We start from the raw sequence: 144179 nt of genomic DNA, 5'->3' as shown, positions 1-144179 counted from the left end.
TATTGATGTAGTATTCTGCTGAACCGAATCGGACACGAAGTCACCTGAGCTGGAATCCAGGGATGTGAGCGGACAGGCTAACGGGACGAGTAACGGGGTGGTATGGAAATATAAACCGAAAAGAGCACAGATTGCAGGATTGCTGTTAGGAAGGAATAAATAAATCTACATACGGAAGAAGCAACAAAACCGTGTTCTCCTGGGAACTGGATCAGTTGGATAGTTAGGTGTCTCCCCTTGGAACTAAGAAGGGAACAGTTTAGGTTTAGTGAGTGGCACACTTAATGCCTTGCTGATTCATACGTACAAGGGATTAGGCGAATCAGTATATAGTTGGAAAATTAAATACAGAACCCGGGAGGGCAAGGGAACATAATGGGATCACTAATAAGTAAGCCTGTTAATCGCCGCACAGGGGGATCAAAATCATTAGTGCTGGAGGGATTATTTTCGGAGGATCAACAGACGCCCCGTAAAAATGGGTCTCCTAGAAAATTTATAGAAAAGAAGACAGGTTTAGATTTATCCTATTATTTTTTTCCCCTCCTCAGAACCGACCTCAGACACCTCTATTATCCCCTCCTCTATCCTCCATTCCGACTGCCCCCCCTGCACTACAACTAGCAGAAGTTTCTCCCGATGATTCCCCAGGCACAGATCACTATGACGCACCCTGTACTACACAAACCCCCGTCTCTAAATGCACTCGAAGTCACAGACCAGCTCCAACTTTTTTCTCTTCTGATCTTCCACATTCACTTACTTGCCCTTTAATAGAAGTTCCCAATCCCCATTATAACCCTGCCCATCCAGCTGGACCCCAAAATCCCACAACAGTTATGATAAATCGGAATTGGGACATCCAAGAACTAAAAGATGTCGTGAATGCATTTCCAGATCCAAAGGAAGTAGGAGGACTAAAATTTGTTGAACAACTTGATCAGTTAGATAGCATGTATAAGCCTAATGCTGCTGAATGGACCCAGGTACTTCGTCGAAAGCTTGGGACCACATGGGCCACTGTTAGCAGGGGTGTCCGCAATGACATTCCATGGGTATGGAACCCAGCTTTAACTCGAGGACAGGGGATAGGTGGAGAAGGCGAATTTATTTCTGCTGCAAAACAAAAGAGAGACGAAACAGTTGATGAATGGGCACATAGGATTTAAGACCTTATGGCTAATCACTCGGGCTTGGGAAATGCTGATGACCGCACCCGAGCTGCAGTTCCACCTTTTGTTTCCGGCTTGCGCTTTGATATACAAAACAAGGTCCGCACTTCCTGTATTGAGTGGGAAAGTGCCACGTTTGATGAAGTCAAACGACATGCTGAACAGGCCGAATCGAACTCTCATGCCAAATTACTGGCAACACAGATGAACTATTATACCAGGAATGCTCCTGACCAAGGTCGAGGATATGGCTTTAGAGGAAGGGGACGAGGACGAGGAAGAGGACGAGGTGGTTTTAGAGCTCCTCCTGTTGACCACACTAAGAATCCTTTTATTCCCTCTCCCTTTAATTCCAATGCTAATTCCTTCTCTTGCTACGCCTGTGGTGAAACTGGACATTTTCGTCGAGAGTGCCCTCACAGACAGCAACAGCCCCCACCTCCCCTTATTCCACCTGTTTCCTCTGACACCCCTGACTAACAATACTGGCCATAGGACAACACTGGGACCTCCAGCCACTCTTTTCAACTACCTTTGCTCACTCATAATTCAGAGACTGATCCTTTACTGACATTGTTCGTTGATGGCACTGAGACTGTTTTCTTAATCGATACTGGTGCCACTTGATCTACTCGCTAGCTGGCAAAGGTCCCTGCTTCAAACGAAAACTGTTACTGTACTTACTGCTTCTGGACAACCTCACCTTTTTCAAGTTTGAATCAGCTTTGTTTTTTCTGTTCAACCCCCAAGTTGTTGTGTCAAATTACCCCTTATCCCAAACCCTCTTTTGCAGCATAGATATTTCCCCACACACCATTCTCCTCAAAGCCCTACACTCTTTTTCCCCTTGTTTTTTCCCAATTTACAGGCCCCTGACATTTTACACTGTCCTTACTTCTGGTACTTGCCCCGAAACCCTTCACATCTACTGTGTTTTTATTTCATCCACAAAGGCAGCTGCTTCTGTTCATCTTACATGCTCACAGCACATATATTATCTTGGCGGCATAGTGCCTCATATTTTTTCCTTCGCTAAATCTCACACTGTTAAATGGGAGAAAACAGGGCCATGGGTGGAAAAATGCCTTGAAAGAACAGACTGGTTTACAAATTACTCCGGGTATTTTTGATACTCCTGACCATTTAATAACTAAAGTAGTGTTTCAAAGGATAGCCCATTGTGAGCCTCTGGTGATCCACCCGAAATCCTCCTTCCGCCCGCACCGTGCCCAATATCCTTTGTCTCCCGAAGCAGAGGCTGGCATCTCCGCCGTACATCCCGATCTCGTCAAACGCGGTACCGCCGATGGACATGGACCGTCATGCCTCAGGGATACAGAGAAGCCCTTTGTGTTTCTGGTTAAGCTCTTGCCCAAAAATTTGGACGGCGTCTGGCCGGAAGTAGTAAATTTAAACGGCGTTTGGCCGGAAAACAGTATGTAGATGGAAATCGCGACGGAAGAAAATTGTACAATAGACACCCAGAAATTGTTGCTGTTTCTGTGGGAAAATGGCCATAAAGTTTCTAAGGTTAAGCTGCAGCTAAACAAAACAACAGGTTATGTCTGTTTTAGGTATTCTGGGCTACTACAGACAGTGGGTTCTAAATTTTACTGAAAGAGCACAGCCGTTGCAACAACTGGCTGAGAAGGCTCTGTAACCTCAAAATTTACTCTTTTATCTGCGCCTGCGCTAGGTTTGCCTGATCATTCTCGTCCATTCACTTTGTTCGTGGACGAAAAGCAGGGATTTATGAATTCAGTACTGACGCAACAACATGGAGATAAACAAAGACCGGTGACTTATTTTTCTAAAAAAAAACTGGATCCAGTGGCCGCAGCATTTCCTCCGTGTCTTTGTGCTATGGCTGCAACAACAGAAGCTGTATTAGCAAGCACGGATGGTAGTTCTCATGAAATTTTCTTCTGTCCTTTTCTTTTTTCTTATGTTTGTTTTGTCCTGAAGAGTTGAACTTGCTTTCTTCAGAGTCCATTTGGTTCTTTCTGTTTCCTTTGCTGCATTGTTTCCAAATATAGTGGTAAATATAGAATAATACTGGGGTGAAGGTGTGTTGAAAATGGTTTGGGTGATTTTGTGTGTTATAGAGTGTATTAAAAAGGGATCCCTATGAGTATCAGAATGTACTCTGTACTTTGTCAAATGCTACAATTGAAAAATGGAGCGCCCTCAACCAGTTACGCAGTGGTCCAAGGGGACCGCCTGCTGGAAGCAAATTAAATTTCATAAAGCTAAGTGCACAAAAACAGCTGAACTCGTAGCACTCACTCAAGCATGTCAGCTGTCCGAAGGGAAGATCGTAACAATTTATACAGATTCCAGGTATGCTTTTGGAGTCTGCCATGATCATGGAACATTATGGAAACTAAGGGAATTTAAGACCAGTCCTGGAGAGCTCTAAAAAAAAAAAAAACTGAAAAAGATAATTATCGATTTGTGTGATTGGTTTAGCGCAAATGAATGTCTCCACTTTTGTTTAAGGCTTGTAAATATACAAAAGTATTTTCCTTTAAACCCTGATCAAGTTTGGAGGGAAAATACTCTTTTAATAATATTACATGAGAAGGGAGACAAGTTTTTTGGCGATAAGCGGAATGTGTCTAATTGTGATATGAATGTGTGTCTAATTGTGATATGAATGTGTGTCTAATTGTAATATGAATGGAAGTTGTGTATTTTAGGTACTATAAAGGAAGAGCATGGTGACGCAGTGGTCAGCACACTTGATACGAATAAAGGTTCAAGCACGTATGTTTTCCTTGTTAATAATAAGCATGAAGGAAAAGACGCGTTTAAGTATGTTGCATAGATAACCTTTAAGCACAACTTAAGACCAGTACTGGCAAACCCATCCAACATCAGAAATTGATCGAGTCCCTTTTAGAAGTTATAACCAAAACCATCGGAGCTAGCGATTGTTAAATGTCAAGCTCACACAGGAAAAACAGGATCCTGCTAGAAAAGGGAATGATTTAGCTGACCACTTTGCTAAAGAGGCTGCATATAATAACACACCAATTTCTTTATTCCAACAGAGAAATGACCAGGACCCTGATAATCAAATTATTTCTTTACAGAATGCAGCCACGGATATCGAAAGGAGAAAATGGTCCAAAGAAGGGTCCCCTCTCTGATGGAGTCTGGACTCATAAACACACTAACAAACCTTTTTCTCCCAATGATTTTCTCTCTAGTCTTGCAGGTTTGCGAACCTCGTTGAAGGAAATCCACCAGCAGGTTGATCAAGCCTGGAGGACCAGCCCCCTTTCCAAGGATTTACCAATTCCTTTGGGCACCTGGATCCTGGTTCGAGATACTCGGAGGAAACACTGGCATCAGCCTAGGTGGAGAGGATCATTCCAAATTCTTCTATCCACACCACACGCCGTGAAAGTTGAAGGACTGCCTGCCTGGATTCACGCCTCACATTGCAAGAGATGGCACCCTTGATTGCTGTGCTACTATTTTTTCTTTTCCCTTGTCTACTGCCCTGGTCACCTTGACTTTCCCGTTAGGAATCACCACATCAGTGCAGTTTGATTTCTGCTCTATTATCAACTGTGGGACTGGTCGACAAGCCCAGTGGACCGATCTGACAAATACGTGTGTATGAGGGGAAGTGACTGCGACAACTGGCAATGGTTTTTGCTAACACTGAACTGAGGACTGGGGTTATCAACCTTTTGAGGCCCAAAAAATACGGTTTGAAAAATCGGTTTTCTATCATAAAAGGACATGCCTCTCATTGTATGTGCTGACAACCATTGTAACTCAGGTATTTATGTATTAGGGTATATGTATCTGGAACAGACCTTTTAGGGAGATTTCTAATTAAGATTGACAATCCTGTTACTAACACCCCTCATTCTCTGGCACACACACCCATCTCCCCAACTTTTGGTTCAGATTTTTCTCCTGTTAAGATTATGAATATTTCCACCCTTTCATCCACTTTTTCAGTAGAAACTGGTTATGGGGATCAGAATAGATGGTTGCAGTGGGTTCTCTATTCAGCTAAGCAAGTTAATCGTTCTCATTGTTATGCGTGTGCTGCAGCCCGTCCTCATTTAGCTACAGTCCCTTTCCCATTATCTAACATTTCTGACCCCGTGGGGTTGCCCTGCCTTCTGTATTTATTCACTACTTCCAAGAAACCCCTCTCTGGTTCAAAGTGTTCTAATCTATCTATTCTTTTTCCCCCCACCCGTCACATGGATACCCCTATGTTTCAAACTCACGAAGGAAATTATACATGTTTCAAATCCTATGGAACGACATGGGTAGGAGAATTACCATTTTCTTTCTGTTCTCAAACTTTTCAGGTTAACTTTTCTCTGAACACCGTTCTGTCTTCCTTTCTTCTCTCCCAAACCTCTCCTAGATCAGATATTTGGTGGATGTGTAGTAGGTCCAAATTATTTGCCACCCTTCCCCCTAACTGGTCTGGTACCTGTGCTCCAATCCAATTAGTTACTTCTATCCTTACCTCCCTCTCACTCCCTATATTATTCCACACCTCCTTTTATTTCCGACATACCCGCTCTCTTTTCCATATGCCTACTAATATCTCCTTACATGGCCCTGGAGTATACATAGATGCTATTGGAGTCCCTAGGGGTGTCCCAGACAGATTTAAAGCTAGGGATCAAGTCGCAGCCGGTTTTGAATCTATCATACCCCAAATTACTATTAATAAGAATGTAGACTGGATTAATTACCTTTATTATAACCAACAACGTTTCCTTAACTTCACCAAAGACGCTATTGAAGGCATACATGAACAGCTTGATCATACTTCTCTGATGACTTGGCAAAATCGTCTAGCCTTGGACATGTTACTTGCCGAAAAGGGAGGTGTTTGTGCTATGTTTGGTGATGCTTGTTGTACATATATACCAAATAATACCGCGCCAGATGGATCAATAACTCGTGCATTGGCAGGCCTCACTGCTCTCTCTAAAGAACTTTCCACTAATTCTGGCATTACAAATCCCTGGGATCAGTGGTTTGCATCCTCCTTCGGATCCTGGGGACAATGGATAAGATCTGTTTTTATTTCTTTGGTTGTGACATTTTGTCTCCTCCTCCTGGTTGGTTGTTGTATTATCCCTTTGTTTTGCTATATAATATCTAAGTACTTTACCGCCTCTATGGAAAAGGCATATGTGCTACATGATGAGCGCATGTCTCGTATAGCTTCTTCCATTTTCTCTCCCCCTTCCCCTTCATCAACCATTTCAAGATAGAATTATATAGGCCCACATCATTTTTGTTCAAAAAGGGAGGAGTGTGGAAACAAAAAAAGATGTAATTGAACAAAATGTATGTGTGTATAGAAAATAGGACAGAGTGATGAAACTGTTTGTGTTTTGCGTACGTGACAAAAAGCATGTATACTTTCTGGAAGTTTCTTTTGATGAGTGTGTGTGTGACAAGAAAATATACCTTTAGGGTAATGACTTTACAAAAACTGGAAAAGTACAATGAGTCAGGATGCTATTTTTTGCTTACATGGTCAACGATCAGGAGATTAGAAAGGTATAAAAGAACAAGGACAATCTGCGCTCGAGGCAGATGAAGTGCGGTGTCCTAGGACTGTGTTTCTCTGACATTTTACCCTTGCTTGGTATGTATTAATAAAAGGTTTTGACTAATTTTAATTTCTTCTCTGTCTTCAGTCACAAAAATCGTCCACAATAGATAGATAGATAGATAGATAGATAGATAGATAGATAGATAGATATGAAAGGCACTATATAGGATAGATAGATAGATAGATAGATAGATGGAAAGGCACTATATAGGATAGATAGATAGATAGATAGATAGATAGATAGATAGATAGATAGATAGATAGATATGAAAGGTACTATATAGGACAGATTAGATAGATAGATAGATAGATAGATAGATAGATAGATAGATAGATACTTTATTAATCCAAAGGGGAAATTCACAAATTTAGATGTAAGTGGGACTTTTCCAAATCTCTTTACATAAGCTCTTGTCTCACGGGGCTTTAAATTTTCTCTCATGGGATTTCACTTTCACCATCTTTTAATTCTCGTGGATACGCCTCTTCATTAGGAAGAAACACGACTTTTCCTTGATGGCAACATGATTTGGACGATCTTCAAGTCTCCGACTTAAAGTTTAGATCCAAACAATATATTCAATCTCTTTTTTGCTGTTCCGTTATTTCACAGAGTAATAATTTCCGTTTGTTTGCGCTAATGCGATCTTTACTATCATTTTTTGAGACTTTTCAAGTTACGTACTTTCATTTTCTCTAACTCTGCTCTGCATGTGTATCATGCCAGCATTTTTGAATTCTTTACGATGTTCTACTTTGTCTTCTACTCTTTGTCTTTTATTTCCAGCCCCAGGCCTGGTTAAATCTCTTGACACAAAGTCTCGTTTCATCCCAGGAGTTTTTTATTATCATAGAGAGATTTTTCTCAAACAATTAAAAAAATTACAAACACTTTATTATCCTCCCAGGTAATGCTGGGTATTTCAGCTATGTTAGCTAGTATATGTTATACAAAATAGGCATAATGAGGGTAGCTTTCCCATTGCTAGGGGCGTGTCCTCGGAGGTCATGAACCCTGACTAATGATGCAGCGAGGCTATAAGGTCATCCTTGAGGCCGCCTCCCTGTCCGAGTTTACGGATTCAGACCACTTTTTGCTTACTAATATTCACTTATTCTGAAAACCCTTTTGCCGTTTGACTCTCGGTTTTGCTCCTGTCTGTCTGACTTTGGTCGCAGTCAGCTCTTCTCGTTCTTCAAGGTCCATTTTGCTTTTTGGCTTGTTGGCTGGAGTTTTTGTCTTCACGTGTGGTTTTCTCCGTTCTTGTAGTTGAACTCTCAGTTCTGACCTCCTGCGCTCGTCTCAATATCCTTTTGCTAGCAACATTTGTAGTGCAGCAGATATTTTTAGCAGATGCTTGAACGTCTGCCTCTGAGTCGTCTAAATTGGAGATGCAGTTCTAAATAAACGAAGAGATTCAATGGCCACGTCTCCGTTTCCATGCTTACCTCGTGTCACCTTTTTTCCATGACGCCAAAGAATGATTTAATTGCTCCGACCTCCCATCAAAGCCTGGCTTTCTGTTAATTGGTGGTTGGGTGGGGGGGCTTATGGAGTTTCTTCCTAACAAATGTCCCTTTTTTTTATATATATTTGTGTTATTTCTTGTTTGGTGAACAAGAGATTTCTACAAATCGGTTAACAGCATTTGAGTGCAGCCTTTATTTGTTCATTTCCAGGGCTTTAAGTCCCCATCTGCCCCCCCCACCCCACCCCCCTTAATATCCTCAGGAAGCTTTGTCTGACCTTTGTCTCCCATCTCTGCGTTCTGAGGGTCTTCATTCCCTTAATGAAGAGAACGAGGGCTGATTTTAAACGGGGTCGCTCGATAACCTTGCACATGTTGGGTGGTTAATTTAGTTCTTCTCTTTGTGAAAATGTAGCTGGAAAAAATAAATAAATAAATAACAATGATAATAAATGCTCAGGCCCCCATTGTGTCCTCTCCCTGAGCGCCAGTTCCTCATGACTCACACAGAGTGCCTAACCATCTAATTACACACCGGGACCTCATTAGTCAGCTGAGGGCTGCTAGGAGCGAGCTCCTGAAATGAAATGTCTGCTTAAAGTGCCGGACCACCAGACCTGACCAGCAGTTAATGGCCAAGTTCAGGCTGGGGGACTCCTGTGGCTGTCGGTTTTCTAGTCCAGTTCACAATCAGTGCATCGCTCTCACTTTTAATTCATGTCATTGCTTAGTTATCTGCCATGCAAAAATACATATTTATATACACACACACACACACACACATACACACACACACATATATATATATATATACCGTAAATGTATTTAAATATTTATATATAGTAGCTGAAATTGAAGTAATCAACATAGAACTCAGTGTATTCAGTTGCAACATTTGCAATGCGCCATCTGTTGGAATGCAAGTAGTAATGAAATGCATTGCATTTTTCACTCCAACAGATGGTGCAAAACAAACATTAGCACGGCCTTTACAAATCCTGTTGTCATAGCAACCAGATACACAGACACTCGTCCTTTTATTACGTTCCCTCACAGTCATGGCCTAAAATATTGGCACCCCTGCACATCTTTCAGTAAAGGGTTGCAATTCCAAACGCATCGGTCTTCTGAGGTTTATTTCTTTTGTTTGCATTGGGAAAACACAAAAAGGCAGTGAAAAAAAAAAAGTTACGTCTGTTCGTATTCTAAACAGAACTCTAGAAATGGACTGGACAAAATTTATGGCAGCTTTTGAAAATTGTAAGGAATAATTGGATTTCGATTAGGATTATCTAATGGTAATTCCACCCCGGGTTGAGGGCTGGCGCTACTGCTTAATGGCACAGTGGTAGTGCTGGTAAGGAGATTGTGGGTTCGCTTCCCGGGTTCTCCCTGTGCGGAGAGCGCTTTGAGTAGTGAGAAAAGCATTATATACATGTAAAGAATTATTATTATTATTATTATCATCCTTCTTTTTTTCAGATCAGATGATTGGCAGTCCCAGTGATGTCACTTCTTGACCCCGCCCCTTCCAGTCTGGCTTCTTCTTGAAGGACTCTGCTGCCATTTTGAGTCAGTCTGTTGTTTGACTCCAGTCTCCTTATCAATATTTTGCTGTTTTTCCATCAGTTATGTGGGGTTTGAGGTGCCCCCCAGACTTAATCCTGGCCTTGCCTTCGATCTTATAATATATATATATATATATATATATATATATATTCATGGCATTCGTAGTCTGAATCACAATCTGATTGTATGGGTGGTTACCTACCAGGTAACGCTTGTGGTTGGTCAGCAAGTCGGCTAACATCCGCCACGGTGCCCTCTTTCAGTTGCAAGAAGCAGATCATAGAATGGTTATTTGACAGTAAAACTACAGTAAATATATATATATATAAGAAAATGCTAAATACAGTATTTGTATTCTTGGCCATCCATCCATCCATTTTCCAACCCGCTGAATCCGAACACAGGGTCACGGGGGTCTGCTGGAGCCAATCCCAGCCAACACAGGGCACAAGGCAGGAACCAATCCCAGGCAGGGTACCAACTCACCGCAGGACACACACACACACACACCAAGCACACACTAGGGACAATTTAGGATCACCAATCCACCTAACCTGCATGTCTTTGGACTGTGGGATGAAACCCACACAGACACGGGGAGAACATGCAAACTCCACGCAGGGAGGACCCGGGAAGTGAACCCCAGGTCTCCTAACTGCGAGGCAGTAGCGCTACCCACTGTGCCATCGTTATTCTTGGCCACCACTTTAAAATTTTAAGTTTCTGATACCATTTTGCTTTTAATTCACTCCCTTCGTTGTATCAAAATGGTGACAACACTCAGCGCCACTCGGCTCATTTGGACGAAGCCCACTGGGTTTGCTTCACTTTGACGTCGGGGATCACGTGGAAATGTTGTTAAGTTTTGGCGAACCCAGCGAAATGCGCCAAAGTCAGCGAGGAAGGAGAAACAGAAGTAAGTCTTGTCAAGGGCCGACTTAACGTATGGGCACAACGGGCACTGCCAGGGGCATAGGGTGGCGCAGTGGTAGTGCTGCTGCTTTGCAGTAAGGAGACTGTGGAAGATTGTGGGTTCGCTTCCCGGTTCCTCCCTGTGTGGATAACGCTTTGAGTACTGAGAAAAGCGCAATATAAATGTAATGAATTATTATTATTATTGTTATAGGGGCCCGTGATGTTTCTGATGCCCATGTATCTTTCTGGTTTGCTATGACGCTGGTGAGATGTCAGGGCAGCCATTATCTCCACCTTATCCCATGAGATCCTCTGTCACCTTCCATCTTTTGCTTCTTTGACGTCTCCCGAGTTGTTGTTACAGCAGTGGCTTTAATCGACTCCGTCACTCGCCTTCACCATTCTTACGGATTGAGGCAAAAAATTCCGTGACACGAAGGTGAAATTTCACATTTCCTCTTTTTTGCAGAGAGCCATGATGCCAGACCTCATTGGCTCCAGAAAGTAACAGACATGAACAGATCCTTTTATTTATTTCTTTATTTTTCATTTTTTTTTTTCCTCTGGATTTTGTTTTATTTTCAGTAGGCAGCCGTTGCCATGGTTACAGTTTCGCCAACGATCAAAGCAATAAACAGACTTGGCAGAACCTCTTTGAGCAGGCGTGGTGGGACTTGGGCAGCAGGGTCCGATCACCACGGATCAAGAGTGGCAGGCAGGCCCCCCCCCCCCCCCCCCCCCCCCCCCATTAGTGCTTCAGATGATCTTCCCAACAGTACAGGACTTTCGTTCGACCCCCTGAAGTCAATGAGCCCATCCACTCTTCTCCTCTTCCCTACAAAGTGCAGACCCACAGATCAGGGGTAGAGGATTCCACCTCACAAAACTCAAATGACTTTTTTCCAAACATTAAAGCCTCCCGCCCGTATGGAATGTCAGGGCACAAGCACCGCAGTGCAGTTCATCCCAGGCTGCCGCCGCCGCCGCTCTCGGCCTTTATCCGATAAGATCTTCTGTCGGCTTTCATGTTTGCTTCTTAATTAGTGCCTTCAAAGTTTTCCGTGCTGCTGTTACAGCCGTAAATTAAAGCGAAAGAAACTCCGAGGATAAAATCTGTGCTGATAAACCACGACGGGAGTGCAGTGTGTTCTGTCCTGCAAGCTACCAGTTTTATCTGCGCTGCTTCAAGATGAACTCACTTTGAGCAAATGGCCACTTCCAAAAATCGACTCCACCTCAGCTTCTGTTGGCTCTTCGTAGTTCAGCACGCGTGTCGACTGAAGATCAGAGCAGAAGTGATCAGATGGTCACCTGCGGGGCCTGAAGTTGGCTGATACTCACAGGTGTCACGCCTGCGCTGGGGTAAGCAGTACCACTCCTGGGCGAGAGGGGGCGCTGTCAGTAACAGTCTCCACGTCCAGCCAGGGCACCCAAGCCCGGCAGGAACATTCTGGAGGAAGTCCCACCCCTTTCTGGTCCCAGAGACCTTAAAAAAACAGAACCCCCGTGAGAGGACCATGGAAGGAAGAGGAGCTCAGAGGAGCGAGACTTGGTTTGGCTTCAGCTTCGTTTGTTACTGATTCAGTTCTTTATGATTCAGGTTGGATTTCCTTTATTTGGTGTTCAGCAGTAAATGGGGATACTGGGGTGGTACCCCACATTTTTATACTGTTTCACTTGCCTAGTGACACCTTCTCTTAGGGCACCAGCCATATCAGTGTACCCCCCCCCCCCCCCCCCCAACCATTCAATTGAATGTTATTGTATTGAGGTGGGGGTTGGGGGACTTACCTGGAATAGCAGCACCAAATGCCAATTGAGCTCCACGGTGCCCACTAGAGGCCACCCTCATGAAGTCTGTTTCTGATTGTTTGGTCAGAGACATTCACACCAGTGGCCGGCCTGCCTGCTGGAAGTCATTTTGTAGGCTCTGCCAGTGCTCATCCTGGTCCTTGTTGCCCAAAGGAGTAGATACCGGTGGGTCCTGCTGATGGGTTAAGGACCTTCTACAAGGCGCCCTGTCCAGCTCTGCTAGAGGTCTGTCTCCTGGAATCTCCTCCATGCCCTTGAGACTGTGCTGGGAGACACAGCATACCTTCTGGCAATGCCATGGATTGATGTGCCATCCTACCTGTGCCACCTCTGTAGGGTCCAGGTATGGCCTCATGCTACCAGTAGTGACACTGACCGCAGTCAAATGCAAACGAGTGACAAAACAGATGAGAAGGAAAAATGTCAGTGGCCTCCCTCCGCCTGTTAAACCATATATTCCTGTGTTGGGGGGTCATCTCAGTGTTGCCCCCCTTTAGTGCACTGATGAACAAGCCCCTCTGCTACTTCACTGAGCAGATCAATAGCCCACAAGTGTCACTGACTTGATGCTGCACTCTCATTACATTCATTTTTTTGTGCAATTTATTTAAAATCCAACGTCCGTCCGTCTGTCTGTCTTCTGTCCGCTTTTCACGAGAGAACAACTTAACGGATTTAGATTGGTTTTTTTTTTCTACAGTTTGCTCAAACATTGCATTGATTTTGCGATTTCTCTCATTGCGCAGTGTATCATAGTTTGCTTGCGGTACCGATTTATTTGCGTGAATCTGAGCAAGCGTCAACAGGCTGATCTGTTGATCACTCACGTGCCAGCCTCGGGGCGTATCTTACATCCACTTAGCGAGCAAACGAGAGAACTACTTGGCGGATTTAGATTGGGCTTTTTCTAGAATTTGCTTGAACATTCCGGTTGATTTTGCGACTTCTCTCATTGCGCTAGGAATACTAATTTGCTTGGAGGAGTGATATATTCACACTAATCCGAGACTGAGGCTGCAGGCCAGAGGGGGAAGCGTGACGTCAGGAGTGGGGAGCCGGGTGGGGCCCTCCTCACTGCCCCGCTGGGGACGGCTAGTATATCTATATACTGTATATATATATATATATATATATATATATATATATATATATATATATACATCTATTATAAAAAAAAAAATCTTGGGAGGGAGACGAGACGTGATCTTCTCAGAAGACAATTTGATATCACGCGAGACAAGGCAATGAGACAACATTTAAAACAAGTTCACGGATATCTAACCAAGCAGTTGTTGGAATGCTTCTGGCAGACACGCTTCATGTGCTCCCAGCTCTTAAGACAACGACAAGTGACAAGCAGAACACGCAGCTCACCAGCAGCAACAAGCCAGCAGATGATCCGACTGCTTCTCCTTAGCGTGTGTTCAGTGCCCCCCCCCCCCCGCCCTTCACAACGCGAGTGGCAGAGACATGAAGTGGTAAAAGGACAGCTGCTGTACAGGCTTTTAAATGATTGCGCGACATGCAGATGATCCGGCAGCTTCTCCTTAGTGTCCGTTTAGCCGCAACCCCTTCACAACACGAGCAGCGTTATACAGTGCATCCGGAAAGTATTTGCAGCACATCACTTGTTCCACGTTTTCTTATGTTACAGCCTTATTCCAAAATGGATTAAATTCATTTTTTTCCTCAGAATTCTACACACAACACCCCATAATGACAACGTGAAAAAAGTTTACTTGAGATTTTTGCAAATTTATTAAAAATAAAAAAATTGAGAAATCCCATGTACATAAGTATTCACAGCCTTTGCTATGAAGCTCCAAATTGAGCTCAGGTGCCTCCTGTTTCCTCTGATCATCCTTGAGATGTTTCTGCAGCTTCATTGGAGTCCACTTGTGGTAAATTCAGTTGACTGGACCTGATTTGGAAAGGCACACACCTGTCTATAGAAGGTCCCACAGTTGACAGTTCATGTCAGAGCACAAACCAAGCATGAAGTCAAAGGAATTGTCTGTAGACCTCCCAGACAGGATTGTCTCAATTTACAAATCTGGGGAAGGTTACAGAAAGATTTCTGCTGCTTTGAAGGTCCCAATGAGCACAGTGGCCTCCATCATCTGTAAGTGGAAGAAGTTCGAAACCACCAGGACTCTTCCTAGAGCTGGCCGGCCATCTAAACTGAGCGATCGGGGGAGAAGGGCCTTAATCAGGGAGGTGACCAAGAACCCGATGGTATCTCTGTCAGAGCTCCAGAGGTCCTCTGTGGAGAGAGGAGAACCTTCCAGAAGGACAACCATCTCTGCAGCAATCCACCAATCAGGCCTGTATGGTAGAGTGGCCAGACAGAAGCCACTCCTTAGTAAAAGGCACATGGCAGCCCACCTGGAGTTTGCCAAAAGGCACCTGAAGGACTCTCAGACCATGAGAAAGAAAATTTTCTGGTCTGATGAGACAAAGATTGAACTCTTTGGTGTGAATGCCAGGCGTCACTTTTAGAGGAAACCAGGCACTGCTCATCACCAGGCCAATACCATCCCTACAGTGAAGCATGGTGGTGGCAGCATCATGCTGTGGGGAACTGGGAGACTAGTCAGGATAAAGGGAAAGATGACTGCAGCAATGTACAGAGACATCCTGGATGAAAACCTGCTCCAGAGCGCTCTTGACCTCAGACTGGGGCAATGGCTCATCTTTCAGCAGGACAACGACCCTAAGCACACAGCCAAGATATCAAAGGAGTGGCTTCAGGACAACTCTGTGAATGTCCTTGAGTGGCCCAGCCAGAGCCCAGACTTGAATCCGATTGAACATCTCTGGAGAGATCTTAAAATGGCTGTGCACCGACGCTTCCCATCCAACCTGATGGAGCTTGAGAGGTGCTGCAAAGAGGAATGGGCGAAACTGGCCAAGGATAGGTGTGCCAAGCTTGTGGCATCATATTCAACAAGACTTGAGGCTGGAATTGCTGCCAAAAGGGCATCGACAAAGTATTGAGCAAAGGCTGTGAATACTTATGGACATGGGATTTCTCAGTTTTTTATTTTTAATAAATTTGCAAAAATCTCAAGTAAACTTTTTTCATGTTGTCATTATGGGGTGTTGTGTGTAGAATTCTGAGGACAAAAATGAATTTAATCAATTTTGGAATAAGGCTGTAACGTAACAAAATGTGGAACAAGTGATGCGCTGTGAATACTTTCCGGATGCAGTGTACATCCTGCGAGAAAGATTTAACCACGCCCGGGGCTGGAAATAAAGGAGAAATATTGTTTTTGCAAAAGTTTTAAAGTAAAAGTGAAAATAATGCATATGTAACAATTCCCATGAAACTAACAATCTCTTTAAATTGTATATCCCTGCCGGGCGAGCGAAGCAAGCAGGGGGCTGAGCCCCCTAGTATTATGTAAAAAAATTTTAGGTCAAGATGTGAGACTACTTGGATGTCACGCCCTACTTACAAACAGTTTCTCGAGACACTTTAACGTCCCGGGAGATAAGAAAATGAGAGAAAAGGGCCGCCGCTGTACAGGCTTTTAAACGACATGCAGATCACGCAGCTCGGTAGCAGCCGCTGATTCGTCCTCATCTGCTTAGCGTGCATCGTCCAGCCCCGCCCTTCACAACGCGAGCAGTAGAGACGTGAAGCGCGCCCCCAGAGAAGGGGGGTGGGCGAGCGAAGCGAGTAGGGGGCAACGCCCCCTAGTATATATATACTGTACTGTATACACAAATTGGAGTGTGGTGTCATTTGAAAGCTGAAACTCCCCTCTCCTTTAGTCAGTCCATCAAATGGGACGCAAGTGAAACAGGACGTTAAAGGAAAGGGGTTCAGGTGTTGCTGTGATGCGGTTCTTCAGCCCTCTTTGAAGGACACAGCATGCAATATTCAATTTTAATGGCAAACCCTGCACTCCCATTATAGCAGTGAGTCAATGAATGATTTCATGCACTTTCTGTAAATTCTGCAGCACTGTCTCCGTCTCGCTGGCGGGTCAAAACCAATGAGGCTGAGTTTAAAGGGTTAAGGGCACTTACCGTATATACTCCCATTTAAGTTCTCTCGCGTATAAGTGGGGGCTTGATTTTACCGTATAATTTCTGGTACAGTATTTTATAATGTTGGTCGTATAATGTCAAATGCGGTAAACTCACACTCTTGATCCAAGAGATTTCGATATGCTAAGGCCCACCTGAGAGACTCACCACGGAGCACACGGCCTTTTCTTTTCTTTGTATTGTGCCTACGTGACCACACGGTGATACCCAAGCTATTCCTAGCGCTTTGAGTACTGAGAAAAGCGCTATATAAATGTAATGAATTATTATTATTATTATTATTCCGAAGCGACGTTTGCATTGATTTGTGTTTTTTTTTTATCTCACACCCTCATACACCTTTATCATACACTGTAAAAAATGTCAGTAAATTTAACGGTAAAAATACTGCAAATGGTGAAAGTAAAAGACCTTTTCTGAAAAAAAGGAAAGTTACCTTATGGTATACTGAAAATTACCTGTATATCTTAAACAATACATTTCATTATTTTTTACAGCCAAGTTCTGTAAAGTCGATATTTTTCTACCTTTAGAATATGCTAAATACCGTTTATTGATGCATTACAGTTACACTGAAAAAATCTGTTAATTTTACAGTGTAAAACTGTTAAATAGCGACGGTAAACAACCGTAAATTGTAAAACGGTAAATCGCTGTTTCAGTAAAACCAGTTATGATATTTGCATAAGGACACGCCCCTTTTACCGTATTGTTCCTAGTGAACCGCATACCTTTGAATAGCAGGGAAAAAAAACTTCAACTAAGTTAGCGGGCGTATTTCTCCCTGCGTGCTGAAAGTTTTTTGAGGTTATGCAAGCTGATTTATGGTGGGTTGTATTCGGTAAGTAGGACAACATACACCACAAAAGCAAACTTTACTTCCCCACCAGACAACGTGCCATAACTTCCTTAAACATTGAATTGTTTTCAATGTGTTTGATTAAATGGTACGTGCTTGCTATTGATTGTTGTTGTTACTTTACTGATGCAAGCTGCGTACTGGGGTTAGACCCTGACAATACATATTGTTTATTGATTGGCATATTTATTACACAACATGAATTTCTGGTTATGGTTAAACATTTCCTTCTGTTGGAATTTGTTGCAAAGAACAATTAGTTTTTACTACAAAATTATACTGTAGACCTAAAAATGTTGTCACCTTATTTATTACAGTAAAATTATGGCAACGCAGCTGCCAGTATTTTACTGTAAATGTAACATTTTTTAAAGTGTACCGTAGAGCAAAAAATATTGTCACCTTCTTTTTTACGGTAAAATGATGTCGACCCCAGCTGCCAGTATTTTACCGTAAATTTAACATTTTTTTTTTTTTACAGTGTAAGAGCATCCTTTATCTACGATGGCGCATTCGATCAGAAGAAAATATGAAGCTCGTTTCACATTAAAAGTCTTTGAATTGGCGAAAGAAATTGAAGAGCTCAGTTCCAAAATCAGCTAAGTACAAAAGATAAATTTTGGAGATAAATAGGAAAATCTGGGTCCGTAAGCAGATTTTGAAACTAAATCCCTAAAACTATAGCGCTACACTGTTGCAATTAGCAGGTTGTGAAGCTCAAACATATTTTCGGCGCATGACCAACTGCATGAAAAGTCACAATCACGTGTTCACTAAATTTTACCAAAAGGTGTAATTAGCAGATTTTGGAACTCACATCTTCAATTGGTAACTGCGCTGCTGCAACAAAATTCGATGTGTCTGAGAAACTGGTGTGAGATTGGAGGAGGCAGGAAGATGTAAAAAAAAAATTAAATGTATTTTTGAACGGGCGTATAAGTCAGTCTGATTTTATGATCGATTTTTCAGGTTTCGAGACTAGACTTATGAGCCAGTATATACGATAAGCATCGCGAATAAGCACAGCTTTTGACATCAAGGATCATCTCAGTATTACAGGACCCTTGAGCAAGACCCAAATTGCAGGTTGGATAATGACTGGTTGACTGACCGTAGACCTAAAATATTGTCACCTTCTTTTTTTAGGGTAAAATTATGGCAACCACAGCTACCAGTACTTTACCGTAAATTTAACATTATATTTTTTACAGTGTATGCAATTCATTTCGGTGTGTCTGATAAAGCCCGATTTATCTTTCTGATAAATAAGACACGGAGACCTCACAGAAACAGTAGCACTGCTTTGGCGTGGGTGCCGCCCGTTTACAAAGCCGAGCAGTAACGTCCGTGTACGAATAGTCTGAGGCGGCCGTCGAAATGAGCGTAGTGTTACGCCAAGTTCAGGTTTTTTATATATCGATGTGAACGCAAATACATTGAGGCCCCGGGTCCATACTATTTGATAAGCACCATTCTGCCCAGAAGAAAAGGTTAGGATAGATAGATAGATAGATAGATAGATAGATAGATAGATAGATAGATAGATAGATAGATAGATAGATAGATAGATAGATAGATAGATAGATAGATAGATAGATAGATAGATAGATACTTTATTAATCCCAAGGGGAAATTCACATACTCCAGCAGCAACATACTGATAAAGAACAAACTCACTATATAAAAGCGGTCGGGATTGTCCTTCCGTCCCGTGATGCGCAGTCGCCTTCTGCGCACGTCCGAAGCCGAATGCGCAGTCGCCTTCTGCGCAGCTGCCCGAAAAACCTTACGAGACCGATATCGCGGCAGGCGGCGGATTTACGGCCGCGAAAATTCAAAGAGAAAGGCGACTTCGATTAAAGCTCTAGAGGCCTGAAAGGCGATTTCGACTACAGCTCGAGGCCTAATTACGCATTCATTCAGTACACCTATATCAGGTTTGTGGTGCTTATAGGCCTACTTATTACTATTCCACTCGTGCTCGTTTCATGTTACGTTGTCGAAACGGGCTCTTTGTCTAGTATTAAATTAAAGAGTGATAACAATACCGATAACAATGCAGGTATACAGAGAGACAATAACTTTGTATAATTTTAACGTTTACCCCCCCCCCCCCCCCCCCCCCCCCATGGAATTGAAGAGTCGCATTGTTTGGGGGAGGAACGACCTCATAGACAGGCCCGGTCTTAGGTATTATGGGGCCCTAGGCGAAAGGGGGGTCCAGGGGCCCCCTGAGGGGGGCGGAGCCCCCCTGGAAGCTCTGTGAAATGCGTGACAATTAGACTAAGGAGTCGATCCGGGGCCCCGCGGACTCCGGGGCCCTAGGCGGTCGCCTACTTCGCCTATGCCTAAGGCCGGGCCTGATTGGGACAAATAATGCTGTAGTATATTTAAGTATATATGACAATTGCTCACTCGGACAATTTGTTTTGGGGGCCCCCAAGAAGGTGGGGGCCCTAAGCTATAGCTTGTGTAGCTTATACGTAAATCCTGCACTGAAATAGAGCCTGCCTTCCTCACCAGTTTGTCCAGGCGTGAGGAGTTCCTCTTCTTTATGCTGCCTCCCCAGCTGTAGAAGAGGGCGCTCACCACAACTGTCTGATAGAACATCTGCAGCATCTTATTGCACATGTTGAAGGACGCCAGCCTTCTAAGGAAGTACAGTCATTGGAAATTGGTATGAATTGATATTCTGGTGCTTGTGTACTAAACGAACCGCAGTGAATAAAGGAAAACGGAAGAGTTTTGACGAATTCATAACATATTTATTGGGATAAAAAAAAATATAGAAATCTACAGAAATTAGAATATTATAGAAATAGGCCTACATTTGCAAACTGTGCAAAAGCACAGGGCTGCCATGCCAATATATGTTGAATATAAAACAGAAAGAGAAAATAACGACACAGCTGACGGCAATGTGGCCGAAAAACATCGTGTTTCTTGTTAATTAGTACGCTGTATTTACTAATGTCGCTAGAGTCGGAGCAGTAAGCTATATGTAGTATTATAACGTTCTGCCGTAATGAAAATATCAAGTTACGGACACGCGCATATAGAAGCGAAGCTAGTGCAAGTGGGCGAGTCGTCTTACAAGTTAATGTTAGTTTTAATAAAGTATTAGTGTTAGCGCAGTAGTCATAGTGAATATCTGGTCGGATAGGGGACACAAGACATTCGCATACCCATTCTAAGCAAAATGAAGAGATTTTGAGTACACAAAAGCTGGCAAAACGCGGCGGCAAATTTCGGCAAAAGTTAAACGCTTGTGTTATGAGCGCGAGGCGGCTATGCAGTGTCCGCAACGGACGTGGCCATCCGCCGTGCATAAGATACCATATTGACATTGGCGGGCGAAGGGGCCACCGATTCTTTCTCTGCCTAGAACCGCCCCTGCGATGCGTACAAAAAACGAATAATCCGGTAATTTAAACTTCACTTCGAAAATCAAGCCGCTATTGATATTAAAGGTCGGGTCGTGCGATTAGAGAACTGAGTCTGCCATCGGCGCTGTCCAGCAGAGTGGGTGCTGAAACGGAATGAACAAAGCCGTTCAATTGACATTCACTGTCATGATCCATATACGCGTCCCGTAAACTTATTTACAGTTAGGAACTCAAATCAAACACTTTGCATGCTGACGGCCTGAAGGCTTTTCTTATATTTAGCACATTTCTGTTTGTCTTAGAAGATACCACGGGAGCACAGTGGAGATGGGACCTTAGTTGCCAGAATCACCCCGAGTTCAAGATGCTCAGTCTCGGAGGGGATGTGCCTGTTCGAGACAGAACAGAGGATTGCACGGAGATGAGAGAAGGAGTGAAAGCTGGTGGGTGGTGCGGGGTTATTGGAAGAATTAACAAATGAGAGGGGGTGGGATACACCGCTGAAGCCGTGGAACAAAGACGTAATCGAATTTCAGAGGCCTTCATTTGAGGCAATTTCACTCCAAAGGGTACTTTACAAGCAGCTCAGCGTTACATTAGGGGGTCTGTCTGTGTACAAACATATAATTCTTAGTTTTTAATACCAGACCCCAATTGTAAAAACAAATTGGGGTCCTTTTCAAGACAGTGACATCTGAGGGATTGGACATCACACACATTCAGAGGCAGGTTTTCAGCCTTGCCCTTTACGCAATTGAGATGACACCAGATTCCTTAAATCTTTTAATTATATTTGCACTGTAGATGGTGAAAGTCTCAAAATCCTACCAACATTGTTTTCAAATTTCTGGATTTTTTGCTGAAGCATCTGTTGGAATATTGACAAAAAACGTCAACCCATCCTTTGCTCCGGAAGAACTAAGGGCCTTTCATGGTGGATCCTTATTTAGAACATTAGAGCAATCTGGACGAGAACTGGTCATTCAGCCCACCAAAGCTCACCAGTCCCATCCACATCAAGTCAAATCTTGAAGGCCCCTTAAAGTCCTCCTGCCCACCACACGACTTGGTCACTCATTCCACGTGTCTGTGGTTCTCTGTGTGAAGAAAAACGTCCTAACGTTTCTGTGAAATTTACCCTGAACACGAGTTCATTTTAAAGTCACAGTCTCAATCCACTGTGCCAATTCAGCCCAGCATTTTCTAACTTGCTTAGTCCTGAACTGGGTTGCAGGGGGTGCCAGACCCTATTCCACCTGGCATAGGGCACAAGGTAGGAACAAACCCCGGGCAGGATGCCAGTCCATCGCTGATTGAGCTAATTCCCTTCATCTCTTTAAACCAGGGGTCCCCAACATGTCGCTCATGAGCTACCAGTATCTTGCATCCCCTTTCCAAGTAGCTCGCCGATGGGTTAATGAATCCTACATAAATTTGAAAACTTGATTAGTCAAATTAGGGGTGTGGGCGATCTTTCCAAAAAATCATATCACGATCCTTTAACACAAAATCGCGATCCACAATCTGAACTGCAATCTCTCTTTTCAAGGTGGCATACACTTAAGAGAATATTCGGACTCAAAGTCATCAGGACTGAAGTAACACTTGATTTTAAATTTCAAACAAAGTTGAATTCAATTGTACTCTCATTCGCTAGCTAAGCGGAGTTTACATAGCGAAATGAGAGCAGTCGCAAAATCAACCAGAATGTTCATTATAGAAAAAAATGATCTAAATCCGTTAAGTAGTTCTCTCATGAAAAGTGGACAGACATACATACAGACAGAGAGACATTGGATTTTATATAATATATTTTTATATTGGATTTTATATATTATAAATTGGGTGGCGCAGTGGTAGAGCTGCTGTCTTGCAGTTAGGAGACCTGGGTTCGCTTCCCGGGTCCTCCCTGCATGGAGTTTGCATGTTCTCCCCGTGTCTGCATGGGTTTCCTCCCACAGTCCAAAGACATGCAGGTTAGGTGGATTGGCGATCCTAAATTGTCCCTAGTGTGTGCTTGGTGTGTGTGTGCCCTGCGGTGGATTGGCACCCTGCTCAGGATTGGTTCCTGCCTTGTGCCCTGTGTTAGCTGAGATTGGCTCCGGCAGACCCCCGTGACCCTGTGTTCAGATTCAACAGGTTGGACAATGGATGGATGGATGGATATTATAAATTAGTAAACCTTCAAAATAATGTGCAGTTAAAGTCTCAGCAGCATTTCTGGAGCTTAGTAGAGCCAGATAACTAGAAGATTCTTCACCAAGCAGCTCTGAAAATGTCTGCTTTGTTTGGGTCTCCATACCTCTGAGAGTCTGACATGAATGTCATGTAGTCAAAGTTCAGAACAAGACTGACAGATGGACATTGAAATGACACCATCAGAGTGAACCTGAGGGGCTCCACTCCACCGCACACCTCAGTGCCAGTCATGTCACTAACTAAAAAAACACATCACACATGAAGCTGGACCTGTGAATAAAGTGACACAATGACATGTGACACAATGACAAATGAAGGAGTCACATATGTGGATTTGGAATTGCATTGTTTTGTTTTAATTCAATGGTGTGAGATCCACTAGAAAATGCATACAGACACACAAAATGCACTTCCAGGTGAACTCAATATTTCTTGTGATGTTTTAATGGTTTTTTTTCTCCTTGAGATTAATAAAGTATCTATCTATCTATCTATCTATCTATCTATCTATCTATCTATCTATCTATCTATCTATCTATCTATCTATCTATCTATCTATCTATCTATCTATCTATCTATCTATCTATCTATCTATCTATTATATAGATATACATTTTCATCCATCCTCCAACCCGTGGAATCCAAACACAGGGTCAAGGCAGGAACCAATCCCGGGCAGGGTGCCAACCCACCGCAGGACACACACAAACACACCCACACACCAAGCACACACTAGGGCCAATTTAGAATCACCAGTCCACCTAACCTGCATGTCTTTGGACTGTGGGAGGAAACCCATGCAGACACGGGGAGAACATGCAAACTCCACGCAGGGAGGACCTGGGAAGCGAACCCAGATGGGTCTCCTAACTGTGAGGCAGCAGCGCTACCCACTGCGCCACCGTGCCGCCCTTCTCATTTTGTTAAAGTAGCTCTCAGGAAAAAAAAGGTTGGAGAGCCCTGGCTTAAACACTTCAGTCAGGTCTCCTTTTAATCTCTCAAGAGGCTCAGCTCTCTTAACTCTTTCAGGGCGGATGTTGACTTTTGTCAAAGGGACGGGTTGACGGTGATCATCAACTGTAAACGGCGACAAAACCCGCCATTATGTTTCAGTTGGAAGTTTTTGTCATTAGAAGGAAAGTGAGCTTCATTGTTTTGACCGAGATTCCTGCACCACATGAGTAGTGAGGAGTAAACGGCACAAATGGCATCGACATCTGGTGAGAGAACGACTTCACGGATCTAGAACTTTTTTTTTTCCTATAATTTGATTGAACATTCCGGTTGATTTTGCGACTTTCTCATCGTGTTAAGTATCAGAGTTCACTTGCAGTACCGATTTATTAGCGTGAATCCCAGAGAGACTCGTCGGGCTGTAGGGCCCTCCTCACTCACGTGTAACCTTAACTCCGCTTAGTTAGCGAACGAGAGAACGACTTCACGGCTCTAGATCATTTTTTATTCTAAAATTTGCTTGAACATTCCGGTTGGTTTTGCGACTTCTCTCATTGCGCTAAGAATCACAGTTCACTTGCAGGAGTGATACAGTCACGCTAATCCGACACAGAGGCTGCGTGACGTCAGGAGTAGAGAGCTGGCCGGGCCCTCCTCGCTGTCCTGTTTCGCTACTCCACGGAGGGACAGCTAGTAAATGATATAAAAAGACCCAGTGGCGTCGCTACAGTCTTTAAACCCAAACTTTAACAGGTATGGGTGCTAAAACGTAGCCTGCTGATTGTCATTGGCTGTGATGAAATGTTATGTTGTGTGCTTTTTATCAGCATATTAAATATTACAAGTAGAGGAGTCTGAGCCGGCGGCACAACAAATAGAGTGTGATCGGAGTCTGTGTTTTCACCAGGGCTGTGAAGTCCGCGCACAACACCATGGACTCTGACTCTCCTGATTCGCTTGGTTATTAATAATTTGAGGTATTTGGTTATTAATAATTTGAGGTATACGTTCTATTTAGGTTTGTTGCACAGCTCTATAGACCAATTCCTCCCTGCGCCCCTTGAATGTCTTACACGTGTGGAAACCTGGCGTGTCTGTGGTGAGAGTGGTAAAGTGTCGGCCTTCAGCGGTCAGCCTCTGTCAACATGGCCGCTGGAGCGGTGATCCACTCACTATGAGCTCAAGGGTAGCAGGGGCCAAAGTCCTTCTTCATGTTTCTTCAGACTTGTCCAAGCATTTTTGAACTTCTTAACTCTTTCAGGGCGGATGTCGACTTTTGTCAAAGGGATGGGTTGACATTGATCATCAACTGTAAACGGCAACTAAACCCGCCGTTATGTTTCAGTTGGAGGTTTAGTCGCTAGAAGGAAAGTGAGCTTCATTGTTTTGACCGAGATTCCCTGCGCCCGCTTGAGTAGTGAGGAGTAAACGGCACAAATGGCATCGACATCTGGCGAGAGAACGAGGCGAATGTGTAAAGCGAGACACTCCGTGGATGACGTTTTATCACTGCATTGGACTCTGACTTGCTGGACTCTGATTTTGATACAAGTGATTGTAAATGAATGTGAGGTACCGGCATCAGCGGGTCAGTGGTGCTCAACGGGTTTCTACAGCATCATTCACCTGAGAGGACAGTCACTTACGATAACAGAAGGTACAAATCAGATTGCGATGCACTGCAAATGCTGCCAAAGCCACGCAAAGATAGCCTGGCACCCAGCCTGACGTGCATACCTGGCTAACTGGCGGCCACAGCATGCAACAACAGACGTTTTACGTTGATTTCTGTGTGAAACCGTTGCTTTGCGTACTTTTCTGAAAACTCCGTTTATTGGAAAAAATATTCAGCCCTCAAAGAGACTTCATCTTTCCTCCTAACTCATCCCCGGTAGCCCTGGAATCAGAATCAGCCTCGTCACACTGGACTTCTTCTAGTGCTGCTATGTCTTTTTTTTTTTTTGTAGCCTGGAATTCAAAACTTCGTCAATCAGGTGTCTGTGGCGGATGAGCCGGCTGGAAGCCACTCTTGAGTAAAAATCACGTGACAGCTTAGAGCAGGGGCCGCCAACTCCACAGACCAGCGGATAGAAATCCCGCCTAGAACTCCTCCCACCCACTTCCTGCACCAGACCACGCCCTCCCACACAGACCTCATTTCCATTTGAGAATCCGCCTCTTCCTGCCCTGCACCTATAAATCCCGAGCACTGCACTTCCCTAGTCGGTCCTTGTGAGGACTCAGTCGTTTGTGATTTTTTTTGGTGCAGCCTTGCAATATATGGGGTGGATCCCCCCAAACCTTTATCTTGTTTTTGTCCTTCTTTTACAAAATCCTACTAAAAACTAGAACACCCATTTTTACAGAGGCCCACCCTAAAATCTATTTCTATATAACCTGTTTCGGGTTACCCAAGCCCAGGGGTTGGCGACCGAAGCGAGCAGGGGGCGGAGCCCCCTAGTACAATGAACTGATTGACTGGGCCTTTGACCAATCAGGGTGGGCCTGGCCTGGCTTCCCTACGCTTTTGGTCAGAATGGAGTGAAGGATGAATACCAGCCAGATACCGAGGGGTCCTTGAAGGACCCTAACCCTAATGACCTGAAGCATACAGCCAAGTGGCTTTGGGACCAATCTGTGACTGTCCTTGCCAAAGCTCAGACTTAACCACCATGTGGGCAGAAACCTGAAGATGGAAGCTTACAGACACCTCACACCCAATCCAGGAAGATAAACTGACAAATCTAGGTGTGCCAAACTTGTAGAGACTTAATCTAAGAAGACTTGAAGCTGCCAAAGGAGCTTCTACAAAGTACCGGTCTGAATACTTTTACGAAGGAGAGATTTCAGTTTTTGATTTTTAATCCTTTGTCATTATGAGTCACTGAGTGTAGACTGTTGGGCTTAAATGATACGTTTGTAATCCACCATATCTGCAGGGCTCAGAGTGGCGCAGACTTTTTTGTTTGGCTTCTCTTTTTATTCTAATTTTTGTTTGATCTGTCCATTATCTGACATTGTTTGCTAATAAATTGTCTTCCATGACACATCTGAATGTATTGTTGTCTTTCTGAGCGCCCCCAACTGGTCACAGTGTACATCTGATTTTCTTTTTCAAACCGCCGATCATGTTTTTAAGTTCGCCTCCTGTAAAAGGTGCAAGGAGGCCGTACTGTTTGACAGCTGAAGATTTTAATTTAAATAAAAGGCTGGATGGATATTTTCACAGCTATGTGCAAACCCATCTGAGTTAATTAATGAGACAAGGAATGGACGCTTCGTGAATTTGTTTACCTTCATTTTCCTGCGTATTTTTGGAAGCCTTTGATACTGTAGCAGAAATAAACGATTCTTTCTTTCTTCTTCGGCACCGCCGCTTTCACCGCCTCATTTAGATCGTGTTTAATTCAGAACATAAAAGACGGCGTTAATGAATGTTTCTGCGGATGTTTGCATGCGGCCCCTGATTGCTTTAACAGACCCTTTATCAGCAACACAACCACATTAAAGACCGTCTTTGACCCCAAGCGTAGAAACATTGTCAGCTTTTAAAATGACGGCCAAAAGCAGGAAATTGTCGGGCTATTTTTAGTGCGTCTGCTAAATCTCAAAATCCTTCGGAGCAATTTATGGCGTGGTGACCAGCCTCTCCATCCATCACTGAGCCCAGTTCGGGAGCGGAAAAGTCCGGAAGCTTGGATGTCATTTTAAAAGATGATGATGTTTCTAAGCTTAGGGTCAAAGACGGGCTTTTAAATGTGGCTGTGTTACTAATAAAGGGGGGTCTGTTAAAGATACCAGGGGGCAAGCAAACATCTGGGGGGGGGGGCGCTTGTCTGAGCCAATGAATAGCATTACAGTATATTGTGAGTGTGTGTGTGTGTGTGTGTGTGTGTGTGTGTGTGTGTGTGTGCGCGCATCTGCAGTACCTACAAAAAGTAGTCACCTCCTTCGGAGAGTTCACATGTGTTTTATTATGTAAAAGTCTTCATGAAAGGCACTATAAACTCCAAGGTTCCATTTATATTGGTGAACAAGTTAATACTGAAAATATCTAAATTATTAGCCTTTTTTACAAGTACACCCCATAATACTCACATATCTGACATTCACACCTCACTCAATTCTCATCACAGATAACAATGGTCAAGGCCAGCTACCTCAGCTTCAGTATGTCAATGGCTGATCTGGCTACCTAGCTTCAGTATCTCAATGACCGAGGTCAGCTATCTCTGCTTTAATATCTTAGTGGTTGAGGTCAGCTACATCATCTTCAATGTCTTGAAGGCCAAGGTTGGTTACCTCAGCTTCAGTATCTCAATGGCTGAGGTCGGCTACCTAGCTTCAGTATCTCAATGACCAAGGTCAGCTACCTCTGCTTTAATATCTTAGTGGTCAAGGTCAGCTACATCATCTTCAATGTCTTGAAGGCCAAGGTTGGTTACCTCAACTTCAGTATCTCAATAGACAAGGTTGGTTACCTCAGCTTCAGTATGTCAATGGCCAATCTGGTTACCTAGTTTCAGTATCTTAACGGCTGAAGTTGCCCACCTCAGCTTTAATATCTCAATGACCGATCTGGCGACCTAGTTTCAGTATCTCAGTGGCTGTGTTTGGCTACCTCAGCTTCAATATCTCGATGGCCAATGTCAGTTACCTCTGCTTTAATTTCTCAATGGCTGATCTGGCCACCTAGCATCAGTATTTCAATGGCTGAGGTTGGCTACCTCTGCTTTAATATCTCAATGGTTGAGGTTGGTTACCTCAACTTCAACATCTTCATGGATGAGGTTGGCTACCTAGCTTCAGTATGTCAATAGACAAGATTGGCTACCTCTGCTTCAATGTCTCAGTGGCTGATATGGCTACCTAGCTTCAGTATGTTAATGGCCGAGGTCGGCTGCATCAGCTTCAATATGCCAATAGACAAGGCTGGTTACCTCAATTTCAGTATCTTAATGGCTGATCTGGTTACCTAGCTTTAATATCTCAATGGCTGAGGTTGGCTTCCTTAACTTCAATATCTCAATAGACAAGGCTGGCTACCTCAACTTCAGTATGTCAATGACTGATCTGGCTACCTAGCTTCAGTATCTCAGTGGCCGAGTTCGGCTACCTCAGCTTTAATATCTTAGTGGTCGAAGTCGGCTATGTCATCTTCAATGTCTTGAAGGCCAAGGTTGGTTACCTCAACTTTAGTATCTCAGTGGCTGAGGCTGGCTACATGAACTTCAATATCTCAATTCCCAATCTGGCTACCTAGCTTCAGTATCTTACTGGCTGAGGTTGGCTGCCTCAACTTCAAAGTCTCAATGGCCAAGGCTGGCTATGTCAGTTTCAGTATCTCAGTGGCCAATCTGGCAACCTCAAATTCAATATCTTGATGGCCAAGGTTGACTACCTTAGCTTTAATATCTTAATGGCTGATATGGTTACCTAGCTTCAGTATCTAAATGGCCGAGGTCGGCTACCTCAGCTTTAATATCTCAGTGGTCGAGGTCAGCTACGTCATCTTCAATGTCTCGATGGACAAGGTTGGTTACCTCAACTTCAGTATCTCAATGGCTGAGGTCAGCTACCTCAGCTTTAATATCTTAGTGATCGAGTTCGGCTACGTCATCTTCAATGTCTCGATGGACAAGGTTGGTTACCTCAACTTCAGTATCTCAATAGACAAGGTTGGTTACCTCAGATTCAGTATGTCAATGGCCAATCTGGTTACCTATCTTCAGTATCTTAATGGCTGAAGTTGCTCACCTCAGCTTTAATATATCAATGACCAATCTGACGACCTAGTTTCAGTATCTCAGTGGCTGATATGGCTACCTAGCTTCAGTATGTTAATGGCCGAGGTCGGCTGCATCAGCTTCAATATGCCAATAGACAAGGCTGGTTACCTCAATTTCAGGATCTTAATGGCTGATCTGGTTATCTAGCTTCAATATCTCAATGGCTGTGGTTGGCTTCCTTAACTTCAATATCTCAATAGACAAGGCTGGCTACCTCAACTTCAGTATCTCAATGGCTGATCTGGCTACCTAGCTTCAGTATCTCAATGGCCGAGGTCGGCTACGTCATCTTCAATGTCTTGAAGGCCAAGGTTGGTTACCTCAACTTTAGTATCTCAATGGCTGAGGCTGGCTACATGAACTTCAATATCTCAATTCCCAATCTGGTTACCTAGCTTCAGTATCTAAATGGCCGAGGTCGGCTACCTCAGCTTTAATATCTCAGTGGTCGAGGTCAGCTACGTCATCTTCAATGTCTCGATGGACAAGGTTGGTTACCTCAACTTCAGTATCTCAATGGCTGAGGTCAGCTACCTCAGCTTTAATATCTTAGTGGTTGAGTTCTGCTACGTCATCTTCAATGTCTTGTTGGTTACCTCAACTTTAGTATCTCAATGGCTGAGGCTGGCTACATGAACTTCAATATCTCAATTCCCAGTCTGGCTACCTAGCTTCAGTATCTTACTGGCTGAAGTTGGCTGCTTCAACTTCAACTGGCTATGTCAGTTTCAGTATCTCAGTGGCCAATCTGGCAACCTCAAATTCAATATCTTGATGGCCAAGGTTGGCTACCTTAGCTTTAATATCTCAATGGCTGATATGGTTACCTAGCTTCAGTATCTAAATGGCTGAGGTCGGCTACCTCAGCTTTAATATCTCAGTGGTTGAGGTCAGCTACGTCATCTTCAATGTTTCGATGGACAAGGTTGGTTACCTCAACTTCAGTATCTCAATGGCTGATCTGGCTACCTAGCTTCAGTATTTCAATAGATATAGCTGGCTACCTCAGCTACAATATCTCAATGGCCAATCTGGTCACCTAGCTTCAATGTTTTAATGACTGACGTTGCCCACCTCAGCTTTAATATCTCAAAGGCCAATCTGACTACTTAGTTTCAGTATGTTAATGGCTGAGGTTGGCTACCTCAGCTTTAATATCTCAGTGGTCGAGCTCGGCTACGTCATCTTCAATGTCTCAAAGGCCAAGGTTAATTACCTCATCTTCAATATCTCAGTGGCTGAGGTTGGCTACCTCAACTTCAGTGTCTCAATGGCCAAGGCTGGCTATGTCAGCTTCAATATTTCAGTGGCCAATCTGGCCACCTCAAATTCAATATCTTGATGGCCAAGTTTGGCTCCCTCAGCTTTAATATCTCAATGGCCAATCTGGCTACCTGGTTTCAGTATCTCACTGGCTGAGGTTGCCCACCTCAGTTTCAATATCTCAATGGCTAGATGGCCACCTGAGCTTCATTACTTAAGGCCAGAAGTCTCTGTCCTCACAACGCCCAAATGGCCACATTTTCAAAGGGCCACGTCGAGAGCTGCACTCCTGTTGGGGTTCCTGTGTGTGGCGCTCCCCTCCCTTTGTAAGGGCTGCACAAAGCAAACATGTTAGCAATATGGCCGAGGCTGGCTATCTCAACATCTTAACAGGGGCGAGAGGTGTCAGCTGTTATCCTTCATCTTCCTCAGAGGGCTGCATGATTACTTTAACAGAGGCCAGAGGTTCTCCTGCCTGGCTGCCTTTGTCCTTTTGGTTTTCCAGGTCACTGGCTTTGACAAAGTTAAACAAACAATGAATCACCTGAACACGCACAGCCTGCTGGTGGTGGCACAGTTTGGTAAACACAAGAAAATCTCGATTTATAGGATGTCACTCAGGGTTGGCATCCATACTGGTGTGGCAGGTGTTCCTTTATCAGGCCAGGGGACCACGGAGATGGATGATGCAAGTGGATGGAAGAGCATCCTGAGGAAGAGGTGTAGCAGTCCGTCCTCCCTGCTGCTCCTGGTGGCCAGTGTAGAAGGACAAAATCATGGATGGACAGCTTGTATTGTGTCCCTTTGACTGGCCAGACGCTTCAATATGGGTAGGTGGATGGGTGTCAAACCTGGGTGGGTACTGGACAGAAGGAGGCTGCCCCCCAAAGACAATCGTACACAAGGTGGCAGCACCCTTCTTTGGTGTGACTCTGCTTTGGAAATCCGGAGTCCTGACAGGCAGCCCTGTTGGGCTCTTTAGATGCCTAAACTAAAGCAGTTTATTTGAACCCGGGACTGCTGTGGGGAAGCTGTGTCTGTGGCTTTGGATATCTGAGACCCATACCACAGGCCACAAGGAATATAAAAAGAAACAGGCAGCAGACAGCGAGGTGGGAGATGGGATAACAAAATGAAATCCTCTTATTTGATTTCAACCCTAATGCATTCAGAATTTACCGAGGAATAAACGATCAGAGTGCCGTTTAATGAGGCCCACGGCGCTTTGTGTCAATTTAATTTAGTCTTTAATGAGCAAACAGATTCTCGTTTAACATTTGGCTGCATATTCATCACATTAGTTGGTCAGCATGTCCTCTCCTTCTACTTCTAAATCTCAATGACAATTAGCAGCTTGATGTTAGAGAATTAGTGGCACCTACTGTGGTAGCTGAGATGGCAGATGTCTGGTCATGTGATTTCATGGCACTTTCTGTAACTTATGGCACAGCCCAGTTTGACCAGTCTGTTCTCCAGTGTGGGGGTCTCCTCAAATGAAAAATCGGCACACATCATAAACAACAAACTCCAGCCTCGTGTTTAAATTGAAGGCCCGTCACTCTCCCCCCCCACCCCATTCATTGGTCAAGAGTCCTTAATTCATTAAGTTTTAGTATTTCTTTATTTAACATGTGCGCTAATTCATCTAGAAGTATCTCTTTAAGTATACTTTAGAAACACATAACTGACATGTGGATTATGCGACACGATTAACGTCTTTCACACCATTTACTGTTACCCAAGAACGAGTGAAATGAGCCTCATTCATTTGATTCATGAAAGAGTCGTCACTTGAGAAGGAGCCACGCGATTGGATGAGTGATCACTTAAGAACAAGTCAAGCAATTCTTGTTAATTTGACAAACAAATCATTACCCGAGAACGAGTGAAAGGATTCTCATTTGTTTGATTCGTGAATAAATCAGCACCTGAAAACAAAATCTATGAAAACCTGAAATCTATCTATCTATTATATAGTGCCTTTCACTCTATCTATCTATCTATCTATCTATCTATCTATCTATCTATCTATCTATCTATCTATCTATCTATCTATCTATTATATAGTGTCTCTCACACTATCTATCTATCTATCTATCTATCTATCTATCTATCTATCTATCTATTAATCTATCTATCTATCTATCCATAGTGTCTCTCACACTATATATCTATCTATAGTGTCTCTCACGCTATCTATCTATCTATTATATAGTGCCTCTCACTCTATCTATCTATTATATAGTGCCTCTCTATCTATCTATCTATCTATCTATCTATCTATCTATCTATCTATCTATCTATCTATCTATCTATCTATCTATAGTGCCTCTCACTCTATCTATATATCTATCTATTATATAGTGCCTCTCACTCTATCTATCTATTATATAGTGCCTCTCACTCTATCTATCTATCTATCTATCTATCTATCTATCTATCTATCTATCTATCTATCTATCTATCTATCTATCTATCTATCTATCTATCTATCATATAGTGCCTCTCACTCTATCTATTTATCTATTATATAGTGCCTCTCACACTATCTATCTATCTATTATATAGTGCCTCTCACTCTATCTATTTATCTATTATATAGTGCCTCTCACTCTATCTATTTATCTATTATATAGTGCCTCTCACACTATCTATCTATCTATCTATCTATCTATCTATCTATCTATCTATCTATCTATCTATCTATCTATCTATCTATCTATCTATCTATCTATCTATCTATTATATAGTGTCTCTCACACTATCTATCTATCTTGCTAGGTTGATCACTCCCCATAAATATGCTGGTATGTGATTTTGGACATGAGTGTCCCCCATTAGGGTATGCCCCCGCCCCCCAAATCCCCCCACCCTCCAGTGCTGTTTCCTGCCATGCAGCTGATACTACCAATTTCTTCTCCAGGCCCCATTGCCCTTATAGTATGTGAGGTTGATTTGGGGACCATAAATAGACTGGGGTGTGAATTTGTGCCATGTAATGGCCTGGCATCCCACTCCTTTTCACCCTTTGCCAGCAGGTTAAACTTTGTTCAAATAAACACGTTAAGTTGACTACCAACTAAACAGAGGCTGGGTGATGAGTGTGCCCTGTGATGGACTGGTATCCTATCCATTATTGGTTCCTTCCCTACCATTGGTGCTACCAATTTAAGTCCAGGGCCCCTGTGCCCACATGACATGCTAGGCTGACTGGTGACTATGAATTGTCTATGTTGCGATTTTGAGCTTGAGTGTGCCCCATGGTGGACTGGTATCCCATCCAGTGTTGGTTCCTGCCTTTTACTTGATGCTGCCAAGTTAACCTTTCTCCCCATCAGGCTCCATTAGGATTAACCAATTAGGCAGGCAGGGTTGAGTGTAGCCCCTATGGACTGGCATACTTCCCACAGTGGGTTCTTGCCTTTCATCCTACGCTTACCAGTGTCATTTTTGTTCCCCGTTGTGGTGCATTGGAACAATCATGCTAGACTGACTAACCCCTACACAGGACCGGGCGATCAGTGTGCCCTGTGACGGACTGGAATCCCACCCGCTGCTGGTTTCTACCTTTCACCCGATGCTACCACGTTAAGCTTTCTCACATTTTATTAGAACAAACATGTTAGGCAGGCTGGGCCGGTCGTGTGCCCCATGGTGGACTGGCCTCCTATCCAGTGTCCAAGTGGACTGGGGTGGGGGGGTCACTAAGTGGATGGAGGGCTCTGAGGTCTGTCAGGTCAAAGAATGCCATAAAAGTCTTTTGAATCTCGTGGCAGCGGGATGCTCCTTTGCTTCTAATTGGCAGCTCAGGGTGCCAACGCACTCATAATGTTCTTCATGCAGAGTTGTAGGTTTCAGTCCTGTAGGAAATAAAGATGGAAGAGAAAGACGTCAACAGCATTAACTCTGCCGGCACCTCTCATTTCCCTCCAATTATGGTGGGACGCTCATCTGTGAGGTTTCCATTAACCTCCGCTAATTCACTTTTCCGTGGGCTGCACTCACTGAGGATCTTCTGTTTGGCTTGCTGGTTCCTTTTATTCCATTTTTTTTTCCATCTGCCTCCTTGAGGACCTCATTTGATTTTCCACCAGCTCCGTCAGCCCTCCTGTTTTATTAATTAGGCTGACTCTCCAAAGAGGAGCTCCTGCTGCGATCCAAAACTTGCTTACGCCCAAACTCTTGATGGGAATTAAAACAAATCTTGGAGAGACGGAGAGTTGCCCGTCATTCCAGATCAGCATGAGCGGTGGAGTTTCATCAGCGCTGCTGAAACACATTCATATGGGAGACATCACTTGCAATTAGGGGTCCACATTCGGGGCTGTGAAGAATCAGAGGCACAAGGCAGGAACAAACCCTGGGTGGGACATCAGACTGTGGAAAGGTCCATTCAAACCCACCCACACTCATTCACCTTCACAGTGACATCTCTGGGGATGTGGGGGACCACCAGAAGACTCGGGAGAAACTCTACACAGGCAGCGCCCGGGATTGAACCCGAGCCCCGCTGACACTCATTGCCGTCTGTCTGAAGTTTCCATCCAAGCAAACTCAGCAAGTCAGACCACCCACCCATCAGATTTATGAACTTGAGTTTTGGGTTACAAAGCCACATGACAGGAAGTGATAGATAGATAGATAGATAGATAGATAGATAGATAGATAGATAGATAGATAGATAGATAGATAGATAGATAGATAGATAGATAGATAGATAGATGTGAAAGGCACTATATAATACATAGATAGATAGATAGATAGATAGATAGATAGATAGATAGATAGATAGATAGATAGATAGATAGATAGATAGATAGATAGATAGATAGATGTGAAAGGCACTATATAATACATAGATAGATAGATAGATAGATAGATAGATAGATAGATAGATAGATAGATAGATAGATAGATAGATAGATAGATAGATAGATAGATAGATAGATGTGAAAGGCACTATATAATACATAGATAGATAGATAGATAGATAGATAGATAGATAGATAGATAGATAGATAGATAGATAGATAGATAGATAGATGTGAAAGGCACTATATAATACATAGATAGATAGATAGATAGATAGATAGATAGATAGATAGATAGATAGATAGATAGATAGATAGATAGATAGATAGATAGATAGATGTGAAAGGCACTATATAATACATAGATAGATAGATAGATAGATAGATAGATAGATAGATAGATAGATAGATAGATAGATAGATAGATAGATAGATACTTGTGAAAGGCACTATATATTACATAGATAGATAGATAGATAGATAGATAGATAGATAGATAGATAGATAGATAGATAGATAGATGTGAAAGGCACTATATAATACATAGATAGATAGATAGATAGATAGATAGATAGATAGATAGATAGATAGATAGATAGATAGATAGATAGATAGATAGGTGCTATATATCAGATAGCTAGATATACACAGGTAAATTAAATTGAACGTGTCTCTCCAGTCGGAGTTTGGGCTGCCTGTGCTGTGACGAGCTGACAGGTAAAACACAAATCACAGACTGACGTCCCAGTGGGCAGCATGGCGGCTCAGTGTTAGCTCTGCTGACTTGTAACCTGGACCCCCGTGTTTCCTCTGTGGCCTTTGCATGTTCTCCCCGGGTCGGTTTAGTTTTCTCCAGGTACCTCAGTTTCTGCCCGCAGCCCAAAAGCTGGCAGGTTAGCTGAGTTGGCGTGTTCTGAAGTTTAGTTTCCTGATTTTGCTCATTTCGGCCTGCGGATATTCCGTTGTTTCTTCAAATGGGGGGGGGGGTGGTGGGTTGGGGGGCAGGGGAATTGGAAAGCGTATTTTCATTCCCTGGTCTTTGGCTCAGAGTGAAGTGTTATTCTTGGAATGTGTTGATTTTGTGCTCTGTATTAAGGCTGTGTATTGCTTTCTAGCCTTTTATTTATTTGTTTGTAGTTCTGTTATTTCTTATTTGATTTCATCCTCTTCATTTCACTGTCTTGTGGTTGTGTTAAAGGTGCCGTATAACTAAAGCTGAGGTGACTTGAGGTGGTCCCTGAAATTGTGAGATTTCTCTCTTCGTGAGGTGAGACATTTCCTTCCTTTGGGCAGAAGGGGCAGGAGTGCCAGCTTTATAGACCTGTGAAAGGCGCTATACAGCACCGCAGATATAAGACAATGTGCCTCACATTCACAACTGTCAACAGGCTTTGCTTTTGGGCACCGCCTGCCATCTTTCATGCAGAGGAGCCAAGCAGATGTTCGCCCTGCAGTTTTGCCAAAAATGAAATATCAGTGAACGTAATTTACAGCTGCCAAGAATTTAATGCTTTTTTTGTTTCCAGCAGCAACAGGTGGCCAGAAATCTCTGGTGTTACATCTGCACCATTTTGGAGCATTTGGATGAAATCGAATTTCAGTTAATGTAAAAAACAATGCATTGTTCATGAAGGAAACAGAAGGCCAAACTGTAAATAAGGACAAAGTGGACAAAGAGGGAGAGGAATGTGGTAGACGGGATGAAGGGGCAATAAATGATCTGACAATAATTGAGCTAATCTATCAAGTCTCTCTGCTATATAGTGCCTTTCACCATTTCAATGAGCTTCATAGGCACAGCTGCCCATATTATTGTAATTTGTGGGCTGACAGGTGAGGTGGCTTACGCCAAAGCTGATTGGCGAAATATGCCCAAGTATTTGTCACAATGAATTTGTTGGGTTTGCCATATACACCACTGGATTAAGCATGTTATGGTCCACACTGTATAGCGCAGATCGGGTACTGAGAGGAACAGCCCCTCGAGTATACAATATATATTTATTTATCACCGACTCTGGGGATACCAGTTAGTCACAGTGACAGGAGCTCAGGAGACACTTTATCTGGGTTAAGACCAGGATTGAGGGCCAAGGCCCAGTGGTTTGTCAGTTTTTGTGTGACTGACCAACGCCCTTAGCATTTTATATCTACAATTAGCTGTGCTACCCATCTAATAATAATAACAATAAAAATAATAATAATACATTTTATTTATATAGTGCCTTTCCCATGCTCAAGTAATCAACTTGCAGTGGACTTCTAGTGGAATGTGTTTTATAATGCATGTAATAATAAAATGCACTGCATTTGTCATTCCAACAGATGGCGCATCATGAATATTTGTAGTAATAAAATGCATTTCTTTAAAGGTTTGTGATGTGCCATCTGTGGTAATGAAAACATGCACTGCAAATGTCTCTGTTAGGTGCCATTTGGTATGGGTTTCATAAAAGCAGTGTTGATGTTTGAGATGTGCCATCCGTTAGAATGACAAACACAATGCATTTTATTACTACAAATGTTAGTGATGCGCCATCTGTTGGAATGATAGGGACATAGCTATTGGATGGACAAACAGCACGGTGGTGCAGTGGGTAGCGCTGCTGCCTCGCAGTTGGGAGATCTGGGGACCTGGGTTCGCTTCCCAGGTCCTCCCTGCATGGAGTTTGCATGTTCTCCCCGTGTCTGCGTGGGTTTCCTCCGGGCGCTCCGGTTTCCTCCCACAGTCCAAAGACATGCAGGTTAGGTGGATTGGCGATTCTAAATTGGCCCTAGTGTGTGCTTGGTGTGTGGGTGTGTTTGTGTGTGTCCTGTTGTGGGTTGGCACCCTGCCCGGGATTGGTTCCTGCCTTGTGCCCTGTGTTGGCTGGGATTGGCTCCAGCAGATCCCCGTGACCCTGTGTTCGAATTCAGCGGATTGGAAAATGGATGGATGGATAATGAAACACTAAGGGCTATGAATGTCCAGTCCATCAGGGCAATCTGATTGGTCAGTTTGGCTCTGATGTGATTGTTCAGCTTGGCCTTGGTGTCTTGGAGTATAATTTCATCTCAGGGTAGCAAAGTGATTAGCTCTGCTGCCTTATGGCTTTTAGCCACTGTAGCCTTTCAGCTTTTGGCCACAATTATTCGGCCAGGGTAGTTGGCAGATGCTGCCCCACCCGAGGGCCGCAATGAGCATTTTACTTAAACAAAGTATGAAAGACATGTTCAAGTCTGAGGAGCCTGGCATTAGTTTTACTGTGTACAGAGCTAGAGTCATGTTGGCACTGCCCTGCTGGTAACTCATTTCAGTCTTGTTCTGCTGTTTCTGCTATTGTTGATGCCCCCCTGGCCCATATTGCATATAAGACACCTGCTGGCATGTCATGGCAGTCACCTTGCTTTGCTGGTGTTCTCTGCCTATGGATGTGTTGTTTAGACTTAATGACCGAAACTGAATGAATATCCACTTTTTGACAATAATGCCAACTCAGTTCAGTTCAACGACACTTGAACGTGGTGCCCAAAGTGCACTTGGCTGACATAATCTTTCAAGTGGACACATTGTGGGTGAGTCTTCTGCTGAACGTCTTCTCCTGTGTAATGTGAATGGTCTCTGTGAGGCGGCATCGCCGAGTCAGGGCTTCAGTTTGTCAGGCGTCTGCGCGCTCAGCCATGCTTTTTTAATTGCAGCTTGTAGTGGTGGGCTGAATGGACTGACAGATACGGTGCAGTGCTTTTCCCTCGGGTGGGCTGTTTATTTAAATCACAGGAGCTACAGAAGTGGCATGGTTGCCAATACCTACTGCAATGTTTCCCCCAGCATTTTGACTTCACACGCTGTGTGCCTGTGCCAATTAAAGTGCTGTGTAATTCTAAAAGTAATTGGCAGTTGAAGGAATTAAAGCACCTGTAAAGGAAACCCCGTGGGCAGTCGTACCATCAGGGTGGCATAACTCAGCCGTAAGTCCCACAGAAGCAGAAGAGGCCCTGGTTGCAGCAGTGCAGGGACCACTAGAGGGCAGTACACCCTGTATAAGTTTGCCGTACAGTAATCCCTCGCTACTTTGTGGTTCACTTTTTGCGGATTCACGACTTCGCGGATTTTATATGTAAGCATATCTAAATATATAACGCGGATTTTTCGCTGCCTCCCGGGTTTCTGCAGACAATGCGTCTTTTTACTTCTGGTATTTGCTTCCTCAGTTGGTTTGCCCAGTTGATTTCATACAAGAGATGCTATTGGCGGATGGCTGAGAAGCTACCCAATCAGAGCACGCAGTTAAGTTCCTGTGTGCTGCTGATTGGCTCAGCGACGGAGTGCTGCATTAACCAGGAAGTCTCATCTCACTCATTCAGCATTAACGTGCTCTTGCTACTGCATTCAGGGGATTATCACCTTCATCGTCATCATTTTTACTGCGCAGCATATTCATCACCATCATCACGTCATATATAGCTACGTGTACTTCGCTATACAGTAAGTGTAAACTTATCTACCGATTTCATATTGCTTAGCAGTTGTCCCTGTTATTAATAGAGTAAAGGGTGGGTTGTAAACAATACAGGGAGGGTTTAAAAACGTCCAAATACACGTTAAGTAATTAAATAAATATGGTGTCCCTACTTCGCGGAAATTCAGTTATCGCGGTCGGCCTTGGAACCTATCTCCCGTGATAAGTGAGGGATTACTGTATTCCAAAAACTTAAATCAACAGGGGGCACCAGCACAAGTTGTTTTGGCGATTTTTGGTGACCTGGGCAGATGCCAGCCATGTTCATCCAGAAAGGTGAAGGGCAACAAATGAAGCACATGCCCGGAATGAAGGCACACCTTACATTGATTGTTTTGTGCAACTCGTTATTGGCGTTGTATTTAAACCAGTGGTTCTCAATCTGTGGGGCACGAAGTAACAAAAAGTGGGGCGCGAAGATGTGAAAAAAAGAAAACAAGAATCGAAAATATGAAAAATACATCTATTGAAACCAAAACAAATGAACTTAAACTACATTCTGATACTAGAAAAATAAATATAGAGTTAGATAACTGTCGATAAAAGTTAAGTAGGTATAACAAAATATGCATCTATGATATATTATTAATTATAAAAGAACAAATTGGTATTAGTGGGCTCCTTTCAAAAAAACGTTAGGGGGACGCGATTAAAACTGTTATGAAAACTCGGGTTGCAAATACTTAAAGGTTGAGAAACGCTGTGGTAAGGTAAGGGTTAGGGGTTAGGCTCAGGGTTAGGGCCCTTCACTTGTTTATTACTTTGCTATCTAATTACATCCACCAATCTCCCTGTAATCATCCCTCCCTTGTGTTAGTTATGTAAATAAAAGTGTCCTTTTTATTTATTGCCTGGTCCCAGCTTGGGGCACCATGACTAGTGGGGGTCCCCCACTCCACCTGTTTGAGTTGTTGGAGGGAAAACTGGAGCACCCAAGGAGGAGATCCAAAGACGGCAACCAAGCTGGGATTTGAACCCTTTTCGTTTCTCCAGCCCTCCACTCTGTCACTATGCAAGGACAAGGAGGACAAATTTCAGGACCAGTGGAGCCTGTTAAGGAAGATGGAGATCCGTCGAGCCACAGAATGCTCGGAAATCTTCAACCAGTTCTGTGTCTCCATGGATCTCCAGCTTCCTTGACAGACTCTGCTGCTCCTGAAATTCGCCGTTTTTGCTTTTGCATATTAATGTTGTTTGTAATTGTTTCCAAGCTCAAATCCCTTGTGCCTATCGTGCCGTGACCCTCTCACTGTGATTCACTTCACTCTTTGAAATCCTGACTTGATGCCAAACATTACTGCTTGCCAAGTGTCTCTTTATTGTTAGTCATTTCCACTTAAACTGGTGAAAAAGACCAGGCGGTCCAAAACCCACACAGCTGGCACCTGAAATACAGGAGGTGAGGCTAACCGTCTAAGGAACCGCCCCCTAGCCCTTTACAGACAGCTGGGAGTTGAAGTTCCAGAGGCGGGGCTATCTGATCATCAAAGTTAAGGTACTGCATAAGCCCTATAAAGGCAGCTAGGAATTGAGTCTCAAGAGGTGGGGCTACCTGTCCATCATAGTTAAGGTACCACCAGCCCTTTAAAGACAGCAGGGAATTAAAGTTTAAGAGGTTGGGCTATCTGTCAATCATAGTTAAGGTACCGCCCCCCAGCCCTATAAAGGCAGCTAGGAAATGAAACTCAAGAGGTGGGGTTACCTGTCTATCATAATTAAGGAACCGCCCCCAAGCCATATGAAGGCAGCTGGGAATTGAAGGTCAGTGCACAGGAGTGTGGTTGGTCCTCACAAGTCCAGTGTTTCTCTTGTTTTTTTTTTCTTGTTTATGAACTTATGTTGCTGTTTCTGGGATTATTTGAGTGGATTTCAATTTGGGTTGCTTTTAAGGCAAATAATCGATTGTTTGCTTCTGTAAAGTTTTTCTGAATTCCTGAAATAAACCCTCTTTTTCCAAAGATATTTCCTTGCCTTGATCTGTACATGCCAGGGGATGATGGTGATCTCCTCCCTTGGGAGGCATTTTGAGTGAAATTTGGGACATAAAAAGAGCATAAGGTGCAAGTCAAGGACAAACCCTCCAAGTCGCGGTGACTTTTATTTTTATTTGTATCTGTTCATTCATATCGATTGAGGACTTACAAAAATCAATATTAAAAACCGGAAACATTTGTTTTATCAGACTGTTTTAAATTAACCAACATTTAAAAAGCTGTATAAGAGCAATCAATAAATAAGCAAATAAATGAATGCAACATAAATGTGCTTTCTCCAGCCTGAGTGATCCAAGGGATCCAGAGTTGTGCAGCGGATACCAGTGCTGCCAGTTTCCCAATCGGCCAGTGTTTGGTCTCACTTGATCTAACCCTGGGATGGCAGAGTGGGCACCGCTGCCATCTAAACAATTAGATGCATAAATAGGGAGAGTCAAAGTTGAAAAGGCAAACCAAAACACCGCTAGTCCGTATTCACATAAAAAAACTGCAGTGCATGCCCAGCTAGATTTACATGATGATGATGACGACAATGATGATGACGACATATAAACGCAGCCCTTAGTGCCAAGCCAATCCAAGAATATAAATGTGGACTGAAGTCGTATCAAATTGTGCCATACTGTTGTAGACAGAAGCCCCAGTTAAAACACATGGGAGCTTCTATGGAGGAGTACCCTGGTGCTCCACTCATCAAAGAGAGCAAACTTGGTGCTTTTCATCTGCACGAGACTCCATTGCCGCTCGATCCCCTGCCACAGTGGCTGTGGTTCTCATGCTGGGATCTGTCACTGAGATCCCGTCAAAGGCCCGGGCTGCCTCTCGAACCCGTGGCCCAAGCTCCTGATATGGTTTTATTTTTGCCAGATACTCCAATGCAGAGCCCTGGCGACCTGAAGGAAGGCTCATAGAGTTTCTTCGCTGTCCTCAGCCGCAGGGTGGTGGGTCAGCATCGGCTGGAGCGATTCTTTCAAGGAGATGTCATCCACCTGGTTTTCGTCCATCTCCTCGGGGATCGAAGCCGGTTGGCTCTCGGCATCCGAGTTGCTGAGGACATATCCAGGCAAGGTGGTGTGGCTGTTGATGACTTTGGTCCCGCTGCGGTACACCCTGCTGGAGAAGAGAGCCGTCCGGGAAGTGCCAGCTAGCTGAGACTGGCTGCTCGTGCTGTGGTTCAGGTTGGTGAGGACGGAGCCATAACGGTAGCTGCCGCAGTTTGTCGTTCGTTTCCAGTCGAATGCCAGATTCCAGCGGGTCCAAGTCTTTTTGATTTCCGTCTGGACCTGTGAATCAAGCAAAGAGTCAATCGTCTGATAGGTTTAGTTAGGAATTAAAACAAATGGCCTTCCTATTCTGGAAGGATGTCCTGCTTTGTCCACCATGGTGGCTGAATAGGAAAAGATGATAAAAGCGACAACATTTTCAAAGTTGACGCTAAAAGACGCTGGCAGCCAGTGTCAGGATGCCAGTTCTGCTGCCATGTGCTCCAATGGCTTCTTTTTTTCACTCTTGTCTTCAAAAGCAGCATTAGAGCTGTCAGATCAGCGTGTAATAAAAATGATGTCGGGCAGTCAATGATCATAAAGCGCGTACATTGAACCAGTGACGTGTGGTAAGGTTCATGGCTGATGAGGCACGGACTCCTTCAGAGTCACATTTACAAATATAAGAACCCAAAACAGTAGCTTATTCACTATTCAATCGGCAGCCTGAAACTAGAAAACTGCTGTGAGTACGTGCTGCATGTTGAACAGCACACGCAGGTAAGAAAGTCACTGTACTTTGTACATGTGGTAATAATCCACCTGTGTATCTGTGTGTCCTTCCTGTTGCTATTTCAAAAGATGGTGCATGAAACATTTGTGGTCACAAAATGCATTGCATGTATCATTCCAACAGATGGTGCAAACACAAACATTTTTAGGAATAAAATGCATTGCAATTGTATTCCAACAGATGGCACATCATGAACATTAACACTGCTTTTACAAAACCCATACCAAATGGCACATAACACAGACTTATCCACAACTGTTGTACATTTTCTTTTGTTTTTCAGCCACTCGATTATACGTCGGTTACCAGTGTCAGGATGCCAGTTCTGCTGCCACGTGCTCAGATGGCCTCTTTTTTTTCACTCTTGCCTGTTGTATTTTGTAGAAGCGGCAGCCAATGTCTTATGTTTTGTTGGAAGTCTTCAAAAGCAGCATTAGAGCTGTCAGGTCGGCGTGTAACAAAAATGATGTCGGGCAGACAAAGATTATAAAGTGCGTACGTTGAACCAGTGACGTGCGGTGAGGTTCATGGCTGATGAGGCACTGACTCCTTCAGAGTCACATTTACAAATATAAGAACCAAAAAGAGTCACTTATTCACTATTCAGGCGGCAGCCTGCACGTTCCAGTTGAAACTGGAAAACTGCTGTGAGTATGTGCTGCATGTTGAATAACACATGCAGGTAAGAAAGTCACTGTAATTTGTACATGTGCTAATAATCCGCCTGTGTATCTGTGTGTCCTTCTTGTTGCTTTTTCAACAGATGGTGTATGAAACATTTGTGGTCACAAAATGCATTGCATTTATCATTCCAACAGACGGTGCAACGCAAACATTTGTAGGAATAAATTGCATTGCAATTGTATTCCAACAGATGGCACATCATGAACATTAACACTGCTTTTACAAAACCCATACCAAATGGCACATAACACAGACTTATCCACAATTGTTGCACATTTTCTCTTGTTTTTCAGTCACTCGATTATACGGCGGTTACCAGAATGGTACCCCGAGTTTTGTTGTGGTCTTGTCTTTTTTTTACACTATATATATTATAACAAGGCGCTATATTGGTGCCCAACCCAACACAGATAGACACAGAGGCACACATAAAAATAAAACAAATATTTATTTTTCTTCAGCTGGGGGACACATCTTCCCTGTGCCCCTCAGCCACAGCACAGTCCCATAAGCACGAACAAGTCACCGAAAGCAAACACAAAGCACACTGGTCGTCGTCGTCATCATCATCATCATCATCATCACCCCCCCCCCCCCCCTTCCAATTCCCCATCCCCGTCCCGACTCTGGCTACCGGAGTGGTGGCTGCTGGCTCCCTTTATAGCCCACCCGGAAGTGCTGCAGGTGCTTGATAACCTGCATTAAACTAACTAATCATTTAACTTATGAATTGTGATTGGTTGAACTCGGCCCGATCGCTATCCACGTAAGTAGAAAATCTCAAACTCTGCACCCAATGCAGACAAAAGAAAAAGGTGTCGGCGTGATGGACATGCTAGCATGACAGGGGAGGGCAAAAATAAAAATTAGGCCAGCCCCCTGAAAGGCACTTAAAGGTGCGTTTTAATTAGATCAACACCCTAAACCTGACTCCTTAAATTGACGACTAAATTCAATTTATTAAGTGCAGTACAATAGATAATTGCAGTAATGAAAAACAATAAAGAATAAAAACAAAAATGCACTTAAAGATAAAAGCGATTCCTAGTGACACTTAAGACTCGGCGGGGGTGACGGCCCGGCTGATCCGGTATAACAGATGAAATTCTTCTTGCCAGATGGATTTTGAAAAAAATGTTTTGCCGATTCGCTATTTTAGAAGACACACATTTAAATATAAAACAATCTCCTAACATTAAGGAAGAAAAAGGAAACATGACGGCGCAGACGCAGACAGACATCTACCAGGCCACACACGGATGAAACACCCGGTTCAACGCACGGACTGCGGTCAGGGGAGGCAGCCTCACCTGTCATCACGAAAAGTAAAAAAAACTAATAATGATAACATAAAATTAATTTGTCCTCTGGTCTGTGCTATAGATTTGTTTTCTGTATGATTCCAATAATTTTGACTATTTTTATAGTCAAAACTGCCAAATTGGCGCATTTGCTGTTCAAATACACGCGAGGTGCGGCACCGACGAGGCTCTCCTCACACACGGGGTTGATTGGCGCGTGTCTGTTGCGGTCTCTTTGTAGGTCGCCAATAGAAGATTTGCAGACACGTCTATTATACACCCTGACTGTCCACAATCTGGCTAATATCTTTAATGAATGTGTGTGACATATTTAGTCTTGCTGATCGGACATAAAACCGCAGTGAAAAGACACAAGGTGAGTGAGGCAGACAGTACCGTACCGCCCTGAAGGGGGCGCATGTGAGCCCAACAGGTGCGCGTTGCTGCAGAGGCGCCGATAAGTCAGCGATATCAGAAAGTCAAGGGCACTGCAGCGGTCCGATTATTTTTAATTTTTGTTCCGACTGACTGCCAAAATGGAAGATTAAGATTTTTTAAAACTAAAGGAAAATAAGGAGGACTTTTACAAGAAAGTGACGGAGATTTTCGTGGAGAATGATAGGCGCATGGACTTCATTTACAAATAAAGGTAAGACCATCAACGATTTTCAATTTTATAAAAAAATGGGATCAGACAAAAAACAATCTAATATTTAAAAACTACATTTTCTCCTTAAATAAAATAATTCTTTTGTTTTTCTTGTTATACTTTTGTTGGACAGTCTGTATTAAAATTGATTAAAGCATCAGAATTGAAAGCTTTTAAAAACAACTAAATATTTCAATCAAGGTCAACATTGAAATCCGTTTTTTGTACACCACTCTATACTTTCATTTGTACTGAATGAGTGTGAATTGTGGAATTGCAAAGGAAAATTTAGAACACCTGGAGGGTGAGGAACAAATACACTTTCTCCGCTCTCTCTCTCTCGCGCCGTTCTTTCTTAGCTAAAATACGTGCCTTACCTGTGTGTGTGTAAAGAGCGCTGATGAGATATGAAACATAACCAGCAGTCAATGTGCATGCTGGCTGCCAGTTGATTAGTGAATAAGCGACTCTTTTGGGTTCTTATATTTGTAAATCTCACTCTGAAGGAGTCACCAGCCATGAACCTCGCCGCACGTCACTGGTTCAACGTACACACTTTATGATCTTTGACTGCCCGACATCATTTTTGTTACACGCCGACCTGACAGCTCTAATGCTGCTTTTGAAGACTTCCAACAACACATGACATTGGCTGCCGCTTCTACAAAATGCAACAGGCAAGAGTGAAAAAAAAGAGGCCACTGGAGCACGTGGCAGCAGAACTGGCATCCTGACACTGGTAACCGCCGTATAATCGAGTGACCGAAAAACAAAAGAAAATGTGCAACAATTGTGGATAAGTCTGGGTTATGTGCCATTTGGTATGGGTTTTGTAAATGCGGTGTTAATGTTCATGGATGGATGGATGGATGTTCATGATGCGCAATCTGTTGGAATATATTGTAATGCATTTTCTTCCTACAAATGTTTGTGTTTGCACCATCTGTTGGAATGATAAATGCAATGCATTTTGTGACCACAAATGTTTCATGCACCATCTGTTGAAATAGCAACAGGAAGGACACACAGATACGCAGGTGGATTATTACCACATGTACAAAGTACAGTGACATTCTTACCTGCATGTGCTATTCAACATGCAGCACGTACTCACAGCAGTTTTCCAGTTTCAACTGGAACGTGCAGGCTGCCGACTGAATAGTGAATAAGCGACTCTTTTGGGTTCTTATATTTGTAAATCTCACTCTGAAGGAGTCACCAGCCATGAACCTCACCGCACGTCATTGGTTCAACGTACACACTTTATGATCTTTGACTGCCCGACATCATTTTTGTTACACGCCGACCTGACAGCTCTAATGCTGCTTTTGAAGACTTCCAACAACACATGACATTGGCTGCCGCTTCTACAAAATGCAACAGGCAAGAGTGAAAAAAAAGAGGCCACTGGAGCACGTGGCAGCAGAACTGGCATCCTGACACTGGTAACCGGCGTATAATGGAGTGACTGAAAAACAAAAGAAAATATGCAACAATTGTGGATAAGTCTGGGTTATGTGCCATTTGGTATGGGTTTTGTAAATGCAGTGTTAATGTTCATGATGCGCCATCTGTTGGAATACAATTGCAATGCATTTTCTTCTTACAAATGTTTGTGTTTTTCACCATCTGTTGGAATGATAAATGCAATGCATTTTGTGACCACAAATGTTTCATGCACCATCTGTTGAAATAGCAACAGGAAGGACACACAGATACGCAGGTGGATTATTACCACATGTACAAAGTACAGTGACATTCTTACCTGCATGTGCTATTCAACATGCAGCACGTACTCACAGCAGTTTTCCAGTTTCAACTGGAACGTGCAGGCTGCCGACTGAATAGTGAATAAGCGACTCTTTTGGGTTCTTATATTTGTAAATCTCACTCTGAAGGAGTCACCAGCCATGAACCTCACCGCACGTCATTGGTTCAACGTACACACTTTATGATCTTTGACTGCCCGACATCATTTTTGTTACACGCCGGCCAGACAGCTGTAATGCTGCTTTGGAAGACTTCCAATAAAACATAAGACACTGGCTGCCGCTTCTACAAAATGCAGCAGGCGAGAGTGAGCACGTGGCAGCAGAACTGGCATCCTGACACTGGCTGCCAGCATCTTTTAGGGTCGACTTTGAAAATGTTGTTGCTTTTATCATCTTAACTATCCGGCAAATTATTTATACATTATATATATATATATATATATATATATATATATATATATATATATATATATATTTGTGAGATATGGCTGGCCTTTCGTCCCGGCCAATACCCCCATGCCGCTAGATGGAGCCCTTCCGGCAGCATGGAGGTGCCCCGAATTCCAGCAGGGCATCATGGATATTGGAGTTTTCCTTCACAGCCCTGCTGGATACCATGGGGGACACTGCAGGGAGGCCTAGGGACTATTTTCTCTACACCCCGGAAGTACGTCCCAGTCACATGGACAGAAGAAATGACATGCTTCCGGGATGAAGAAAAGGAGAAGTTTTACCTTGACCCGGAAGTGATAGAAAGTCACATGGACTGAGGGACAAACACTTCCGGGTCAAGGACTATATATAAAAGGACTATGGGAAACCCCAGAAGACAAGCTGAGTTGGGAGGCTAAGTGTCTGGGAGTGGAGGATTGTTTATTTGATTATTGATTATTGTTTATTGGAGTATAGTGGAGTGGAGGGTGCTTTGTGCACATTTATTATTAACTAGCAAAATACCCGCGCTTCGCAGCGGAGAAGTAGTGTGTTAAAGAGGTTATGAAAAAAAAAGGAAACATTTTAAAAATAACGTAACATGATTGTCAATGTAATTGTGTTGTCATTGTTATGAGTGTTGCTGTGTTTTATATATATAAAATACACACACACACATATAAACATATATATACATATACATATACACATATATATACATATCTACATATATATATATATATATATATATATATATACATATACACATCCACATATCAACATATATATATACACATATATACACACACACACGCTTTATGGGTGATGATTGTTTTACTCTTTTTATCTTTATTTTATTTTATTGTAGAATCAACTCCTATCTGTGCACACCAGGGCGGCCGTGGGCGGATGCGTATGGTGTATTCACTCCATGTTATCGTGCATTGCGCTGTCAGTGGTATTTTGATAAAAGAATTTGAACAACATATAAGAAGCGTATAAATTATTAAACAGTAAAACATTAACATTTAAGAAGTAAAGTTACATTAAGTACTACTGCAGTGCCTTCGGGTATACCTCATTTTTTGTTTGCCCATTACATGCTTAAATGTATACATTTTTTGGTGCACCTACCGGAGAACACGCGACATATAACCGACCGTGGGAGAAGCATGGATTTTAAACACGCGTTGAGTTCATCTGCTGGTCTCCCTCGTGGAATAAGTGGTAATGTTTGAGTAAAATCTACAGCGAGTAAAACGACATTACCTCCTATTTTTTTTTTTACGATCTCTGAGATGTTGCTTTTTTCGGTTCAAGGCTTCATAAGCTCTTTTATGTTGTATGGTGTACTTATCCCAAACCATCATCTTTGAATGTTGCAAGACTTTCGCCTTGTATGTAGATCGGGGTAATTACATTCATTGCATTCCTAGTCTGAATCACAATCTGATTGTATGGGTGGTTACCTGGCACTGTAGGGTTGCCACCCGTCCTTTAAAATACGGAATCGTGGCGCGTTTGAGAATGAAATTGCGCGTCCCGTTTTGAATCAATACTGGACGGGATTTATCCCGTATTTTTTTTATCATTTTTTTTTTAAAGCAGAGTCTCATGCAAATCATCCCACACGCATTTTATGAAGATGCCTCCTTTCCTACTTTTGATTGGGTAATACTTGATGTCATCGTTAGTTTGATTGGTGTTTTTAACTGTCCAGTGAGGAGGGCGTGTCTTTTAAGTACAGTCTGCAAAGTGTTGGCACTGAGATGTGGCGTCAGCGCCATAGTTGAAGCCCCTAACGTTGCGGTCAGCAAGTCGGCTAACATCCGCCATGTGCCGTCTTTCAGTTGCGAGAAGCAGATCATAGAATGGTTGAAACTGTTGCCCCTAACGTTGCGCCACGGCGTGTGGTTCGTTTATACCTCGTGTCTTCTCATTAAACTTTTATCTCGCGAATATGTTATTGCAATCCGCAGCGGGGAGCGTTTCTATAAACTTAATTTAAACTTACGTTTTACACCGTGCTTTGTTTCCCTTATGAACATGCTTGTATGCTTAACTCGCTCCGTTCTCAATTGTTTAATTAATTTTTTGCTCTTCGCTGTTTGCGGCTGTTCCTCCATTTCCCCCTACTTCGTTCTTTTATCTCGCGAAAATGTTATTGCAATCCTTAACGGGAGCGTTTCAATAAACTGATTGAAAATAGTTTTGCATTTACCTTTTTAGTAAAAGGCGAGCTTTTAAGCCTGAGAAATCACCCCGTAAATGCACACGTTTAATTGCACATGTGTTAATATGTATGCTTACACAGTATTAAAAGACAGTCAAAAATTAACGTCATTTACCTTCGTTCCCGCGTGTGACTCGTGCTGTAAATCTCTTCCTTGTTTTTAGTTCACGTGATTACGTAGGAGGCGTGATAACGCGATACGTGACTCCGCCTCCTCCATTACAGTGTATGGACAAAAAATATGTTCCAGTTATGACCATTACGCGTATAATTTCGAAATGAAACGTGCCTAACTTTTGTAAGTAAGCTGTAAGGAATGAGCCTGCCAAATTTCAGCCTTCCACCTACACGGGAAGTTGGAGAATTAGTGATGAGTGAGTCAGTGAGTCAGTCAGTCAGTCAGTGAGGGCTTTGCCTTTTATTATTATAGATAATAAAGTCATTTTGGACTTTTATCTAGTGTCTGATGTGATGTCTGAGGGTTCAAGGGAGCGAGAGTGGCCTTATCTATCACTATATATATATATGTATATATATATATATATATATATATATATATATACATATATATATTGTGACAGATGGCCGGGGCCCATGCCTGACTGGGATGCCCCTTCACCACATCTGCCAGGGGGACAAGGGTGGGAAGCCCAGTATCTCCCCCTGGACGCTAGATGGCAGCCTCCCTGGGTTGCAGTGGTGCCTCGGACTCCCCCAGGGCTTCATGGGGGTTGGAGTTCTGTGCAGCTCTGTGGGGTTATGCAGGTGCCAGCAGAGGGTGCTGCAACAGGAGCGGCTGGCCCCTTTTGGGCACTGGTTTCGCCACACCCGGACGTGCAACTGAAAGTCAGCAATCAACCACCCGGAGCACTTCCAGGTGCCTGATAAAAGGGGGGCCATCAACCACCACTCAGCGGCCAGAGTCGGGAGGAGGAGGACTAAGCTTGTGGAAGAGAGGATACTGCTGTTGTGGTTTATTTGTACTTGGGACTGTGTTGTGGATGGAGGGATTACGGGGAAGACGTGCCCTCCAGCTGAAGAAAAATAAAAGTCTTTTCATTTTATATGTGCCTCCCGTGTCAAGTCTGTGCCGGGTTGGGCGCAATATAGCGCCTTTATTACAATATATATTTTGGAATGTATGTATCCCCCCACATCCCTAGTTGTAACTGCAGCCTGATGCCTTTGTGGGGCTGGTTGTTACAAACAAAAAAATGCTCATAAATTTTACAAATGAAGAAGACGACCCAATGACTCCACGCTCCGTGTGTCGCTGAGTGCACTCACCTCTCCGTTGCAATAGCAGTAGATGATGGACACAAAAAATCCCTGAAAGAGACAAAAAAATAAAAGGAAGATTTGTTACCATTGAACAACACAGTTGACTGGTCTGTGCCCAAAGACAAATGGAGAGCTGTTAGGGCTCATTTAAAGCTTATTTAGAGCTTACTAGGGGGTTCACCCCTGCTTGAATCGCTCGCCTACACTCCAGCCACTTCGCGTTTCTACCGCTCGCATTGTGAAGAGGAGGGCTGAACGCACCCCAAGGAGATACAGTCGCCCCTCTTCAACGTTGACACAATGGGATACAAATACCGTTTTGTTTTGTTTGTTTTACCTCCTCTTTGCTCGATCAGCTGCTGGCTGCTGCTTGTACTGCCGTGCCCTGCGATCTTCATCTCATGCGGCGCTTCAAACTGTTTAAAGCCTGAAAGAACATTTGTCAGGAAGGCGATTCTGCTCCGACGAAGAGGTGAAAGATGAGGTTCAACGCTTCCTGAAGGACATGGCAGCGAGCTGGTATAACATGGGCATTCTAAAACTACCACAGCATCTACAAAAATGCATTGACTGAAATTGCGATTATGTAGAAAAATAAATAAGTCTTTAACCTTTAAAATGATGTAAACATTATAGAAAATAAACGGTTGTTTGTATTTCTAAAAAAATAGGAGACCTTACTTTTGGGATTGCCCTCGTATATATGTAGGTTTTAAAATAAGCGTGCCATAAAATCATTGCACAAAATCGTTGCACTTTTAGGCTTAGGATTTAATATATAGCATGGTCCAGATCTAATTATGCAATTTTCATTACGCTATAACTTATTAAGTTTATTACATTGAGAATTCACAGCACCTGCCCTGCACATAGAGATCCATCCATCCATCCATCCATTATCCAACCCGCTATATCCTAACTACAGGGTCACGGGGGTCTGCTGGAGCCAATTGAATGCTATGTTACCCTAAAATTATTCTTCCACAGTAGCGCAGGCGGGGGGATTGGCAAGCAAAGTGAGCAGGGGGCAAAGCCCCCTAGTATGTATCTACACTAACCGTTCCCCACGGCTTCGCCTGCGTTGAAATGAAACAGGACAGCGAGGAGGCCCCGCCCCACCCAGCTCCCCACTCCTGATGTCACGCTTCCCCCTCCCCGCAGCCTTTGTCTCAGATTAGCGCAAATATATCACTCCTGCAAGCAAACTATGATGCTTAATGCGATGTGGTGGGATGCGGAGGGAGTTGTCAAGCGAAGCCCCCACCCCTAGTTAAATAGATACAAGTATACATGTAAATTACCACTCTGTTTCCTACCGTGTGACTCAAATGGTGACTGTGGAACCAGCGAGTAGGTGAAATAACCTATTATGCTGCCGCTCAAAATTCGCATCACATATTGCACGTCCAAAGGAGAAAAATATAAAGTGGCATTGCGATGTACAATCAATTTCCTAAACACGAAAGCGCAGTGGGGGTGCAGTTTAAGCACAAGCAGGCCAACACGCACAGGGCAACTTCTTCACTTGCAAATCCATTACGCTACGTTCACAGTTCTTAAAAAAATCAGTGTGTTCAATGAAGGCGCTCATTTGAAATAGTTAATGGCCAACACTGCTCTGCACTGGGTGGTCATTCTTAAAAGTTGAGCTGACGCCTCTCCAAGTTGACGAATACAGCAAAATGGCTAGGGGGTCTTTGGGTTGTTTTTTTTTTTTTTTGTCCCAAAGACCACACCAGGTATACGTTAATTTACCAAAAGAAATTGTGTTCTTAAATGGCAGGCAGTGTGGTGTGGTGCATGGCGCAATGGAAGAAGGTGTCCTGGTCTGATGAATCCCGTTTTCTTTCAGATCATGTGGATGGCCAGGTATGTCATTTACCTGAGGAAGACATGGCAGCAGGATGCACTATGGGAGAAAGGCAAGTTGGTGGAGGCAGTGAGATGCTCTGAGAAATGTTCTGCTGGGAACCCTTAGGACCTGCTAGAAGCACCTACTTGTTTGATTGCTGTTCTTTGAATAAACATGTCTCCTTTAGGGCGGCACTGTGGCGCAGTGGTAGCGCTGCTGCCTTGCAGTTAGGAGACCTAGGTTCGCTTCCCAGGTCCTCCCTGCGTGGAGTTTGCATGTTCTCCCCGTGTCTGCGTGGGTTTCCTCCCACAGTCCAAAGACATGCAGGTTAGGTGGATTGGCGATTCTAAATTGGCCCTAGTGTGTGTGGGTGTGTTTGTGTGTGTCCTGCGGTGGGTTGGCACCCTGCCCGGGATTGGTTCCTGCCTTGTGCCCTGTGTTGGCTGGGATTGGCTCCAGCAGACCCCCGTGACCCTGTGTTCAGATTCAGCGGGTTGGAAAATGGATGGATGGATGGATGTCTCCTTTAGACTTGCAGCTCTTCACTCCACCACTATAATCACACGCACCGATCAGACTGAGGGAGCAAGCAAATTTCACAAAGAACCTGGCCAGACACGGACCTGAACCCTGATCCCACCTGCCGAAAGGCAGCAGAGCTGAATGTTGGGCCGTTGTGCGCCATTTGTGCAAATGCAGCCTGTTGCCTTTCTGTCTGCCTTCATAAATGGTGTCAGGGTTGAATCAGGCCAGGTGGATCCTGGTCGTTGATCTCCTTCCCGTGCTGGGTGTCGTGTTCCAGCCAGCATTTTCCCCCTGGCTGTGGTTTGTTTGTTTACTTTTGTATCATTTATTTGTATTCATGTTTCTTTTGTTAATAATGTACATTTTATTGTGTGTGTGTGTGTGTGTGTGTGTGTGTGTGTGTTGGGAAAGGGGTGTGGCCTAGGCGATGACTTGTTGTGTTTTGTGGGTGGATTTCCCCAAGGGGTGGGGCCACCTGCCAATCACCACCTATTTAAGGGAGGACCTCCCAGAGTTCCTTGCGCTACAGTGAATGCCACTGGGAATGCAGAGTCATTGTGACTTTGTTCCTCCTTTGTTATTGTTTTTGATTTTTTGGATTTTTGCACCCCTGCTTGCCTCTGGATTTCGTGTCAGGACTGTGTTTCTTGATATTTTTGAACCTGTGCTTTGTTTTGTTTTTGCATTCTGTTTTAGGACTTGTTTGCTGTGTCTGCCTTTCCTCATTTCCTTTGTGCTCTTTGGAGCATTGGGGCTTACAAAGCCTTTTGGAAAGTAAACCATTTTTCTTTTTATAAAGATTTCTCTTGGCCCTTTGAGTATCTAGTTGGGGTATTTGACGATGTTTTCCCCCTCTAGTGGGCAGCTTTGAAAGAGGTTTGACACCTTTTCACCACACAGGGAGTGCGACTTAAAAAGTGGAACTTGGAAAGAGTGGCACCTGTGAAACACTCCGTAATCAAACTGATGACCCGTGAAGCTGGAGAAGCCATCGTTGTAAATGAGCCTTTGTTCTCCGTGCACCTCTCTGATGAAATCAATGAAAGAAAACATTCTCTATAGCAACCGTTGAGGTGTGCATGCGGAAACTTTATAATCATTTTTCTAATCTGTAATGGAGATTTTCTTTCATGTTTTTCCCTTGCTGTATCTTTGTGGGCTTTCTCCTGTTCTTCTGCATTTTCTGTAGGTTTGGTTTGCTGCTGGGTGGTTTGGACTTTCTTGGCCACCGTAGTTCTCTTATGTATATACAAACAGTTGAGGTTCCCTTCAACTTTCTTTTGTTCCATTTGGAATGGGATTTTTCTATGGAAGATGTTACTTTAGGAAGGTTCAATAATACGTTAATTTAATTTCTGTATTTAGGCCGTCGCTCAGGTCTTACTGTTGAATCTTTTAACATCTCAGTCAATCTGATTAAACCGCATGCCTGCCATTTGAAATGGAATCAAAGGTGAAGACCTAATGATTCTCATTGTGAAAGGCACTTTATGCAACAACAAGGATGTGCTGCGTCTAAAGTCACGGCTCACTCCAGCTCTTTGTAGGGTGGGTGGATTGCAAACGTCAGGTGCCTCAGGGACCCTCCTCTGCTCAGTGTCGGTAAACACCAGAAATGCAAGTGGCAGAACACCCCCAAGAAAGCAAATCCGGGTAATCCAGAGAGTCCACAGGGACATTTTAGGATTCCCAACCCTTCAATTTACGACCCCCCTAACTGGACTAAGGTGTGTGCAAATTCACTTGACCTGCACGTCAGGACACACACACTTTCATATGAATGCCAGGACCCAAGGTTTCCCAGCAGAATGTTGCCCGGTGCATCACACTGCCTCGGCTGGCTTGCCTTCTTCCCATAATGCATCTCTTCCTCAGGTAAATGACACACATCACACCAGGCAATCCACATCATCTAAAAGAAAATAGGATTCATCAGACCAGGACACCTTCTTCCATTGCTCCATGGTCCAGGTCTCACACTCACATGCCCATTGTAGGCGCTGTCAGTGGAGGACAGGGGTCAGCATGGGCACCCTGACTGGCTGTGCAGTAAGCTGTGATGCCCTGTATGTTATGAGGCCTTTATCTCATGGCCACAATGAAGTTTATTAGCAATTTGTGCTCCAGTAGCTCTTCTGTAGGATCAGACCAGACAGGCTAACCTTCACTGCCCACCATCAATAAGCCTTGGGCGCCCATGACCCTGCTGCCAGATCACTTTTTGTCCTTCTTTGGACCACATTTTGGTAAGGAGTAACCACTGGGCAAGACCTGGCATTTTGGAGACACTCTGACCCTGTCGTCTCGCTATCATAATCTGGCCCTTGGCAAAGTCACTCAGATCTATACACTTGAACAATACGTCACCTTCAACAGCTGATTGCTCACTTGCTGCCTAATGTATGCCACCCCTTGACAGGTGCCATTTTGATGACATAATCAACGGTACTCACTTCACCTCTCAGCGCTTTTATATATATATATATTATATATATATGGTATCTTTGTGCATTTCCGATGATCCCTCTGTCCCATGTAGCCAGACGGGCTAGCCCTCACTCCCCACGCATGTCAATGAGCCTTCGGTGCCAATGATCCTGTCACTGGTTCACCTGGTATTCCACCTTGGACCACTTTGGTAGGTGCCACCCACTGCACGAGACCCACCATTGTGGAGATGCTCTGACTCGGTCGTCTGAAAGTCACTCAGACTGTCCCTATGCTCACCCTGGCAGCCTTCATCTTGATCAAGTCCTGGTTGGTATCTTTGTGGATTTCCGATGCTCCTTCTGTCCAAATCTACACCAGCATTGATATCCCCCAGAAGTGTTCCCGTTTTTCACAGGCCCTGATACTCATTTGTATCAAAATAACATTAAATTGATGAAAAATTATACCAGGATCATCAATGTTCTTCACTCCTCTTCACCTGTCGGAGCTCCTAATGGTGTGGCTGATCAGCGCATGATGTCTGCGATTCCCACCTTCTTGTCTGTGTCTCTGTGTCTTTTGTTGGTTTTGTATTCTTGTCGTATGTTGTGTGGAGACACACGATTGAGAATTTCATTTCATGAAGAATTTCAAGACAATGAACTTAGCTTGACTGGACTTGGCCAGGCTGGGGTTCCCATCCAGGCCTTTGGACCTGTGAGGCAGTGGTGCTAATTGGTGCTGCGCTCCCTCACGTTCTCATACAGCATCTTTGAAGTGAAACTGAAAAGAAGGAAAAGGAAAATGAACGGGGCATCCAAAGTGTGTCTGGAGTGTGTGTGCCCACCGCTACGATGTGCTTCTAAGAACCGTGTGGCCGGATCGTTGGCAAACGCATTCCCTGAGCACATTCCTTACATTTGTTACAAAGAGATGCGTGTATTTTGGACGCAGTTGATGAATCACTCGACTCCACTCAGGCTGCCAAGCAACGCCTGCCAGGCTTACGATTAGGAAAAGTTCAACCTGTGGTGTGCGGCTCTGTGGCCAAATAATACAAAAAGGTAAGACAAGAAAATGGAGGAAAAAATGGAAGCAGGTTTGAAACAGATCCCGTTATCGATGATCTCATTATTCACATTCCAACTCCAAAGAAAGGAACGAAGGTGGAAGAAGGAGGAGAAGGCATCAGGTGCTGCTAACTGGGAATATAACAGCATTCTGTGAATATCTGGGAATCAAGTCATTTTATTTGTTAATACTGTATTACAGCCGGGACTTTCATATAAAAGCTGGGGACTCCAAACATTCTTACAGCGATCAGCCACTGACAAGTGACGTGAATCACATGGATTACCTCGTTATAGTGGCACCGGTCATGGCATGGAATATATTAGGGCAGAAAGTGAGCAGTCAGTTGTTGAAGGTGACGTGTTGGGCAAGCATAAGGACCTGAGTGACTTAGATAAGGGACACTTGGTGACAATGAGAGGACTGGTCAGAGAATCTCTAAAATGGCAGGTCTTGTGGTGGGAGTCTGAGGAAGGACATCTAGTAAACCACCAGCAGGGTCATGAGTGCCTAAGGCTCGTTGATGGAGGGCAGTGTAGGGTAGCCCATCTAGTCCGAATCCACCTGAAGAGCTACTGGAGCACCAATTACTGATAAATGTCATGCTGTCCATGAGAGGAAGGTGTCAGAACGCACAGTGCATCGCAGCTTACTGCACAGCCGCAAATCAGAGTGTCCATGTTGACCCCTGTGTACCATGGAAAACAGCTACAATGGGCACTGGGCATCAGAACTGGACCCTGGAGCAATGGAAGAAGGTGGCCTGGTCTGATTAATCTCATTAGTTTTAGATCATGTGGATGGCCAGGTGTGTGTGTCATTTACCTGAGGAAGAGATGGCAGCAGGATGCACTATGGGAAGAAGGCAAACCAGCGGAGGCAGTGTGATGCCCTCGGCAACGTGCTGCTGGGAAACCTTGGGTCCTGGCATTCAGGCAAAAGTTACTTTGGTATATACCACCTACCTAAATATTGCTGCCGGTAACGGTCCACCCTGAAGGCAGTGGCCTTGTTCAGGACCCTGTCACACTGCAAAAATGGTTCAAGAATGGCTTGAGGAACACGACAAAGAGATCAAAGTATGGAATTGGCATCCAAACTGCCCAAATGTCAATCCGATCGAGCATCTGGAGGATATACTGGAAAAAACAAGTCTGAACTATGGAAGTCCCAAAAACTCAAAAAACAGATTGAAACCAAAATGAATGTCACACTTGGCATCCTCAGAACAGAAACTAACCAGCAATATTTTTTATCCAACTGAAGGATAATTGTGCTATGGCCATAATATTACTGAAATGATTGTGGTCATGTGACCCCTAATGTGTGTCATGTAATTCAAATTGGTCCTTAACGAGTTCCCAACAATAAAAACCATGAAAAATAACTTGGACTATGACAACAATTACCCAGGAGACCAATAAGATACATGGCTGTTAGGCTTTTGTATCTGATGATTTATTATTTGGTAACGGTAACAACGTAATTAAGAGAATCTTTAGAAGATGTAATCAGGTTCTGCTCTTTATCTGACAGGATGTTGTTCTGGGCTTTCTTCTTATTTCACTCTTTCTTTGAGTTTACTGCTGTGATCATCCTGTTTCTGTGTAACTTAATGCCATGCTTAGCTTCATCGTGTCACAGTGTCCTGTTTTGAATATTTACATGTCACCTCAGGGCCTTTCTTTGTGAGCTTTAACCTTTATTGTAGTTTTTCTACCCCGATGAATCCACTGGTTTCATTTATTATTAGGTGTTCAGGCCATAGTATGAGTATATACAGCATATTTATTTACTTATCTACCTATTTATGTATGTATTTATTTATTTAAAGAGCTTCTGTAAAAAGCCACATTTTTTCCTTGGACAAATAAAGTTCTATCTATCTATATATATAATTCACTAAGACCATGGCAAGCAAGACGCATGCAAGACAGAGCCACACCTGGCAACTCACATAGCCCCGCCCACCAACAATTCACTAAGCAGCCGACCATGGTACACGAGACAGAGACCATAGGATACGCACGACAGAGCCACGCCCGCCAACTCACAGAGCCCCGCCCACCAACTCTAAGACCACGGGATACGCACGACAGAGCCCCGCCCACCCTCCTCCCGAGTCCACCCTCGCTCTCGAGGCATGCACATTGCCTGCTCATGTGCCCGCACGCAACACCTCACCAAACACCGCCTCAGTCGCTTTCGTCTCTGCTACAGTCCACATGCACCTCTGAGCCACGTTGACTTTTCATTGTTCTTTTCGGTTCCCACTGCTTTTTCTATATATAATCCACCAAGTCGCCCGACCATGGGATACGCACGCACGCAAGACAGAGTCCCACCTGCCAACTCTAACCCTCCTCCCACATCCATTACCTTCACATTGTTTTCCTTTTATTTCTGATCCTGTTCGACAACTATGTGGCGACATCGACTTCTCAACTGTGACTCCGGAACAACTCAGTACGCGAGTTATATTAAGCGTCACCAACGAAGACTCGCTACACCATAATGAACAAGTACTGAAACTTATCCCTACTGACGAAGTGACTTTCACCAGCGTTCACTCCATCGTCACAGACGATCCCGCAGATCAAGTTTCATTCCCCGAAGAATTTCTTAAGTCTTACTCCCACTGGCATGCCTCCTCATAAACTCAAAATTAAAATAGGTTCAGTCGTCATGCTTCTCAGAAACCTCCTGTCAGCAAGAAGACTCTGTGATGGCACTAGACGGACTGTTACCAGCATTCACCGCAATGTACTGGAGTGTAAAACAATCGCAGCTCCTACCACACAAACTGCCCTTATTCCCCGGATATCCCTGACCCCATGAGATTCAAATATGCCTTTTACTTTTACACGCAGACAATTTCCTATTAGATTGGCCTTTGCAATGACAATTACTAAGGCACAGGGACAAACTTTCAAAACGATATGCCTGTATCTGCCAAAACCAGTTTTCAGTCACGAACAATTGTATGTTGCACTCTCCAGAGTTCCATCTTTTCATTCACTCACAGTCATAACCTCAAACCCACCCCATTTAGACAACTGTGTCGTTCAGGAAGTGTCCACCCATCAATATATAATTATGCGGCGTATGCTACGCCGCGGGTTAGCTAGTTATCATATAGTGCCTTTCACACATATCTATCTATCTATTATATAGTGCCTTTCACATCTATCTATCTATCTATGTTATTTTAAACTAATTAATCAATTAGATATATTTAGAGAAATCTGGGCTGTAAATGATGTTTTATGTTCCACAGAAAATTAATGTCTAGTGCTAAAGTATGAGTATAAAAAACAAAGAAAAAAGAATTTAAATGTTATTGAAATTTGGCTGTTAATTCGACTGCAATTATGTACTATTTGTTAAAAAAGGTCTGTTTAAAATAAATAAAAATATCTATCTATATTATTATTATGTAATGCCTTTCAAATCTCTCTATTATTATATAGTACCTTTAACATCTATCTATCTATCTATCTATCTATCTATCTATCTATCTATCTATCTATCTATCTATCTATCTATCTATCTATCTATCACGTAGTGCCTTTCATGTCCATCTATCTATCTGTATCGAGGTTTGTGTTAATAAAGTTAATTGAATGAACAGCCGAGGGTGTGTAAAGTTAAGCATAATATGTAGGTGCCCTCTGATTGGCCTATCGACAGGCGCTATCAGATAATAGTAGAAATGAGATTGGAGGAGAAAGAGAGAGCGGGAAGAGGCGAGAGAAGAAAAAAAAAACAAAAAAAAAACGCCGGGGCAGAACGCCGAAGCGAGACGAAAAAAAGAGGAGGAACTCATAACTTTAGTGGAACGCTAAAACATAAAAGAGAACACGGAAAAATATAAAGTTTTATCAAAACGCAAAACTGAGACGACAGAAAGAACCGATAGCATAACTCTGAAGAGAATGTAAAAGACACCGTATACTGAAATGCCAAAAGAAGTGGAAAAGAAAAGGCTAACAAAACGCTGAGTCGCAAGGGAGAAAAAAACCAAAGTCGATAGATGTTTTGGGAGGACGAAAGCAAGCTCTGAACACGGTAAAAGTGCACCACCAGTGAAAGGGAGAAAGTGCCAGCAGATTGACTGTCCGTGGAATAAAGAAGGGAAAGTAAGTTTGCCGCCGGAAGACACGAAGGGAGTAGAGAGTGGAGGCGAACTGAAATGGAGTGGACGGAGCGTTCGGTTATCCTGAAGCAGAGAAAGACCGCAGGACACAAGTTCAGGTCTGGCACACCGCTGGCGACTTGATATTAAAAGACGAAGTGACACGAGAGGGCCAAAGGAGGCACACGAGGAGAAAGGGGAGTATAATCAACCAAGGTCTGTTTTTTATCTTTTTGTTTGTTATTTAGCTTTGAGGTGAAACTCCCATGAAGAGACCCGTTTTGTTGTTTATGTTGCCCCCAATTGAGTGACTACTCCGGAATGGCATACAGTAATTACTAAGGGTAATCTCAACAGTTGCATTGGGAGGATGATAATATGGTTTTGTAAATGGCGTATTATTCTTTGGTTTTTATTTCATACCGTACATAAGTGTATTATGCAGTGCTTGGTTATCCGTTGTTTATTTTGAGCAATCCAGTAAAGAGAAAGTTTTCTTTAAACTCGGAGTAAATTGTGACGTGTTTAACGGTGGGTGTAAGACCCATTTGCCAGTTATTTAGGTCATGTTAAGTTGATGGAAGTATTTTCTTAGTTATATTAAACGTTTGCCTGTAAGTTAGTGCATAGCTTATGGGAGGTTCTTATATCTCCCACAAGCTGAATTGAATTGGTAAACTCTGACCACAGATTAGTCTGTTAGTGACCTGCCTTGCCGCGTGTCAGGCATGGAGGGCACCGTAATTAACGTGCTCAGTGGTATGTGCTAAATAAGGCATAAAGAATTGACTCCTCCACAAGTACAGAAACAATCGAAGTTGAACAAGAAGAAAGATTTTTCCGTTTTTTTGCCTTCTACGTGTGTAACAACGTTTCTCTATTCTTGTGTAAGCTTTGAATTTTCACAAAACGTTTTTAAAACGAACCTTTTTTGGACTGAGATTTCCTTTGGTACGCGTTTGACCCGTGCATGACCCTGCTTTACACTTCCCATCAGCTACAGTTGGAGGAGACCAATATTGTAAATTTCAATATTGGGGTGATGACACCATACTAAAGAACTCGGGGTCTTGTACACCTAATGGAGAGTTAGGGTGGTGCAGAGGGGTTACATACCTGTCTATTATGTAGTGCCTTTCATGTCTGTCTGTCTATCTCTATATGATTATATAGTGCCTTTCACATCTATCTATCCATCTCTCTGTTATTATATAGTTCCTTTCACATCTATCTATCCTGGTTGTCATTTTGAGTTTTGATTTGTCACATTATTGCTGACTCCTACGGACAGGACCTTCCCAGAGTGGGCGTGTCCTCAGAGGTTGTGGCCTGCCTATCACAACACAACAGACAGACTAAAAGGTCATCTAAGACTTCACTTCCTCATCCGACTACATGCATTCCATCACCTTTTGAAGCCTTTTCTTAAATTGGACATTTTGTTTTGGTTCTGAGTTTTGAGCGCTCAGCAGTTTTTCTGGCTTTGCTGTTTGTCTTGCGATTCTTGGCTTTAGATGCTCATTGTTGGGTTCTGACTCTTGCTTCGGCTGTTATGATTTTTTTTTCCCTTCAGTCGCTCTCTACAATCTTGTGCCTGTTGGGCATAACACTTTGTTATTCAGTTACCTCTCCTTGCTGTAGTTCTTTGCATCACTCGTTTATTTTGTTATCATTCATTTTCTTCTTCTTTGATGAAGCCCACTCTCTTTCAAATGAAGTTCCTGCTTCATAATTTACTAATAAACATGTAAAGACTCAATGACGTATCTATTAATTTATCATTCCCTTACATAGTGCCTATCATATCTGAATGTTTATTAGATAGATACTTTATTAATCCTAATGGGAAATTCACATTCTTCAGCAGCAGCATACTGATACAATAAATAATATTAAATTAAAGACTGATAATAATGCAGGTGAAAAACAGACAATAACTATGTATAATGTTAACGTTTACCCCCCCTGGGTGGAATTAAAGAGTCACATAGTTTGGGGGAGGAACGATCTTCTCAATCTGTCAGTGGAGCAGGACAGTGACAGCAGTCTGTCGCTGAAGCTGCTCCTCTGTCTGGAGAGGATACTATTAAGTGGATGCAGTGGATTCTCCATAATTGATAGGAGCCTGCTGAGCGCCCTTTGCTCTGCCACAGATGTTAAACTGTCCAGCTCCATTCCAACAATAGAGCTTGCCTTCCTCACCAGTTTGTCCAAGCGTGAGGCGTCTTTCCTCTTAATGCTGCCTCCCCAGCACACCACTGCGTAGAAGAGGGCACTCGCCACAACTGTCCTGAAATAAGATGCTGCAGATGTTCTATCGATGTTGAAGGACGCCAGCCTTCTAAGGTAGTATAACCGGCGCTGTCCTTTCTTGCACAGCGCATCAGTATTGGCAGTCCAATCTAATTTATCATCCAGCTGCACTCCCAGATATTTATAGGTCTGCACCATCTGCACACAGTCACCTTTGATGATCACTGGGTCTATGAGGGGTCTGGGCCTCCTAAAATCCACCACCAGCTCTTTGGTTTTGCTGGTGTTCAGGTGTAGGTGGTTTGAGTCGCACCATTTAACAAAGTCATTGATTAGGTCCCTATACTCCTCCAGCCCATTCCTGATGCAGCCCACGATAGCAGTGTCATCAGTTAACTTTTGCACATGGCAGGACTCCGAGTTGTATTGGAAGTCCGATGTATATTATATCCAAGTTCTCACATCTGTCTACCTGTATATAGCATCTTTCACATCTTTATTATTTAGGAGCATTCATATGTATTCAGGTATCTATTATACAATGTCTTTTATATTTGTCTGTTTTTTTTATTACATGTATTATAATGTATAACTAGGGGGCTCTGCCCTCTGCTTGCTTCACTTGCCAACCCCCGGGTGGGTGCTACACGCTAGCCTCTTTGCGTTTCTGCCGCTTGCCCATAGGGAAGCGGATTAACAATTTAAACAGATTATTTTCATGGGAATTGTTACATATGCATAATAGACCTAACTAATTTTACATTACAGCGAATAAATGACCATAATAAAACATAGTAAAATGGAATAAATTGAAAGAAAATTGTTTCATGCTGCATTAGAGGTATTCTTTGTGTTATACAGTTTTGTTCTATTTGTCTTTGAAATTAACATGCAAATACTTTTTAAGCTTACACTTTTACTGTAAAACTTAAGTAAAAACAATATTTGGAATTAACTTTTAGTCAATATTGCACTGAATTTTGATTGCGTGTTTGGACTTACTTTGTCACAATGCAACGTATAACTGCCCGTGAGTGAATTTCGTTTCTTTCTCTCTAATAAATAAAACAACTTTTTTGAACGTTTGTCCCTGTGATTTGTTAATTGTCTTCACAAAAGCTATTCCAACTGGAAACTGTAAATATTTTAATACGAATGGCATATCACCATCTCCTTTGGTGTCTCATTTTATACCCTGAGGATGTACTCCATTACCTTTCTTGTCACCTGTTAAAATTTTACATGTCAGAATTGTTCGACCAATTTTGAATACAACTGATCCTGTCCCATTGCATAGCCCATCACTGAGACATAAATGACGCAATAACATTACGATACGTCCTTCTTTCAACAGTAATTCGGCCGGTAGAAGACCAGACGGTGTTAGCGGTTGTAGATATTCTTCGTGATATTGTAAGTTGATGTTGTCATCTTCCACACCATCACCACCAACTGTTTCAGTGTAGTCTATTGGTACGCATTTAACCAATTTGCCGTGTAACCGATCAACAATTTTCACATTAATTCATTTGACTTCGTTTCTTGGTGCTAGGGTTGCCCGTGTACTCATTTTTTTCTGTTGATAACCCTTCAGGATGAAATTCTTCATTAAGATTTGGACATAATACATCTTCTTTAATTGGGAACTTAAAGAGAGAAAAGCATTAAAATGTATAAGAGCTGAGAGTGCAGGAACTGAGTCTGACAAAAGTATTCACACCAATGGGAGGCGAGAGGACTGCGGGTGTGGTTTGAGAGGAGGGCGGGACTTGAAAACATCTCATGGAAATAGTCTCGTCTCGTCTCAGGATTTTCTTTTATAATAGAGAGACATGCATAAGTATCAGTTTATATGTATTTTATGTTGGAGTGGTGGCTCTGAGGCTAAAGATCTGCGCTGGTATCCGGAAGGTTGCTGGTTTGAATCCCTGCTACTGCTAAAGGTGATCCTACTTTGTTGGGCCCTTGAGCTTCCAGGGGCACTGTACAATGGCAGACCCTGCACTCTGACCCCAAGGGGTATGTGATACTACATTTTGTTGTTCCAGTACAATGACCATATCATTGAATCATTATTATTATTAAATGTGTCTATTTATATAGTGCCTTTCACATTGCTGTATTATTGAGGATCATTCATAAGTGTTCATGTATCTATTTTATGCTGCCTTTTATATTTGTCCGCCTTTTTATTATATCACATCAGTTTGTGTCTCTTATGTATAACTTTTCACATTTATTGGCCTACATGCTGTATAGTGCCTTATCTCTCTATTATATTGGGTCATTTCACACTCCCTACCCATCTTTCTTTTATGGTGTTTTTTCTTTCACTATATTTGTCTGTAAAGATGTTTTGTAATTGCCTAGAAAAACACCGTGAGGAACAGAAATGAGGACATTCAGTTTAGGCCATTAATAATAATGATGTGTGATGTTTTTTGGTGAATGTGCTGCAGTGTCTCTCTAGTGCGCCTTTTGGCTCAGTTGAGGTTGCTGTAAATATCTACACTCTTACCGTCCACATCCACACTGTAATGGGGTCCCAACGGCTATAAGGAGTTCTAAACACAGCAGATGTGACATTTTTCATTATAATTAATGCAGGCAGCATGGTGGGCAGTGTGGCCTCCCCAAGCCTATGAAATGCTCTTCTTGTCCCTACTCCCTCACTGCGTCACTCGAAACTGAGCCAAAGTCATAGATGCCGTGTCGTTCCACTTACCTGAAAGGAGTTGAAGAACAGCTCGATGTACATACGCAGCTCCCATCCCGTGCCCTGGAAGGTGTGCCGCATCCCCACAAACACGATATAGTGAACGCCAAACACTAACACCAGCACAAACGTCGATTTGGCCAGCTTCCTGTCGGGAGGAAGGAGAACAAACAACTTGAAACCTTTACTCTGTTTTAAGGGGGGGCAGTCACGTTTTTGTGTCTTAACAGTCAAAATGACTTCATGTGGATGCTTTGAAAAACCAAACTGCTTCATGTTAAGAAAAACAGGCAGACGGTTTCTGTTGCAAATTGAAAACACAGATGGGTAACTGTATGAGCCCTCATTAGGTGACCAACCCAAATTACAAAAGTCATACTCGGCTAATCCACCATATGCTTCCATATGCAGGGATCCTCGACTGGCTGGGGTTCAAATTCAAGTTTTGTGTTGCTTTTGTTCATTCTTGATTTTTTCATTTGTTTATTATATCCATCATTCTTCTATATACTATATATGAGCTTCCTTTAAGTTCCATGTGCTTTGTGGGTGGTCCCTAAGTGATGGATCCACCTGTCAATCACTTATGACATATAAAGCCTCAAAGCACTTTCAACTAGTGGGGGCAATCCTGTCAAAAACCCCGGCTAGACATAAAGAGGACATCATAAAATCTTTATAATCTGAAAACGGTTTCGCTCCACAAACTGCCAGGAGGCACAAAAGAGAGCTCTGAGGAGCACAAAAGGCAATCCAAAACAAATCCCAATGCAAATATTTAGAGGTGAAGTCCCCAAAAAAAAAAAAAAAAAAAAAAGCAAAATCTGGAAAATTCCAACTCTGGAGGGCATTCACAGTGAGCGGCCAGTGAGCTGTGGGAGACCCTCTGGATATATAAGGCGGAGGGCAGTTTCTGGTGGTAATTGGCTATAGGTCCCACCTCTTATGGGGGACCACACACAAGGCACATAACAAAGAAACCAAAACACGTCTAGCGAAGTGCAAAGACTGAAGAGCAAGTGGATGAGAGGCCAGAGGACTGGAGCATCAGAATTTGGGGACAGTGGTGGCCACCTATTCTACCAACACCTGAGGGGCACCATTTATGTAACCCCCCTGACCCTAGGGCTCCATATGGGCTTTGACCGACGCTGGACAGGAGCATCAAAGTCGGGGACAGTGGCACCTGTGCACAGCCTGTGCTTTTAGGTCAGTCAGTTTAACTGTAAAGCTTGACTTACAAATTGGTAGGCTATGTGCACACACACTGAGCGGAGGTGCAAGGATGGTGGGTGTCCAAGCAATGATGGTGGGCCAGTCTGGATTAAAGTTTTTGATGGTTGTCAAGTGCATTGAAAGCCCCTTTCATATTTCATGAAGATTGCATTTTTATGACAATTGAAATGACAATTCAGTTTCATCCTCTCCAGTGACTGAGGGCGATGCCGCTCTGAGAACGGCGTGTTAGTGACCGGTTGTGTTGCTCCTCGTTGCCGTAGTAACAGCCTTTCAAGCGACAGGATGGCACAGTTTTGGGGGTCCCCTGCTCTGTTTTTTGTTTTGTGAAATTAACCGAGTGCAAAGTGAGAAAAACATCTCGAGTTAATAAAAGACAAAACATGTCGAAATCAACCAGGCAGAAATGTCACCAAGAACAAATAAGCATTTAAAAATGACACATACTGAGGCCACTTACAGTACAGGGAAGGTTAGTGCCAAGGTGGAAAAACAAAATGGCCTGCAGACTTCGGGAAAGTGAAACAAAGCCTGGCAGAAGGACCTGCCGTGATTGTGACTCTCTTTCGTGACGTTCTCTGTGATTTCAGCCTGACACAGCTGGAGAGGAACGAATGGCAGAAAATCTTCAAATCCAGGAGTGGGTGAAACTCGTTGCGTCAAACCCAAGAAGACGGGAATGGCTGCCAAAGGGGCTTCAAAGAAGGACTGAGTAGAGGGTCTGCATCTTTGTGTCAATGAGATATGGTTTTTAATAAACCTGGGAAAAATATTCTAAACTCCTGTTTCTGCCTTGTCATTCTGGGGTACTGAGTGTTGCTTCATGTTAGGGATAACAATGAATTTCAATGATTTTAGCACAAAACTGCAGCATAAGTAAATCTGAAGAGAGTGAAGGGTCTGAAGCCTCTAATTCTGCTGTACATTCAGGAATAAATATAAATAAACCAGAATATCACATTAAGCTGGACCATCAAACAGAAGTCCACCAGTGAGTGCTGACACTTAATGATGTCATGTAGGGTTCAATTCTAACAGACATGCCTGATGAATGAAAGCATGAGGGGTGACATTATTAACTTGAGCAACGATGGTGCCATTCACATTTACCTGTACTGCTTCCTTGTATCATATCGTCCTGCGTTGGTTTCCCGAATTTTCGTGGCAAGCACTCTAACGATATTCAGAAACAGGATGAAATTCAACTAGAAATGCAAAAGATACAAAAATCATCATATTAGAAATTCTTCTGTTGTTTGACTGACTGTACTACACATTTAAGACAGACTGAAATCTAAGTAATCCGCATTAACGTCTGCAGTGCACCATCTTTTGGAATGCATTTGGTAATGCATGTAGTAATAAAATGAATTACATTTGTCATTCCAACAGATGGCGCATCTCAAACATTTGTAGGAATTTATTTTATTACATGCATTACAGAATACATTCCAGTAGTTATTGTTATTGAGTTATTGAGTTATTGTTGGAATAACAAAATTCTTTAATTATTCTTTGCATTTTATATAGCGCTTTTCTCACTACTCAAAGTGCTCAGCAATTGCAGGTTAAGGGCCTTGCTTGAGGACCCAACAGAGCAAAGTACCTATTGGCATTTACGGGATTCAAACTGGCAACCTTCCGATTGCCAGTGTAGATCCCTAGCCTCAGAGCCACCACTCCACCTCCACATATGTAACTTGTGTCTGTTATATGCCGTTTGATTTGGGATTCGTAAAAGCACTGTTAATATTTGTGATATGCCATCAATTGGAATGACAGAATGAATGCATATGTCTGTAATATGCTGTTTGATTTGATTTTCGTAAAAGTAGTGTTTGTGATGCTCCATCTGTTAGAATGACAAATGTAGTGCCTTTTATTTTCTACAAATATTTGTGAAGCGCCATCTGTTGAAGTGACCGAGACATAGCCGCTAGACTGACATAGGCACATAGATGCACAAACACTTATAATCCAGTCGTCCGCTTTAATAGTAGGATATTTTATTTATATAAAGGATTTCTCATGAAGGCTTACCTGATTTTTATATATAAAGCCTTTGTTTTAATTTTGTTTGAAATAAACTTTCACCTTTTTGCTTTAGAAGAGGCACAAAAGTTTCCACATCAATAATCATCCGTTCTTCTATTTTCTAACTCGCTTATCTGGTTCAGTGTCACAGGGAGCTGGTGTCTATTCTAACGTCATTGGTCAAAGGGCAGGAACCAACCCTGGATGGAGTCCTAGTCCTTAGCAGGGCCCAAACAGACGCACAACAATAGCCCTAACCCTAATACTCCTACCTTTGGGATAGAAGAACAACATTGGGAGGAACATCCCACACAGACTCCGGGAGAACACGAGACGACCACGCAGACAGGGACGGTGCCAGAACTGAAACCTCACAACTCTGGGACTGTCAGGTAGCCCTAACTATTAAGCTAACAGCCATATTGTGCCTTCAACAAGCATTCAACTGCCTCCTTACACATTTTGTTTGGTTGCAGCTGAGATCATTTCAGTTCATTTTGTTCCTCCCTCATGTGACACTCAACACCCCAGAACAACAAAGCAAAAACAGCATTTTAGAAATGTTCTCAAATGTATTAAAAATAGAAAACCAAAATGTTCCACTGACAGAAACTTTCCGACCCTTTACTATGACATTTGAAATTTGGCTGAGGTGCATCCCATTTTTTTCCCTGCTGAGATGTTTGGAGTCCACTCCTCGGTCAGTTCATTGGATCCATGATGAAGACGTCACTATCTGTCTGCTTCAGTCCCCCATTCAAAGGCCACGTGGTAACAAAGCCCAAGCAGGACACAACATAAGGCTGAGAGCTGTCGAAGAGCCGCGCAGCGCAGCCTGCGTCCAAAGGGTATTTTTGTCCCACTCATTTTGCTTTGCTTGTAATTTGTGCACATTATCTGAATCTACCTAATGACATGTGGCTCCTTCTCCTGCCTGTTCCTTCACTCTAATTGTCCAAGGTTACGGATAAAGAAGGCCCACAGAGTGGTCAGTGTATGGGACTTAAGGTATTTTGGCAAATTCTAAAGTGTATGAAAGGGGAATATAAGGTCACTGTAAGGACTCTGTACCACAGAATGGTGGAAATGGCAAATACTGCACCACTCCTCCTAAAGTCTCATGAAACTCTCGTTTGGTGGTGTTGCTGCTTTTGGGTGTGCATCTTGCTAATGTGGTGGCTCTTAAAAAGCAAAACATCAAAAAAGACGGCCGTGGTACCTGGCGCTGGTGAGCGCCATCTTTCACAGAGCTGCCTGTCATAAGCTATAATTCTCCCGCTTGGTTTGCCAGCATAGGACCCTCTGCAAGAGGTTTACAAAAACAACAAAGGAGAACATTTCAAAAGTGTCACAAAACTCCAAAGAAATGACCTCCTAAATGAGTCTGGTCTTCTGCATGCCTCCAGCTTGATCTTCAGCAGGTGCTCAGACTGCATTGACTTAACCTGCGAGAAGATACTGGACCAGGTCATGAAGAAGTGTGAGGCACCTTCCTCAGCTGCACATGAGAAGTTTTTCTCGAGTGACCACTTTAACTTTTTTTTTTTTTTTTTTTTTTGGCTGCTTCCATTAGGGTTGCCACAGAGGATCATCTTGTTCCATATCTTCCTGTCCTCGTCATCTTGTTCTGTCACACCCATCACCTGCATGTCCTCTCTCACCACACTCATAAACCTTCTCTTAGGCCTTCCTCTTTTTCTCTTGCCTGGCAGCTCTATCCTTAGTACCCTTCTCCCAATATACTCGGCATCTCTCCTCTGCACATGTCCAAACCAACGCAATCTCACCTCTCTGACTTTGTCTCCCAACCGTCCAACCTGAGCTGACCTTCTAATGTCCTCATTTCTAATCCTGTCCCTCCTCGTCGCACCCAATGCAAATCTTAGCATTTTTAACTCTGCCACCTCCAGCTCTGCCTCCTGTGCCACAGTCTCCAGCCCATATAACATAGCTGGTCTCAGTACCGTCCTGTAGACCTTCCCTTTCCCTCTTGCTGATACCCGTCTGTCACAAATCACTCCTGACACGCTTCTCCACCCACCTCACCCTGCCTGCACTCTTTTTCACCTCTCTTCCACAATCCCCATTACTCTGTACTGTTGATCCCAAGTATTTAAACTCCTCCACCTTCGCCAACTCTACTCCCTGCATCCTCACCATTCCTCTGACCTTACTCTCATTCACACACATGTATTCTGTCATGGTGATCCTCCTGACCTTCATTCCTCTCCTCTCATATCTCCACGTCTCCAGGGTCTCTTCACCCTGCTCCCTACTGTCGCTACAGATCACAATGTCATCAGCAAACATCACAGTCCATGGGGACTCCTGTCTAACCTCATCTGTTAACCTCTCCATCACCATTGCAAATAAGAAAGGGCTCAGAGCCGATCCCTGATGTAATCCCACCTCCATTGCTCCCACCGCAGACCTCACCACGGTCACACTTCCCTCGTACATATCCTGTACAACTCTTACATACTTCTCTGCCACTCCTGACTTCCTCATACAATACCACAGCTCCTCTCGAGGCACTCTGTCATATGCTTTCTCCAGGTCCACAAAGACACAATGCAACTGCTTCTGTCTGACTGATGGTGGCTTTAAGTTGTTGTGACCCAGGAATGGTAACCCACTGGCATTCTGTTCTGAGCTTTTCACCTGTGGTGATCAATTTTGTACGCCTTGTCCTGTCACACTTGTCGCTAGACTGTCCCCAGACTGCTATTTACTCGATTTATGGTGACCTGTTTTGTAAGTTGCTTTGGACAACAGCTTCTGCTAGATGAATAAATGGAAATGAACAGAACAAGAGCCCAAGCAGACCAGAGGCTGACCTGGCATCTTTGTGCTGTATTTTATATAGTGCCTTTCTATAGTGAGATCCCATACTCTGCAGGTGCAGCACAATTCATTTTCAGGTTTGTATCCCCAGAATGCCGGGCATGGTGGCTCCCTGAGGGGATGAGGCCCATCTGCTTGTGTCCAACTGTAAGGCAGGTTTTGTGCTTTGCTTTTTTGTTTCCCTTTCACGTTTAATTTTTCTTTCATTTTTGTTTTTTTGTATTTCCAGGACAAACAGATCTGATTAACTTCAAATTTCCTGTCAGAAAGCTTTGATGTTCCAGTCATGCAAACTGCCATACGTTCTCGTATCAAAGGATTCGGGGCTGAATGTTGATTAATAAAAATAATAGCAGAATAAAAAAAGACTTCAAATGAGCCTCATGAAAATAAAATCGAACAGCCGAAGGTTAGAGACTAAGAAAAATAGTGTGTAGAAACGCACAAGATTTAAACAAATGGCTCTGCATCCGTCTGTATAAAGTGGGCATTGAGCGAGGTCAGAGGTATGTGATGCCACTCAGGCACCCAGAGTGCCAGGAGACAATTACTGTGGACAGCCATTCATCTGCATGTTACTGAACCGGCTGAATCCAGTTTAGGGTCATGGGGGGGGGGGGGGAGTTGCGCAGAACATGTCTTGGCAGCATTGGAGCACAAGGTGGGAACCAAACAGTCAGTCTCAGGGACCACTGACAGTTGTGTGAAAAAGTACGTGCACCCCATGAATTGGCTGTCCTTTAAGTAACTCAACTGTGCTTCACCTGTACCTTCGTGAACAGGAAACTGAAGGGGAGCACTATGAACCCCGAAGTGGGACCCCCCCCCCCCCCCGAAAGTCTACGAAGTGTGATATTACTGAAAGTAAGCTATGGACAACAAGGGGCACACAGTTTTGATAACTTGGCACTTGCTGGGGCTACCTGATCTGAACAAGCTGGCAGTTGTTTGAAGTCTTCTCCACTTGCAGGCACAGCTAAAAGCACTCGATAGACATTGAGGCGCATGTACTATGGACACAGAGAGGGACCCCTTGATCCACTATCCCACAGAAGTGTAACATTACTAAAAGCGTGCTATGGACAGTGAGGGGTGTCTGTTTGGAAAATTAAGAGGCGTGGTACAGATACGGAGGGCGAACTCCCTTAATCCATGAAGTGTAATAATACAGATCATGAAAAAGATATCACGTATACATCTCAGTATTTTAATTATTCAGAGAGCTGTAATATCACGAATGTAATGGATTATGTGTCCTGTCTGAGAAAGAGAGCCAGTTTAAGAAGCAGGTAGTGATTCACACATATAGAGCACATAGATCGAATACAGAACAAAGCATTTAATGTACTACTTTAGTTACAATGGGATTTGAGAAACTAGTAAATTAAACGATTTTAAGATGAAGTTTATGATGTTCTACTTTAATGGCAAAATAAACTACGTGATTAAAGTGGAAATATCGAGATTAAACTTGACATTTCGTGCTTTTTTTCCCCACTGTGTGCCTATTTTTTTTTTTGTCTGTACCCTAATAAGCTTTCATATGACACTCAGACGGTGGGCTACGACTTGCCTTTTCATGGCGACTTTGATATGTGATTTCTTTTTTATTTCGGGCACTGTGCGACTTTGTGAACTTGAGCTTTCGAGTTTCTCCAACACTCTGTCACTCGATCAACTTCATTTTGTTGATTATACCACTGTTTAAACCAACAAATAGTACGTTTTTCCTTTACCTCCACTTGGTATTTGCTGAAATTCTTAGATTTTCCCCCTTGCTTTTCCCATTGTCTTTTCACAGAAGGCTATTTATATTGATTTGCATATTCAAAGAGACGTATTTCTGGGAGGAGTTGGGGCGGGACAGAAGGCGCGTGCACGTGCATTTCTTTTCACGCAGATTGGGATTTATGTAGTGGAAGAACGTGGAAGTTTGCGTACGTACAGATTCCTGCATCTGGATTTTTCTGTGCGTACGCACATTCCCGCTTTTGTGCTTATGCCATGTTATAGTGTGAGTTCTACGCACTGCGTTCTACATGAGGCCCCAGGCCCACCGGTCAGCTAACATTTTTGTGTGGCATCACATTTTCCAAAATATCAATAATCTCACTAAAAAAAACAAAAAAAAAAAAAAATCAAAACTTAAACGAGACATCAGTCAGGACCCCCTCACAGGAGGCCAGCTGAGTGCCTTTCAGTTTTCAGCTAGCTGGACTAGTGGGCTTGCCTCTGTCCATTATGATGGTCTAAGTCAGCGTTAAGGAAGAGGATGGCTCTGGTCTGGACGGTGAACTGTTAAGCAGGGCACACTCGCCCCCAACCCCACACCATACTGCTCTGAACATACTGTGAAACGTCCATGCAAAGTATATTTTACAATGTTAAAGGTAATGTATTCATCCATTCATCCCTTATTGAACCTACTAATGGCTAACATGAGCTGAATAAAGGGGGCTCAATAGCTGCTGGCAGGATAGGCAGATGGACCAAAGGGATAAAGAAAAGCAAGCGGAGCCCAGCTGGTTCAGTTTAAGATGGAGACGGAGTTGCATACAATGAGGTTCAAGTCACCCAGGCGTCTTCCTGCATGCTAAGTAATCATCGGAGTGCAGAATCTCAGACCCTCATTATGGCACGGCGGCGCTCTGCAGAAATCCGCCTTTGCCCCTACATGTCTCCTTTTGAGGTCTGATTGCTTGCGCTGTGTAAGGACAGCTTGTGCTTTTTAGGGTTGGAAATTACTTTCCTTTTTTTTTTTTTTTTTTTTTTGTCTCTTACTTAATGGCATCTTACAACTTCAATAAAAAAGAAAACCAAACAGAGCCGAGTTCTGAGCATCGCCTGGCAAATCCATTCACTCAGGCTGTGACAGGCAAGCGAGTAGATCACCGCACGCCTCTCGGCTCCGCTTATCTCCAATTCCAATTTGCTGCACTCCAGACCTCATTTTGCATTTTGATTTTAACGTTCAGGTCACCCACAATAGATGGAGATGTCTTTTATGAAGTGCTCATCTGCCTCGCCTCTCTTTTTCAGTGGTTGAGGGGTTGTTGTTTTTTTATAGTAGTTTAATATATACTGTACCTGTATAAATATCTATATACATCAGTGTGTGTCTTACATACATACACACATATACATACAGTATATATATCTTCTTGTATAACACGCTACCGTGGCTGTCCAGGATTTTAAATCGCCTGTAGCTCGCAAACCATTTGACCTAAAATTTGGTACACATATACTATGTGATGTCTACTATCCGCTTTTGGGGTGACGATTGACCTCCAAGGTTATTCCTCATTTTATTTTATTGTAGAATCAACTGTCGGCAGCGGCCAGCAGGGTAGCGCATGCGTATGGGTGCCGTTCTCATCCCTACCACCTTCGCTGTCGCTTCCCCTACCTCTCCATATTTTAAGTCTTCAGTCTGCCTCAAGAATGATTTAAGTGCCAGCTTAAATTAAAAATTAAAACCTTTTTTTTTATTTTTAAAAAACCTTACTAAGTAATTGCAACACAAACACTGACTTAATCAGTTTTAATGCGAAAAGAAGAGCTGCTCAGGAAGCAGCAAGCACATAAACATCTGAGCTAATGAACGATAAATGTACAGAGAATGAGGAGGACAACTAGGAATGGTCAAGTCAAGTGGATTCACTGTATGTTGTGTAGTGTGCTTTTACTGTGTGTGTGTGTGTGTGTGTGTGTATATATATATATAATATATATATATTCACTAAGCAGCTGCCAGCGCAAGCAAGACACCCATGAAGCATGCAGGACGGAGCCATGCCCACCAACTCTAAGACCATTGGATACAACGACAACTCGCAGAGCCATGCCCACCAACTCGGACGCAGCAACTCACAAAACAGGGCGTCATTCACGTTCGTCTCTGCTACACTCCACATGCACCTCTGAGCCACGTTGACTTTTCATTATTCTTTTCGGTTACAACACACGACTGCGTCCACCATCGCAAACTGGTGGGGTCTCCGTGAGTTGCTCTTGTGAGCGGGCACATGACCAGGCAGTGTGTATGCATCGAGAACAAGGGTGGACACGGCAGGACCATCGAAGAAGAAGCAGCATGTTTGTCGCGGATGTGAATCGCTGAATGAGCGTGCGACGGCGGTCCTCCCAATTGTCAGTCACGGACAATTGTATGTTGCTCTTCCAGAGTTCCATCTTTTCATTCACATACAGTCGTATCCTCAAACCCACCTCATTTGGACAACTGTGTCTTTCAGGAAGTGTTCATCCATCAATACATAATTATGCGGTGTATGCTACGCCGTGGGTTGGCTACTGTATATGTATATATATATGTGTGTGTGTGTGTATATATATAATGTTGTGTCACGCATCTGTGCCATGGGGCTTCTTCCTGGCTCTGCTGAAGTAAGCAGTACCACTCCATAATGAGAGGGAGGGGGCGCTGTTGCTAACGTTGTCTTTCCATCCCGCAGTTCTGATTGGTGGCCCCAGGATGATGCCCTTTCAGCCCCAAAATGGCTCCACACCTTCTGGTCCAGAAACATTAAAAATGGCCCACTATATGGCGGCTCATTCTGGAATCAAACAGCAAAAGAGATGGAGCTCCCTTCAATATTTTCTTTCTTCTTTACTTTGTTAAGCTGGTGGATCTGGCTGTTATTTCACTATCGCGTGTGTACACAACAGCACTAAACGTGATTTTTGTTTGTTTTTCTGTGGCTATAATGCTGACAATTAAATGGGGTAAACCAGCTGGTGTTAGAACACAGTGGCAAGAACAGTTGTATCTGTCTGTCTATTCTATAGTGCCATTCACATCTATCTGTCTTTAGTGACTTCAGGGTCTGGACCTCAGAGTGACAGTGCTCCTCAGGTGGCAGTGGACTGTCTGAAGGGGGTGGGAATACCTGGAAAAGCTGGCTTTAAAGCGGCCCCCGTGAACAGCGGGTGAGGACTGGTTACGCATACAGCACTTATATGACACTTCATCTGCATCTTCCAGCTGCTAAAGCCCTCTGGCCGACATGTATGGCCGTCACTGGGACCTTGGATCTCACAGAGCTGGTGAACAGTGCGACCTGTGTTGGGGACTCTGCTGCCCCCACTGATTTCTAAAAGCGTTTCAAAGATGGTCCATTCCTGGCCCCAATTTAGCCTTGTACCCTTTCGTCTTCACCTTGTCTCAGTTAACCCAGCACACACTCGCTTTCTTTATCCAAAATGTATCTGCCACTTACCCCAATGGCGATTAAAATTGGCGCCTGGTAAATCCATTTTATGTTGCCGGCACTGAGATCCCAACACCTAAAGACAACAGGAAGAGGTTCAGTTAAAGTTCACAACATACAGCAGGGCCGACCTGCAGCATCAGTGATGCAGAAGACACACAAGGTCTGTCTTTGTAGTGGCACTACTTGAACTTAGAGACACGCTCTCCCACAGGTCAGGTGGGCTTGACAACGTTATGGTCTTCTCTCCACATCTATAAGGATGTAGAAGGTAAATCAAGGCAGACGCAGGGAGAACATGCAAACTCCACACAGAGGATATGAATGGGTGTGGGATTTGACCTGAGGATGATGGACCAAAGAGGCCTGTTGTATGACGTGTTAGACAGTGGGTGGCATGTCTGTCCCTTGGCTCCAGCAGACTGGCATTGAATTAAGCATTGTGGCGAATGCTGGATCTCCCCTTGCCTGAGTGGGTTTTTCCTACCCCATTCCAGAGATGTCTAGGTTAGGTTAATTATATCCATACATCCACCCATTTTTTGTAATTTGCATAACTTATCTGTCTGCCTATTAGATGTGAAAGTCACTATATAATAGACACAGACAGATATGAAAGGCACTATATAATAGGAAGATAAGGTGCTATATAGTCAATACATAGATGTGAAAGGCACTATCTATCATATAGTACCTTTCATATCTATGTATTGATTATGTAGCACCTTATCTATCTATCGTATAGTGCTCTTTCTATCAAGCCCCCACTCCTCTGTTTCTCAATCACTTATTGCAGCAGGAGAACGTCTCCTGTGTGGCTGGTAGAACGGTAAGCACATTACGGTCGAATGTTTTAAAGAGAAGGTCTAATTAGAAACAAACCCATTTATTCCACCTCACTGAGGATGTTCCATACGGAGTGACTTCTTATTTCCGTTTTTTATTCTGCTATGCGGTGTCGGCTCTAGCCGCAGTGTTTTCTGTCGCCTGCTGTCATATTTGGCTTGTCGGACTTCTTCATGCTCTATTCTGGTGTGATGTCATTAATGGAGACTCGTCATTTTTGAAGTGAAATAAAAAGAGCCAAGAGATGCAGCAAAGTTCCAATGGGCTTCTGCAGCCCCCACCAGCACTCCACTTAGATCTGATACTGAAGCCCATTTTGATATTCCCTGTCTTCAAGATTGTCCTTCGTTATACTACGGAGAGCCTAATGTGCCCGTCTCCGCTGCTCTGGATTCGCCTCTGCATTTTTGTTTCATGTGTTCTTCCACAGAGATTTGTTAAGGCTTTGTGCACTTTTGTTTCTTTGTGAATTTTTATCTTCTTTTGTATGAAGTTTGCGCATTAGCTCTGCCAGCAGCGCTTGAGAGACCGAGCGCTAAACTCGATTCATTTGGCAGCTTAAGTCCTTTGCCTTCTAGATGGGCACAGCCAATTCAATGACTTCCATATGTTGCCTTGCAGTCTGCAGTTATGAATTAGCAGCCAGCTGATATTTTTTATTGCATGATGACGGGAGCGATGGTGTGGTAACGGAGTTTGTGATGTTAATGCACCTCGACTGGGCATCTTCTTTCGTTTTTTAGCCATCACAGAACTGCTACCAGGCAGTGCTGCTCGAAGCTCATTTGCACCCCTAGGCAGGGTGGGGGGGGTGGCGGCGCCCCTCTGTGTCCATAGTGGGTAGTCAGTATTAGACCCCTTGATGTCCTGAGCACACACTTTTTATTTATATGGTTGGTGCCACCTCTACATATCGCAGACGTTACTGGAACGCGCACCCCTTAATCTTCATGAACGGATTACCAGCTCAGGCTGCAGTCTTTGTTCCAGATTTTTTGGTGCAGGCGCCCTGTGCCAATCCCTGCTAAATGCCGCTCTTGGAGCCTGCCCATGTCGCCCATACCTAAACCCACTGTTCCTACTAATAATGAGTGGTCCATGAATGATCTGTTCTTTTTTTGATCGACTCTTTCCAGTGAGTAACACAAATCATTTCATGGGCCCCACTGAACTGACTTTGTGGATCACTTTAATCGTTAAGATTTAAGTTTCAAAATCCAAATAAATATCGCCAGCCAACAAGACATCTCTTGCTGATGATTCTCTCCTTCGTCATGCAAGAACAACACACCAAGATTTAAAAATGTATTAATTTGTTCCTTGCTGCACAAACCATTATCTGCAAATTAACATCGGCAAAACCAAGGAACTGCTTTTCGACTTCACTGGAACAAAGAGCCTCTACACCTGGTCACTGTTCAGGGAGTGGATGTGGAGGTGGTAGACTGCTACAAGTACTTGGGGGGTCCACATCATTGACAGGTTGGACTGGTCACATAACACAGACGGACAACAGAAGAAACAGAACAGCAGGCTGTTTTCTTAGTAGACTGCACCCCTTTTTGGAAGTAGGGACATCCTTCACATCTTCTACAACTCTGCAATGGCCAGTGTGGTGTGGCAGGCCTATAACCTCACTTCAAGAGAGGACCACCGAATCAACAAGCTAATAAAAAGGGCAGGCTTAGTTATGGGACCACTCTGGATCCCCTAGAGGAGGAAAAAATTAAGACACAATAGAGTACCGTTATGAACAATGCTTCATCCTCTCACTGACACACTAAAAGGGAGTGTAGCTATTGAGTATGTAGTGCCCTTCACATCCTATCGTTTTATAGTGTCTTTCACTCTATCTATTAGTGCCTTTCATATCTACTTTTTGCTCATACAAAGCAGTAATGTTTATGATGCGCCATGTGTTGGAATGACTAATGCAACACATTTTATTACTATAGGTTTGTAATGTGCCATCTGTTGGAATGAAAAGTTATTTGCAATTTGGTGTGGGATTTATAAAAGCAGTGTTTGTGATGTGACACTTGTTGGAATGACACATTCAACACATTTTATTACTATAGGTCTGTCAATGCACCATGTGTTTCAATGGAAAGTGCAATGCATATATCTTTGTCATATGCTGCTTGGTATGGGATTCATAAAAGCAGTGTTAATGTGATGTGGCATCTGTTGGAATGACAAATGCAATGCATATGTCTCTGTTATATGCCATTTTGAATGGGATTTGTAAAAGCAGTGTTAATGTTTGTGATGCACCATCTGTCTGTTGGAATGATAAATGTGATGCATTTTATTGCGATGATTGTTTGCAATGCACCATATGTTGGAATGAGAAATGTGATGTGTATGTCTTTGTTATATGCCATTTGTTATAACAACAACAACAACATTTATTTATATAGCACATTTTCATACAAAAAGTAGCTCAAAGTGCTTTACATAATGAAGAAAAGAAAAATAAAAGACAAAATAAGAAATTAAAATAAGGCAACATTAGTTAACATAGAAAAGAAGTAAGGTCCGATGGCCAGGGTGGACAGAAAAAACAAACAAAAAAAAAAACTCCAGAAAACTGGAGAAAAAAATAAAATCTGTAGGGGTTCCAGGCCACGAGACCGCCCAGTCCCCTCTGGGCATTCTACCTAACATAAATGATATAAATAAATAAATGATATAAATGATAAATTATAGTATTTGTAAAATGCAGTGTTAATTTATGATATAGCATCAGTTTCAAAGACAAATGCATTTCTTTTTACTACTATAAATGTTTGTGATGTGCCATCTTCTGGAATGGCAAATGCAATGCATATGTCTCTGTTATATGCCATTTGGTGCAGGATTTGTAAAAACGGTATAAATATTTTTGATGTGCCATCTGTTGGAATGACCGAGAAATAGCAGCTAGGCAGACACACACATATGCATTCACTAAGGTAGATATTTGCAATTCATTGAAAGATTTCCCCACCCGCCCGTGTAGATTTGCCATGTGCTCAAATCGTGTGAATTTTAGAAAGGAAAACAGTAATGCGGTCAGGAGCAAGGTGGACATTTTGGTGGAACCATAAAAGCAGGGAACTTTGTCAGGAGCAGCTAGGAGTGGGACAACAACTGATGAGTACTGTGTGGACCCTTACTGGCAGGTTTGAGTAAAAGACAGGCACTCCAAAACCGAAAACAACCCAACCGGGACGCCAGGTCATTTTAGAGTACGTAACATTATGCCAGTTGAGAGCTGCCAGCCAATGTAAAATAAACTCTCTGAGATGTGTAAGGAGCACTGGTGTGGAAGACAATATGTAGACTTCGCACAGGACTTGTCCATAGCTGGGATTTGAACCCAAAACACAAGGGCATCAGAACAGCGGCGCTAAGCACTTGGACCACCCAGTAGCCTGAAAGTACCAGGAGTCAAAGGACAGACCACTGCCCAGGCCAGTCCTTATGCTTCTGATAGCACAAAAAATGCATTCAAAGTCACAGCTTTTCGTGCTTCACCATGTGTGCCATCCTGTTAAAAGATTTAACATCCAGCCTCCAGATTTACAATGGCACAGGAAAGAAAAAGAAGGGGGGGGGGGGAATCAAAAGGAGGGAAGAGCTTCCCAACAACAAGTAACATGATAAAAGCTGCTGGAGCTGTTGGCACCCATGATTCTCAAAACCTCTGCTCACTCGACCCTGTCATAACATCTCAAAACTGAGGCATCAGGGAGGAAAAGCTTGAATTTTAATGAAGGAGAAGTGACATCGGGATACGGCGAGTAAATAAATCGCTCCCACAAAGAAGGCAGCTTCTGAAGCGCGCATGATAGCCGGTTTGCCAGTGATTAGCAGCGGCAGAGCTGTCACAATATTGTCACCTCTGCTGAGCCATGTGATTTTCATAGAAATGGTTCCATGCTGTAGGGCGGGGTGCTATTATGACATCCGTTTTACACTAAGGGCTCGCTGTGGGGGCCTGCTGGACTGGATTTCCAAGGCATTTTAAGAAATTGGAATGGCTTCTCATGCAGGAAAAATCCTTACTTCTTGGAGAAATAATAATAAAAAAAAAGTCACAGAAAAGAGTTTGATTAGAGTCTAAACACTAGGGGGCACTCTTGTAATATGCCTGAACCCAGAATAATGCCAAGGAGGTCAGGATACGTCAAAATGGGGGTCACAAAATATACAAGGAACGTACAAACATGGGGAATAAAGAAATCTGACAAGGAACAGAGTAACAGATGTTGTCGGTTTTAGGACCACCGATTACCCTGAGTTAATGTCTACTTGTTTGGAGTGGTTTGTCTGCCCCCCTGGCCGACAGTGTCCCATGATAAAGCACACCCAGTACAGCCACGCACTCCTTTCTCTAAAGCTCAGCAGTGACTGGTCTTTCCACCTCTTCTTGGGACCTTTCTCCTTCAAAGGTTTGGGGTCTTCTCCATAGGCTTTGCATTCCTGAGCAAACTGTGCTGTCTCCAACTCAAACCCCATGTAGCTTGTCCTCCGATATGAAACATTCATTCATTCGTTCATTTTCAACTGCTTATCTGAAGCCGCGTCATGGTGGCAACAGTCTTAGCAGTGAGGCATACCCTGTATGTCTCTTTCCCAGCCACCCTTGCCAACTCATACGGTGGGATCCCAAGGCATGCCCACACCATCTGGGAGATGTAATCCTCTCAGTGAGCCCTGGGTCTTCCCTGGGGTCTCCTCCCGCTGGTTTTGCCCATAAAACCTCCACAGGGAGGCGTCCGGGAGGGATCCATAGGAGATGCCTGAACCACCTCAATTGGCTCCTCTCGATGCGGAGGGTCTGCGGCTCTTCTCCGAGCCTCTCCTGGATAGCGGTGTTACTCTAAGGGATATGCAGAGAAAGTAAATTTCTGGCCTCTTGTGCCCACATTCTCATTCTTTTGGTCATTACTCAAAGCACCTGACCACAGTGATTGTAGCTTCCCCTTTTAGACTTCAGTACCCATAGAGCATTTTGGGGCACCAGATCTACCACACCACCCCCTGCTGGTAACCTTGGTTCAAAAATGGCAGGACATGCATGATCCCTGCCACTGACGGGTTTCATTTGTGTGGCCTAGAAATGCCAGAAGTGGTCCTGCACATCTGCATGCTCCTTACACATGGGACACCGATGGACGGAGACGGCAAAAAAAAAAGGTCTCCTTTGAGGTTGGACTGTTTGGTGAGGCAACCTTGAGACATCACAGAGCCCAGGCCAAATGACAAGCAAGGTGGAGACCCCATGAATGGTTATGTCACATCAAAAGTTGGGGGGAGCACCTCCAGAGAAAGAAGATGACATGCAGCATCTTGAAGGACCTGGTCGACTTTTCAAAAAACTCGAGGACTGGCTGTGTGTGTGTGTTATAAATGTAAAAATTAAGGTTTTTTTTTTTTTTTTAAAACACAATTTCATGTGGCAAATGCATACACACCACGTGTGTGTGTGTGTGTGTGTGTGTGTGTGTGAAGAAGTAACTTGGACTTGAACGATACCAAACTTAACCCTTTAACTTGTGGATTTTCTCTAAGATCACTAGAACAGCAGCTGGGTGACATTTTTAAGATCCAGGCAGGAGTTGCATCCCAGGTAACTCGACCAATTACTTCTAAGGTTTGGAATATTGTCTGGAGCTCGGGGCGTGGGGGTCCTCCTAGCACTGCCACCTACTGGCCTCGGATGTCTCAGCTCTCATTTAAAGGGTCAGACAATTACAAGGTAGCCTGTCTCCTCTGTATACCGCATAGACCCTCCTTACTGCTCACTAACAGTCTTTGGGATCTTCTATTAGGTTTTTTGCTGTCTGTATTTTAAATATTAATAGTCATTGATAACGAACCTTAAATTACCAATCACTGTGTTCAGTTGCTTTTATGAATTCCTCGCTACTTTCCAGTAACACATTCAGATAAATTACATTAAGACATTTACAAAAGGTTGTGGTGTAAGGCACAGTGCTCTGTAATTTCATGCGGGGGTGAGAGACTCTCAAAGGATAAGAGCGCCGCAGGAGAGCCAGCTTCACTGTGAGGTCTTCCTCTTGGCAGCTATGTAGGGGGCTCACTAACAAAAGAGCCGCGGCACTCGACAAGATGTAGGAATTGTAACGGCTGTGTCGGTATGCAAATGAGGTGAACCTCACCGTCCTGGCCTGCCAGTGCCAAGTGATAATGCACATGTGAAAAAATAAGTGCACCCCATGAAATGTTTTGTATGTGGACATAATAAGATTTAATCATTTAAAGAGAATCTATAGTCAAAGGTGATGAAATTATAACAATCATGAAAATCTGACATTTCGATGAAATATTCAATGAAAAATGAAAAGATTTTGTTTCCATCTGTGGAAAAAGTAAGTCTACCATCAGTTCTAATGGCAAGTATTGACCCCCTGTCATGCATGGGCGTCTGAGGATCCCCTTCTGGACTCTGCTGATGCATACAGTACCAGTCCAGGGTGAGAGGGGGCACTGTTGCTAACAATAATGTCTCGTTTTCCACTCTGCAGTACTGAGTGAGAGTACCTGAGCCACGCCCAAAACATCCTGTGAAACCCCACCCCTTCTGGTCAGTCCCTGTAAGTGCAGACATCTATGGAAGGTGCAATCTCAGTTGAGAGCTTCACCCATCCAAGGGTCGTAACAGATGTAATACCAATCAACATACTAAGACAGAGAGCCACCTGGTAGCCTATTCTCCAGGTTGGATTATTTTGCCAACACTCACATTTGTACTTTGCTTATATTTTGGGCACACCAGGAGCCACACCACGTACACTTCAGAAGAGGCCATCCACCTAAAGCTAAGCATGTTCAGACTCTTATCTATTATATAGTGCCTTTCACACTATTTACAGTATGTAAAGCTTGGGTTGCTGGTGGAAAAGGTGTTGGTGTGACCAGCAGGGGGTGCTTACCCTGTGGTCTAAATGTGAACCCCAATGCCCCCGTAGTGCAGTGATGGGGACACTGTGCTGTAAAAATGGCGCCATCCTTCAGATGAGACGTAAAACCAAGGTCCTGACTCTCAGTGGTCACTAAAGATCCCTGGGCAGCCTTTGTAAAGATTAAGGTGTATCCTGATGTCCACCTCGGCCTGGTCATACTGGCCCCCAGTCATCCCCTGCCTCCGATTGTCTCTTTCTCTCTCTCGCACCACTTCAGGCTGTGGTTACATTGTCCGTGTAGGTACTACACATCAGTGGTGGTTGAAGTGGCTCCCAACTCACTAGTGAGAAGAGCTATATAAATGTAAGGAATTATTATTATTATCATCATCAATAATATATAAACAAATGTGTGACCTTCTCCCCTGCCTGTTCCGATGCTCCGTTTAGTTTCTTGGGGTCACAGAATGTAAAGACAAATGTGGACATGTTGAGCTACAGCAAGCAGTCAGCCCTGACAGTGCGTGATTTGAGGTCCTCAGTTGTGGTCTACATAACAATACAAACTGCACCTTGCATGTTTTCTCCAGATCCTCCATATGCCACTCTTTATTCTGCTTCTCTGGTTTTCCTTCCTTGCCTCAAAAACCTACACGGTCCACTTCAAGCTCACGTGGCTGGAGCTCAGAGCTGGTCAATCCATTAGGCAATGTAGGTGGCCGCCCAGGGCAAATTGTGCAGCCACCAAGGTGGGCACTGGCCCTTATCCAAGTACACAAAGGGGCACCGTTTCTGTTTCGGAAGGTGTGTGCACGCTGGACACTGAGGGGGGCACCCCTTCCACTCCACAGGGGCTATGATAATAATGAGTGGGCACCATTAAAGAAAGTGAATCTGAGGGGGACCCAAACCCCCAACCAATGACTGTGAGTTTATCAAAGTAAAAGTATGTACGCTTCACACTGCAATGTACTCCTTGGTGTATGACAAAAGGGTGCTGCTTGTGCTGTTGAAGGGGCATGTGCTCCAGATACAGAGGGGGGTGGACCCTCTTCCCACACACAGGTCATCAAAGTCTAATAATACCACCCCCCACTATGGACAATGAGGGGTGACGTCTATCGGACCTGCCTAGGGCTCCAAATGGGCTTTGACCGACACTACTGGACCTTGTCCCAAAATCATCAGGCACGAGGCACGGACTAATTCTGGTCAGGGTGCCTGTCCATTGCTGGACACACTAACACACATCCTTTGACTCACTCATACAGTGCCAACTTAGAGGCACTAATTAACCAAGCAGTGACATCTTTGGGATGTTGGTGGAAATCCAGAATTTCTGGAGTAAAACCCCATATGCACATGAGGAGAATGTGCTCACCCCTCACAGGTAGGGTGTCCAGGCCAGAATTAGAACTTAGGACCTGGGAGCCGTGAGGCGGCAGCATTAGATTTACTGTCATGCAGATTACGATGGCAGCGTCGCTTACCTGGCATCTGCCAGCGTTGCCCTGACGACTGCCCATGCTGCCACAAAGACAGCTGGTACACCTGCAAGTAAAAGAGCAGAATTAGGTGGGCTTATTTTACAAATGGTGCACACCTGCCTCCGAGCAGAGTCAAGGCACAGTGCAGGACCGGCTAGTTTGAATTTTTTCTGGGCATCCACTACCTGTTTTTTTTCTTTCCTGGCACCCTAACTTCAAAGGAAAAGGAAAATGAGAATGTGGCCATCTCTTACCCCAGCCGATCAGAGTGAATCCCCAGAGGTATTTGGTATCAGAAAAGAAAGCCATGAATATGAGGCTATGGAGGTAGAGGCCTTCCACAAGAATCCAGTAGTAGTTGGTGGTCAGGAAGTAGATGAACAGGAAAACTGTGATCTTGCACCCGATCTGCCAATGGAGGAGAAAAAGAGCACACAGTGAATTGGACCGAGGACAAATCGGACTCACTTCATTTATTAAAAGTCTAAGATTGTCCACATTATTTAAAGTGCAATGTGACATGGATACAGTAATGGAAGGCCTCTTAGTAGCGCCTACTCCGACACATCTCGACTAGATGTTCATATATAATCACCAGCTGTGCCACCCTTCTAAGGTGGGATAAAATCTAAGTAATCAGCATGGTCCTCAGCAGTAATGTTTGGAATGTATTTTAGAATGCATGTAGTAATAAAATACATTGCAATTTTTATTCCAACAGATGGTGCACCACATACATTTGTATAAACCAAATGCATTGTATTTGTCATTCCAACAGATTACATTACAGTACTTGGCATTCCTGAGTCAAATAATCCCCCCCACAATCCTAACCTTAACAAAAGTGGATCTCTAAAAAGTCTGCAGCCAGACTCTGCTGGCACCCATCGGAGTCTACTCTACCTACTTGGAGCTCCAGGATGAAGGCTATGGGATGCAGATGTGTACTTGGTAATGGAATTTGATATGAGAGTTATAAAATCAGCATTGATGTTTGTGATGCACCATCTGTTGAAAATACAATTGAAATGCATATACCTCTGCTATGCCATTTGGTATGTTGTAACGGCCGACCCCTTACTCAGATCAGCCACTACACTACCAAGACTTATTCCTTGGATTACCTGAGGTTTCTTGCTCTAATAACAAGCCGTACTCCTTACAAGATGTCTTACTTTTCCCGTCACGACAAAATAACCAGAAAACAGTAATGGACACGGATATATTGTAAATTGAAAAGACAAATATTCAATAATATATATATATATATATATATATATATAATATAAGATAATATGTGCGCGCAAAACGCCACTATCCCAAAAACACTGGTGACTAATTACTATATAAGAACACGAATATACAAATATTTACATTGAACCCTCCCTTGTAACTAAACAATAAACAAAAACACGTAACACAAATACAAACACAGATTAGGTAAATACAGCAATTGAAATGTGGTGAAAAATGAGTCCAAAATAAAGTCTGGCGGTACTGATACTGGCTGTAGTGTATTGTGCTCCTTCCCGAAAACAAAATGACCTCACTGTCAAAAGTCCTGGCAATGGCTGGGATGAATGTGAACCCCGGGGTTTCTCAGCTCTGGCTGTCGTGATGTTGAATCGGTAGTTGAAAAAGCAAGCAGTGGAATGATGCAATAAACGACAGTGATGAGTTTGAAAGTGATCGGGTAAATTGTCTCCTCTCTCACCTTCACTTCTCTTTTTTTAATTACAGAATGTCCCGGATGTATCTGGTGAGTTTAACAGGTGATTTCCGTCTCGGGGCTGCGGCCTCTCTCCATCATCCTTCCCCTCTACACTTACGGGGACAACATTTACTGACGCACGTATAACGGACAGTAAGCGGGACGATGAAAACAAAATGCACTCAGCACAAACATAGAACATACTACTTTATGTAGCCCCACAACATTGTGATTTGTAGAAGCAATTTTCATTTTTGTGATGCACCATCTTTTGGAATGACAAATGAAATGCATATGCTTCTGTTATGCCATTTGGTATGGGACTCATGAAAGCAGTGTTGATGTCTCTGATGAGCCATCTGTTGGAATGACAAATGGAACACATTTTATTACTACAGATATCTGATGCGTCTCTGACAGAGTCAGAGAGAGAATGACAAAGACCTAGAAACAGGACAGACACACAGGCTCTTATCCTTTTATTAAAGTGGATTCATGTTAATAATTCAATTATAATTGTTATGCTGGTGCAGACACAAGTTAAAACAATTCAAATCAAGTGAATTCCCAGAAGTTGAAAAATGAGGATTTCAGTGTGAGGATGGCAAGAACACCTTGGGTGTTACAATCAGCTCAGAAAAATACAAGCCGACATTTTAATAGGCCATCTAAATTAATGTGTCACACACGAGACGTGTTGATTATCAGTCAGCCTGTCGGTCCATTTATAGAATATTTAATGCCTTTTACACATTTCTTGGTAGATGGGCATCTATCTATCTACAGTGGTACCTCTGGTCACAACCGTAATTCGTTCCGAAACTCTGGTGCGACCCGATTTGGTTGCGAACCGAATGTAATTTCCCCATAAGATTGTATGTAAATACAATTAATGCATTCCAGACCGTACGAACTGTATGTAAATATATATATTTTTTTAAGCACAAAAATAGTGAATTATATACTATAGAATACACAGTGTAATAGTAAACTAAATGTAAAAACATTGAATAACACTGAGAAAACCTTGTACAACAGAGAAAACTAACCTTGTAAGAGTTCGCGTTAGACCCTTACGAACCGCTCGCTGTAAACTTTTTTTTTTTTTTTTTTTTTATGAGTTTTAAGCTCAGGGAAAAAAGTTAAATGCCTCTTCTCTTGCAAAATGTTTCAGACCATCCTCTACTGGCTTTAAATTCCTCACCTTCGCCACTCGAAGGATTTTTTTTTTTTCAGCAAATCGCCATGAATCTTCCTGGCTTTCTGATGATATGATTGCCTCGCTTACGCTATCCCCTACAAGTTGCTTCTCATTCAACCACACTAGCAACAATTTTTCCACCTCTTCCAGCACTTGAGGCCTCTGCTAGGTTAACATTGTAACTCCTTTAGAAACATCAGCTGCTTTGTTAGGCCCTGTATACGCAAACAAAAGAAAATCTATTTTTCGCTTATACAAAGCAGTAATGTTTGTGATGCACCATGTGTTGGAATGACAAATGCAACACATTTTATTACTATAAATGTTTGATGTGCTATCTGTTGGAAAGATAAATTCAACACATTTTATTACTATAGGTTTGTGATGCACAGTCTGTTGGAATGAAAAGTGCAATGCATATTTCTGTTATTTGCAATTTGGTGTGGGATTTATAAAAGCAGTGTTACTGTTTGTGATGCGACACTTGTTGGAATAACAGATGCAATTCATCCTATTACTATAGATGTTTGTGATGTGCCATCTGTTGGAATGACAAATTCAACCCATTTTATTACTATAGGTCTGTGATGCACCATGTGTTGGAATGGAAAGTGCAATGGATATGTCTTTGTCATATGCTGTTTGGTATGGGACTCATAAAAGCAGTGTTGATGCGATGTGGCCTCTGTTGGAATGACAAATGCAATGCATATGTCTCTGGTATATGCCATTTTATATGGGATTTGTAAAAGCAGTGTTAATGTTTGTGATGCACCATCTGTCTGTTGGAATGATAAATGTGATGCATTTTATTACGATGATTGTTTGCAATGCACCATATGTTGGAATGAGAAATGTGATGTGCATGTCTTTGTTATATGCCATTTGTTATAGTATTTGTAACATGCTGTGTTAATATTTATGATGTAGCATCATCTATCTATCCATCCCCTTCTTTTTCTTCACTTGTGAGTGGTAAGCGCGTCACTTCCGGGCTCAGACCAAAGTACTAAATGGTGCTGGAGTTGATGATGACACAGGAACCTAATAGTCCTTTAAATTCTCAGCTCATCCAGGAAGATCTCAAAAAATGAACAGAACTGAACTATCACTAAAGCCCCTCCCCCTTCATCCCCACCTGTTCCAGTCCTGCCGCCATGTACAGTAAAGGACATTTTTGCAGCAGTGTGGGAGTTATCAAAGAGAGAATAAAACAAAATGAACCCTTTGGGATGACCTCTTGTCATTTTATTTTTAAAAGTACCACAAGGTTTAAGTCTTATGGTGCCTTTCATATTTATCTATTTACCTCTGTATTGCCATTCAGAGTTACACAAATCCTAAAACTCTTTAAAAGGAAAAAAAAAATCCCTGTTATCGACCCATGCAATGTGACAAATGAGGCAAATGTCCTCTGTAAGCATTTTAGTGGAAATGTTCGTTTCCTTAATCATGGAGGGTCGTCCCAGAACAGAGTGAATTATTGCCTTTGCCAAACACTGTGTGCTTCACCGAGCTCATAAAAGCATCTAATTTGCACTTATCCTTCTCAGAAAAGACACTCGTATAGAAAATAAGTGCACATTATGAGAGCGAAACTGAACACGAATACCCATAAGGCCCCTTAATGTGCGGTCAGCTATTTGGGTACCTTGACACGCCTCACTTATTTATCGTCTTCAGTGTAATTTGTGGATGAAACGATTTACAGAGATATCTAAAGGGGCTTTGTTAGAAGGAGACAAAAGGAGGTCTTCGCTGGTATCTTATTGGAAACAAAATACTTGAGAATACAGAAAAGAGCGGCAAAGTAATATAAAGGGTCTAGCATGGTAGCATTCCTGCTTCACCTCGCCCTAGAGTGGCACTTAGAGAGTACGTCAGATTAGCGGGTTTGTGTTTTCTATTAATTGAATTGTATTCTTCAAGGTGCTCCTTTCAGTTACGTAGACGTGGCCCCCACTGTACACATACCACGGGATTTACAGATCGTGTGCTTTCATAAATGATGCCCCTCGGGTGACGCCACATAAACGGCTTTACTAGACTACAATAACCTTTTCCCCCCCACTGTGTGCCCCCCATCAGTTACATAATTGGCACCCCTCTGTGTACGTAATGCAGACTTTACTGAGCTTGTGCCCCTTGGTGTCCATAGTGGATTGACCAGCTCAGGCTGTAATCACCATCCCAGATTTTTTGGTGCGGATGCCCCGTACAAGATGCCAGCCTGAGCTGCTTCCAACATTGCCCACGTAGCTCAAAACGTCAATAGACGTGTGTGTCTAAACATCAGCAGCACGCAGATGAGATCAGAATTAGTGGATTTCTGACAGCACAGCCGATGACCTGTGCCCTCCATGATGCCACAGACGTGGATGGTCGTTGATCGTGTTGGAAGTCTTTTATGAAACACCCGAGTCATCGTTTGAAAGCAGCGAATTGCGCCGCAGAATCTGTAAATTCCTATATTTGTTTTGCATTCAAGAGCAGTAATTATAATCACGTCAACATATATTGTATTCATAGCATAATATTTAGGGCGTCATAGTTCTCCGACCTTAAAGCCCACCAGGGACTGGCGTTCGCAGTTTATAATTTGATAATATTGTATAATGTCAGTGCGCAATGTAAGGTGTGCAATTAGCATTCACCTTTACAACAACAAAGAAACGGAAAACCCTCACCGAGTGGGGCTTCTGTGTTAAAAAATAAATAAATAATGAAATGTCACAAGTGTGACACGTAATAAACCCCCCGCATGTGTTCGTCTCCTGGGATTGCGTGCCAGTAAACTATGAAGGCAAATATGTCAGCATTTGCTGCTGTCAGCACGCACTTCTGAATTCCTTACTGATTGAACTAAAAAGAAATTCCTCAAATGTCCAACGTGAAACATCAAACGTTTATTCTTTGTGCCATTAGGAAAGGGTCTTGCTGGCGTTGCACATTGTCACACGTGTGCCCAGGGGGGACAACTTCAGGGCTCGTCAAGTGGTAATTCCATTCTGAGTCGAGGGCTGGCGCTGTTGCCCCTAATGCCTTTTCTCTTTTCAGCCAAGTTAAAGAACATCAGCATCTGCTGTCGTCACTTCTGGGTTCTGGTCACCTAAGCCCACCTATTCCACCTGTGCCACCTCATAACTGGCTCAACCACCATCTTGAGGCAGCCTCTTCTCGAGATGGGAGTCCAAGATGAGTTTGTACAACAGATTTTTTTTTTTTTTTTCCCCCATCATTTATTTGGGGATCACCTGCAGTTCCCCACCATATACCCTGACAATATTAATTGTGCATTTGTTGTTTTTATCAAATACCTGGTACTTTGTGGGAAAAACAATCATGTAGACACAAGGAGAACATGCAAACTGCACAAAGACACAGTGGGCTAGTCTGGAGGCCTCTGGAGCTGTGAGGTGGCATCGGTAATCCCTGTACCCCTGGGAACAGAGAGTATCCTTCACCTTGTCAATTATTTGTAGACATTTTCAAACCCATTCACCCAGTTTGGGGTCATGGAGCCCCGAAACTATCCCAGCAGCTTTGGGGACAAGGCAGCAACCAACTCTGGAGACGATGCCAATCCATGAGGTCCACTCAGACACACACATTCACATGGGACCAATTGAGGGTCGTCAGTCTAACTGACTGACACATTTTTTTGGGATGTGGGAGGATAACAGAAGTACCCCGAGAATATGCAAACTCTGCACAGGCAGTCCCTAGGCTAGAATGTGAATTTGGGAGTCTGGAGTATCAACCAGCATGCCAATTAAAGATGAAATTAAAAAGAAATGGACTGACTAGTTAATGTTCATCTTAATACAATAAGTGTTTGTGTATCTATCTGGGTGACCATCCACTTGCTACGTCTCTTTCATCCCAAAAGATGGCGTATCACAAACATTAATACTGCTTTTACGAATCCCATATTAATGGAATATTGCAGAGACATGTGCATTGTATTTGTCATTCCAACAGGTGGTTCATCACAGACAACACTGCTTTTACAAAATCCCATACCAAATGGCATATAGCAGAAACATTTGCATTGCATTTGTCTTCCAGCAGATGGCACATCATAAACAGCACTGCATTTTCAAATCCCATATCAAATGTCATATAACAGCATTTGTCTTCCAACAGATAGTACATCACAAACATTAATACTGCTTTTACGAATCCCATACCAAATGACATATAGTAGAAGCATATGCAATGCTTTTGTCTTCCAATAGATGGCACATCACAAACATTAACACCGCTTTTACGAATCCCAAACCAAATGGCATATAGCAGAGACATGTTCAAGTGCATTTGTCATTCCAACACATGGTACATCACAGACAACACTGCTTTTACAAAATTCCATACCAAATGGCATATAACAGAAATGTATATATTGCATTTATCTTCCAACAGATGGTGCATCACAAACATAAACACTGCCTCCACGAATCCCATACCAAGTGGCATATAACAGAAATGTATGCATTGCACATACTTATAAATAACAATATTACAGTACAAGATGGCAGTCATTGGCACCATGTATTGGTAAATGATGTAATTGCCTGTCAAGGTGACTGGTAGAGCAGCTCAGCAGCACTCCGCACACAGGGCACCAGACCACCTTGGCCGAGGGGGTGATTCGTTATATAGCCTGATGACCGAGGGTAGGGCTGATCTTGCGTTGCGCTCCTTGGAGCACTCACAGTTGTCCCAGTCTGCTACTGGTGGAGCTCCTCTGCTTAGCCAAGACCTCATACAGGGGTGAGAGACCCTTACCCAGGACTGTCAGCAGCGTCCTCTGGTCCACCATTTCGTCCAGTTAGTCCAGCCTGACTCCTACAGTTGAATGAGCCTTTCTAATCAATCTGTTGGCATCATCTACCCTAATGCTGCTTCCCCAGCACACTACCACAGAGAAGATGGTGTTGGCCACTACAGACTTATAGAAGACCCGTAAGAGTGACCTGCACCTTCTCTGGTAATTGAGGCGACTTGGACCCTCCACTCCACTTAAGCATGACATTCGGGTGCACCCCGAGGTATTTCTAAGTCCTCACCACTTCCACATCTTCATCCTCTACGAGAACTGGGAGCAGAACCTTCCGGAAGTCTACGATAATCTGCTTTGTCTTACTGATGTTGAGGAGGAGGTTCAGTTGGAACCATTCAACAAAGTCCTCCACAAGTGTCTTGTATTCTTTCTGCCGCTGATAAACGTTATGGTGGACTTCCTTGCTTTCTGACTGTTCTTATCAGACAACCTGTTATGATGGCAAAATCCATAAAGAACTCTGTGAGACCACAAGCTTGAGCCTCCTTATTCCACACATCTTCAGGGCCATCTTAACAGCATCATAGGCCCCCGGGCAAAGTAGTGCACAGAGACCCCTGTTTTGAAAGCAAAACAGAAACCTACATGGGCATCAGAAACAATGTGGGCCCATATACTCCTGAGGCCCCTGTGCCAGTACCCATTGTTCTCCACACGTTAAAATGGCCCTGACCTCCTTTATTAGGACACACTGTAAGCCAAGAGAGAGGAGTGAGTGACAGGCAGGGTGACATACTCACGTATTGGCTCTTGTCCACAAGCGGGGCAAAGGAATTGTTCCTCATGTCGCTCATCAAAAATGAGTCGAGCTCCTGCAGACCACTGCTGGCGTGGACCACCTTGTCTTTGACAATGATGCTGACAGCCCGTAACATGAAGGACACAAATAGATGCATGTGGATGTAGTTCCTTGTGCAGTGGAGCCTTCTGGAAAGAGACGGGCAAAGCAAGATTAGCAAAATGGAAGCGTCTTTGGCCTATCAGCCTGTCCCATCTGTCGTCTGCTTGGAGTACAAAAGCAGTAAAACCCAAAGCAGACGTGAGGAGGATTAACATCTCTGGACCAGGCTTTGAACCCGGGACTATTGTCTGTTCTTTCTATTCCTCTAACTGACCTCATTATTGATCTGTTGGGGCTTTATGGCGATGTGACATCAAACCTTGAAGATCACCCAGAGTTCTCCTTCACCCCACACGTCACTTTCTAGTCACGACACGTTCTCATTGATGACGTATATTTTAAAACGTTTTCACTTTGACCCTCTCCCGGAGGCTTTCTTTTTGAAAAATTTCCCAATTCGTGTTCTGTACTCAATCATGCCTGACAGCCATAACCCCGAATCTGATCTGGACTTACACACTGCGACCATCAGGGGGCACTCCAAAGAACAGCAAAATAAAGCCCATGAGGGCAGGGTATTGCAAAAACAGCAGGAGGGCATGAGCAGCAAGAGCACCTCAAAATAAAAATTGAAGACAAAGCGGCAAACCCCGACTGCGTGTGTCCTCGCTGGCATGCCATTCCTCGCCTCCAGTACTCGACTAACTCTCACCAGCTGAGCCTTTTCTGTGGCTCTCCTCTTGACTCGACGCTCACTCGCCCCCTGAAAATGACATGGGGAAGTACAGGACAGCCCAGGCCAGACCTCGACACGCCAGTCCCAAAGTCTTCATTCAAGAGCTCCCCCTATTGACCTGTAGGTGATCATGCAAGCCCGAATCCTAGACTGGCATCACGCTATATATAATATAATATATATATATATATTATATTTGCAGTTGGAGATCCACAAAGGGAGAAAAAACGAATCACGTATCATAAAATAGTTTTATTCCTGAGCTTTCAACCCCTATCAGGACATATGCACTTTAATTAAACGATACAACCCCCCCCCCCCCCCTTGATCATACTGATTTAGTCACCGCCACCCATCCCCCCCAATACTGAATGTGTTGCTATATATTGCCTTTGATTCTTGTAAGTCTAAGCATTATCCTCTGATGAAGACCCCTGATAGGGGTTGAAAGCTCAGGAATAAAACTATTTTATGATACGTGATTCGTTTTTTCTCCCTTTGTGGATCTCCAACTGCAAATATGCAAACCGTATCATAGACCTTATCATATTCATATATATATATATATATATATATAATATATATATATATATATATATATATATATATAAAATATAAAAATGGCCACTTGCTGTTAAATAGTGGGCAGCATGAATATACGATATGAGACACAAAAATAACCTGACTGGGCTTGGGCTTTTGAACCGTCTGGAGGTCGGCTGGATGTGAATCATAGAACTATATCCCCTCCTACATGCCCTCTCAAACCACTGAGCGGCTGGGTATATCCTGTGAATCGCCCAATCGCTACACGAGTTGCCACTATAATTGTCGGGTGAAAAGATCAAACAGCAAACCATTTCTCGCGAAATTGAACAAAACTGCCACAGAAACTTATCACCATACATTGTTTTTATCATTTCATAACAGTTTGTCTCGCACACAAGTTTTTGAGTGGCACAACTGTTTCAAGGAAGGACAAGAAAATGTGGAAGACGTTCAATGCCCAGGTTGCCCACGCTCGTCTCGGACGGATGAAAACATCAAAACGGTTGAATTGGATTGTTCAAAATGATCGTACTGCTTTTTCCGTAAAGCAGTTTTTGACTGACACAAACATTCCCGTTCTCAATCATCCTCCCTATTCGCCCGATTTTGCTCCCTGTGATTTTTACTTGATCCCAAAAATCTAAAGTGACCTGAAGGGAACATATTTTTGTTAAGTGGATGAAGTGAAGACAGAAACGGCAAGCCTGTTGAAGAGCCTCAAGCAAGAAGACTTCCCCTCCCGATCTCTACACCGCTCCAGACGTATCTTCCATTGATTGAAACAGAGCTGGGAGTATATGGAAGGTGGCAACGTTTAGAATGCTGTCATTCATCAATAAATAATTAAATATATATATTTTTTTACCAATCCAGTTATTTTTGTGTCTCACCTGGTAGCTGGAAAACCTTATATAGTGCCAGCGCCAGTGCCAGTGCCAGTCAAAATCCTTTTGGAGCCTTAGGTAGGTAGGGTTGATGTTATTCTTAAGAATTCAGTGACCTGTTTGGTGCCACCTGCTGGCTCAGAACAGGTATTACAATCCTAAACACTTTAAACTAGGGGTGTTGAACTCTGGGCCTGGAGGGCTGCAGTGGCTGCAGGTTTTCATTCTAACCCTAACTATTCTAATAGCCCTGTTTTTAAGGAGTCCGTGCTCTGAATTGATTAAATGACAGCCAAAGAGAAATGAGACATGAAACGAGCTGACAGATGACCAGCTAAATTGGGGCTTCAAACTCCAACCAGTTTCACTCCAATCACTTTCTTAATGAGAAGCTGATTCTTGCTGTTAATTAAGCCTGTTATTTAATTCCACGGCATGTTGCTGCTCTCATTCTGCCATAGCAGACATTTCCAAAACTGTTGATTTTCTGTTTTTTCTAAGAACGCTGCCAAAATGTTTCATTGACCCAAGAGATCAACCTTACAAAGACCGTCACCTTTCTTTATTTTCAGATATTGTGTGATGGGCAGAGGTGAACTGGTCATGTTTTGTGTCTCACTATTATTTGGCTGCTAATTTAAGGAAGAGGAAACAACAAAGGGGCCGGAGTCAAGTTAATTAAAACTAAGGTAAAAGAAGTTAATTAGCAGCAAAACGGCTCACTAATTAAGAAGATGGTTAGAATGAGAACCTGCAGCCACTGCGGCCCACCAGGACCAGAGTTTGACACCTGTGCTTTAAACAATCAGGACCAAATTTTGCAAATATTGCTGTTGAGGAAAAGATGGACTATTTTGGAACCCAAAATGTTGACCATTGGGTGTCCCAGCTTAGCATTACTAACCCTGGCAACGCTGCAGCAACCCAAGTGGAAAGTCGTCACGCAGTTTTCAGTCATGTAAATTGACGAGATCAGCCACTGCAGTCGCAAGTCTGACAGACCCGAGGGCTACTAGTTACGCTAATGTGACATCAGCTTAAGGCAACCTAAAGCAAGAGGCGCATCAGGAGGTGCTAGGCCTGATTTAAACATGTCTCCTCGTTCAATGTGTACTGTCACACATGTGCACTCGGGAGGCAGTCGATGGCCCTGATTAAATTTGTTCTACCACCAGACCAGGGGTTGGCAGCGGGCACTACTACTTTTTACTCCTTCCTCTACAGATCCACAGAAGGAACACCTGCTCAAACTCGGTTCTGGCTTGTCAGATTTGGGGGTGTCTGACGAGCCGGAGCCAGATCTGACTTCCCAATCCTGACCTCACTCGTGGGTGCAGCTCCACAGACCCACCTCTCTCTTCCTGCCTGCCTGCCTGCTATAAAGCTCCCATTTCCTTTGTACCACCTCAGTCCCGTATTGGACTCCTCGGTTTGTGTGTAACATCTGTTGGCATCTTTCTCAATTCTTTTCCAAGTAAATGGGTGGGATCCCCAAACCTGTTTCTGGCTCCGTGTTTTCTCATTACACTTGCCAACGCACTTCTTCGGCAGCTTTGAGAGAGGGGCTTGTCATGGTGAACGATGCTTTTACTGCAATTTTTTTTTTGTTTTTTATAATTCCTTGGCAGCCGACGGGTGAATTGAAACACAATTGTTAATGTATCTCCAGTGAGGGCGAAGCGGGAGGTGTTATCACAATCACAGCTGGCACTGCCAGAAGGCGGGAGAATAAAATGTGTGCAGGGATCAGGATAATTGAGATGTGCCACGCGCCGTCATTAATTAGAGATCAGCAAAAGCAGCCTGCTTTGTTTCTGAGGGATTGGCACCTTCTGTATTCGCACACATCAGAATGGATTGCCTTCTATGTCTCAGTGGGCACTAGAATTTATTTTTTTTAACGTAAGCACTGGACTACAGGCCCATATTCTGAGGACTTTAAAACTAATTTCACATTAGTATTCATAACGGCTTCCTTCACAAAGAATGCTGGGAAGGGAGGTAAACCTTGACATGTGTTTGGGATCAGAGGGTCAACTTCCAGGCTCATCAGAGGTAAGCACTACCACTCTGGGACACCAGGGGGCACCGTTGCTGACAACATGACCTCTTTTTCCACCCAACAAGGGTAACTGACTCTGCCCCTTCCAGTCTGAGGACCATAAGATTGATCAAGATCAAGAGTATTTATTGTCATTTCATCCATATACAGTAGTACAGCATACAGTGAAACGAAACAACGTTCCTCCAGGACCATGTTGCTACATAAAACACAGGACAACGAAGAATCCACAACACATAACATAAAGACACATAATATATAACAAGGTGCATGTGAGTCAAATGTGCAAGCATGTGCAACACTGCAGAACAGAACACCATATATCAGATATCAGACCGGTCCATGAGTGTTCAGGAGTCTGACTGCTTGGGGGAAGAAACTGTTTCACATTCTGGAGGTGAGGGCCCGAATGCTTTGGTACCTTTTTCCCCAATAATAGAAGTGTAAACAGTGAATGTGAAGGGTGTGTTGGATCATTCACAATGCTGGTGGCTTTGCAGATGCAGCGTGTGGTGTAAATGTCCATGATGGAGGGAAGAGAGACACCGATGATCTTCACGGCTGTCTTCACTATCTGTTGTAGGGCTTTGCGATCCTTGACTGTGCAATTTCCAAACCAGACAGTGATGCAGTTGCTCAGGATGCTCTCTATGGTTCCTCTGTAGAATGTTGTTAGAGTAGCTGGTGAAAGATGGAGTTTCCTCCGCCTACGCAGGAAGTAGAGCCGCTGGTGGGCTTTCTTGGCTAAAGAGCTGGTGTTGTGGGACCAGGTGAGGTTCTCTGCCAGGTGGACATCCAGGAATTTGGTGCTATTGACGACCTCCACAGTTGAGCCATCAATGTTCAGACGCTGCAGGAAAGTGGCATTGCATTTGGGAAAGAGCAGATGGCCGTCTGGAGCTCCCACCTGACCTGACCACTCTGCCGCTATCTCCCTTTGTTCTGATTCTATACAGCTTGCTGATTGCTTTTTATTTTTTGTTCTTATTTGTGCCATCGTGCGCCTGTGTATTTTCAATTGCTGACACAGACACTTAAAGGTTTGACCTGGTTGGCTTCCCAACATTTAATTTCTGGACTGCTGTGTTCCCCCGGTTGACGACAGGGACTAAGGCCACCATCTTGACGCTGTGGTAATGTGTATTTGCTTTAAAATACTGGGGAGAAACATCAGAGGGTCTGCTTCAGTCCAGACATGAAAGTGCAGCTCTGCACCCCAACCATCACATATAGCAGAAAGCTTATATAACACAGGTGGCCTTCTGTAGTGGGGAACTGTGGAAATCCAAAGGTAAGATTTGGGGATTGAATCCCAAATGGTGGGCTGGTACCACGAATAAGGAGGGAGGAAGTGAAAAGAATGAAGAATGGAAAGGCATCAGGGGTGGGTGAAATACCAGCAGAACTGTGGAAGAGTTTAGGAGAAGAGGGAGCAGAGGCATTGTGGGAGAACTAAGAATGGGAGAAAACACTCCACCAAATCTCAAGAGGACCTTACATCAGAACCAAAACACAATCAAAAATTCAGAGTCCAAGAGAGAGAAAAACAAGCAGAGAACAAAAAAAAGAAAGCAGGGATCCAACATGGCCACTCGAGACGATTTTTTAAACCCATTAATAAATGGACCAGTGATTGTGTACCTGTATGTCCGTCCGGTTGCCATCTGTGTCTGAAGTCATTTGGTGGAGATTTGTCAAAGCGGTTATAATGTTGGCGGTGCATCATTTGTTAGAATGAAACATGCAATGCATTTTATAACTACAAATGTTTGTGATGTAGCATGTGTTGGAATGACAAATGCAATTAATTTTATTACTAAATGCCTTTAAAAAAAAATAGATTCCAGTAGATGGTGTACTGCAAATGTTAAGGCTGAATACGTCCAATAGAAAGTAATTGCCGGACTGACAGAAATCAGCTTATCCACTTTAATAAAAGGACAAGTGTTGGAGTGTGTGTGTGTCTGTGTGGCTGTCTGGGTGCTATGACTATGTTAAAGGCCATTTGGTATGGGATTTGTAAAGCAGTGCTAATGTGTGTGATGCGCCATCTGTTGGAATGGCAAATACTGTGCTTTTTATTACTACAAAATGTTTGCGATACGCCATCTTTTGGAGTGACAAATGCAATGTGTTTTATTACTATAATTATTTGTGATGCTCCCTCTGTTGGAATGGTAAATGCAACTTTCAACTCTGGAACTCTCTTCCTCAGTCACTCCGAGTTTGCTCCGCTTTCTGCACTTTTAAATCTGAACCGAAAACTTTTCTCTTCTACGAAGTTTTGTCATCTGTGTAATTTTTTTTTTTTTAACTCTGTATGTAAAGCGACCTTGGGTTTGTGAAAGGCGCTCAATAAATGTAACATTATTATTATTATTAATTTTATTACTACAACTATTTGCGAAGCTTCTTCGGCTGGAATGATGAATGCAATGCATTTTATTACTACAAATAGTTGTGATGCTCAGTCTATCGGAATGGCAAATGCTATGACTTTTATTAACAAAATGTGTGGGATGCACCATCTGTTGGATTTACAGATGCAATGCATTTTATTACAACAAAATGTTTGTGAAGCTAAGTCAGTTGGCATGACAAATGCTGTGTATTGTATTACTGCAAAGTGTTTGTGAGCTGTCATCTGTTGTAGTGACAAATGCAATGCATTTTGTTACTACATATATTTGTGATGCTCCATTAGTTGGAATGAAAAATGCTGTGCATTGTACTACTACATGCATTACAGAATACATGTCAGTCGATGATGCACTGCAAATCTTAATGGTGAGGTTTAGTTTAGTCGTGTAGCACCTCTAGATTTTAATATGTTTTGCATGGCGTTCTGAGAACATTTTCACTTTGTCACTTTGGGTTATTGAGTGTAATTTGATATTTATTTACTGTATTAATGTCAAATGAAATGCACAACACAATAAAGTGGGCAGCAAGTGAAGCGATGGGAGTCTTTCTCAATCTGCTGTGTGCTCTCCTGAATGGCCTGATTTATGGGTTTATTTTGTGAGGAGTCCTTGGGCGTATAGAAAGGCTGAATTTAAATGCAGTGTGTTATTATTATTATTATCATTATTATTATTAGGTAACCATTTAGCTTAGGTGCTGCACAGATGCCTCCATTATTCAAATACTGTTATGTAACAAACCTTAACAAAGGTCTCTTTTGGTACTCCATAAAGTGCTTCTTCATCTCTGTGCAGTGTGGCGTCTTAAAGCCATTGACTGTGGTGAAAGGACTTATGAATACTTGAAGGATTCTCGGGTCTTACACTATCTAGCAGAAGACGTCTCACAGAAGCCACCTCTGAGCATTCCAAAGTGAGGTGATGTTAGAAGGCCACATTGTACAGGTGAATGCCCCCCTGGATGCCAGTTCAATGCCAGGGCACACACTCTGACATGCTCATTTCCTGACTTTCCGTCAGTCCCATCAATTTTCAAAGCCCAGCTCGCACCACTTTTGTTCAGTTTGATTTTTTTTTTCTGATCCCACTGATGAAGACAGATGTGCAGATGCTGCAGTCGAGATACAGAAGCCCGCTTGGGTCCTGCTCCCCCGGGCACTCGCCTGTGGTTAATATGGGCTAGATGCTTTCCTTGGCATGCTTGGCCAGTTTGGTTAACACACACTGAAAGTCTATTTTTGACCCATAGTTTTACATGGCATGGGGCTTGAACCTAACCTGGCAGCACTGGGCACAAGGCTGAATGAAACCAGTTTTGTACGGGATGCCAGTCCATCTCAGGGTGCGCTGATTAGTCCAGTTTAAAATGAGATTAGTTTATCTATCCAATTCATTTTCTAAACCAGCTTAACTCAACTTGTAGGAATGTGGAGTGTATTAAGTTTGGGGTGCCAGTCTTTCACTCACTACTCACAGTTCTGGAGGCACCTGTCATCTCTTACTCTTTATGGCCAGTTCAGTGCCACCAAATACCTTAAAACACACATCTGTGGGATGTTGGAAAAGTGCAGCACACAGGGAGGACATGCAAACACTCCAGACAGCCCCCGATTCATGATTTGGGAGCAAGACCTTGCAGCACTAAGCACTGCGCCACCATCCCTCTTAACTTGGCTGCTTTTCCACTTTTACCAAGATGACAGCATCCACAACCTTCTTGGTGTGACACAGACGTGTCCGCATTTGCGTCTGTTCATGCCTGGCCAGTTTAATACGCAGATCTTTCACATCCACACTTCCACCCATCTTCAGCTGTTCTTGCCCCTTATCTTGCCAGCACTGATTGCAAGTCAGAAGCCAAACTCAAACACATCACATCACGTCTGTGAGGTTTTCGAGGAAAACTTGGAGTCCCTGGGATAAGAACTACAGAGTCATGGGGAGGACGTGCACTCGGTGGGCGAATAATTAGGAACCCCCTGTCCATCTGCTCATCCATACAATTCTCTAACCAGCCAATCGGGTGGCAGCAGTGCAATGCCTACAGTCCTGCAGGTACGGGTCAGGGGCTTCAGTTCATGTTCACATCAAACACCAGAATCGGATCTCGGGGATTACGCCCGTCGATTGTTGGTGCTAGGTGGGTTGGTTTGAGTGCTGCTGGAACTGCTGACTAATCTCCTGGGATTTCCACACACAGCAGTCTCTAAGAGTTTACTCAGAATGGTGCGAAAAACCTAAAAGCATCTGTTGAGCAGAAGATCTCTTGATGAGAGAGGTCAGAGGAGAACCGTCAGGGTGGTCCGAACTGACAGGGAGGCTACTGTAACTCAATTGACCACTCTGTACAACTGTGGTGGGCAGAAAACCATCTCAGAATGCACAACATGTTGAACCTTTGAGGCTCATGGGCTGCAACAGAAGAAGACCACATTGGGCTCCGCTCCTGTCAGTCGTGAACAGTAAGCTTTGGCCGCAGTGGACTCGGGTTCACCAGAACTGGACAGTTGGAGACCACAAAGACGTAGGCTGGTCTGGTGAAGCTCCATTTCTGTTGAAGGCACACAGATGGTAGGGTTATTTTGAACCCATGCACCACACCTGCCTTTTGTCAGCAGTCCAGGCTGGTGCTAGTGGTGGTCTAAATGGTGTGGCAGGTGTTGGGCCCATTAATAATAATCAGTCATGACGTGAAGGCCACTGCCTATCTGAGTGCTATTACTGACCATATGCATCCATTCACGGTGACAATTCAGTCACCTTCTGATGGCTGCGTCCAGAATCACAATGCAGCAGGTTACAAAGCCATCTTGTTTCATGAACGTGACAATGATGCCTGTGTTCTTCGATGGCCTTCTCAGTCACCAGATCTGCATCCAATATGAGATGGATAAATCTGCAGAAACTGATGCCATCATGTCACCATGGACCAGAGTCTCAAAAGGAATCTGTCCAGCATCTGAGGCTGTTTGGAGAGCAAAAGGAGGCCCCACCCAGCATTAGTATGGCGGTCCCAAGCCCCTGCCCATTGAGTGACTCATCTTTACCCTGAAAGTGACAGGACTGAATTCCGAACACAGGTCCCAGGAGGTCCGACGCGGCATCACTAATCACAGTAGAATGCAACTGAGTCAGTATTCCTACAGATGGCGCACCGGCGGGTTAAACACTTCGCTCCAAGGGTAGACCATTCAGGCTGTTAATAGGTGGGCCACACTACTCTGCAGCTCCACTGCTTTGCCACTGCTGCCCCGTGATGAAAGCAGAGTGCCCAGTGCCTTTACAGTGAATTATTTTAGGGGGAACAAAGCACCTTGTGCAGACTGACATTAAAGAATTCTTTTTTATCAATGAATCTCAAGATTACCACCTTATTTTTCTTCTTCATCATCGTCTCTTTAGGCTACTCCGGGGGGGTCGCCGCAGCAGATTGTCCGTCTCCTTCCATCTTTGTCTTTTTACATCATTTTCTGTCACACCGACTGCCTTCATGTCCTCCCTCACCACATCCATAAGCCTTTCCTTTGGCCCAAGATTATGTGATGAATAATTTAGTTTAGAATAATTTAACAGAACAGATCATCCACATATATATAAAATATGATGCACCTTCATGTGCGCAGATGAAATGTTTTCAGAACTTTTCTAGTGGGAATAAATTTGGTGGCTTGTGTATGGAGAGCTTTATTTATTTATTTGTTTTCTACTGACTTTCTAAAATCTGCTTAATGCAGTTGAGGTTCGGGCATCAGACCACCGTCCATGCACACCAACATGCATGTCTTTGGGGACGTGGGCAGCAAGATGGAGGACCTAGGGGTATGCCCATGTAGACGTGGTGAGAATGTGCAGACTACACACAGACAACAACTGAGTGCAAGATTCACATCCACTAAGGTGGACCCTGAGAAAGACCCCTGTATAAAGACTGTATATTCTACTGTAAATCCTCCTCCTTGATCGTTCCATTTCTGTGCTGCTGTTTTATTAGGAAAGCAAACTTCTTTATGCTTTTACATTGCCGTGGCAGCATTTTAGAGTCCGCACTAAGTCAAGTGCACCCCCTCTTGATCACATCTGGTTTTAATGAGAGCAAACGGCATTTAATTTCAAAAGCCCCCATTTGTCATAGGACTACCAATTTTCGCCCTGCACGTTTATAATGTTCCTTGTTCCTTGTATCACCCATTGACGGCAGGCGCTTATAGAATGTCCGCGATCTTTTCGGATTCGCTTTTACAGAGAACTGCTACAGCGCTGGGATACTGCGATTGCTTTGGGACACTCTTCCGCGTGTCGTCCCGTTGGGTGCAATCCCACAAGAGTTTAGAAACTCACTCACACCAGCCATGATTCTTTTCAAAGGTAAAGTGCAAGTTAATTTGTTTTATGTATTTTTACTTTATATTTTGTATTAATCATTTTTATATGAATAGTTTTGGGTTGTGGAACAAATCATCTGAGTTTCCATTATTTCTTATGGGGAAATTCACTTTGATATACGAGTGCTTTGGACTACGAGCATGTTTCCGGAACGAATTATGCTCGCAAACTGAGGTTCCACAGTACATTCAAGAAAAGAATTCCGAACAGAGAAAGATAACAGACAATTGGACCAGGGACACAGCCGGAAAAATCTGACACACTGGACAAAAGTAATTTTCTTAAATTTGACCTGAAGGAACAGAATAGGGAGAGGAAAAAAAGGTGGAAAGAAATTGGACAGAACTCCTCAAAACACATTTTACAACATGAGGGGACCCTGGTGATTAAACAGCCCAAAAAAAAAAATTGGTGTTGATGGCTGGTGCCTTCTGGGCATCCATAGGACCAGAAACAAACCGCTCATGTTTCGGCATTGAGGACGGGGGCCCATGGGAAGCCTGTCTTTTCCCCTAACCCTAACCTCTTCATCATCTTCTTCATCTTTTGGCTGCTTCCGTTAGGGGTCGTTTTAGCGGATCATGTTATTCCGTATCTTCCTGTCGTCGTCATCTTGCTCTGTCACACCCACCACCTTCATGTCCCCTCTCACCACACCACATCCATAAACCTTCTCTCAGGCCAAGTTTATGACGCGATGTGTGCTCCAGCGGACACTCCTGCTACGCAAGGGTTTTACTGTTTATACTTGTGTTTATGCTTTATGTAAATCTGGAAGAATCCACCAGGTGGCAGTGCGAGATATCATCACGGTGAGAACAGGTTTGGCTTCGCTGTGTTGTGATTTGCCTGGAACATCTATTAAATTCCGATGACACCTTACCGCAATATCTCTGAAAAGGATGTTTAATGATTAAATCCATCAATCCAGGGATGCACCCATTCCTGCAAGCATCGGGCGCGAGACAGAAACAAACCCTAGACAGGGCATCAGCTCATCGCAAGGTGAATACAAGCACACACTCACATACACGCACTAGCGTCATTTTAGTGTCACCAAATCTGCATATCTTTGGAAGGAAATCGGAGCTCACTGTGGAAACCCAGCAGGAAAAACATAAACTCCAGGCAGGGAACACCAGGGATGTGACATCCCTGTGAGACAGCAGTGCCACCGCTCCGCCACTGTGTCACCCCCATGTCTGTAATTATTAATAGTATTCATTATTTAAATGAAGTTAACGATTTATCTGTAAAATGTAACATACGTACTTTAATGCATTTCATCATGAAATTGATCTCAAGTATAAATCTAAAGATTCTAAATGTGCAGAGAGTTGGAATATCATACATTTAATGTGTTCTGTGTGGTAAGCTATTGCTGTTTGCCGCAGCTGTCAGGTCAGGAGGAAGCCCTAGAAAAAAAGACGGCACAGAAGACGGTATATGAGACTTTTAAAATGTATCATGCCATTACGATGGGGAATATGTGACGCTTGCATATGCAGTAAAAGCACCACGAATGCATTTGTATGTTGGCATTTTGCTTCACCACATCGAACCATTCATCAAACATCAAAGCGCGCACATCGATCCCATTGGATCCGCAGAGAGGCTTTCTGTCACATGTAGATAGTAAACAGAGACTCTGACATCATGTCCTGACTTGATCACACTGCAAACCACCCCGAGTTTTTACTGGTACTACAACACGCGCACATGTCACGTTAATTTCGGAGGACCTGCTCAGAGGACACGTCAAATGAATGCCTGGAACGCATGGCAGCCACGATCTGAGCGTTAAGTATAAACAAATCCTTAGGCCTTCCTCTTTTTTCCCTAACCCAAGGTTTTAAATAAAGAATCTAATTAGGCTTCCTAAAAGGTCGCACGTCAATAAGATCAATAATGAAAAAATAGAAAACAACAGTGCACTGATTGAACTTCCTAGACCGTTATATTCTATATTATACATAAGAAAGAGTCATGCCTTACCTGAAATAACCAATGATGAAGATGGCCACCAAGAGGGAGCAGAACGACACTGAGTACCCAATGGTGTACATGATGTACAGACGGTCAAAGAAATCTTGCTGGAAAAATAAATAAAAATGAACGCATTTTAGAAAATTGTTTTTCACAAATGACTAATGCAGTAAATGCTGTCGTGTGATATGCCGTCCATTATTGAGGAGTGTTGTGGGCTCATCAGAAGCCCAAAAGTGCGGGTCTCCTCAAATAGGAAATTAAGGCACTTTCTAAATAAACAGGATTCTGAGAAATTAATTTACGCATGTATTTGTAGTAGGATTGACTACTGCAATGCGGTGTTCACTGGATATTCAAAATGTTTTTTATACAGTCTCTAGTTAATCCAGAATGCTGTTGCAAGAATTATTACAAGAACAAGCAAATACGAGCACATAACTCCAGTTTTTAAATCCTTACACTGGCTCCTGGTTAAGTTTAAGGCAGATTTCAAAATCCTCCTTTTAACATATAAAGCATTAAATGGCCAAGGTCTGGCTTACTTCTCTGAACTTATCATGACTTACAAACCTGAGCGCACATTAAGATCTCAAGGTGCCGGTCTGCTTATGATTCCAAGAATTAATAAAATAACAGTGGGAGGTCGAGCTTTTAGTTACAGGACTCCCTAAAGTGTGGAGTGGTCTGCCTGCTACTATAAGAGATGCCCCTTCGGTCTCAGCTTTTAAATCCCAGCTGAAGACTCACTACTTCAGTTTAGCACACCCTGACTAGAGCTGCTGATTAACAGTACAGACTGCATCTCTGTTGTTAGTCATTAGCACTAAAACATAAGTAACATGATAGTTATAATTTGTTACTGACCCTCACCTATTCTGTTTCTCTTCTCAGTACTCAAATGTGGCACTTGGTGCCACGGCCCACCTGCCAGGTTGTTTTGCCTGCCTAAGGTAAAGTCCTCCCTGATGGAAGGTCACAGGGATCGTGGGAAAGAGGGGTCCTTTCATCGGATTGGCTGGCCCAACACTGTTTCAGCTGTGGAATGGCAAAATGGGGGAGGCAGCTTGATGGATGAGGTCTCCAGGACTCTGAACATATTCAAATCATATTGTGTGATATCATCTGTTAAATTCTGCTACGTACTTCTAAAATTTTTATTTTTATACTGTATTGAGGATTTGTTCTGTTCTGTGTATTGTATTATATTGACCCCCTTCTTTTGACACCCACTGCACGCCCAGCCTACCTGGACAGGGGTCTCTCTCTGAACTGCCTTTCCGGAGGTTTCTTCCATTTTTTCCCTACAAGGGTTTTTTTTTTTTTTGGGAGTTTTTCCTTGTCTTCTTAGAGAGTCAAGGCTGGGGGGCTGTCAAGAGGCAGGGCCTGTTAAAGCCCATTGCAGCACTCCTTGTGTGATTTTGGGCTATGCAAAAATAAATTGTATTGTATTGTATAAATGACGACAATTCACAAGTCAGCCCGGCCCACCGCTATGTATGGCTAAACTGAACTAGAAATAGAAGCAGATGAGAAGGCTTACCTTCCTGTCTTCATTCTTTGGCTGAAGAAAGCGTAAACACTCTGAATAATTTGTCCAAGTCTGGTTGAGGTCCCAAGAGCCACTGACGTCACATCTTTTGTGGGCATAGCCTAGTGAGAAATAAAAGGTTGAAAAGGCATAATGTATCGCTCCTCACAGACCCACTTCATTCAGTTCTGGGTCTGGAGAGAGGTCCGAGCCTATCCTGGTAGCATTGGACGCAGGGTAGGAATCAGCCCAAGGGCAGGCTGGGAGGTGGAAGGGTCTGGTCTGATAAGGGGGACCAATCGGTCTAACCAGAGTGAAAACAATTTGTGAAGAGGTGTCCGCTGGAGGTGAGTGACGAGTCTGTGAGGTGCCATAGTGTGGCGTAATGTTGTGAGATGTGAGCCCCTTTTGAGGCGGAAAAGCCGATGCTCTCCTGTAACATTCAATCTTCTGCTCTCTTTTGGCCATCATGTGGTCAGCAAAGCCAAAACGTGATTAAAAATTCAGAGTCAAAGAATAATAGCCGGGATTTGAAAAACCAGGAAGGAGTACATGATGGTCTTTTAATGCACCAAATCAAGGTGTATCCTTCAAGGCTGAATGCCAAAGGGACATCTGGGGTGACATCACCAACCATTCAAAAAATTAAAATCATGCAACCAAATGATCAACAAAATCTGTACCATTGTGGTTGAAGTCGTAGACGTAAGCTGGACAGAGGACACTTGTCACCTCTCCTGGAGATCCCCTTGGCCAGCAAATCAAGCCATCCCAGCCTGGAGGACAAGGACTGTCTGAAGGGAGAGAGATAAAAGAGAAAGTGTGATCTGAGAATGAGAGAAGATATAACATGAGAAACATTACAGAGGATGGGAATGCGAGAACATGGGACATCACGTGGGAATAAACAGGAGACACGAATGTGAGAAATGCCACTGAATGTGAGAACATGGGGCAGGAGAACTGAGGAATAGCACTCTACATGGGTCATGAACATGAGAAATGTGACTGTACAGTACATAAGATATGAACATGAGACGCGTCACTCAGCATGAGAAATGCCAGCAAACTTGACAACATGGGGCCTGAACATTAAACATGTGACTAAACATGAAGCCATGGGAACAGGGACATGGGGCATGAAAATGAGAAATGTCACTAACCTTGGGAACGTGTGGACACATGAGAAGTACATGAGATATGTGGTCAAACATGAGCCATGAACATGGGAACCTGGGGTGTGAACATGAGAAATGTGAATAAATATGAGACACGAACATGAGAAATGTCACTGAACATGAGAACTTGCAGTCAAAATGAGAACGTATGGTCTGAATGAAAGACATGTTAGAGAACATGTTGGGAACACAAGAACATGGGACATACATCTGTGACCAAATATTGGACTTGAACATAAGAACTGTCATGGGAACATGGGAACTTGGGATGTGAACAAGAGAAGTGTTACCAAATATGAGACATGAACATGAGAAGTGTCAGTGAACATGAGAACACAGGGCATGAACTTAAATGTTACAGAACATGGGAACACAAGAACATGAAAATGAGAAATGTGACTAAATATGAGATACATACATCAGTAATGTAACTGAACAAAAGAACTTAGTCAATACGAGAACATAAGGCATGGATGTAAGAAATGTAACAGAACATTGGAACACAAGAACATGGGACATTAACATGAGAACATGGAAACCTGGGTTGTGAACATAAGAAATGTCAGTAAATATGAGCCATGAACATGAGACATGTCACTGAACATAAGAATTTAGTCAAGATGAGAAGAATGAGGTCTGAATGTAGACATGTTAGAGAACATGGGAACAGAAGAACATGGGACATACATCTGTGACCAAACATTGGACTTGAACATGAGACATGTCAATGAACATGAGGACATGGGAACCTGGGGTGTGAACATGAGAAATGTCACCGAATGCAAGAACAGTACAGATGATAGATGACAGTGTGGGACTTTAATGACGATCTTGCTGTACATGAGAATATTAGGCAAAAATTCAAGAAATATACGACCGTCTACACTGAAACGGGGAAATCCTGGTCTGCTCTTCTCCTCCGATTGGCTTTATGCGACTTTTTATGGCTTTGCCTGTCTCTATAAACACAACACACAAGCCTCTGCTGTGCCAGCTGTCTGCTCAGAGTCTCCTTACTGAAGTTTTCCCCCTCATCACTCCTCTTAAAATCACATCAGGCTTGGAGTGTTGCCATCTGTAAAGAGTCCGGTATTGTCTCCTGTTTTATATCTTTTGTGTAAGTGTGAGTGAGATAATAATGGCACTTTTAGGCCTAAGTGCACTGTTTATAAAAATCGGCACACGGTGAGTGTAAATCGCATTTTTCTAAATTATCTTCTAACACGTTACAATTTGTCTGCCACTCCATTTTGTCAAACAGGTGTGGAGGCTTTAACTGTTTATGTCCTGCATGTGTGTACACCAACACCACAGTGAGTCACCAAACCTTCCTGTCCTGACCTTAAACACAAAGCACCTTTCTCATGTCACTTGACAGCTATGTGACAGTGTTTTATATCTACAGTGTAGAGATTTGTGGACAGGCAGGTGGTCACTTCACCTCACAGTCCTCAGATTTCAAAATACAGAAACAAGTGAACGTTATCTTGTATTGTTCCTTTCTCTAATGAATGTCTTTAAAGGCATCAGCTTATGTAGAAACACATTAACTACCAGCATTCGCAATCAAGTGACGGAAGTAACGACATTGTATCAAGCGCCTACTGACAGTGGTGCTATAAAGGTACCCAGCTATTCGTAGCCACGTGTCATGACTGATGGACCCTCATGGAAACACCTGAAGATGGCGCTGCTTCACAAAGAAGGTGAGTGAGTGCTCACTGAGAGCGCCATACGCCCATTAAGGGGGCTGCCATCTGAAGATCTCAGATGTGTAACTCAAGCCTAGTCTATCATACCAGAGTTGTGAATGTGGGTAATGAATGAGCATAAAGTCACCGGAGTAAGGGGGCTTCATTTAGTCCAGCATCAGAAGGAAAGCTTAAGGCAAAGGTCAGGGTCATGAGTGAGAAACTGGAAGTTTGAAGGGAGCCCAATGTGATGTGATTAATGGGAAATGGCACTGAAAATGGGAATATGGGACATGAACATGAGAAATGTGACTATACCAGAGAGCATAGATATAAGGAATGGTGATTAACATGTGACAATGAGACATGAACATGAAAAACGTACCTGAACATTGGAAATGTCTCTAAACTTAAGAATTTGAGAAATTTCACTGAACATGGGAAAGTAAGGGAGGAACATGAGGAATTTGGCTAAAAAATGACACATGAACATGAGAAATGACTAAACTTGAAAGCATGAACATGAGGGGTGTCAACATGAGAATATGAGACATGAAAGTGAGAAATGTATCTGAACTTGAGAACGGGGCAGAGGCAAATGAGAAAAACACAAGAAATGAGACAAACATGCAGCTTGAACATGAGAATACGAGACAGGAACAGGAGAAATGTCCCTGAATATGAGATTAAGACATTAATAGGTGATGTGTATCTGAACATGACAACAGGACCCAAGAGCATGAGAAAAACATGAAAAATGAGACAAGATATACAACATGAACATGAGAAATGTCACTGAATTTAAGAAAAAGACATAAACATGATAACAAGAGAAAAGAACATGAGAAAAACACGAGAAATGAGACGAAATATATAACATGAACATGAGAAATATAATTAAACATGAGACTTATGAACATATGAAATGTGACTATACCAGAGGACATCAATATAGGGTATAGTGATTACTACAGTATGAGAATATGAGACATGAACATGAGAAATGTGATTAAACATCAGACAATAACATGAGAAATGTGGCTCAGAAATGAGACATGAACATGAGAAATGTCACTGAATATGAGAATAAGACATTAACATGAGAAATGCTATCTGAATGTGATAACAGGAGACAAGAACATGAGACAAAATATACAACATGAACATGAGAAATGTTGCTTAATATGAGACTGAGAAATGTCACTGAACATTGTAAATATTTAATATGAGAATGAGACACGAACATGAGAAATGCAACAAAACTTGACAGCATGAACATGAGAAATATATTTCAACACGAGAAGAGGACACATGAACATGAGAAAACCATGAGAAACGAGACAAACTGTAAAACACAAATATGAAAAATATGAGTAAACATGAACATGGCAATATGAGACAGGAATATGAGACATTAACGCGAGACATGAACATGAGAAATCTGACTGAACATGACTGAATGAAATATGAGTGTGAGAAACAGGATAAAATCTGAGACACGAAGATGAGTGTAATTCTACTAAACATGACCCCATGAACATGAGACTATGGAAACATGAAGACATGGGGCATGAACATGAGGAATATTATTAAAGATGGAAATATGAGACAGAAGACATGAGAAATATGAGTGAACATGAGAAGAAAGGCCTCATCGTTCGGATATATCCAATATCTTGTGATTTCCGGGTTCAGAGAGACACCAGGAGGCCACGTCCCTCTCTGAGCAGGTGAAATATCATCTTATTGATCCACTGCCCTTATAAATAAACGTCCTGATTAGACATGCATGGAGCAGGAGCTAACACTATGTGAACAATGGACATTTTATTACCCAGATTAATTTGACAGCCTCGTTATTCAATTTACATGCCATTAGCATCTTTCTAACTCGGCCTCCATTAAAATGATATTAAATTAACAAGTCCGCTGAAGACGCTGGAGCTTCATGTTTTGTAATATTAATTAACAGCCTCACAGTTTGGTCAGAACAAAAGCTAAGTATGCTCTTGAGCAGGGCTGGTGTCTAAACGGTTAACTGGTCAAAGCTGCTGATGCCGGAAAAGCAAAGAGCTGGGTAGTGGACACATGGAAACAGGATGAATGGCTGGCCGGCAGGCTCTGGTCCACTTCAGCCAGGAAGTGGATCTCCTCTCAGCTGCTTGTCATCTGCCAGTCCGTCCATCAGTAAACCAGTCACACCTTCATGTCTGCACACGATGAGTGCTGCTCACGACATCTCCTAATGTCTTCCAGATTGATGCGCTCCTTTTAATTACAGCACAGTGGCACAGGTAGTGCAGTGGTAACCAGTGCTAACTCACAGAAGATCCTGTAGTCCTGGTTTGAACCCTGCGCCTGGTGGTTGTCCATGTGAATTCTGCTTGTACTTTTCATGTCTGTGTCGGTTTGCCTCCAACAGCTCCAAAGATGTGCCGTTTCGATGAATTGGTGACTCTCAACTTGGCCCCATGGTGAGAGTGTGTGTGCCCTGTGATCAACTGGCGCCTGGTCCAGTGCTGGTTACAGTCCATCCTCCCAGGATGGACTTCACATCTGCACCGACTGTGATTGGCTTAGAGAGTAAATGTGCATGTTTATGGACGTCAGAACATAAAAGGCTGATGGCAGGCATGGTGCCGTAGTGGTTAGGACTGGAGTGTCACACCTCTGGAGATCCCGGCCTGCTCATTTACTAATAATAATATAATAATACATTTTATTTATATAGCGCCTTTCCCATGCTCAAGGCACTTACTGAGTGTGGCTTGCGTGTTTCCCTTGTGGTATAGTGTACACGTGGAGATTTTTGGTATTCTGCTCATTATAGAACGGAGCTATGAAAATCCATATGAGTTCATCCCCACCACCGAGGCCCAATGCAACCCTAAGAGAGGAAGTTCAACTATTGGTGCTTTCAATGCAGAAATTCTAGAAATAATGGCACTGAATTGGTAAAATACCCACAATCCTCCTCTGGATATGCAAGTTTGGGAGGGTGGATGGATGGATGGATGTGCTGGTAAAACAGCTTGGTACAGAATTCTGTGTCTTCTTTTCGTTTCTCCATTGTAAGGAGACATGCAAGAAGGAATTTCATTGAACTACAGACACATGACAATAAACTTGAACTTAAAGCAGTTTGATATGGAAAGGCACTATAAAAGAACATCTGCACCAGGAACTCTATATCAAAGCACAAGGGCCAATCCCCACCGCCAACTCCTTGTGAGTGGGCTTGTGATTGAGAAAATGTAGAAATGACTGTCTCTGTGTTAGCAAAGGCTGTATGGTGGATTCAGACTGTCTTCAGACCCTTCACTTTCTTCACATTTTGTTTTGTTGCAGCCATGTGCTAAAGTCACCTAAATTCTTTTTTTTTTTTCCTTCATCAACCAACACTCAACACCCCCAGAATGACAAACCATAAGCAGGAGTGTGGGAGTCTTTGCAAACGTATTCAAAATAAAACTTTGGAGCCTTACCTTTGAAGCTCTCTGTTGAGATGTTCAGGTCACACTGGAGCTTAGCACGGAAAAGCAAGTAGATCTGCTCCTCTGCCGTAATGCCGGGGTCCGAGTCGGCCTGTGGGACACAGTTGGAAGAGATCAGGGGCTTGTATGTCAAACATGAGTGGAGTTTAAAAGAATCTGGACCCCCAGAACAGTTTAAAGACATCAATCAATAACTGTCACTCCATTTAAAAATGCACAAACATAAATACACAATTGTATACCACAAGGGAGCTATGATACATAGCGCGATGAGAGAAGTCGCAAGATCAGCTGAAATGTTCAAGCAAATTCTAGAAAAAAAAAAGCCCGATCTAAATCCGTTAAGTAGTTCCCTCGTTCACTAGCTAAGCGAAGGTAAGATACGCCCCGAGGCTGGAGCATGAGTACGGAGGGTCCCCCAAATCCTCTTTGGCCTGCTGTGTCTCTCTTGGATTAGCGCAAATAAATCGGTACCACAAGTGAATTATAATATATAGCGTAATGAGAGAAGTCACTAAATCAACTGGAAAGTTCAAACAAATTCTAGAAAAAAGCCCGATCTAAATCCGTTAAGTAATTCTCTCGTGAAAAGCAGACCGACAGACATTGGATTTTATATATATAGAGATACAGTATATGATTTTATATGTACTGTATATTTATGTATACTGTGGTGCATGGTACTATATAATAGATAGAAAGAAAAGAAAGGCACTATATTATACTTATATTGTGCTTTATATCTATTATCTAATATATAGACGGATACCAAAGGCACAACATAATAAAGGCACTATATACCAGGTAGATATGGAAGGTGCTATGTAATAGATAGATAGAAGTGAAAGGCACTATATAGTGTACTACCTAGATAAATAAATGGGTAAGGCACTATAAAACAGTTTGATTCTATACTATATAACGGATAGATATGATCGGCATTAAATGATAGATATGAACAACACTATATAACAGGTAGGTAGATAGATAGTTTTGAAAGGCAATATATTAGAGTTAGATGGATAAATAGAAAAGGCACTAGATAACACAGAAATAAAAAGTACTATATAATAAATAGACAAAGTGATGATAAAGGTACTACTACATAATAGAAATGGAAGGCACTATATACCATATAGTTATGAAAGATGTTATGTAATAGATACATAGATGGGAAAGACACTCAATAATAGATAGATATGTGAAAGGCACTATATAATAGACAGATGTGAAAGGCAGTATTTAATTAATTGATAGTTATGAAAGGCGGGCGGAGTGATGGCTCTGAGACTAGGGATCTACACCGGTAATCAGAAGGTTGCCGGTTCGAATCCCTTAAACGCCAGAAATGACTCTACTCCGTTGGGCCCTTGAGCAGGGTCCTTAACCTACAATTGCTCCGTCCTGGGGATGACGTTAATCTGCATCCAGCTGTGCATGTAGGACCTCCAAACTACAGGGAAAAACCTGGGGTGTTGGTGGCAGAATTGGCACTCCAGTCATTACCTGTATAAAAAAACCTGCCAGTGTTCCACTCCATCTGAACTAGTGTGGTGCTGAGGTGTCACCTGTCACGTGGCTGCACTCGGGTCCTAATCTGTGGTCCTGAGTTGGTTTGTCATGTGGTGGGTGCAGCAATGCGCTGTATCAGCGTGGGCTCCTAACCTCTCTCTCTATGAAAGGCACAATTTAACAGACAGCTATGAAAGACACTATATAATGAAAAGCGCCATAAAACAGAGAGATAGACAAGGCACTATATCATTGGTAGTTTGGATTTTTAAGACAGTTTGGCCATCTGTCCAGTGCAGCCCCAGGGGGTGTCAGTCTATTTTGGGGGCACACTTCCCCACCCTGACACACTGATGTCTAATTTCAGGCCCACTAAGCAGGTATTCCCCCCCCATCCCCCCATGTAGGTAAGTCTCTGTTTGCCAGGTGGAGCCTCTTCTTGCTCTTCTTGTTCTTGTAGACCTTTCTGTTTCTCAGTTGCTTGTTTTCTACATGGCAGCGTTTCTCAGACTCCACAGCCAATTACAGGCACTGAAGTTCATTTCTCCAATTTTCCCTGACATGACGTACCAGGTTGTTATTTTCTGAGGTCCCTGCTGCCATCTCCCGGGGTGAGTCAGAGGGCCAGGTCAGGCTGGACCTGACGGTGTAGTTGAGCTCCGCCACTAAAGAGCCATAATTGGCAGACAATTGAATAAAATTGCAGTGAGGCCAATTTGTCAGATTTTCTGCACTTTACGTGAAATCAACTGGGTGTTTTTTTTTTTTTTTTTTCTTCCAACAAATGGAAAGGAGACGTCCGTGTTGAGCTCAGCTCTCGTTTTCCACTTCTGCTGTAAAGGACACTCATGGTGGCCGAGTGGCTGAGGCGTTAGAGTGTAAAAAAATCACAGAAATGCAGAAAGGATGTGAGGGTGGGAAGCTTTGTCAATCGATGAAACAGTCGGAGGAATGCGGAATTCTTCTGGTAATCTGTAAGTGTGAGGCTGTTGTAGAGCTGGCATGTCAAACTCCGATCCTGGGGGGGGGCTTGCTGTGGGGAGGGCGGCGGCATGTGTTCCCTCCTGCCACTTACTTCATTAAGTCCTGCTGCCAATGGCGCTGACTTTTGCTTTAATTTTAATTCAGCTTCTTATTAAGATTCGGACCCCTTAATGTTTTTATTTATTTACAGTGCATCCGGAAAGTATTCACAGCACATCACTTTTTCCACATTTTGTTATGTTACAGCCTTATTCCAAAATGGATTACATTCATTTTTTCCTCAGAATTCTACACACAACACCCCATAATGACAATGTGAAAAAAGTTTACTTGAGGTTTTTGCAAATTTATTAAAAATAAAAAAACTTGAGAAAGCACATGTCCATAAGTATTCACAGCCTCTGCCATGAAGCTCAAAATTGAGCTCAGGTCCATCCTGTTTCCCCTGATCATCCTTGAGATGTTTCTGCAGCTTCATTGGAGTCCACCTGTGGTAAATTCAGTTGATTGGACATGATTTGGAAAGGCACACACCTGTCTATAGAAGGTCCCACAGTTGACAGTTCATGTCAGAGCACAAACCAAGCATGAAGTCAAAGGAATTGTCTGTAGACCTCCGAGACAGGATTGTCTCGATGCACAAATCTGGGGAAGGTTACAGAAAAATTTCTGCTGCTTTGAAGGTCCCAATGAGCACAGTGGCCTCCATCATCCGTAAGTGGAAGAAGTTCGAAACAACCAGGACTCTTCCTAGAGCTGGCCGGCCATCTAAACTGAGTGATCGAGGGGAGAAGGGCCTTAGTCAGGGAGGTGACCAAGAACCCGATGGTCACTCTGTCAGAGCTCCAGAGGTCCTCTGTGGAGAGAGGAGAACCTTCCAGAAGGACAACCATTTCTGCAGCAATCCACCAATCAGGCCTGTATGGTAGAGTGGCCAGACGGAAGCCACTCCTTAGTAAAAGGCACATGGCAGCCTGCCTGGAGTTTGCCAAAAGGCACCTGACGGACTCTCAGACCATGAGAAAGAAAATGTTCTGGTCTGATGAGACAAAGATTGAACTTTTTGGTGTGAATGCCAGGCATCACGTTTGGAGGAAACCAGGCACCACTCATCACCAGGCCAATACCATCCCTACAGTGAAGCATGTTTTTCAGTGGCAGGGACTGGGAGACTAGTCAGGATAAAGGGAAAGATGACTGCAGCAATGTACAGAGACATCCTGGATGAAAACCTGCTCCAGAGCGCTCTTGACCTCAGACTGGGGCGACGGTTCATCTTTCAGCAGGACAACGACCCTAAGCACACAGCCAAGATATCAAAGGAGTGGCTTCAGGACAACTCTGTGAATGTCCTTGAGTGGCCCAGCCAGAGCCCAGACTTGAATCCGATTGAACATCTCTGGAGAGATCTTAAAATGGCTGTGCACCGACGCTTCCCATCCAACCTGATGGAGCTTGAGAGGTGCTGCAAAGAGGAATGGGCGAAACTGGCCAAGGATAGGTGTGCCAAGCTTGTGGCATCATATTCAACAAGACTTGAGACTGGAATTGCTGCCAAAGGGGCATCGACAAAGTATTGAGCAAAGGCTGTGAATACTTATGGACATGGGATTTCTCAGTTTTTTTATTTTTAATAAATTTGCGAAAATCTCAAGTAAACTTTTTTCATGTTGTCATTATGGGGTGTTGTGTGTAGAATTCTGAGGAAAAAAATGAATTTAATCCATTTTGGAAAAAGGCTGTAACATAACAAAATGTGGAAAAAGTGATGCGCTGTGAATACTTTCCGGATGCACTGTATTTATCAATCAAACCATAATGAGATGCCAAGTGAGCCAACACATGACAAGCTAACCTGAGTCCGCCAGATAACATCTTTCTTAACAAAATATTTGAAAAGGAAGGAAGGTGATGGTTCTGAGACAAATCAATCGGCTCCCATCCACAAGATGTTTGTTTGGCTGGTGCCCTCAGAGGAAGAAAGACCTCCAACAGTGCTGGAAATGGATGGCATAGCAGAATGAGAATGAGGACGCCAACAAGCCATGGAACGGAATCAAAACAAGAATGTGACGGCAGCCATTCTTGTGTCAGTATGCTCACTACTATTAGATGATGAAGGGCTGAGAGAGAGAGAGACAGTTGACTAATTAGGTACAGGGGATGATTAGGGGGGCTGTGGTGGGCTATTTAGCTTAGGCAGCTTCTTTTCAATAGGGGATCTGTCATGACCAGTGAGAGTCTGGACCTCGGCTTTCCATCACATTTTTAGAGCGCAGGGTCCCCATCACTGCATTGGGGTCCACGCACAGACCCCAAGCTAAGCACCCCCTGCTGGATGCACAAGCACCTCTTATAGCTGCAACCCAAGCTTTTCCTAGATCAGGGGTAGTCTAGTCCGGTCGTGGAGGTCTGCAGTGGCTGCAGGTTTTCATTCCAATCAGTGTTGTAATTAGAAGGAAGGCCTAGCAGGTCATGAAACTTGAGATTGAATTCAGTGGCTTGTTGGTGCTTTCATTCTCCCAGTCACCAATCTTTATCACATTGTAGATTTCTCTTTTTTTTTTCTGAGAACATCATCCATATGATTTGTGTGTCCAGAACAGATTTGTACCTCCTGGTGCTTCCATTCTCGCTCATTCATTTCAAAACACTGCCTTAAACACAGATTACTTTACCAAGTGTGCACACAGGTTTAAATGAAAGCACGGTGGCTCAGTGGTAGACCTGCTGCCTCACAGTAAGGAGACCTGGGCTCGAGTCTTGGCTTGGAGTTTGCATGTTCTCTTCTTGTCTGTGTGGGTTTCCTCCTGCTGCTCCGGTTTCCTCCTACTGTCCAAGGACATGCAGGTTAGGTGAACGGGCCATGCTAAACTGGTCCTTGTGTGTGTGTGTTTGCTCTTGTGATGGACTGGCACCCTGTCCAGGGTTTGTCCCTGCCTTGCACCCTAAGCTAGTTGGGATAGGTTCCAGACACGACATGACATTCGCTGGAGAGCTGGTGGCTCCTTTGTTATATGGACCTCATTACTAACTGATGACTGGTTAAAAAAACAGGCAGCAATTAAAACCTTAATACCCCATAAAACTGGCAATTAAGGGTTCTGAATTGTAACAAACAAGTTAACTAAAACAGGTCAAAATACATATAATGTGTTCACAAAGTCCCAAATGTTTATTTTGTCCTAAAATAGTGTTAAAACTAGCTGTGCTACCTGTGTCAGGTGGGTTGAAATCTTAGTAATCTACGTAGATCTGAGCATTAAGGAGGGTGCATCATCTATTGGAATGTATTTTGTAATTAAATGTATTGCATCTATCATTCTCACAGATGGCACATAAACATTTGTAGGAATAAAATGCATTGCATTTATCATTCCAACAGGTGGCGCATCATAAACGTGTAGAAATTAAATGCATTTGCCATTTCGACAGTAGGCATATCACAAACAATTGTAGTAATAAAATGCATTGCATTTATCATTCCAACAGGTGGCGCATTACAGACATTTGTACTAATAAAATGCATTGCATTGGTCATTCCAACAGATGGCACATCACAAAGATTTGTAATAATAAAATGCATTGCATTTGTAATTTTGACAGATGGCATATCAAGTATTTGTAGTAAAAAAAAATGCATTACTGCAAATGTTTGTGACGCGCCATCTTTTGGAATGACAGACATAGCAACCAGATGCACACATAGACACTTGTTCTTTTATTAAGACAGATAAATGGGTTCAAGTTAAAACATTGGCTAAAGCAAAAACCTGCTGCCACTGTAGACCATCATTCTAGATGGTCTCCCATCCAAGTACTCCCTGGGCCCCAACATGCTTAGGTAGACGGATGGACAGATAAAGCTATCTATTATACTGTATAGTGCCATCCATCTGTCTTATCTATCAATTATATAAAGCCATTGATCTATGCATCTGTCTATCTGGAGATCATGCGAGCTCCTCTCAGCCTGTGCCAATGCTGGAGTCTGAACCGAGGACTGTGGAATTGTGCCGTACTACGGCGCTAAAATTCAGTTTTTATTGAAGCATCAATTGAGTGCCCTCAGCAAAACAAAACCCCCTGCCGTTCGCGCAGTCCTGCTACACGGTGTGAGTGCACAAGGCACGCGCGGAAAGAGCGCACTCTGTGTTCACTGCCGTGCATCCATTTTCTGTTTTCTACCACTTTTATTTTTATTGGGCTTGAAGGGCCAGAATCTATCCTGTCACCAATGGATATAAAGTGGGAACCAACCCTTTCTCCTTTATAAATCTATGTTTAATCTACTCATATACCTGCTAGAGTGAACTGAGTGGAGCTCCATAAGTTCGGAGCTTCACTGCACATCACTGAGTGCAGGGCGTGGGTCTGCACTGAATGAACTGGCAGTACCGTGAGTACAGAAAATAAAACGAGTTTGAATGTATTATAAGGAATGAGACCCGGGTGTCGATTTTAAAACATCTCGTTATAGACGTAAAAACGGGTGATGTAATTAAATTATCACACAGGTACATATAAGAAATATGTGTGTAAAGTATTCTGAAGCACTTGTTAATAACAGTTTTGTTAATAAACACTATAATAGATAGACGTGAAAGGCACTCTATCTATCTATGTATAATAATATAGTGCCTTTCACATCTATTATATAGTGACTTTCACATCTATTAATTATATATTGTATTATATATTATATTAATAGTGTATTTCATATCTATCTTTTTGGAAGTGCCTTCAATCAATTTATCCATTTGTCTAATATATAGTGCCTTTCGTATCTGCCTATTATATATTAAATGTAGTTTGTAGTGCTTTTTGGACCTGTCTGTCTACTTACAGTATCTGTTTTTATACTATACATTTCATATGCATCGATTATATAGTGCCTTTCATGTCCGTCTTTCTATATGTTATATTGGGTGGTCCATATCTATCTGTCTTACCTTTTTGGAAGTGCTTTTCATATCTATATCTACTGTATCCGATTTCTTTCTATAGTGGATTTCAAGTATCTATTATATAATACATTTTATATCTTTATTTTTGCAGTGCTTTCATAACTGTCTATTATATAGTGCCTTTCTCATCTCTCTATATCTCTTTGAAAGTGTTTTTCATATCTGTTTATTATATAGTAATTTTCGCATCTATCTACCTATCTGTTTGGAAGTGCTTTTCATATCTCTATCTATTTGTCTATTATGTAGCGCCTTTCGTATCTATCTGTTATATATTGTCTATTTTATTTATTTTCTAGTACTTTTATATCTGTCTACCTACTGTATCCGTGTTTATGTATGGATTATGTATAATGCCCTTTGTGTTTGTCTATCCATCTGTTATATAGTGTCTTTCATATCTATCGATCTATCTGTTTTATAGTATCTTTCACATCTATCTATCTATCTGTCTGTTTGTATCTTTTGGGAAGTGCTTTTCATATCTATGTGTCCATCATATGGTGCCTTTCTATTACGTAGTGCCTCACAATATCATTTTCACATCTATCTCCCTTCTATATCTGTTTTAATTTCTTTAGTGGATTTCATATATCTATTGTATGCTGCCTTTTGTATCTTTATGTTTGTAGTGCTTTCGTATCTGTCTATTATATAGTGCCTTTCACATCTATCTGCCATATATTGCATCTGTCTGTTTCGTAGTGATCTCCAACTACAATTGTAATAAAACATAATTTGTACTCACAAATTCCAAACATGTGAGCGTTAGATTAATTGGCGGCTTCAAATTTGCCCTGTTTGAGTTGGGACGGACCCCGTCCGGCGCTAATTTCCAGTCTTGCCCCCAGTTTGTCGCGGACCCACGCAGGACGGCTCATCGCCTTCTGCTGAATAAGCGCGTTGGATAACGGATGGTCTTGAATGGCGAACGGCACCGCTAATCCGGTACCCTCGGGCTGCCTCTGATCGCACTCTCGACTCCGATGTTACGCTTCCTGCACCTGCCTCTGAGCTAATTGTTCTGCTAATCGGTGTCGTTAGGCAGTAACGGTGTGGATAACCAATCGATGCCCTGGCCGGCTTTTAAATGAGGGAGCTGGCAGGGTCGCGGTGAGCCCGGTGCCGGTAATTAGCCGCAGTCGCTTATCTCTCCCGTGGTAAACCGCAACAGCAACAGCAGCACAGTAAGTTGATTCGCAGAGCCGATACGGTAAAATGAAATCCCGCACGCAGAACAGTTTTGAACCCAACAATAACCCAGCGGACTTACCTGGACGCGGACCAAAATGCAGCAGCAGCAAACAATGTTCAAAAGCTGCCAAAAACAAACTCCGGACATATCTCGTAAAAGTAAAAGAAATAAAAAATTTAAAACGACTTTCCAAACAAAGAGAAGATATCAGTTTCCGAGCTCTTCATAAACGATATCCAGGCTGCGTCGGAATGAGCCGCCGGTAACGTCAAGCCCGCGTGGATCCACTTCGCTAAAGTTGCGCTCTCTACCGCAGTTTTCTACTTAGACAAGTCACTCTCGACTCCCGACCCTGCATGTTGTCCTCCGCTGAGTTCCAAAGGTGTCCAAGTTGAGGGCAGGCGGGGCACCACGATCCTCCTAGTCTTTCAAGATCAGATGGTCAAAGGCGTCGCCTGAAGTTAAGAGATCCATGAGTGCCTTGAGACCGCGCCGAGCGCTCCGGTGCCTCGTTCGCGAACTGACTCGCAGGACTCGCCGCTCCAAGGCTTGTTTAACTTGTGCGAGCGAGCGGGCGATACAGACGGGGCTGGATGTGCGGCGCACGCGATCGACACGATTTTGGAATTGAGCTGACATTTAGCGATCAGGAGAAGAAGCTTTCCACAGTGCCCCCTGTAGCACGAAGTGGGAGCCGAAGCAAAAGAAAAAAATTATAATAATGATAACAGCAAGAAGAATAAAACGCATGGCACCACGCAGTCAGACCAGCCGTGGAACGAAACGCAGCGAAAGGCTCAGCGCTCCAGTAGGGGGCAGGAGAGAACCCAGAGTATGGCAAGCCAATTAGCATTTGGAGAATTCTGGAAATGTATTTAAAGAATCTTACAATTGCAGATCTCAGAGAACAGGTCTACATTTTGAGATATCTCAGACAGATATATGTCAAGATGTCTTTAAATGGTACTGTTCATTTTAAGGCACCTCTGATTTTCATACACCTATCAGATGCCCCCCAAACCTGTTGTGGCCGGACAAGTTGAAGACTTGGCCATGGAGACGAGATCATTAGGTGGTGCTCAACTCTCACCAAGTGTTTCAACCCCAAACCAATGTCAGGTGAAGCAAAATCCATAAATGTCTAACACGATACATCACTCTACAACTGTAGTCCCCAAAGCCATGACACTCTCCAGTTGGTGGGTCGGCAGCAGTGGGCAACCCACTGCCCCTCTGCTCTTGGCTTCCAACTCTTCTCCTCCATCTTGTTCCAGAGCTAATGACGGACTGTCCCTGAAGCCCCTCCCGACCTGTTCTTCTGTTACTCCCATCCTCGTCTGCAGACCCCACACCAACTGTGCAGGAAATCCTCGACAGCCCACCTACACTGGAAGCAGTCAGGTTTGCCCTCCTTTGTCCTTGCAGCCAGTTGTTGGTATTTGCTGGTCTTCTGTTCTGCTGCCTCCTTACAGCCTTCTTCCCATGGCATTGTCTTCTCCTCCATTGACCAGTTGACCACGTCTGGCCTCAGGATACTGAAGAGTCTGACCTCAGGGGACTGGAGCGTCCTTTCCAGGTCAACTCTCATCTCCCTTTCCTTATAAGCCTGCACTTCGCTACTCTGAAGTCCTCCAGCAGAGAAGACAGCAGGAGCTGAAGCTGGCCAGATCTTGTGTATATCTTAATTAAAATAACGTCCGCATCAGAGATCCTTAAAAGCCCTCGGAAGTATTTTAAGATGTCTTGATATCTCTTTGAGACATCATAAAATGCATTTCAGGTATCTTGAAATCTTAGATGCATTTTTCCAAATTCTGAAATTCTATTTGAGATATGTTTAATGCATTAACAGATATTTGAAAATGAATTGTGAAATATTCTAAATGATAATTCAGCCTGCCATACGTGTTCAGGTATTTGAAGTGCATCTCCAGAAATCTCACAGTCACTTCCTGCATTTCCAGATACAGTAATCTCAAAATACATTTCAAGATACGGTAGATTAAAATAGGCAGTGTGACCACAAGGGGGCGACAGAGAGTCCCAAACCACAGACTCAGCAGCACAGCACACGTTGATGCGCTAAAATAAAGATTTATTCACACCAAGCACCTTTACCCAGTCCTCTCTCCAAAAATCAGCCACAATAATACAATAAATGAACAATAAAGCACAATTCTTCCTTCTTGTCTCCTCCACTGAGTGTTGGCTGCTGCCCTCCTGACTCTGAGTCATCCATGTGTAGCAGGGGGGTCCTTTTTAAGTCGGTGTCATGCTGTAGCTTCCAGAAAGCACTTCTGGGCCATGGAGAAACTAGGGAGGTCCTCCCATTGATCCCCAGGGACCCCAACAGGGCTGCACTTCCGGACTTCGTGTCCCAAGCACACCTGCAGGTGTTCTGACTGGGTTCCCATATGAAGACCACTGCCACCTGGCATATGGGAATTGGAACCACTCCAAATGCTCTGTTTTTCTCAGTTCATCCATTTACATCATGCCGGATGGACACACATTTATTTTCCTGTCCTGTCAGCCTCTCCATCTGTCATTCGGCTCTGGCCTTCCGTCTGAGTAGGAAACCATCCTCCCTCCTAGCCGGGACGCCCGTTCTCCTCCTACAGCAGGAAGTCCCTTTGAGTGTAGGAGCAATTTGAGAGGAAGCGATTTTGAGAAATCTTGAAATGTGTGCCAGGTCAATTTGAGATACCTCGAGATGCGTCAGAGATATCTTGACATGCATGCACAGTTAATCCGATGTATCAGAAAATGGAGATACCGTGGAATGCATTTGAGGTAACTCAGCCTTCATAAAAAACGTAGAGGAGCTTATCGTAAGCTGTCTTGAAATGAGTTTCAGATATCCTAAAAAGTAAATTGCATTTTGAGATACCTGAAATTCACATACAGTTAATCTGAGACATCTGAAAGTGCATTTGAGATATCGTAGGATTCATTTGAGACATCGTGGAATCTTCTTTCGGCTTCTCCCATTAGGGGTCGCCACAGCGGATCATCTTCTTCCATATCTTTCTGTCCTTTGCATCTTTCTCTGTTACACCCATCACCTGCATGTCCTCTTTCACCACATCCATAAACCTTCTCTTAGGCCTTCCTCTTTTCGTCTTCCCTGGCAGCTCTATCCTTAGCATCCTTCTCCCAGTATACTCAGCATCTCTCCTCTGCACATGTCCAAACCAACGCAATCTCGCCTCTCTGACTTTGTCTCCCAACCGTCCCACCTGAGCTGACCCTCTAATGTCTTCATCCTGTCCATCCTCGTCACACCCAATGCAAATCTTAGAGCTGGAGGTGGCAGAGTTAAAGATGCTGTCTCCTGTGCCACCATCTCCAACCCATGCAACATAGCTGGTCTCACTACTGTCCTGTAGACCTTCCCTTTCACTCTTGCTGATACCCGTCTGTCACAAATCACTCCTGACACTCTTCTCCACCCATTCCACTCTGCCTGTAGTCTCTTTTTCACTTCTCTTCCACAATCCCCATTACTCTGCACTGTTGATCCCAAGTATTTAAACTCATCCACCTTCGCCAACTCTACTCCCTCCATCCTCACCATTCCTCTGACCTCCCTCTCATTCACACACATGTATTCTGTCTTGTTCCTACTGACCTTCATTCCTCTCCTCTCATATCTCCACCTCTCCAGGGTCTCCTCAACCTGCTCCCTACTATCATTACAGATCACAGTGTCATCAGCAAACATCATAGTCCACGTGGACTCCTGTCTAATCTCCTCTGTCAGCCTGTCCATCACCATTGCCAATAAGAAAGGGCTCAGAGCCGATCCCTGATGTAATCCCACCTCTATCACTTCTACTGCAGACATCACCACTGTCACACTTCCCTCGTACATATCCTGTACAACTCTTACGTACTTCTCTGCCACTCCCGATTTCCTCATACAATACCACAGCTCCTCTCAGTCACCCTGTCATATGCTTTCTCCAGTTCTACAAAGACACAATGCAACTCCTTCTGGCCTTCTCTGAACTTCTCCATCAACATCCTCAGAGCAAACATCACATCTGTGGTGCTCTTTCTTGACATGAAACCACACTGCTGCTCACTGATCATCACCTCACTTCTTAACTGAGCTTCCACTACTCTTTCCCATAACTTCATGCTGTGGCTCATTAATTTTATCCCCCTGTAGTTACTGCAGTCCTGCACATCCCCCTTATTCTTAAATATCGGCCCACCAGTCCACTTCTTCTCCACTCCTCCTCATCCTCTCACTTTCCAAGATTCCATTAAACAATCTGGTTAAAAACTCCACTGCCATCTCTCCTAAACACCTCCATGCTTCCACAGGTATGTCATCTGGACCAACGGCTTTTCCATTCTTCATCCTCTTCATAGCTGTCCTTGGTAATCCATTGCACTTCCTGACTCACTATCTCCACATCGTCCAACCTCTTCTCTCTCTCGTTCTCTTCTTTCATCAGCCTCTCAAAGTTCTCTTTCCATCTGCTCAACACACTCTCCTCGCTTGTGAGTACGTTTCCATCTTTATCCTTTATCACCCTAACCTGCTGCACATCTTTCCCAGCTCGGCCCCTCTCTGTAGCCCACTGGTCCTTTTCTCCCTCCTTAGTGTCCAACCTCTCATACAACTCATCATACGCCTTTTCTTTAGCCTTCGCCACCTCTCTCTTCACCTTGCGCCTTCTCTCCTTGTACTCTTGTCTACTTTCAGCATCTCTCTGATTATCTCACTTCTTCTTTGCCATCCTATTCCTCTGTATACTCTCCTATACTTCTCCATTCCACCACCAGGTTTCCTTTTCCTCCTTCCTCTTTCCAGATGTCACGCCAAGCACCCTTCTTGCAGCCACCCTTACTACATCTGCTGTAGTTTCCCAGCTGTCTGGTAATTCTTCACTGCCACCCAGTGCCTGTCTCACCTCCTCCCTAAACTGAACTTTGCAGTCTTCCTTTTTCAACTTCCACCATTTGATCCTTGGCTCTGCCCTCACTCTCTTCCTCTTCTTGATCTCCAATGTCATCCTACAGACCACCATCCTATGCTGCTTAACTATACTTTCCCCTGCCACCACTTTGCAGTCTTCAATCTCCTTCAGATCAACTCTTCTGCATAGGATGTCATCGACCTGTGTGCATCTTCTACCACTCTTGTACATAACCCTATGTTCCTCCCTCTTCTTAAAATACGTATTCACCACAGCCATGTCCATCCTTTTGGCAAAATTCACTATCCTCTGACCTTCTTCATTCCTCTCCTTGACACCATACCTACCCATCACCTCCTTGTCTCCACTGTTCCCTTCACCAACATTCCCATTGAAATCCGCTCCAATCACCACTTTCCATCCTTTGGGTACACTGATCATCACTTCATCCAACTCACTCCAAAAATCTTCTTTCTCACTCATTGCACACCCAACCTGCGGTGCATATGCACTAACAACATTCATCATCACACCTTCAATTTCCAGCTTCATAATCCTCACTCTGTCTGACTCTCTTTTCACTTCCTAAACACTCTTGACATACTGTTCCTTCAGAATAACTCTTACTCCATTTCTCCTCCCATCCACACCATGATAGAACAATTTGAATCCTCCTCTGATCCACCTGGCTTTACTCCCCTTCCATTTAGTCTCTTCACGCACAATATATCAACCTTCCTTCTCGCCATCATATCTGCTAACTCTCTCCCCTTACCAGTCATACTGCCAACATTCAAAGTTCCTACCCTCAGTTCCACTCTCTTTACCTTCCTCCTCTCCTCCTGCCTCTGGACACGTCTCCCCCCTCTTCTTCTCCTTCTTCTTCTTTGGTCTTCGATTTGAGACATCGTGGAATACATTTGAGACATCGTGGGATTCGTTTGAGACATCGTGGGATTCGTTTGAGACATCTCAAAATGTATCATAGATATCTTAAAGGAACATATGTGGAGATGTCTGGATGCAAGTTTCATGTATGTTAAAAAGTAAACTGCATTTTAAGTTGACTGAATTTCCTTTTGTGATTCCTCCAGATGTTAATTTGGTTTGCCCTACCTGAATGTACGCTCTAAGACGCAGCTCACAAATTGCTTCAGATCAGAAAACAAAAAAACAAAAGTGTGAACTTGTATGACTGATTCATGCTTTGAGGTGACATCTCGGTGACAGCCTGAATCGCACTGGATCAACAATCCCATTGCCAATAAATTTCATTTTTGCGGAGTATAATTATCTGTCACCAGCGTGCAGAGCGTCTTCAGTTTCTATTTGACTGTCATTGTAGCATTTTGATGGAATCTTCTGTAAAGAGCGTTACATCAGAGATACCCCTGTGACGGGCGGTCTCGGCTATTACCAGTCAGCTGGATAGAGGGGTCTTGGTGACAGAGCATCTCCGAGGCACTACCTCCCCTGAGACGCTAGATGGCAGCCCTCCTGGGTGGTTGTGGCACCACGGATTCGTGCAGGGCATGCTGGGACTTGGAGTTTGGCACAGCCCTGTTGGGTTCCATGGGGCCACTAGAGGGAGCTGCAGAGCCCTACAATGGACTTGCACCACAGCTGATAATACTGATGAACCACCTGGAACACTCCCAGGGGTAGAATAAAAGGAGCCGCCTCACTCCATTCGGGGAGCCAGAATCAGGAGGAAGAGGATGAAGGTTACTGGGAGAAGAGAGAAGGAAAAGAGAACTGCACTGTCATTGTGGACGTTATCGTATACTGCTGGGAATTGGCAGCTGAAAAATAAAGGTGTGCTGTGTGACAATTTGTGTCCTGCCAGTCTGTGTTGGGGTTAGGGTGGCTGTACGTGCCCTGGTGGTCCACACCATCCATAACATTACATTTAACAGAACAGATTCACCCGCCCCCAGGGGCGAATAAAGTACTGCTTCTCAAGTTCTGTCAGGTTGGATGGAGACCATCAGAGGCCAGCTATGCTCAGGTCTCTCCCGTGATGTTCAGAAAGTCTGGGGACAGACACTCGAGGACATTCTCAGAGTTGTCTTTGCTTTATCCTGATTGAAGGTGAACCTTCAGCCCAGTCTGAGGTTCAAAGCCCTTGGAGTGTTTTTTCATTCAGGATACCTCTGGGCTTTGCTCCACTCGGCTCTGGCTGGTCTCCCACTTCCTGATGCTGTCACCACTGCACTTCACTGTTGGAATGGCATTGCATGGTCTCCTTCAGACATGATGCTAAAGTCGGTTTCATCAGACCAGAGAATCTCACTTTTCATAGTCTGGGGGCCCTTCAGGTGCCTTTCTGCAAAGTCCCAAGCATGTGACATCAGGCCACTCTGCCACAAAGTCCAGATTAGTGGAATTGTTGTATTGATGGTTGCCCTCCATCTTCATTCAGGTCCTCTGGAGCTCAGCTGGAGTGAGTGTTGGGATTTTGGCCCAGTTTGTCTGGACAGGCAGCTTCAGGATGAGTCCTGGTTGTTCCAGACTTCTCCCACTTAAGGATTATGGAGGCCACTATGCTCTTGGGAACCGTCAACACGGCAGACATTTTTGTTTTTGCAGTCTTTCTCAGATCAGAGCCTTGACGCGACCCCGTCTGTAAGCTCTGCAGGCCTCACTCCTTGTTCGTTGTCACCTGTGGAACCTTCTAGAGACAGGTGTGTGTGTGCCTGACCTCATCAGTTCCATCCATTGAAATGACCACAGCTGGACTCCAAACATCTTGACGATGATCAAAGGAACGAAGTGCGCCTGAGCCAAAGAATCTGAACGCTCGTTTCAACATTCGGACATTTATGAAAATTCCTAAAAATCTTGTTCTTGCTTTGTCATCCTGAGGTATTGACTGTCGTTTGATGAGGAAAAAAAAAACATTTTAGCAGAAGTCTGCCGCGTCACAAAAGGTGTAAAAAGTGGAGGGCCCTGAAGTCGTCCTCTGCTTGTCTGTCACCCTAATTGCGTTCACTTGCCACGCTTCCTCCCGTTTCTCTTCAAAGCCGAACGCCTTTCCTCCTTCCAACTCAAACTTTAATGAGCTCTTGCCGGCAGCTGCCGTTACTTTCCTTTCCCAGGATGAAAAAAAAAACTGAAAAGAAAAACACGAAAGGCACAGGAGGCGGCACGGTGGCACTGAGGTAGTAGCACTGCTGCCTTCCATTAATGAGACCCGGGTTTGTGTTGGGGGTCCTCCCTGTGTGGGGTCTGCTTGTTCTCGCCGCATCTGTGTGGCTTTCCTCCCACTGACGCTCCCTCACAGTGCAGGTGATGTGCCTCATTTGGGACAAAGTCACATCAGCGGGACCCAAGGATTCTCCGAAGAGACACACATGAAGGAGTCCAGTCTTTGTCCAGTCTATCCTGGGTTTGCCCTTGGTACTGGGGGAAAGTGGGCTGGTGATAGATAGATATGAAAGGCACTATATGACAGACAGATAGATAGACAGAAGTGAAAGGCATTATATAATTGATTGCTAGATAGAAGTGAAAGGCACTATATAATAGATAGATAGATAGTGAAAGGCACTATATAATTAACAGACAGAAGTGAAAGGCACTATATGATAGTGAAAGGCACTATTTAATTGATATAGATAAAGGCACTATATAATTGATCGAAAGATAGATAGACAGAGAGAAGTGAAAGGCACTATATAATAGATATGAAAGGCACTATATGACAGACAGAAGTGAAAGGCACTATATAATTGATTGATTGATAGATCTGAAAAGCACTATATGCTTGATAGACAGAGAGATGTCTGAAGTTTGATATTATGATATCACATGCCGTCCCTTTTCCAAATCTAACTGTATTATCATTTGCATTAAGTTCCCCCCCCATTAAGTTCCCAAATCTCTTCATTTTCTCTTCTCCGCTTTTCTTCTCATTCAGATGCTCCTTTCCAGGTGAGCTCGGCTCTTCTCTTTTCCTCTGTGGTTCTTTAACCCTGACGTTTCGGTGCCTCCTCTGATCTGAGGAGTTTTTGTTTCTTGTCAGATCATCAAATGCTCTTCAGCAGAGATTCCACTGAACTGCGGCCCACCTGTCCAACCTTTCAGATCCTGTCGCTCTCTCACGTTGTGCCTGAAGGAGTCTCATCTTCTTGAGCAGACAACACAGACCTTGTCATGCTCTCTCCACCTTCAAAGATTCCGTTTTTTTTTTTTTTTTTAAATTTCCCAGGAATTCTCAAGCAGATGTTCAACGAGGAGAAGCTCGAGTGGTTGGTGCCTTTCATCCCCGGACGGAGAGCCATGTGATGTTGAGCCGGTCACTTTGGACAACCTCGATGTTCACATGTGTGCCAGGTCAGGCTGTTTTTAATTACTGGATCAGTTCAGCCTGGTGTGGTGCCTGCTCTGCCAGCTTCTTCGCTGAAGGGCTAATCTTCATGGCCAGTAACACTTCAGGTTTTCTCCTGACTATGTTGTCTTATTATTTGAAGTGTAAAGCCCCCGGCCAGCCTTGTATGACTGGTGCTGTTATCACAAACATCATTACACTGAGCCCCAGCGGAGCAGCACACAAAGCCTCCTTGTCTCTGGAGTGCTAAGACTTCAAATTAAACTGTGACATTAAGGCCAACGAGTCGGAAATTCAATTCTCAGCTTACTTGAGAGACTCCCCAAAGAGAGGGACAGTTCAGTGAGTGTGATGTTTCAAAATGGTGTCCATGGAAAGCCTCCAGGGAGTGCTGCAGGCTCCTGTCATTTGGTTTGCTGGTCTAATAAAATAATTAGCAGGCACAGCGGTTAGACCTTCTGCCTCAACTGACCACAGACCTCGGTTCAGAGCTGTTCAAGGAGTTTCCAAGTTCTCCCTGTCTGTGTGGTGCTTTGGTTTCTTCCTCCATTTCAAGGATGCCCAGTTTAGGCTGACTGGTGACTCTGAGGGTTAACTGATCAAAGTGAGCCCTCTGATGGACTGGTGTCCCATCCAGAGTTAGGCTTTGAGATGCTGTTTTGGAATGGAAGCTCATTATTTGCTGTTTATTTATTTATTAGTCACCACCGGCTAAATCGTATCTAAGAGTGTGTAACTCCTCTGTAAGAATGAAGAACAGCTACACTTGTGTGTTCTATGTTCAAACAATCAGTGCCCTTAGAAAAAGCTGCAGTGCAGCCAATCTTCCACCTTAAAAACAGGACAAATGTCTGTGTATCTGTGTGTCCGTCTAGTTGATATGTCATTCCAACAGATGGTGCATCACAAACATGGACACTGCCTTAACAAATCCCATACCCAACGGCATATAACAGAAATATGTGTATTGCATTTGTTATTCCAACAGATGGCACAAAATTATTACAAATGTTAGTGGTGCACCATCTTTTGGAATGACAAAAGTAATGAATTTTATTACTACATGCATTACAATTTACATTCCAATAGAAAGTGCACTAAGTGATCTATGTTCCTACCCTCACCTATGGTCATGAGCTATGAGTAGTGACCGAAAGAACGAGATCGCGAATACAAGCGGCTGAAATGAGTTTCCTCCGCAGGGTGTCTGGGCTTTCCCTTAAAGACAGGGTGAGAAGCTCAGTCATCCGGGAGGGGCTCAGAGTAGAGCCGCAGCTCCTCCGCATCGAGAGGAGTCAGATGAGGTGGCTCGGGCATCTGATCAGGATGCCTCCTGGACGCCTCCCTGGTGAGGTGTTCCGGGCACGTCTAACCGGGAGGAGGCCCCGGGGAAGACCCAGGACACGCTGGAGGGACTATGTCTCTCGACTGGCCTGGGAACACCTTGGGATTCTCCCGGAAGAGCTAGGAGAAGTGGCCGGGGAGAGGGAAGTCTGGGCATCTCTGCTCAAGCTGCTGCCCCCGCGACCAGACCTCGGATAAGCGGGAGACAATGGATGGATGGATGGATGGATAGAAAGTGCACTGGAAACGTTAATACTGAGGTCTTTGTTGATTATTTAGATTTTAACCAGTCTAGGATGAGCAGCACAGCTAGTTTAAACAATATTTTACTAAAAATGGATGTGTTTGGGACATTTGGATTATGTGACGAGTAACTTTTTTTTTTCATGTTCATCCACCTTACTAAAAAGAATACGTGTCTGTGTATCTGTCTGTCCATCCGGTTGCTATGTCTCTGTCATTTTTCATTCCAACAGATGGCGCATCACAAACATTTCCACCTTATGAAAGGATCAGTGCCTGTGTGTCTGTCATTCCAATAGATAGCGCATCACAAACGTGAACACTGTTTTTACAAATCCCATACCAAATGGCATATAACAGAAACTGATACCATGCATGTGTCTTTCCAACAGATGGTGTATCAAACATTTATAGTAACACAAAACATTACATTTGTCATTCCAACAAATGGAGCATCACAAACATGAACAATGTTTTAACAAGTCCCGTACCAAATAGTATATAAGTGAGACATATGCATTGCATTTTTAATTCCAACAGATGGCGCATCACAAACAACTGCAGTAATAAAATGCATTGCAGCTAAACTTCTGTTGTTGATTTTCTTCATATTCAGTCCAGTGAGGAAGGGGCGAGACTTCCGGTTCGATGGCAGTAGTCTTATGGTCGGTCTATCCTGTAGGCAAAAGAAGAGAAAGTGTTACTGACAGCGCCCTCTCATGCTTGGGTATACTATTACCATTCTTATCATAGCGGTTATGTTTTCAGCCAGGATTCCCCACGGCTGATGTTCAGATTCTTTTTATCTTTTTTGTTCATTTTTGATTGTTTTGTTTATGTTAATATTGTTGATCATTTAATTTCTGTGTGTCTATGCTTGTTCTGTTATGTTCCGTGTGTTTTTTGAGTGGTTCATCTCCTTAAAGGCTGCGGAAAACCCACAGTCCCTAGCTAGGACTTCATTGTCTGTACTTGTGTTTTTGGTGAGTTGTTTAGTTTTTTTTATTAGTGTTTGTGGATTTCCCTGATTTTTTTTTTAATTTTAAGAGGTTATATTCTGTTGTGACCTTGGAGGTACCTTAGCATACAGTCTCAAAAGTGGCAGCAAAGAGCCCCACGAATGGCAGAATCTTTCAGCCTTTGGCTTGTAAAAACATAAAGGGCAGATGAAGAATCTTGGTAACAATAAAGAAATGTTTATTATACTAAAATGTTCATCGGGACAAGGAGCACAAAAAGCACAGAAGACATTGCCTTCCTTAAAAAAAGACAATCCAGGAGCAAACAAGTCCAAATACACAAATCCAGACAAAGGTTGAAGAACAAAGCAAAGAAGTCAAAAAAATCCATAAGCACAGTAATAACAAAAATTACAAGAATTCACCACCACACCACAAGTGCAATGAACTGCAAGGGACTGTGGGTTTTTGTTTTCGGTAATGGACAGTTGGCCCCGCCTCTTGGGGAACCACCCACAAAGAAACAAACACATAAATAGTAACACACACAAAAGAATCAAAAATGAGTTTAAAAAAGACAAACAGTCTGGAGAAGAACTGAAACTTAACAGTAGCCTTATCATTGGCCCCTACTCACACATGTCTGACAACGGCCATGGATCAAAATCAACAAAGGGTCTTTCTGGAACGTTCATTTGAATGGTTATTTAGGGATCCAAATGGTTCCTCTATGGCAGTTTTTCTCATCCACTGGTTTGAGACCCCATTGTTGGGTCACAGGTTTCCACCAGTGAGTCACAAGTTTTTAATGGTAGTGGGTCATGGTGGGTGGCGAAGTGGGTCATATGGAGTCACATGGCGCTGCTCTGATGATCACGCTCATAGCGCTTCTTCCAAACCCCCCGAGGGGTCAAAAGTAAAAAGCAGATTGTGACATCAGAAAGGTTGAGAAACACTGCCCTCTGGCATCGCTCTGAAGAACAGCTTTGAGTTCTGGTTGGCCTCTTTATTTTTAAGAGTGCAGCTGGTCTGATTTTCCCTCTCCATCTGTCCCAACAAAAGTGGCTTTAGGTGAATTGGCGCTTCTAAACTGGCCTGGTGAGCATGTCCTGGGATGGACTGGCACCCCATCGAACGCTTAATGCCCAACACAATCTGTCGCCCCGAGCAGTACAGAAAATTGATGGAGGAATGAATGGATTTTTTAAACAGCACAATACCATTCCACATGGTGCTGGGGCTACTACCTTTATGCCACCCAGTGCCTCAGCTTCTTTTCTAACTTTGTTTTCAGCTACTGTTGACTTATGTGGCATTGTTATTTTCCTCCAACTCCCCCCAATGCCGGTCTCCTCCTGGTAGATTCTGCTGGTGCCTCCATTTGTGCTGTTTGAATATGGCCAACTCCACTGATAGCACCCTGTGAATCCTGTATTGTCAAAGCAGCAGCTGGCAGAGCGCAAGAAATGGTAAGTGAGGAGGGCGCAGATGGGCTCAGCAAGGGTTGGCACAGCAGAGGAATAATCAAGCGAAAGCTTCCATAACTACATGATGGCCCTCCAGGGTTTCCGACGTAGCAGCATTACTAGCACAAGAATCCCTCTTTAGAGTCTTCAGCGCTCTGATCCAACAGGCCAGCTGCTTTTACAGGAGGATCAGCTTCTCACGGAAGTACCAGGCATTTAAAATGGGAATGGCTGGTGCTCCAAAAAATGTGACCCATTGCATCTCTCAAATATTGTAAGTGGCCTTGGATAAAGGTGTCAACCAAATAAAAAGTAATAATAAGTAATAATAATAATGCTCTCTTTTGCATAGGATATAGGAACATTAGGGGGAAATCCTGAGGAACAGAATGAGCTAATCTGCCCCAGACATGTAAAGCCATTGAAATACATCAGAGGCCTCATGCATAACACTGTGTGTAGAATTCACACTAAAACATGGCGTACGGAAAAAAGCGGAAATGGTCGTATGCACAAAAAAATCCAGATGCATAAATCTGTGCTTCCACATTCTTCCGCTCCATAAATCCCGGTCAGCGTGAAAACTAACGCACGTGCACGCGCCTGCTGCCCCACCCAAACTCCTCCCAGAATTATGCCTCTTTGAATATGCAAATCATTATAAATAGCCCTTAAGCTCAGCGTTCTGTGAAAAGGCAATGGCAAAAGCACGGGGGGAAATAGAAGAATTTCAGTGAACACCAAGTGGAGGCAAAGAAAAATGTACTATTTGTTGGTTTAAACAGTGGGATAAACAACAAAAGGAAGTTGATCGAGTGACAGAGTGTGTCGGAGAAACTCGAAAGCTCAAGTTCACAAAGTCGTGCCGTGCCCGAAATAAAAAAGAAGTTGTCAGATATCAAAGTCACTGTGAAAAGGGGAGTCGTAGCCCACCTTCTGAGTGTCATATGGAAGGTTATTAGGGTACAGTGAAAAAAAAGAAAATAGGCGCACAGTGGGGAAAAAAGGTGCAACGTCAACTTTAATCTAGAAATTTCCACTGTAATCACATAGTTTATTTTGTCATTAAAGTAGAACATCATAAACATCATCTGTAAATTGTTTAATTTACTAGTTTCTCAAATCCCATCGGAACTAAAGTAGCACGTTAAACATTTGTTTGTGTTCTTCTATGTGTGTGAATTACAGGACACAGAATCCATTACATTCGTGATATTACAGCTCTCTGAATAATTAAAATACTGAGATGTATACTTGATATCGTTTTCATGATGATATGAATTAAAGTGTGTTATTAAACATGGGAACATGGCGGCGCAGTGATAGTGCAGCCATTCCAGCCTGGAGTCACCTTGGGATTGACACCACAATAGTCTCCCACCTGGGTTTGGGGACTTTCTGCCTCAAGCTCCGAGGTCTCCAGAGATGACCAAATGGGTTGAAGTCCAAGCTCAGGTGGGCCACTCAAGAACTTCCCTCAAGTTGTCCCTCAGCCAGTCCTTTGCTTTGTGAGCCTTCAGCCCAGTCTGAGGTCCTGAGCACTCAGAGAAGGATTTCATTAAGAATGTCTCTGGACTTTGCTGCATTCATCCTTGACTTGTCTCTGGCTACCTGATGCTGCCACCACCACCACCATGCTTGATCAGTGGAATGGTGTTGCATAGGTGATGACTGGCACCTGGTTTTCTGCCGACATGACACTTAGACTTGAGGCCAGACAGTTCCATCTTCGTTTCATCAGACCAGAGAGTCCTGTAGGTGCCTTTTTGCAAACTCCAAGTGGGCTTTCATGCATCTTGTGCTTCCTCTGCCATAAAGCCCTGATTAATGGAGTAAAGCAGGGGTGGTTGTCCTTCTGGAAGTTTCTCCCAGGTCCACACAGGTTCTCTGAAGCCCAACTAAGGTGACCATTGAGTTCTTGGTCACGTCTCTTAAGAAAGGACCTTCTCTCCTGATCGCTCGGTTTGGCCAGGTGCCTCAGCTCTAGGAAGAGTCCTGGTTGTTCCAATTATGGAGGCCATTGTGCTCTTGGGAACCTTCAGTTCTGCAGCCTTCCTCAGATGTGAGCCTTGAGACAAAACTGTCTCTAAGCCAGGGGTCCTGGAGGGCCGCAGTGGCTGCAGGTTTTCATTCTAACCCCTGTTTCAGCTGCTATTTATCTTCTTTTAAATTCTAATTTTGAATTAAACTCTTTAGAATTGCTTTTCATTTTCTCAGCATTGTCTCAGAGAGCTGTAACGGGACCAACACATTTGTCCACGATTTTAAGAAGCAAGCGCCCCTTTGCTGGAAACTTTTATCTTCATAAATGGCAGCCAGAGGATAACAGTGCCCACTCAATATCATCAATGACCCCTCTTTCACCTTTTGTGTCTGTGGGGTGCACCCCTTAACTTTCATAATTGTGCTCCTCAGATGACAACACTCTGTGTTGCCTGGTGGCTCTTGGCCTGGTCAGCCTGTCATGGGGTGGTCATGAGTACAAAACTCCCTTATTACTCTGCGCCGTGATGGCACTGTAGACTTGTGCAGCCTTTCACCTGTCATGGCCGTGTCAGGACTTCTAGACTTGAGACATTCAGCTTGCTGTTGTGTCCCACTCATGCAAACCTCACTCTGATAATTCACCATTTTAAGTCGCTTTCCGGTAACAGCTTCTCCTGACTAATCATTCAGGCCGCCTTCTGCATCTGTGAACTTTTCTTGCCGCGTCATCTTAATTCTCAGTCTTATTATGGTGCTGCTTAAGGGCAGGTGGATGGAAGAACTCAGCAGGGAATGAATTTCAATTGGGGAGATAATGGATCTGCGCCTATCTGGATTAAACAGACAGCAAAAAGTAAAGTAAAAAAAGTTAAATAACACAGTGGCATTTAATTGTCATTTGTGTGGGGGAAGAGCAGGTAGAAATGGCACAAGGGGCAACAGCAGTAAACAGAATGGAGGAAGGCAGCAAAAGAAAAAGTGGAGCAGGGAAGGGCAACAAATGGGTCATCCCAATGGGGACAAAACGATGGCCGTCCAAGTAAAGAGCACAGAAAAGCGTGACATTTAGTAAAAAAGCAACAGAACAAATGAAAAGTGACAATCCAGTCACAGCCGGTCGAAACTGAATGTCACCACACTGCTCACAAATTGAAACCTACATGAAGATAAACGGTCACAACGAGTCACGTCCTCATGTCACTTATAGGCTCGTGTAAAAGGATTGGAGGTGTCATTGTCATTCTTTATTTAATATAGTGCCTTTCACGGCAAACCATAGCACTCACTCGGGAAGCCTTCAGATCCCCTTCACTTTTTAATTTTTTAATTTTGAAAAGATATGTTTGCCATTTTTGCCAATCAGTCTCCACTCAATAACCCATAATGAGAAAGTGAAAGCATGGGGACAAATCAAGTTCTATCTATCTATATATCTATCTATCTATCATATAGTGCCTTATCTATCTGTCTATCTATCTATTCTATGTTGCTTTATCTATTTACAGTATCTACTATATATTACCTTATCTATCTATTATATAGAGCCTTATCTATCTATTATATAGCACCTTATCTATCTATTCTATGTTGCTTTATCTATGTACAGTATCTACTGTATTACCTTATCTATCTGTTTATCTATTATATATTGCTTTATCTATCTATCTATCTATTATATAGCGCCTTATCTATCTATTCTAAGTTGCTTTATCTACTATATATTACCTTTATCTATTTATCTATCTATCTATCTATCTATCTATCTATCTATCTATCTATCTATCTATCTATCTATCTATCTATCTATCTATCTATCTATCTATCATATAGTGCCATATCTATCTATTGTGTATTGCCTTATCTATTGTCACACACGTGCACATGGGAGGCAGCTAAAGGGCTTCAGTAAGGGCAGTTCCGAGTCAGACCGGGATGTGGCAGAGAGCATTGAATCTTTTTCTTCCTTTCCTGCAGACCATTTACGGGAGATTTCACCTGGCCCTCTTGACGTCACTTCCATGTCCGAGCCTATGGAAGAAGACCTTGTCAGCTCCGGCCCCTGTGATGTCATGTCTGGGCTCGAGCCTATGGCCAAAGACCCTTATGAGCCTGACCCCTTTGATCTCACTTCCTGCCTTCCCCTTTAAAAGCCTCCACCTTTTCCCTATTCCCTCAGTTCTGTTTTGGACTCGGTTTTGTGCACAGCAGTGCTATCATTTACGTCAATTTGCAGCCAGGAAACCAAATATACGGGTGGCTGCCCCAAACCTTGTTATGGCTCTTTGTGGAGTTTGTGACACCATTATATAGAGCCTTATCTATTTATCTATATATCTATTATATAGTACCTTATCTCTCTATCTATTATATAGTGTCTTTCACATCAAAAGCATGTAACAAAACAATATGAAAAATGAAGGGTCTGAAAATGTTCTGTAGTCAAACAGACAGAGAGAGACAGACAGACAGATAGGAAAGGGAAATAAAAAGTAAACTGAAAGCCTGTTTTCATACTTCACGGTCAGACTAAATTGCTCTAAATACCAAAGTGTCCTTAAACATTCATCCCTGCAGTTTTCCATCTCTGATTTTGAGTCAGAGTTTGTCGCTCTCGATGTCGGCATCAGCAGTTCTCGCCGAGTTCTGTTAAACGACACAGCAGGCAGCACAAATTCAGCAGGTTTGT

The 144179-nt window shown here is 43.4% G+C and overlaps 1 protein-coding gene across 1 annotated transcript; it reads right to left on the bottom strand.

Annotated features, from left to right (window-relative positions):
* Positions 1-43248: 43248 nt before the first annotated feature.
* pth2ra (parathyroid hormone 2 receptor a) lies at positions 43249-127811 on the bottom strand. The gene is made up of 13 exons (XM_051930316.1): positions 126313-127811; positions 117568-117667; positions 111897-112007; positions 111226-111335; positions 109692-109789; positions 96559-96745; positions 88318-88471; positions 88067-88127; positions 78826-78892; positions 69818-69912; positions 67481-67619; positions 52496-52537; positions 43249-43644 (listed from the first exon to the last, which is right to left on the bottom strand). Exons 1-13 carry the CDS (start codon positions 126379-126381, stop codon positions 43267-43269), a joined length of 1611 nt encoding a protein of 536 aa, XP_051786276.1. The 5' UTR covers positions 126382-127811; the 3' UTR covers positions 43249-43266.
* Between the last annotated feature and the right edge of the window lie 16368 nt (positions 127812-144179).

The sequence above is a fragment of the Erpetoichthys calabaricus genome, chromosome 8 (genome assembly GCF_900747795.2).
Source record: "Erpetoichthys calabaricus chromosome 8, fErpCal1.3, whole genome shotgun sequence".
NCBI lineage: Eukaryota > Metazoa > Chordata > Cladistia > Polypteriformes > Polypteridae > Erpetoichthys > Erpetoichthys calabaricus.
The sequence above is the reverse complement of the archived record's forward strand: the minus strand, read 5'-3'. Positions and strand labels throughout refer to the sequence as shown.

Coding starts and splice junctions, on each gene's coding strand:
- pth2ra (XM_051930316.1), bottom strand. CDS start 126,381: ATGTCCGGAGTTTGTTTTTGGCAGCTTTTGAACATTGTTTGCTGCTGC. Junction 88,128..88,317: donor ATTCACTCTGATCGGCTGGG/GTAAGAGATGGC, acceptor TTTTACTTGCAG/GTGTACCAGCTGTCTTTGTG. Junction 43,645..52,495: donor ACTGCTATTGCAACGGAGAG/GTGAGTGCACTC, acceptor CTTGATTCACAG/GTCCAGACGGAAATCAAAAA.